This window comes from Mustela nivalis, assembly GCF_964662115.1.
Source record: "Mustela nivalis genome assembly, chromosome: 1".
In the NCBI taxonomy this organism is placed as follows: Eukaryota; Metazoa; Chordata; class Mammalia; order Carnivora; family Mustelidae; genus Mustela; species Mustela nivalis.
Genome location: NC_139020.1, coordinates 150,488,606 through 150,632,784, shown reverse-complemented (window position 1 = coordinate 150,632,784; position 144,179 = coordinate 150,488,606). Strand labels below are relative to the sequence as shown.

Sequence of the window (144,179 nt, the reverse complement as noted above, 5' to 3'; positions counted from 1 at the left end):
ACCCCTTGAACTGAGTGAGTTTTAAATCCTCACCAAACCCCTGACTATGTTATTCTTATGGCTGAGTTCTTGGCTCCATTAGCCCATCCATCACCTTAGAATGTTCTGCTGTTGTAAACAGCTAAAACCCATAATAGAGAAACCTTCATGCCAAAAACTCTTAATGGTTACTTTCCTTGGTAACCACACAACTCAGCTCTCTTACCCCCCATCACCAGAGTGTGAGTAAGAGACAAACAACAAGAGGGACCCCACTCCACAGGAAGTTGCTAGAGAGTGGGAGATTAGACAGATGGCTAGAGATCTGAAGTGATCATCCCAATCCCTCTGCACACAACAGAGCTCTTCTGGGATCTATGGATCCAGCCACCTGCTAGAAGGGATAGAAACCACCAGGCATAGAAGGGAATGCAAACGTGGAGGTGAACCAGAGAAGTCACCTCCACTGGGACACATTCAGCTCTCAGTCTGTGTAACCCAGTGGGAGAGCCCCAGCAGCTGTGGGCAGAGCAGAGTGTCATCCTGGACCCAGGGCTACAAACCCAGCCCTCCCAGATGAGAAGGAGCTACTTTAACCTCCATCCCAAAGGCATGACCCACAAACAAGAGCCTCCAAAACTCTGTGGGCTCATCAATCCTGCAAAATCTCTATAGCCTCCAAAGCTCTCAGTTAAGAAATCAAATTAAGGAAGTTTGCAGGCTCCACTGATTGTTCCACCAAGCAATTTCCCACCAGACCTCATAAGGAAAGACAACAACGCATCCTTTCCTTCAATAGAGAGTCGATGTCTACCATGTGCCCTGAAATGCATCAGGAACTAAACAGGAAGACAAATACATTCCCTGAAAAGCCACTGGATCTAACAGACATTTATCAGTCTTCATGCTGCAGAACTTTCTAGCATTTTACGCAATTGGTCAGTCACTTCTTGGGTCACTTTGCTTCCCATGGTTTTTTCAGACAAAATCCTCATTTTCCCACCTAATTCTCAGGGCTCTCTTTGGCCTCTTTTCAGCCTTGCCCTCCTCTATAGAGTCCCTGATTCTATCCTAGCACCCTAAGCACCCTCTTTCTCTCACTCTAAGCCAAGAGTCTTAACCCCTGGGCCCCCAGCCCCCCGGGAGAAAGTGAAATTGTGTGTGGGAAAAAAAAAAAAAAAAAACGCATCTTTATTTTCACTTACCTCTTACTGAAATTTAGCAATTCCTTCTATTATGAATGCAGGCAACAAACCATAGCAGTATTAGCAGGACCTGTGCCTTTGTCCCCACTAAAAACCCCAGGTATCTTCATCCCACGCAACAGCTTTTGCAGAAGTCTCAAAATCTATATTCATTACTACTTTGAAATTACAGTAACTATTAGAGTTGCAGCTGGTATTGTTATTTAATGAGTTAATAAAGAAGCATATATACTTTCATATTACCGATTTATTTTTAATATTTGGAGAACTATTTTCAGTGTAATTGTTTCCCATTGTTATCTTATGCATTTTATTTCACACATTTAAAATCAGGTGTTCTCAGACTGCCAAAGGAATCCAAAGCACACACATGGACACACACGCATGCACACATATACACATGCAAAGAAAAGCTGCTTTCCAAGGGATCTTATGTGTGATTGTGGTTTTAGTTATCACCAATATCTTTGCATATACATCTTCAGCTTAGATCCCTACCCTGAATTCCAAACCTGTACACCCAACTGCCTACTCAAGATCAACCTTTGAATATCTCTAATTTAACACAAACTCAGCATGTTCAAAGCCAAATTCATGGCAGACCCCCTCCCAAACTCCTCAACCCAGCAGAGAACGCCCTTCATGATCCAGTCCTAATTCTGCAGCTCCACACTGTTTGGATGTGGATGCCTCACTCTCTCCCCTCCAGACTCCCCTTTCAGTCCTCTGTATCCCAACTTCTTGGTCACAGCTGCCTTTTTCAAACTCCTCTACCTTCAACCCCCACCCTAGTGAACATTTACCTTCCATACCTACCTCAGCTCTCAGCAAAGCCTTCCTCAACCTCCCACCTGTCAAATTGCCCCACTGGGAGACTCACGGCATCATGTAACCCTCCTTTGTGGAATCATCTCTGCTGAAAATTTACTTCTGTTTTGGTAACTATTTCTTAATGGGGGTGTCCCCATCTAACTATAAAAACCTTGAAGAAAGGCACTAGGTCCACTTTTATCACCACGGTATCTCCAGCACCTTAGCACAATGCCTAACACATAACCGGCGTTCCATAAACATTTGTTAAACAGACGACTTAAAGACCATGGGGATCTACAGCCTAGGAGGAGAAAGATATCACACAAACATTCAAAATAACTATTATATAATTACAAATGTTACAAGTGCTTAGAAAAGCATGATGCCCACTCTGAACTCCTAACTGGAGCACCTGATCTAGCTGTCCAAGGAAGTCAACAAAGATTTTCCCTAAGAAACAATGTTTCAGTTGAGACCTGAAAGGCGGGGATCAACTGTTCAGCTGAATGAAGGAACAGCATTTTTTGCAAAAGGATCAACATGTATGTAATCTCCAGGACAGGAAGAACTTGACAGATTCAAGAGACTAAAGGAAGGCCTTTGGGGCTGGGATGCCAGGAATGAGAGGACAGGTAATATAAGGGGAGACTGAAGAGGAAGTAGGAGCCCAATCACAAAGAATTTTATAGGTCAGGGTAAGAACTTGGGGCTCTAGTAGATTGCAAAATGGCTATGATTACACCTCCCCCACCACCTGGATCTATTTTTTTTTTAAGATTTTATTTATTTATTTGACAGAGACCACAAGTAAGCAGAGAGGTGGGGGGAGCAGGCTCCTTGCCAAGCAGAGAGCCGATGTGGGGCTCAATCCCAGGACCCTGGGATCATGACCTGAGCTGAAGGCAGAGGCTTTAACCCACTGAGCCACCCAGGCGCCCCCTCTCCTGGATCTAGACCTTTGCAATGTGAGTGTGCAGCTTTTCCCACCAGAGACTAAAGTCCATTTCCCTCTCCCTTGAATCCCTTGAATCTGAGCTAGACTTTTCTCTTAATTGTGCCAAAAGAATGCAGAAGTGAAGTGCCAGCTCTGAGCCTGGGCCTCTCTCTGCCTTGCAACCTCTTCTCTCTCTCTCAGAGCCTTTCCTGGATCCTCGCCTCAGAAAGTATATGGCACAAATCCCAACCATCCAAGCTGAGCCCCTTCCCACGTAGCCAGCTTCCAGCTGATTCCCCAGCCGACACCACACCCATGAGTGAGCCCATAAATCCAGAAGAACCAAATTATCATCATGAGCCATAAATGCTTGTTAGTTTTGGCCACTAAGTTTGACATGATTTGTTACACAGCAAAAGCTAACTAAGATCTTGGCTTTATCCTGAGATCAGGGGAAGCCATTTGGAGATTTAAGAAGCTGAGTGGCAGTGTGAGATGTGTCTTTATAAAAGTTACTCTGGGAGCACCTGGGTGGCCCAGGGGCCTTCGGCTCAGGTCATGATCCCCAGGTCCTGGGATAGAGCACCACATCAGGCTCTGTGCTCAGTGGGGAGCCTGCTTCCCCCTCTCTCTCTGCCTGCTGCTCTGCCTACTTATGATCTCTCTCTGTCAAATAAATAAATAAAATCTTTTTTAAAAAATAAATAAATAATAAAATAAAATAAAATTTACTCTGACTGTTATATAAACAATGTATGGAGAAGGGACAAGTATAGCTCAGACATCAGTTAGTGGGCATGCTGCCACCCAGAGGGAAGTAATAACCACCAGCCCAGGAGGTGACAGTGGATGTGAAGAGAAGTGGAGGGACATGGGAGTGCTCCCAGAAGTGGTGTCAACAGGACTTGGTGACTGCCTTAGTATTGGGGGTAAGGAGAGAGATGTCAATAATGACGCCTCAGTTTCTGCTTGAGCACCTGGGAGGATGGTTATATTAGTCAGAGTTCTCCAGGGTGTGGATACCAATAGGATAGGAAATAGAAAAAAGTGTATTATAAGGAAAAGATTCGTGGGTATGGAGCTGGAAGTTGCCAATCTGCAGGTTGGGCCAGCAAGGCTGGAGATCCAGGAGAGCCAATGGTGGGGATGACATCCAAATGCAGGCTGCTGGGGAGTTTTTTTACTCTGGGGAGGGTCCATCTTTTTGCTCTACTCAGGCCTCCAACTGATTAGATGAAGTCCATCCATGTTATGGAAGATGATCTGCTTTACTATACCAATTAAAATGCAAATGCATCCAAAAACACCCTTTCAGAAATACCCAGAATAATGCCCAAATGTCTGCTTACGCCATGGCCCAGTCAAGTTGGCACATAAATTAACCATCACCTTGGCACTGCCAGAGATGGAGATGATGAGGCTGGGAGAAGCAGGCTTGTGCGCTAAGTTGATGAGTTCAGAAAGTACAAGGCACAGTGGACAGAGAGCATTCCAGCCAGGTGCAAGGCCCACAGGGACTCCTGAGCAGTAATGGTTGCTTTTTTCCACTGTCATGGTCACGGTGCGACCCTAACACCATAGTAGCCACAGAAGGGACGGTGGAGAAGCAGATGGTGCAGCCCCCCAACCCCCCGACAGACCTTGACTGCCTCATTAGAGGGGGAATGGAATTCAAGGGGGAATGGAATTCAAGGAGGATGGATCCCAAGTGGACTAGGGAGGAGACCCTAGGCTACCCTTCCCAAACAGCTTCCCCTGCAGCTGTGGGCAACCTCACTCCAAGGCCATCCTGCCAATAGCCCGTGGGCTTGTGTGCTGCACACAAGGCCCTTTGGGGTCTAGGACCTAACTGCCTCTCTCTCTAGACCCCCCTTCCCTTCTCCATCTTTCCAAGAAAGGACATCAGAGAAAAGGCAGAATTTAAGAGCACAGACTTTGCTTTCAGGATGTCTGGAAACATACTTTGTCCCACCGGCTGTGCGCTTGTTTCTGGGCAAGTCCCTGAACCATTCCTGGCTTCCTCATCAGTGAGATGAGGATACAACAGGACAGACCTGCATGTGGTAAGAATTAGCTGAAATAATGCTTAGCAAAGTACCTGGCCCTGAGTGAGTATGCAAGAAGTGTGAACTAATTCTTATTAGATCATTGCTATCATCATTATCATTACTAGGAGCTTTAAAGTTTAAGAAACTGGGGCATCTGGGTGGCTCAGTTGGTTAAGCCTCTGCCTTTTACTCAGGTCATAATCTCAGGGTCCTGGGATCGAGCCCTGCATCAGGCTCCCTGCTCAGTGGGGAGCCTGCTTTTCCTTCTCCCTCTGCTGCTACCCCTGCTTGTGCACTCTCTCTCTCTGACAAATAAATAAGTAAAATCTTTTATAAAAAATAAATAAAGTCCAACAAATCCTTAAAGTCCACTCCTTATTAACTACTTAATAGCTGTGAATCTTGGGTAAGTCGCTGAACCTCTCTGGGCCCCAGTTCCTGAACTGTGAAAGGCCATAGTGTTTCCTACATCTCAAGGATATTGTGAAGACTTAAAGTGACAAAGCAGAGAAAACACCTCGAACATTCCCTGGTACTAGGTCAAGGAGCAATACATTTTACCCAGGAGTAGCATAGTGGTACAGAGGTATTCTGTCACAGAAAATGGCCCTGTCCTTCTGCCACATGTCCGTGCCTCTTGCGGCACCCGCTCATGCCCCTGCTCCCCTAGAGACTTCCCTGTTACCCGCCCGCCTTGGCCCAACCAGCCTCTCCTGTGTTCACCCACTCTCCAGGATATGCCTCATGCACCCCCTATGCTTCTTCGCAGTGAGGGTACCTGCTTACCTCATCTCCACTAGCGTCCCAGACACCGCTGGGACTCCAGGGTCCACCACAGGGCCTGCACCAATTCAGAAGCTCAGTAAACACTGGTAACACAGGGCAACCCCAGCAAGAGAACCTCCTGGACTCATGGGAGACTTACAGGCTCAGAGTGCACACCCCTCAGACACACGGACCCCCTGAGAAAAGTGGGGAGACACTGAGAGCCGTCTTCTCCCACCACGCACCTCCTCTCCTCCCTCCAGCCCTCCCTGTAGCCCTTTCCAAGAGATCGAGAAGGAAGCAATAAGAAGGTGAGAGGACCTGCCGGTGAGGAAATGCCTGTGGACCTTCTCTCCTGCGAAGTGGCCTGAGTTCACAGGTTTCCCGAGGCTCCAGCCCAACCTTTAATGATTTGGCAAGAAAAGATTTCTCAGCCTGGTTTGCTGCTCCTGCCACAATCAAAAAATGCTAAATGGCATCTCTCTGCTCCAAAAGTCAAGAGGGTCACACTGGGCCCGCCGTGTTAGATAACATGCCAGCAGGTTGGGACTCGTGTGAACCCAAGTGCACCTTCCCACCACCTGCACATCCAGTAATTGTCCAGGCCTCTCCAAGTGGGCCCTGTCCCCTGTACTAATGGCCTCACAGCCTGGCACCGCCAACGGCCTCATGCACTTTACCCAGCGCTGTCTGCAAAGGCTCTGAGGGCTCTCCTCCACCATTACTTCAAAGTTCCTCATGTCCACACAGCCCCCAGGAGGCAGGCCTGGAAGCTACAGCCTGCACACCAGAAGCCACTCACCCGTCCTATTAAGTGTCTGGTAGGAACTGCGGCCTGTGGGCAGAAGGGATGAGCTGGGCAGGAAGGGGCAGAGAAATGGTCGCAGTTCTCTCCTTCAGAAAGCTTACACAAAGCAGGAACTTCTCCTTCATTCATTTACTCTTTAGAAATTGACTGAGCTCTCACTCTATGCCACGTTCTATATTAGGTGCTAGACTCCCAGTGGTGAGCAGAGCAGAGGCACTTCTGTTCTCTCCTAGGGATACATGCCAGTGGGGGGCCCAGATCTGAATCAAGGCATCACAAGAACGAAAGCTTAATTATGCTTGGCAAAACTACGGCACTGTAGGACAAGAGGCCCAGACTGAGTCAGGGACTAGAGCTAATCATCTCCAGAGATGCTGGAAAGGCATTTAATGAAATTACACACATTCTTAGGCCAATTTGATCCCTAATAAAAATAGGAACTATTTTACCAGCTGTCTTACAAATCTTTAGAAACTGTGAAGTCATCCCCGATAGTCATCCTTTCCTTCTACAATAATTAAACACCTGAATGTTAGCTGAGTACCTGGTTACCTAGAATCAAAACTGTATTCTCTCAGCTAGTCTGACTATGTAACTAAGTTCTTGGTGGTAGGATATAAGCAGAAATGGACATTTGGCAAAGATAATGTCCATTTTATTCCCTTCCCTCCTCCCTGCTGGTAGAAAAGTGGGCGTGGTACAGGAGCAGTCATCTTGAGCTACAAGGGGGAAAAGAACTTTGAAGATGATGGAACAACAATTAATCCTAATTTAAACAGAATGCGGTACCCACAGGTGGGGAGCTTCAAGTGGCAAAACCTAAAATGAGATGCTGTCCAAGTGGAACAGGGAGGACAGCAGATGGCTAGGATACAGACATGGTATTTCATCACATCTAAAATGCACATTTTTTTGCCCATTTTAACATCTCTGAAATTGATTTGCATCTCACAACTGAGAGCATATTACAATTGCTATAGGCCATTTTTTACATTGTGACATGGTTGCATAAGATGTCCTTAGCAAACAGTAACATCTTCCATAAAACATGGTATCGCAGGCTGGTCATCTGATGATCCTAGCTACTCCATATAAAGCTCTTAGTTGGACCATCATCAGTGGAAGACAATGGAAACGAAGTGTTAGGGAAATTTCCAAATTTCGGGAGCCTCAGCTGCCTTTCTTTCTCTTTTACCCGAAGTTACAAGAGAGATTAACTCTGCCTAGAGATAGCCACAGACAGAATGGAAGGAGACATAATTCTGCTAGGAGAGGGACCTTCTATCTGTGGCCAGCAATCAACATTGACTGGGAGTCGAGTACTTTCATGCCCTTGAAGAATGAAAGACAAGGGAGAAATCTCCCACAGGCAGAGCTGGGGGACTTTAGCAGACAATAAACAAAGGCCGTCTCCCCAGAGACCAGAAGTAGGTGACCTGAGTGGACTAATCATAAAATGTGGTCTACAGCCAGAAAAGGAAATTTTGGGGGCGCCTGGGTGGCTCAGTGGGTTAAAGCCTCTGCCTCTGGCTCAGGTCATGATCCCAGAGCCCTGGCATTGAGCCCTGAATCGTCGGGCTTTCTGCTCGCTGGGGAGCCTGCTTCCTCCTCTCTCTCTGCCTGCTCTCTGCCTACTTATGATCTCTGTCTGTCAAATAAATAAATAAAATCTTTATAAAAAAAAAAAAGGAACTATTTGCCATTACATCCCAGTGTTATCTCTGCCAATGTCTGCAGAATTTCACTTTTCAAGATGGAATTTGGATTGTGATTGTGCTGTGTTTACTGAGTCATATATATTGACCACGTTGTGATTTGATCATTTTCCTTTTAGTTTCAAGACCACCAGATGAAGGGAAGCCTATTGTGATCTGATGGACAGAACTGTGCATTACCCTAAGATCCTAGGCTTTGCCCCAGATGCAGGACCCAGTGGGACTCTATTCCCTTCAGGGGATGGATGAGTATGTTCTACATTAGGAAAAGGTACATGCAGATATTTGGCTAGCCAAATTAATTGGCTAACACAGAAGCTACTAATGATGGCTATGTCCCTAATGTAATAAATATATCTATCTCAATTTCTTAAACCAGCCTCCTGTTTAATGAGAAAACACAAGAAACTCCCATTAAAGTCAGGGACAAAACAAAATGCCCACCATCACTCTTATACGTTAATATGATTCTGGAAATATTAACCAATGTAAATCAACAATAAACAGAAATAGTTTTTTTTTTTTTTAAGATTTTATTTATTTGTCAGAGAGAGGGAGAGAGAGTGAGCACAGGCAGACAGAATGGCAGGCAGAGGCAGAGGGAGAAGCAGGCTCCCTGCCGAGCAAGGAGCCCGATGTGGGACTCGATCCCAGGATGCTGGGATCATGACCTGCGCCGAAGGCAGCTGCTTAACCAACTGAGCCACCCTGGCGTCCCAACAGAAATAGTTTTAATACAAAAAAATTTTAATGAAGACAGTTATCCATAATTGTACTTGGTGGGATTATCAACTAGTAAAAGTCTAAGAGGATTACAGAAATCTATCGCAAACATCTATGAAATAAGAATGAATCTATACAGTGTAAATATACAGCAAATAAAAGCTTTAGCAGGTTGAATAGGTACAAAATTAATATACCGAATTTAATAATAGCCAGTTAAAAGGTATTAGGAAAGAAAAATCTCACATGTAATAACAAAAAAAAAGATAAAAATAGAGAAATGTGCAAAAATCTATGTGAAGAAAATTTAAATCACCCCTGAAGGACACAGACCAAAAAAAGACTTTTAAAGTAGGTTCCATGCCCAGCATGAAGCCCAACACAGGGCTTGAACTCATGACCCTGAGATCAAGGCGTGAGCAGAGATCAAGAATCAGACACTTAACTGACTGAGCCACCCAGGTGTCCCCCAAAAAAGACTTTTTTTAATAGAAGGTGTACCATAGTCTTAAATAGGAAGTGTCTCATTGAAAATTTAAAACACACACACACACACACACACAAATTCTCCAAGAAAAGTCTCCTTTTAAAAGCAATAAAAGAAGACAGCCAAATATTAAGATATATTACAATACTGTAGGAACTAAAATAATTAGGTACTGGTGCATGAAAAGATAGACAGATCAAAGGAAAGAATTTGAAGCCCAAATAAAGATCCATGAATACCTGTGCGTGTATATAAATGAACACTTAATGTATGATGAAGATGTTTTGAATCAGCAAGAAAAAATATTTCTTCAACAAAATGATGCTGGAGATGGCCACAGTCACCACACAGTGGAAAGAACCAAGATGCCCTTCAACAGACGAATGGATAAGGAAGATGTGGTCCATATACACTATGGAAGATGTGGTCCATATACACTATATACAGTATTATGCCTCCATCAGAAAAGAGGAATACCCAATTTTTATAGCAACATGGACAGGACTGGAAGAGATTATGCTGAGTGAAATAAGTCAAGCAGAGAGAGTCAATTATCATATGGTTTCACTTATTTGTGGAGCATAAGGAATAACACGGAGGACATGGGGAGATGGAGAGGAGAAGGGAGTTGAGGGAAATTGGAAGGGGAGATGAAGCATGAGAGACTATGGACTCCGAAAAACAATCTGAGGTTTTGAAGGGGTGAGGGGTGGGAGGTTGGGTGAGCCTGGTGGTGGGTATTATGGAGGGCACGTATTGCATGGAGCACTGGGTGTGGTACATAAGCAATGAATTCTGGAACACTGAAAAGAAATAAAATAAAATAAAATAAAATAAAATAAAATGGGGGGGGGGGGGATGATGCTGGGAAAACTAAACAACCAGAGAGCAGGCCTGCCACATCACAAATATTTCTTCTTCCTAATTTGTGATTTGGGGCGGGGGGGGGGGGGCGTTGGTTTTGTTTTTACTTTGTATATGGTGTTGTTTGCAACTTGGGTCTTTTTTTTCTTTTTCTTTTTCTTTTATGGAGTCAAATACATTGATCTCTTTTACTGTGACTTCTGAGTTTGCATCATTCTTTGGAAAGTCTTGTCCATTTTTTTTTTTTTAAGATTTTATTTATTTATTTGACAGAGAGAGATCACAATAGAAGAGAGGAAGAGAAGAGATCAGAGAGAGAGAGGAAGGGAAGCAGGCCCCCTGCTGAGCAGAGAGCCCGATGTGGGACTCGATCCCAGGACCCTGAGATCATGACCTGAGCCGAAGGCAGCGGCTTAACCCACTGAGCCACCCAGGCGCCCAAGTCTTGTCCATTTTGAGGTTAAAACTATTCTCTTATTATCTAGTCATCCTTTATGCCTTAATTTTTTCAATACTTAAATCTTTAATCCACCTCGACCTTACTTTGATGGAGGATGTGAGGTAAGGTCATGTTTATTTCCCCAATGTGTTCAGACAAGAAGAGCAGCTCTTCCTCTGGTTCAAGGCCAGGAACCTGTTTCCAACAACAGGAAATCAAAGAGCCTGCCTTGGTCAAAGCCACCCTCTTCAGTAACAATTCAGAGAATCTTCCCAAGAGCACGAGGTGTCTGTCATCAGTGGTCCTGCATTGTCTCCATGACAAAGGCAAAGGCACTCGGGACTCTGCCTTGCTTTTCACGCTGGTCTCACTGTGGCTTGCTCCCTGCCCCAGAGCACCCTCATTACCTGGGATGAAATGCTTGTGCCCGTTGGAATTCACTCTTCACCACAACTGATGTGCTGCTCACTCATTTTTCAAAACTAAACCCAGCCATTACCCTTCGGCTGCCATGCCTTACACATCACACACGAGCACACATTCCCCACCCACAACCCTCCGTCTGGGCCGCATGTACAGGTACATGCCCTGGATCCCTCCCACACACCACTACCAAAGCAGCAACCACATTCCACATTGTGCTATTCATTATTGTGAGTCTTCCCTGCTGGCCTGCTGACAAATGTGTCTGCCACTTCTGCTATCCCTCCACCCAGGGCAAAGGGATGCTGCAGAAATGATTCCCGAACCAGTGAGGATCCCCAATCCTGTTCCATTTGTAAGTATTTTTCTAACACCAAGAGTGGCGAAATCATCAAGGAGGTGAAGTTCCTAGCAGTGGTATATATAGTGACCCCAAAAATGCAAATTATAAATGCTTAACTGAGCTGACAGTCGGCCAGCCCTTCTGCTATACAACAGCGTGGTAGTTTGCTACAAAAAGGGCCCAAAGTCTTCTCTTCCTCCGTACAGACACCTCTTTTCATTGTGATTTTTGCAGAGGTAGAGTCGGCTTCCTTTTCCTTGAGTCTGGTCTTAGGATTTGCTTTGGGCATTTAAGTGTGGCAGAAGAAGTCCTTGTGTGTCTTTCTTTATTTTTTTTTTTAAGATTATTTTTAAGAGAAAAATAATGGTTTTTAAAGGGTGAAAACCTTTATTTTTAGCATGTAGGAGTCATTTCCCCTCATAATTTTGTTCCCCCTCCATTTTAGCTGTCTCATGGACCACAATTTGAGTTTCCTCAACCATTTTAGGCTAATTTTTATCTCAGCCTAATGTTTATGTAATCTTATTTTTTCCTCACAAATCAAATGGATGGACTGTAAAAGGAATAGAAATTGTGATCTCTCATGAATAAATAGCATATATAGAGGGGTCAGGATTCACTAGCTCTGTTCCTAGAGCTTCTATTAGAACTCTCAGACATGTTTGAATGTCCCTATGTCTTCAGTCTGAGGGAGTAGTAATACCTTGTGGATCTAAACATATGGCAGATCCATGAAACCCAAGACGTGTCATGAGTTGACACGTATGTGGCAGAGTTCTGTGCTCCTTTCTCAAGCCTCAAAATTTATATACGTAACGCTCTGAGAAGTTACCTAACACAGACCTGCTATCGAGCTGATGTGTGTGTGTGTGTGTGTGTGTGTGTGAGAGAGAGAGAGAGAGAGAGAGAGAGAAAGGATTCCTCTATCCAGTTAATTAAACACATTTGTCACCTCACATTTTGTGTGTGGGAGAACATTTAAGCTCTACTCTCTTAGCAAATTTCAATTAAGCAATGCAATGATAGCAACTATGGCTGCCATGCTTTACATTATATCCTAAGGCCTTAATCATTTTATAGCTCTTATAGCTGAAGATCTGTACCCTTTTACTGACCTCTCCTTATTTTCTTCACCTCCCCCATGTCCTTGGCAAATTTTCTACTCTCTGTTTCTAGGAGCTGGACTTTGTCTTTTTTAGATTTCACACGTAAGTGATACCATGCTCTATTTCCCTTGCTCCATTGGCTTACGCCCTTAAGGTCCACCCATGTTGTTGCATATAGCAGGATGTCTTCTTTCTTAAGGCTGAGCCATATTCCATTGTAGGTATATACCGCATCTGCCTTATCCATTCATTCATTGATAGCAACTTAGGTTGTTTCCGTATCTGGACCATTGTGAACAATGCCGCAATGAACATAAAAATGCAGGGACCTCTTCCAGGTCCTGTTTTCATTTCCTTGCAATACACACCCAGAGGTGGGTTTGCCAGATCATATGGTAACTCTATTTTGAATTTTTTGAGGAATCCCCATACAGTTTCCCATAGTGGTACCAGTTTACATTCCCACCACCAGTGCCTAGGGTTTTCCTTTTCTCCACATCCTCAACACTTGTTACCTCTTATCTTTTTGATGAGTAGCCATTCTAACAGGTGTGAGGTGGTATCTCACTGTGGTTTTGATTTGCATTTCCCTAGAGATTAGTGATGTCGAGCACCTTTTCATGTACTTGTTGGCCATCTGTATGTCTTCTTTGGAAATTTTTCTATTCACTTCCTCTGCCTATTTTTTAATCAGATTGTTCATTTGTTTGCTTTTGGTATTGAATTATATGAGTTTTTTTTATATATTTTGGATAGTAAGCCTTTATCATATGTAAAATTTGCAAATATTTTCACCCATTCTGTAGGTTGCCTTTTCCTTCTGTGGCTGGTCTCCTTTGTTGTGCAGATCTTTTTAGCCTGATACAGTCCCTCTTGTTTATTTTTGCTTTTATTGCCTTTATTTCTGGTATCCAGTCCAAAAACTCATCACCAAGACTGATGTCAAGGAGCTTGCTGTGTGTTTTCTTCTAGGAATTTAATGGCTTCAGATCTTACATTCAACTTAATTAACCCATTTTGAGTTGACTTTGTGTTTGGTGTAAAATAGTGGTAAGTTTCATACCTTTTCATGTGACTGTCCAGTCTTCCCAGCACCATATATTTAAGAGACTCTCCTCTGCTATGTATGCCTGTGCATGCACACAAATGCACACACACGTGCATACACGTGCTCACACGAGCACATAAGCACACATGTGTGCACGTGCACACGCACACATACCTGTTGGTTCCGCTTCTCTGGAGAATGTTGACTAATACAACAGGTATTTTTGCTGGAAATAGAATTCCGGCTTTACTTTTTTTCTTTTTTTTAATATTTTATTTATTTATTTGACGAAGAGAGATCACATGAAGGAGGAGAGGCAGGCAGAAGAGAGGAAAGGAGGCAGGCTCCCTGCTGAGCAGAGAGCCTGATGCGGGGCTCAATCACAGGACCCTGAGATCATGACCTGAGCTGAAGGCAGAGACTTAACCCACTGAGCCACCCAGGTGCCCCTACTTTTCTTTCTTTTCAACAATTTAAATGTGTCGCTCCATTTTACTCCCTTTCCTTTTTGTTTGGATGATTTGGGGAAAAGATTGCTGTAACTCTTAGCCTTTTTCTTCTCCAGGTAACATGATTTTTCTTTTTACCTCCCTCTGGCTTCATTCCTAACTTTGTCTTTGGTTTCTGCAGTTTGTATATGAAATGTCTGTGTGTGTGTATTTATCTTACTAAGCATTTTATGAGATTCATTGATCATTAGTGTAACACCTACCACTATTTTGAAAAATTCTCACCCATTATTTCTTCTGCCTCTTTCCCTTTTACTTCTCCTAGGATTTCCAGTTTTGTGCATGTTAGGGTGGTGGCTGTTACGCCATCTCCTGGAAATTGTGTCCTCTGTTTTCTTTCCCTGTATTTCTCTGCATCTCACTGATTTGCATTAGCCAGTTCAAGCTCTATTTCTTTCTTCAACTGTGTCAGGCCTAGTGATAAGCCTGTTGAAGGCATTCTGCTTTAAATTTCTGTACTTTTGATTTCTGAGTGTCTTTCTTATTATTTTTATAACTCTGCCAAAATTACCTCTCTGATCTTGCATGCTGTCTGCGTTTTACATTAAAGACTTTAACATAGTAAGCGTTGTTACTAATCCCGTGTAGTAGTTCAAGCATGCGTGTCACATCACAGTTTGGTTCTGAGGTTTGCTTTTACTTCTGAAAATGTGGTTGTCCTGACATTTTATTATTCCTTATCATACTTTTATTTCTGTTCAAGATGGAGATGTAAGAAGATCCTGAACTCATGTCCTCCCACCAACACACTGAGTCTATATAGCTCCATGTAATACTATTTCCTTTGAAAACAACAACAACAAAAAAAGATCACTGACGTTCGGTTGAGTGACAACTACATATTGGGCAAACAAAAAGAAAACCACAGTGAAGAGGAAATGGAGTCTAGAACACAATCTCATCATAAACCCCACCCTGACATGGTTTCCTACAACTGGCAGGAAACTCAAAACCCCAGAGCTTCCCCAAGAGGAGCAAAGGGTTCAAATCCCATGTTGGGCATCTGAACTTTTAAGACATACTGTTAAGAGAGGAGCTTCCAAAGTACTTCACTTTGAAAAACAATGGGAGTCATGTCCCAAGACCTATAAAACTCTAGCAGTCTGAGAAACCACTCTTAAAGGACTCACCAAAGTGCCGCCTGCACTCACCCACCTTAGGGCCCAGCTGACAGGCAGCAAATCACATCCAGAATTAAAGTGAAGGAGACTCACCTTCTTACATTAAAGCTTCAGCTTGAAGGTCAAGCATCTAATTTAACACATACATGTAGGAGCCTGCTGGAATAGTCTCCAGGAACACAGACTGGCAGGTGCCATCATTGCATGCTCACTTTGACATGTTTCAGAACCAGTATCTCCCAGAAGATAGATTTTACAAGCAGCTGGTGCCCTGATTTTTAAGCCTGCCACCTAGGGGGCATCTCCTGATTGCTTGGCTCTGAAAGCTATTGGATTCCTGGCACCATGAAACTGTAATGACTGGTGTCACCCAGAGAGGAGGTCATACCCTTGCCTGGCACCTGATTTTCACAACTGCCATCTGGAGACACTTCTATATTGGGGCTTATACTTTCGGACCTCACAGGACAATAGCCAGTGAAGAAATATTGCTTAAATAGCTCCCACCTCTAGGACACTGAGGACGCAACAGATCCAGAGGTTCAGACTGTCTGTGAAGAAGACCTATTAGCTAATCATTCTGACCATGGTTGATGGATATGTTTTTTTTTTAATTTGCGCTTTTTTTTTTAATTTAAATAAAAACACCGACAGGTCATAGCACATCCTCAGCTACTGGGAGCTGTTAAAAATATAATAGGCTGCTTTGATAAGAGCTGAGCTGGGAGTCCTTTGTTGTGAATATTATCCCATTTGATGTTGTCCTATAAGTCTTTTAAGCTATCTTCACTTTTTTCACCCTTTTTTCTTTTTCCTTCTCTGGTTAGGCGTCTTGTCTGCTGTCTTGTCTTTGAGTTGACCGATCCTTTTTTCTGCTTCATCCAGTCTGCTGTTGAATGCTCTAGTGTATTTTTCAATTTGGTTACTATATTTTTCAGCCCTGCAACTTCTTTTTGGTACTTTCTTATATTTTCTATCTCTTTGTTGAAGTTCTCACTGTGTCATCCATTCTTCCCTCCCACGTGGTGAGCATCTTTATAACATTACTTTGAACTTACTCTCAGGTAAGTTACTTATCTCTGCTTCATTATGGCTTTTCTTCTGAGGTTCTATCTTGTTCTATCAATTGGAACATATTCCTTTGCTTCTTCATTCTCCTTGACTCCCTGTGTTGGATCTAGTCAGTAGATGAAACAAACACCTTTCCTAGTCTTGAAGGAATGGCTTCGTGTAGATGACTCTGGTTCAACATTGCCTCAGCTCTTCATTGTGTCTCAACCTCTGCAAATCAATGTGATAATCACATTAATAAAATGAAGAATAAAAATTACATGATCCTCTCAATAGATGCAGTTAAAGCCTTTGAGAAAATTCAATATCCATTTATGACAAACACTCTCAATAAAACAGATATAGAGGGAATATATGTCAATATAATAAAGGCTCTTTATGACAAGTTCATAACTAACATTATATCAATGGTGAAAAGCTAAAAACATTTCCTCTTTAAGATAAAGAACAAGACGGGGCACCTGGGTGGCTCAGTGGGTTGAGCCACTGCCTTCGGCTCGGGTCATGATCTCAGGGTCCTGGGATCAAGTCCCACATTGGGCTCTCTGCTCAGCAGGGAGCCTGCTTCCCTTCCTCTCTCTCTGCCTGCCTCTCCATCTTCTTGTGATTTCTCTCTGTCAAATAAATAAATAAAATTAAAAAAAAAAGATAAAGAACAAGACAAGGATGCCCATTCTCACCACTGTTATTCAAAATAATTCTGGAAATCCCAGCCAGAATAATTGAACAAGAAAAAGAAAGATAAGGTACCCAAATTGGGAAGGAAAAAGTAACATTGTCACTACTTGCAGACAATATACAGAGGACCCTAAAAACTCTATCAGAAAACTGTTAGAACTGATAACCAAATTTATTAAAGTTGCAGATAAAGGGGTGCCTGGGTGGCTCAGTTGGTTAAGCGTCTGCCTTGGGTTCAGGTCATGATCTCAGGGTCCTGGCATCAGGCCCCACATCAGGCTCCTTCTCAGCAGGGGGTCTGTTTCTCCTTCTACCTCCCCCTCCTCTGCCCATGTTCTCACTCTTTATATCTCTCAAAGAAATAAATAATTTTTCTAACTTAAAAATTAAAAAAATAAAAACTAGCAGGTCTGAATAGACATTTTTCCCAAAGAAGACAAACAGGTGGCCAACAGGTACATGAATAGATGCCTACATCATTAATCATCAGGGAAATGGAAAATCACAATGAGATACCAACCTCGTACCTGTTGGAACAGCTTTTATCAAAAAGGCTAGAAATAACAAGTGTTGGCAAGGATGTGGAAAAAGGGAACCCTTGTACACGGTTGGTGGGAAAGTAGATCGGTATAGCCACTATGGGAAATGTATGAAAGCTCCTCAAAAAATTAAAAATAGAACTATAATATAAGATCCAGCAATTCTACTTCTGGGTTTTTACCCTAAAAAAAAAAAACCCCACTAATTCAAAAAGCCATATGAACCTCCATGTTCATTGCAGCATATTTACAATAGCTAAGATATGGAAATAACTATCCATCAATGGGTGAATGGATAAAGATGTGATATGTATATCACATATACACATATATACACAATGGAATATTATCCAACCATAAAGAAATGAAATCTTGCCATTCGTGGCCATGTGGATAGAACTTAAGGACAATTTACTAAGCAAAATAAGTCAGACAGAGAAGGAAAAATACAATATGTGGAAGCTAAATATATATATATAACCAAGCTCAGAGATACAGAGAACAAATTGGTGATTGCAAGAGGTAAGGGGAGTTGGGGGAACAGGTGAACTGTTTTGCTGTTTTTATCTCAAATAAACTATTTTTTTAAGGGACAGAGATGCACAAAAATGGAAAACCAAACAAAATCTGAATCAAAATGTTGCTTGTTTTCTTAGAACTCCATCCAGCCATGTGAAAAACCCAGACTAGCCTGTTGGAGAATAAAATATACATGGCCAAATCACTCCCATCATGCCAGGTAACCTTGCAACACCCAGAAACCAATTATCTAGCCATCCAGAAGCAGACCACGGACACATGACTGACCCTAGTCAAGATCAAAAAAATCACTGACCCCATCACAAATTACCAAAGCACAGAATGAGCTAAATGCATTTTTTTAAGTCACTACGTTTTGGAATAGTTTCTTCCACAGCCTAAGTTAACTGATAAGACTGGTCATTAAACTGTTACAGTTTTTCTGTATCAGTTAGTAAATATTCACTACTTAATTCCCCAACCACTAACAAATGGACCTCTGGACTGCTCTACATTCCAACAACAAAAAATTTGGTGCTTGGTCCAGCAGGGGCCTCCAAGACTTGCTCTGTGTCTATAGCCTGGTCTATTCTGATTATTCAGTGTTAATGACAAATTGGTTGTTAAATATTTTGAAGACTATTTCTGACCAAAGGGGAGTGCCTATGTCACCTATAACATATCTGAGTATTATATTTTTGCTAAAAAAAACTATGTTGAACCATCAGTCCATGAAATCATACCTATAAAATAATATTAAATGGAAAAGAGCAGGTCACTATCAAAGGGAACGTACCCATTGTAATATTTGTCTATTGTACATTGACTATTTGTACAAAATACAAATACTATTTGACAAAGGTGAGAATTGGAATTACAGTTCTAAAAGCTTGATGATATTATTCTCTGTAATTATTTTATTTTAGTGTATAATAAGAGAAAAACAACTATTCTCTTTCTAAGCAGACTGTATTTAGAAACTTGTCTTTTTGAAATCGAGATCTCTCAGAGTAAATCCTAATGTTGGGTATAACTCATTAAGAAAAAAAAGTTGTTGGGCACCTGGGTGGCTCAGTGGGTTAAAGCCTCTGCCTTCAGCTCAGGTCATGATCCCAGGGTCTTGGGATCGAGCCTCGCATCGGGCTCTCTGCTCAGCAGGGAGTCTGCTTCCTCCTCTCTCTCTGCCTGCCTTTCTGCCTATTTGTGATCTCTGTCTGTCAAATAAATAAATAAAATCTTTGAAAAAAATTGTCATAGAAAGCATTTCCAAAAGGAAATGAAATCCCATTCTGTTTTTCAGGTAATATATGGAAAAGTTCATTTTCAAGGAGCCTGAGGTCAGACTGAGGATAATAAAGCTCTTCTGGCTATCTCAAATGTCTAACTCTTCAGTAAATAATTATATATTTCTTTAGCACCTTAAGTTTACAAATTATTTTCACTTTTGATCCTTATGATGGTTCTGAGAATGTATAAATAGTATCATTCTCCTTTCATGGAAGAGGCTACTGAGGCCAGAGCCTAGCACAAGTAACTAAAGTCATTAAATATTTAATGTCACTATGAGAGTGGTGACAATAAGAAAGCCAAGGTTTTGACCAGAATATACTTAAGATCCCAACCCGACCACTTCTGTGCCAGCTGAATGTCATTGGTACTGTTTCTGAACCATTCTCCACATGTACAGAAAGAAGATAATACCTATATCAAGGACTTGTTATAGAATTAAATAAGAGAATTAAAGAACATGTCAGCACTTGCCAATAGTATACTGACAAGTATTAAACAATAGGCTCTGTGAAGAAAGTAAATGTCTGCATGTGTATATGAACATAAGTTTATTATAAATTGCTATTACCATAAAGGATGTTTAGCATACAATTGACAAATCATAATAAAATACACAATACTTAGCATTAAAAATTCTGCATAGCCAATTGATGCTAACAGAAAGCTTCCATTGGTATTTTCCAAACTCTTATATTGGTAGCCAAATTATACCTCCAATTCAACCAGGATTTGACAAACAGAATTGGATCCCAGTCTGCTATCTCTTTCCCCAACTGATGTATCATTAATAAATCTGATATGTGACAAAGAAAAAAAAGGAAAAATTGCCTATAGGCAAATTATCATTAATGTCTATTTAAATTTCCAACTTATTTTTATAGGTTAAAAATTTGCAAAATGAGGGATGCCTGGGTGGCTTAGTCGGTTAAGCCTCTGCCTTCAGCTCAGGTTGTGATCCCAGGGTCCTGGGATCAAGTCCCGCATCGGGCTCCTTGCTCGACAGGGAGCCTATTTGTGTGCACTCGCTCTTTCTCTCTCTCTCTCTGACAAATAAATAAATAAATAAAATCTTTTTTTTTTTTTAATTTGCAAAATGAGAACAAATCAATACACTCTAGAATGGATCATACTCATTTAAGCAAATATTAATTCACTTGTGAATAACTTTACCTCATTAGCTTCTTACCCCCTTCCCAACATGGAGAAGAGCTCTGTTTTCACCAGATCAGCCCCCGAGAATTTTGCAATGTAAAATCTAAAAGATGAATATGCCAGACATTGCCAGCTTCTTATCCAAGGTCTGTTCTTCCCTTCTTTATTAACATGACCTTGATTTTTTTTTACAATGTTCAAAGTAAAGAGTTATACTTATCTTCCCAGGCACCCTTGCAGCTGGTGATTACCATGTGACCATTTCTGGCCAATGAGATGTAAGTGGAAATCTACAAGATGTGGCTTCTGGGAAATCAACTGTTTTCCTGATAAGAACAACATATTCATCAGGCACATGTCTTTTGCCTTTGGCTAGTCCCCCTCTTCTGGTCTTGACTAATCCTTAAGTGCCCAGATCAAGCATTTTGAGAAAAGCAGCCCTGAGAGACTTTATCCAGCAGTTGACCTAGTTGTTATCAAATAGGCTGTGATGTTCCCCTGATGAAAAAGCAAGTTCATAGAATATCAACATCGGCACAGAACTCCAACAAGACAAAACAATACGACACCATAATCACCCCTGAACAGAGATAAAAACAAATACACTGTGCAACCACAGAACAACAAATCATTCCCTCCCTAGGATAACATGAGTCTCTATTTTTTTTTTAAGATTTTATTTATTGAGGCACCTGGGTGGCTCAGTCGTTAAGCAGCTGCCCTCGGATCAGTTCATGAGCCCGGGGTCCTGGGATCGAGCCCCACATGGGGCTCCCTGATCCACTGGGAGTCTGCTCCTCCCTCTCCCATTCATCCTGCTTGTGTTCTCTCTCTCACTGCAACTGACAGACAAATAAATCTTTTTTTTGAAAAAGATTTTATTTACTTATTTGAGGGAGAGTAAGAGAGTACAACCACGAACAGGGGAAGGGGCAGAGGGAGAAGCAGATTCCCTGTTGAGCAGGGAGCCTGATGTGGGACTTGATCCCAGGACCCTGGGATCATGACCTCAGCCAAAGGCAGATGCTTAACTGACTGAGTCATGCAGGCATCCCAACATGAATCTCTATTGCTTCTTTTCCAATGGTATCTCTAATCCCACTCCATTCCTCCCACTTCCTAGATTGAAAGTTTTAAGATGTCCAGTTACCATGTCTCCAAAGGCAAAGGAAACAAAAGCGAAAATGAACTTTGGGGACTTCATCAAGATAAAAAGCTTCTGCACAGCAAGAGAAACAGTCAACAAAACAAAGAGGCAACCCACAGAATGGGAGAAGATATTCACAAATGACACTACAGATAAAGGGCTGATATCCAAGATCTATAAAGAACTCCTCAAACTCAACACTCATAAAACAGATAACTATGTCAAAAAATGGGCAGAAGACATACAAATGGCTAACAGACACATGAAGAAAATGTTCATCATCATTAGCCATCAGAGAAATTCAAATCAAAACCACACTGAGATACCACCTTACACCAGTTAAAATGGCAAGAATTGACAAAGCAAGAAACAACAAATGTTGGAGAAGATGTGGAGAAAGGGGAACCCTTTTACACTCTTGGTAGGAATGCAAGTTGGTGCAGCCATTTTGGAAAACAGTGTAGAGATTCCTTAAGAAATTAAAAATAAGCTACCCTATGACCCTGCAATTGCACTACTGGGTATTTACCCCAAAGATAACCAAAGATACAGATGTAGTGAAAAGAAGGGCTATCTGTACCCCAATGTTCATAGCAGCAATGGCCACAGTCACCAAACTGTAAAAAAAACCAAGATGCCCTTCAACAGACAAACGGATAAAGAAGATATGATCATATATACAATGGAGTATTATGCCTCCATCAGAAAGGACGAATACCCAACTTTTGTATCAACATGGACAGGACTGGAAGAGATTATGCTGAGTGAAATAAGTCAAGCAGAGAGAGTCAATTATCATATGGTTTCACTTACTTGTGGAGCATAAGGAATAACACAGAGGACATTGGGAGATGGAGAGGAGAAGGGAGTTGGGGGAAATTCGAGGGGGAGATGAACCATGAGAGCCTGTGGACTCTGAGAAACAAACTGAGGGTTTTGGAGAGGAGACGAGTGAGAAGTGGGTGAGCCTGGTGGTGGATATTATGGAGGGCACATATTGCATGGAGCACTGGGTGTGGTGCATAAACAATGAATCTTGGAACACTGAAAAAATAAAATAAAATTAAATTAAAAAATAAAATTAAAAACGTCCAGTTACCAAATTGCCCCACTTTCCAACAACACTATTCCAGAAAATATCCCTTATTTCCTTGTACTCAAATCACCAAACACAAGCCCAGATCCTCTATTAAGCCCCTCCAAGCCCCCTCTAACCCAGACCCCCCATGCTTATCTGCCGTATGTGTTCTCCTTTTGCATGGCAAGTTACAAACACAACTTTAACTAGTGTGTGTTCCTGGGAACCTCTGGCAGATGGCTGTGGACCATCCCATCGTCTCTGACCTTCCCCAACCCAGCAGAACAAAATGCATATTTTTGTGTTTCCAGCGTAGACGTCCCGCCTCCCTGAACTCTGTTCAGAACAACACCCTGCAGCGACATTTCCTGCTGTGTTGCCCTTCTTGCTGTAACTGAGAGGTCCCACGACCTCTCCCATAAGACTGCTTACTCCCTGGGCAGGCCACCGGGATGGCTGCGGAATAAATATCCCAACATTCCACACCCCAAAGCAGCACAGGGAACCTCTGTGCCCAGCACCAAATGGCTCCTAAGCGCTCACCCTTCTCCACCCCCGCCTCACGTGGAGCCAGAGCACGGAACCACGAGAAAGTTGCTCCTCATCAGCACTTCAGATGCGGCTTCCCATTTTTGCCTTACATGCTGTTCTTAAATCGGCCAAGTCGCCAGGACCGCTGATCACTCATCGAGGCCCCTCTGTGACTCTAGCAGCCCCCAACGGTGCTGTGCCACTTTATTGAAAGCGAGGACGGCAGCAGCAGGCAAATAACGGGAACACGACTTAATGAGTTGATAACACCGAGATCCTTCACCAGAGGGAGGAAGGGAAGAGTCTTAGGGTTTAAATCACCTCCATAAAACATCTGCAAAGAGGAGCCGGAGAGGCTGCCCGGAGCCTCTGGTTCTTGTTTAACATGCACAATTAGCAGTTTTAGGAAGCAGCCTTTTGGAGACAAGCACGTCCTGAAGTGTACCCTTTGGTTCTTTCTTCAGCTTGGACTCAGCGACCTGAAGGCAAGCGGCATTGGCCCTGGTCCCCGAGCCACCTAGCGCAGCCTCTCAGCATTCTGGAAGAAATGGCAGCTGCTTTTTTCCAAGGAAAACATCATGTTTCCCAGCTTTACTGAATGTGGAGCAAAATTTTTTAAGGGTCAAAAATATCAGGTTTGGTTGTTATGGTTTTTTTTTTTTTTCAAGATTATATTTATTTATTAGAGAGAAGGAGAAAAGAGCACGAGCAGGGGGATGGGCACAGGGAGATGGACAAACATACTCCCTGCTGAGCAGGGAGCCCAACATAGGGCTTGATACCAGGACCCTGGAGACATGACCTGAGCGGTAATCAAGAGTTGGCCACTTAACCGACTGAGCCACCCAGGTGTCCCGCTTGCTTTCTTTTCTGTCCAAAATGGTTCCCCAGTTGGTAAGGTCAATGCACATACCACTCGCTCACCCAAGTTCCAAATGAAAGCTTCATGTCTACCCACCGTGTCCTCACTCCTGCAGCAGCCTCTGCCCCCATCCCAGTACCTGGTCCCATCAGGAAAGAACTGGGCTCACAGACAAATACACAGAAGACAAGGTGCCCAGCAGGACTCTGAAATCAAAGGAAAGAAAGAGCTTTTCTTCTCTCTTTTTCCAGAGTTGAAGGGAGGTAGAAAGATAACAACATGGTCCCATTTTTTTCAACACTAATTAATTCTGCCAGCCAAAAGAAGACTTGTAAACCAGATGCCACTTCTCAACAGTTTAAGAAACATATGGCACCTGGGTGCTCAGTGGGTTAAGCCTCTGCCTTCGGTTCAGGTCATGGTCCCAGGGTCTTGGGATCGAGTCCCACGTTTGGGGGGGGGGGGGTCTCTGCTCAGCAGGGAGCCTGCTTCCCTTCATCTCTCCCTGCCTGCCTCTCTGCCTACTTGTGATCTTTGTCTGCCAAAGAAATAAAATCTTTTAAAAAATATTAAAAAAAAAAAAGAAACATATGACCTGTCACCCCTGAAGGTGGGGTTCTTTTTTCTGAGCCCCAAATCAAAGGAATATTACAAGAAACATTTATACAAAATCTTTCAAGTGCTTGTGGTTCTCGGGGGGTGGTGGGATGGTGGAGGAAGTGAGCCTATAAAATAAGCATCCAGAAATGAATGATGCAAGCTCTTACATCACACGCCAGAACTGATCTTGCTGCTTGTGTTTCCAGCACACCAGGGACAGGTCCCTCTGGGAGCACAGTCAAGGACACAGCTAGTTCCTGAAGTTAACCACAGCATGGACGGCCTCCAAGGAGTCAGAGAAGGTCTGGCCTCCTACCTCGCCACCTAGCCCTCCTAGGGCCCTCCTAGCTCTGCCTCCATTGCTCCATTGCCACCTCCCACCTCGGCTACCAGCAACTCCCTGCCATCACTCCCCCCGAAACCCATCCATCATAACCCCCACATGATGGCTCATGGACCACCCCTGCATATAAAGCAGGGACAGACGGAACACAGAGGCTGGCCACACCAGCAGCTGGCAAGTCTGATGAACAAGGAAACTTACCAGGCTTGTCTTGGGTAACGAGGGGATGAGCGGACCTCCACACTTGCCATCAGGATCTTAAGGTTTCTAGAGAGGCTTTAATGGGGTTCAGTCATGTATACCATCCAAAAGGTCTCAAAAATGCAGTGCACTCTCAAGGCTGCGTCCTTGAAAACAGCCCCACCAGGGGTAAGGTGGGCGGATGGTATACTCCAAGGACAGGAAGGGGTGAGGAGTCTCTGACTGCCCACGGGCAGCTCACCCGCCAGTCCACGGTCATGTCCTCTCCACGACCTCCTGCAACACCATCCCACCAGGACTCCTACACTGCTACCACTCACCATAGAATATCGAGGAACGGGGTCCAGGGACGAGAGACCACTAGTCTCGAATGCGTAGTAGATTCTCACAACCCTTTAACTTTGTCATCAGAACATATGTAACAAGTTGCCTTGGACAATACAATAATAATAATAGCTCAGCATTGTGAATGCTTCCTATGTGCCAGGGACCACTTCAAGTGCTTTGCATGTGCGAATTCATCACCAGTCCTATTCCAAATAGGAATAGGGGAAACCGACGCGCAGAGGGGCTCAGTAACTCACTTAAGTGCTGAAGCTAATAAGTGTCAGCACTGGGACTTAGCCCAGGCCACCTGGCTTGAGAGCCCACGCTCTTGACCACTTTGTCACACTGTCACCTCACCCAATAAGCCTATGACACTTATATGAAGGGTATTCATTAAGTCCCCTGCTTATTGGAGGTACCACCTCATAAACAGCAGAAAGCTGCCACAGCTCCCACTCCCGGCTGCTAACACTCGCCAGGGAACATCACGAGCTTCAGGAACAAAGCTATCATCTTTCCTAACAACTGCCAGGCTAGCTCAGTACTCACTTTGTTTTCTTAATTCTCACGATACTCTCATGAGATAGGTAATATTACTCTCATTTTATATTTGAGGAAACTGAGGCTCAGAGCAGATCAACAACATGCCTCCCAGTCATGCTGAGGACATACGTGAAAAGCCTCTATTTGGGTGGCTCAGTCAGTGAAGTGCCTGCCTTCGGCTCAGGTCATGATCCCAGGGTCCTGGGATCCAGTCCTGCATCGGGCTCCCTCCTCTGCAGGGAGCCTGCTTCTCCCTCTGCTGCTTCCCCTGCTTGTGCTCTCTCTCCTTCCATCTCTCTCTGACAAATAAATAAAATATTTTTAAAAAGAGAAAGACCCCTACCTATTCAGAATGGTGGTATTTATCCAACATGTGCTAAGCACTCCGTGGCACACTGTAGAGCCACACAGCATTGTGGGGGAGGGGGAGCCCCTGCTGTGGCCCCAGCACCCAGGATGGTGCCGGAAAAGGCACCTCGCAATAGATGACGTCCTCAGGAGATGAGTGCATGCGTGCACGGGGGGATGAGTACACGGAACAGTACTGCCCATAATTAGGACCGCAAAAATAACAGCCAACCGTCGTCCAAGGCCGGAGAAGAAGGTTGTATAGCAAATGTTACTTTAGAGTCACTGCGGGAGGTGGGATCACAGAGCCAGCTGCAGAGTGGGAGTGACCCCACCCCCACCCCACCCCACACAGAGACCTCTTGCTGGTGCTTCTTCAGCCTGACCCAGTTCAGCTCTAGGGAGGGCTTGGAGAGCTGTTCCTTGATTCCATGCTGACTTGTAAAAGTGGCTGCTGCCCTTTGCAATTAGACAGCCTAGACCTCCATTCTGAGTCCTTAAACATATACAGTGACCTACGAGCTGATGCGGCCAAAGGACAAAAAACGTGTGAAACTGTTAAAATCAGCCCTGGGGGCAACCACTGCATAAGCAAGTGGCGGGCCTGGCCCAGGCCTCAGATTTCTGTTAGGTTTGTGTCCCCTCCTCCCTCTCACACAAACACAGCACCTTCTCCTAACAGTCATTGAGTGCTTGGCAAACTTTCTGCAGCGTCTCTGATTGAGGGTCTGCGTCTACTAGAATAACAAACTGAGTGTACCGTCTGCTTTACAAGCCTGGGATTGGGGGGCGGGGGGGGCTGAGAAGACAGCAAACGCGACCTGGGCACTCAACTTCAGGTCTCAGCTAGGCCTGGGAGGCTCTCTTGTTCATAGCACATCTGCCCAGATTCACAGAACAAGAATGCTTCGGCGCTTGGCAAGGTCTCAACGACAGAGCCTCATGACAGGGCCCCAATTACATTGCTAACAGTAAAGAAGAAAACTTGAACCAATTTTAGAACAAGAGTTAAAAAGGAATACAGAAAATTCCCTGCTGTGCTCTTCTAAAACATGAGTGGGGAAATATTCCCCTCTTGTGGTCTAACTGGGAATTGCTACTCTTACCCAGAAAGTTTTCCACTGCTTGAAATTCATAAAAGTTTTTGTGCCATAAACCATACCGGAAGGTAAAGCCAAGGGACCTTTTCCCAATTCATAAGTCAAAATACATAGAATTACAAGGAAAACCAATTAAATCTAGATTTGTTCACCCAATTATTAAATAAATAGGGGCTGTATAAATATATGTGCTTCTTTAACACAATAAATAACAAAGCCTTATTACCAAAACGCTTACTACCATAAATAAAAAGTAGTGATGAGAATAAATGATAGTTTGAGAAATCAGGGACAACTGTGACACAATATGCAAATAGCTAGAATTTGCGGGAGTGACAAAGTTATGGGTTCTGATACTACTACATAGGTCAGTGTTTGACCTTTTATTGTCATTTGCAACTGAAGGAAATTCTGTATTTCAATTAGAGGTCCAGCTCCAGTCCTTCCCCATTCCAGTGCATGGGTTTCCTGAGTTCATCCACAGACCCCAGGGGTCGGGGGAGCCCAGCTGGTCTAACCTAGCTTAATCTAATCAGTGAGCAGCTTTGCCACATGAGGCCAGGTTGCCAATTTGTAATACATCAGGAACAAAAATGCAATTGTTATCGCCAGGGTGTGTGCAAACTAGGGATGCTGAAGAAAACGGCCAATCCAACATGTTTAGTGTAACAGAAACAACACTGGTCTAAAAGCCAGAAGCGCTAGCTTCTGACCCAGCCTGGCCCGAACATGCAGGGAAAGGAAGCAAGATCAAGTAGAGAGAATCAGAAGTCATAGAAGGCCAACAATCCCATCCAGTTCCCCACAGGTTAGGGGACATTTGCCTGTGTTAGTGATGCGGGAGTTCTACTCTATTGGTGCCTGAGGTTCTTGGTCACAACGCTTGGAAGAATGAAGAGGGAGACCAGAAGAAGTGTGGTGGGCAGCAGAGCACAGTTCACTGAGCGATAGTACAGGATCCTGGAGGGGGAGGGGAGGCCCAGAGTTTCTAAGTTTAGGGAGTTTTTATGAGCTCTTCTGTGGAACTATCTTAAGCAATCAGGGTGTGCTGAGTCGTGCCAGTCAGGGCTTTGGTCATGCATCTACCTATCGATATTAGGCTCATATCAAGTACGGATGGTTTTTTTTTTTTTGCTGACATCTAGGGGCTTACGTTTTAACTGCCCTTGCCCATGATAGTGACAAGTGCATTGCGGATAACTGTCTTCTTTTAGAACATTTTGCAGAAGTCATTCCTGCAAAGGCTGCAAAGCAGAATGTCAGTGTGTCCTGTCTAAGCCACAGAACAGGATGTCAGTGCTGTTTTGTCTTAGTTGTCCTGATTCTGTGTTGTCTTGTTGGGGACACTGGCCCGGAATAACTCACTGTCCAACCAACTGCCAACACTAGTAATAATCGAAATGGCCAAGTGTTGGAGCATCTACTGGGACCATCTTTCAGGCATTCTGCCATTCTCAGGGAGGGATTATTACCTGTTTCAGCAACGAGGAAATGGGGGGCTGACAGTAGAAGTGTCTTGCTCAGAATCACACAGCCGGCTCGTGGTAAGGCCAGGACTGCAGCCCAGGTCAGTCTGGTTCTTACTACAAAGTCTTCAATCCCTGTTGGTTTGTAAAGCCAGGAGCTTCCCAGGTGAAATCCAAAACCGCCCCCCTGTACTCAGAGCTCAGGGAGAGGCCATAGAGGCCGAGCACCCCAGATCAGTACGTGGCAGGTGGACAAGCCAAGGAATTTACGAGGCTTGTCTTAGGCAGCTGCAAAAATGAGTGGATCTCCACACCCATGGCCGGAATCTGAAGGTTTCTCAAGAGGTCTTCACAGGGGTCAGCTAGCTTATACCATCCAAAGGGTCTTTACTGCCCTGTCAGAGCTGCACCCTTGAAAATGGCTCCCAGGGTGAGAAAAGTGGGTGGAATGTACATTTCGAGGCCTGAGGACGGGTGAGGAGATTGTGAGTGCCCTCTCCAGTTCGTGGATCAACAGGATGACCGCCTCCAAAATTGTGCCCCGAGACCCGCTCTTCCAGTCCTACAATCCCCCTTACTCCACAGGGGGCCCCGAGTGGTGGCAAGGAGTTTCAGTCAGCATGGAAATGGCTGGTTTGCAGCCCTCAGGCTGCAGTGGAGGCAGATACCATAGCAACAACACAGGCACGTGTAAGAAAACAGAGTAAGATAATGATCCCCCAAACAAGTAACAGTGTTTTCCAGTAAGAGCTCCATGATCCAAAGCACTGATTTATGAGGTCCCTAAGAGTAAAGGGGAGTCCAATCCCTCACGGTATCCACTTGTGTCCTCATGAGATGTGATAAGGAAAATGCGTCTGCAGACTCATCAGGTGTGAGCATGACGGTTGGGACGGCAGCACAGATGCCTCCTTGCAAGGCAGCAACAATGTCCAAGGCCATCCTGTCTTGGAAGACAGCTTTTCTCGTTAAAGACATTTCAGTGTTCAGCCAAGAGAGGTTTCGTTGGCTCTCATCTAAGACTTACTGGGCGAATTCAGCAAGGGCTTCTACTTGTGTGATAAAGGCTTCCAGGCCAAGGGAGGGAAAAAAGACAGCAAAGACAGCAGCCAAATGGTTGTGTATATACGTGTATCATGTATAGTGCGTTTCAGCAGGTCTGGCTACAGCAAGACAACGGGATCCCAGGAGAGATGGAGCAGTTCCCTCTCTCCCTAGTGCAAAGCACCTCACCCAACCTGGAGGGACATCCCCTTGCACATTCCCATAGGTAAAACCTTTCCCAGTCTCGATGGGACTCGCGGTTCTCAGCATCCTCGGTGAGAGTCAGGGCAACGGCAGTCTCCTTCAACTTCCATACCTTCAAGGTGTTGGGTGACTCGGCAGGGGTCTCCAGTGTTGCCTATGGGGCACCAGGCCCAACTGGTCGACCATTTAACGTATTAAAGCTTGAAACTTTAGTCCCCCAGCCCTGCCAAGGTGATTTTACCTGTTAGCAATTTAATCTGCTGCTTTAATATTCCATTTTTTTTCTGCTTGTGGGTTTTAGGGGACATGCATCTCCATTCAGTATCATGTTCTTCTGCCCAGTATTGCATATTTTGCCTTCTAAATGTGACCCCCAATCAATGTCTAATCAGTGAGGGTATCCATATGTGGTACTCAGCTTCTCTAACCCCTCAATGGTGGCAGGCCTGGTTTGCACGGCGACAGGAGAAAGCATGGGTTAGGCCAGCCAAGGTGCTCACATGCCAAGGCCTCTTTAGAACCCTCACTCAGAGGGAGAGGGCCAGTATAATCGATTTGTTGCCTCAACAGCTGCCTCAGTGGGAAGGACCCCCAAACCCAATGGACCCCTGTGATAGCCACTACTTGGAATGATAAATTGAAGGGGAAGCCAGACACAGGGCAAACTTCTGTCCCATCAGTGCTTCTAGGAAAGGCAACATAGGAGCAGGACTTAGGTCAGCGGAGGGTTCCCCATGGAGAATGACCCAACAAACATGGCAACCAGGGACCTCCTAGCTAGAGGGTCTGGTCCATTTTCCACAAGCCTCTAACCAACCAAGCAATTCCACAGCAAGTCCAAATGTGTCCCTTCTCCCCACTGGGCTGTCTAAACTTGGTCCCACCACATCTCTCTCTGCCTACAACCCTCGTGGGGCCTTTTATAGCCGGGTGAGGTCTCTCACCTGCTGCCCTTTCTCACCTCTGGAACTTTCCAAACATCGCCTTTGTCTCCCAACAAGCACCACTACCTGCCCCGCCCCCGCGACACACATGCGCGCGCGCGCACACACACACACAGTGAGGGGAAGTCTCTCTCGCTCATCTAGACATCACAGGAAGGAACGTGACTGGCCACACTCAGTACACCCACCCTGGATCCCACTCCAAGTCCTCCTCAGCCATTTCACCAACTACGGATTTTCTCTAGGGCTAAGAACCCTGTTCAATACCCTTGTGTCCTCCATGCACATGCCGTGCCTCTTCAGGACCACCTTTTCTGAGGACGGGTCCACCTGGCTCACCTCACAGTCCTTCCTGAGCAGGTCTCTCCCCACAGCATCCAAGCCACCCCACCAAGGACAGACTGAGGGTCACCCTCACCCAAAATTCAGGTTCCACAACCCATTTCCCGGGAGTCTGAAGCACATCTCCATTTGTTGGCCTACTCTATCAGGACCTGCTGTGGAGCCACCAAAACCAGCCTCGTTAACTGGTTCCCTTTACCTGCGAGTACGCAGTCTTTACAGCATCGGTGGCTGGCAGGTATGAGGTGAGGGTCTGTCAGTCAGAACCTGGGATGGGGTGTGCCACTCAAGTCAGGCAACTCCTACTGTGAATGTACAGGCCTCGCTTGTAAATTCCAGAACTCTCCAAGGAAGGGCCTTCCACACCCTCTCAACTCATCTGTCGGTGCGAACGCCTTTCAACAGCCAGCTGTGTGCTCTGAAGGCCTGCTCTGGCTCTAAGGAGCAGGTCTCAGCAACTGAACCTTTGCTCCAAGAGCCCTGGGGGCCTGAGGACCTCACCCTTGGGATTTCATGGTCTCTTGGCCACCCATTGGCTGCACCTCAGACAGGGCCCAAGTAAGACCAAAAGACTTCTCCTGGGACCAAGCCAGAGCTTTATTTATCTCCCCCCAAAACTCATGGTTTCTAGTGGGCTCATTTCTACCACAGAATAGCTATCCCCACAATTTGGGCAACCACTTGGCCTAGGCCTTCCATGGTATGACCAGACTAGGGCCATGTTAAGATCCAGGCACCTACCTCCCAGGCACAGGGCACCCTGCCTCCTGGGAATGCGAAAAATCAGTCTCCTCAGCCCTGCCACACACATGACTTACCTCCTCTGCATTCTCCCAGCCCCCATATCTAACCAGTGCACAAAACCATTTAGTCTTTTGAACCCCGTCTCATCCTGTACCGGACCGAGGACCTGAGAGCCCCCATACTTCTGCTGGCCAATCCTCCAGCGGGATCCCAGCCAACCCACCCAAATGAATGCAGTGCTGCCTGAGACCATGAGTGCGGGCGTGCACAGCAAACATCCTTCGCTGTCCCGGGGACAGCCGCGATGCGGCGGTAGGTGGCTGTCAACCACAGCACCAGGTGCCCAAGGAACGTCCATTTGTTTAGTCAGTAAAGCCCATCCCACAGGCTGGTGAGAAATTCAGTCTCAGCCATTACTGGCTCCCCATACAAATGCCAAGCTGGTGCTGGGTCCGGGGTCCCCACACCATGCCACACAGCCTCATGGACGCCCCACTTCACGTGCTGTGACACCCTCTCTGGGAAAGCTGCAATCCCTCTACAACAAAGAGCTAACTTCTCTGAGATTTTGCCACTTCATCTCCTGCTCCCAGAGACACCGGGGGGGTCTGCACCCACCCCACACAGTAGGCAACCCCTGCACAGGAATAAAGGGCTTGGCTACCTGGCTGGAGCTGAAAACAGGGAGGAAAACATGGAGAGCACCCTCACACAAATTCATAATGTAACACCCACCTTAAGCCCACCATTGTTCCCAGGTCAACTTCACTCTCCTAGAATAGAAATTCCTTGCAGGCACAGCTGCATCCCAGGACCTCGAACAATAAGGAGTCTCTCAACATACAACGTTGAATTACTAGGGAGAAGAAAATGAATGGGTAAAGACATAGATGCATGTCGGCATCTATGCATTGGTTCAGGTCACAATCTCAGGGTCCTGGGATCAAGCCCCGCGTCAGACTCCCTGCTCGGCGGGAAGCCTGCTTCTCCATCTCCCACTCCCCCTGCTTGTGTTCCCTCTCTCACTGTCTCTGACAAATAAATAAAATTTTAAAAAGAGAGAGGGATAGATGCATGTAAGAAATGGGAGCAAATGCCCTCTTATAAAACACACTCCAAGCAACAGGGGAAACTTCAGAACCTCTTTAACTTTCATCTCGATGAGGGCTCAGCTCCATGACATGCCAGCCCCCAGGACTCAGTCTCTCTGACCCTTGTTTCTGCCTCTCCTATAAACTGGGGGGAAGCTAGTGGCCACCTCGTAAGTGGTTGTTCATATAAGGCAGTGGATTTTGAATGCCTAGAAGAGAACCTGGAAGATGACGGACACTCAACGAACGTTAGCTATTTTTGGCAGCTGCTGCAACAGCAGCACAGAAGAGGAAGCGCTGCTTGTCCTTAGAGATGTTGAGATCAGAGGCCAACAGGTGAGCGAGAGCCCAGGCCCAGCTCATCTACGAAGCAGCCATGTGACCTCGGACGAGTGGCTGGACTTATCCACAGCCAGTGACTCCTCTGTTTGGAGTGTGAATCAAATAATATCACATTCATAGGGTTCTTATGAAGCATAATGAATTACTATTGAAAGACAGAGTAGCGTGCCTAGAAGTTGAACTGGATAGTCCATGCTGAGCAAGTCACTATTAGATGAAACAGAGTAACTACTAGGAACACAGTGGTTGGCCATGGAGGGAAATGTGAAACTGGTAAAGACAGCAACAAAATATATCTGCGGCAGCCAAATTAAATAGGCTTTGGAGATGGGGTGTGGAAGAGTAAATGCTGCAGAAAAAATGAATTCTGAGTTAGAAGTCTCTGATGGCTAATGTTACCTGTTGACCTGACCGGACCAGGGGGTGTCCACACGGAGTTGAACAGTATTCTGGGTGTGTCTGTGAGGGCGTTTCTGGATGAGATTAACACCTGAACCGGTAGACTGAGTAAAGCAGACCGCCTCCCAAATAGGGGCAGGCTTCATGGAACCCACTGAAAGCCTGAACAGAACAAAAAGCTGAGCCAGAGAGAATCTGCTTCCTGCCTCATGTTCTTGGAGGCAGGCATGTCTTCTCTCTCTCTGGAATTCCTATCGTCAGCTTTCCTGGTTCTCGGGACCAGAGACTGACGATCTTGGAACTGCTCAGCCTCCATAAATATGGGAGTCAATTTCTTATAACTAATGCAAAAACCATTTCTGGGGCCCCCGCGTGGCTCAGTTGGTTAAGCATCTGCCTTTGGCTTGGGTCGGGATCAAGCCCCACATGGGGTTCCCTGCTCAGTGGGAAGTCCGCATCTGCAGACTCATGCATGCTCTTTCTCTCTCTCTCTCTCTCAAATAAATAAAATCTTCTAAAAAATTCTTAAAAAAACAAAAAACAAAAAACCATTTCGGGGCACCTAGGAGGCTCAGTCAATTGATTGTCTGACTCTTGATTTTGGCTCAGGTCTTAATCTCACTGTTCTGGGTTCAAGCCCCATGTCCACGCTGGGTATGACGTCTACTTTAAAAATAGCAGGGAGGAAGGGGAAACCAATTCAAGAAAGTCTCTCAGAACTGAGAGAAAAAAAGTTTGAAGATTAAAATAATGGGTAAAAAAAAATGATTAATATTATTGAATATTTATATGCTAGGCACACAGAAAACATACGGGGGGGGGGGGGATGAAGCATCATAACAATAGAATTCCAGAGGGCAATCAAAAGGCACATGAACGAGAGATCATTCTCTAAGTTTAAGAAAGGCTTGAGTTTTTTTTAAGAGTGTGCACGCATGTGTGCACACTCGCACATGCACACACAAGTGGGAGGAGGGGCAGAGGGAGAGGCTCTCAATCTGCTGAGCACAGACTCCTGTGCAAGGCTTGACCTCACAACCCTGAGATTATGTTGGGAGAGGAAATAAGAGTCTAGATGCTTCACCGACTAAGCCACCCAGGTGCCCCAGGCTCCAATGTGTTTTTATCAAAAAGTTCATTTGATCTCCAGTTTCTGCTCTGACGTGTGACCACTCCACACACACAAGGAAAAGGCCGAACAAACTGAAAACCAACCATTCTTCTTAGAGCATTTGGAGCACTGAGGTCACAGGGGACACAGACTGGAGGCCCCAAACTGGAGCAACGGGCAAAGGCAGGAAATCACCGCTCCCCGGGATCTGGGAGGAAAATAAACAGGAATGGACCAAACACTGAAACAGAGCAAGGACTAGCTCAAGAGTTAAAAGCTCCTGGGGGCCCAGGCTTAGATGGAAGGGCCCTCCTATTTCATGAGTTTTGGCTCCAGGAGCCCCACCAGGTTTCCATGGGGAAGACTGAGAAAACCTCCTCTGACTACCAGCAGAGGAGAAGGAGATGAACCAAAGGACTGTTCCTTCTCTGCTGGCCCACAGGCGGAGCCGCGTCATCAGAGCCGAACCAGCTTCAGCCAAGGGCTACGCCCGCCGGGTTCCGGGGTCCTCAGCCGTCCTATCGGATAAGGCGTGGGGGAGCGCTGGGAAGCACTGGTGAAAGCTAGAGCCCACACTCGTCCCGCCTGCAGCCTGACCCCATCAGCACGGCTCCCAGGTAGCGGATTCCAGCTGCAAGGACTGGGAGGCTGGGATTCCACCTAAGGAGTTCCTAGGGAAACAACAGAAGAAACAAAAAACAAGGACACTAGAGGGAACTTGCACTTACAAACCTCCAGAAAACAGTAAACACAATCTAACTCACCAGAAAAATACAAACCCTCTCACTACAGGTCTATTTACCTCAGCTTCTCTTACCCAATACAGCATGTCTGCCTTTCAACAACTACAAGGTGTGTTAAAAGGCAAGAAAAAAAACCAGGTTGTTCGTTTTGGTTTGGGTGTTTGGCACTTGGGCCTGTATGTCCTCTGGAGAGTCACAACTGTGTTGTAGATCTCCATCTCTCTGCTCACGAGATAAGCTAGGGCATGTCGTATATTCCGTATGACCCAGGGAGCCCAAAGAGGAAACTACTGTTCATAGACCAGACTAAGTGTAACTCATTATTGCTTCTGTAATAAATGACCACAAACTTAGTGACTTCAGACAACATAAATTAAGGGCACCTTGGTGGCTCAGTTGCTAAGCATCTGCCTTCCACTCAAGTCATGATCCCAGGGTCCTGGGATTAAGCCCCCACATCAGGTTCTCTGCTGAATAGGAAGACTGCTTCTCGGTCTCCCACTCCCCCTGCTTGTGTTCCCTCTCTCGCTGTCTCTCTGTCAAATAAATAAATAAGGTATTTTTTAAAAAGACAACACAAACTAGTAATCTTAAAGTTCTTGAGATCAGAAGTCCAAAATAAGATTCACTGAGCTACAGTCGAGGTGTTGGTGGAACAGTGTCCCCTCTGTCAACTCTGGGGGGGGAATGTTTCCTCTCCTTTTCCTATTTCTAGAGGCTGCCGCTTTCCTTGGCTCATGTTCCCCTGGCCCCATCTTCAAAGCCAGCAGGGTTGATGAAGTCGAGTCGTTCACAGGCTGCCATCCGTTTCTCTCTTGCCTGTCTCCCTCATTTCACTTTTAAGGCAACCTGTGATTACACGGGGCCCACTGGTAATTTAGGATCAAGTACCTATTTTAAGGTCAGCAGAGTAGCAACCTTAATTCTACCTACAACCTTAATTCTCCCACTTTGTAGCCTAATATACTCATGGGTCCCGAGGAATAAGACAGAGACATGTTTGGGAGATCATTATGCTGTTACCACAAAGTAATATTAAATGTGCTTATGTTCTGTTCTTTTAGGTGCAGTTTATTTTCTGTGCTCCAATGTTAGAAAGTTTTCTTCCTGAGTAAGTTAGGAGTCTGAAATACAAATACTGTCAAAAATTGTGAGATCTACTCTGGGTAATTATGAAAACTCATAAAACATAATGGGATTAGAGATTAGTGATTGTTCAAGACGTCATTAGTGCAAATAATGCCAGGTGTATCTGCACTTCAAACAAAGTCGTGAAGTTTCCAGCTAAAAAGGCAGTCTTTGGTCTTTATGAAAGAAAGGATGCCAAGGCAGATTTTGGTTTTAGATACAACTGTCACAGTTCACTGCCTCCCTTCCACAGAAGGTCACATCACATCTGCTGCTGGGAGTTGATGGTTTAGGTTTAAAGACAATTTAAACTCTGTGTGTGCTGGTAGCAGACACTGTCTCCAAGGAAGGAAACTGGATGACACATTGTTTTATCACATGCCTTTTCTTACCTCTTGTAATTTATACCACGTGTATATACTTCCTCCAAAAGTACACTAAATTTTAAAAGAACATATGATGCAGCCCAATCTATTGTGGTGGGTGGTGAAGGTTGAAGGGATGTTCTTCTTTATCCCTTCTTCTAGGTTCTGGTAGAAAAAGAAGGCATTGGCCCTTCACAGGGGTCCCTTGTCTGGGATCAGGTGCTTACTGATAACAGAAAAGCCACAAGACTGGAAGCACTAGGGGATCTGAACATCCACAAGATCAAACATCCTAAATGGTCAAAGGCCACCCCAAAATGAAAAAAGGAGGAGCCCAGCTCTGCCGTGTTAATGTATTTTGTAAACTGAGTAATATAAAACTGAAGAGAAACACAAACAAAACGCAAAGCCCAATTATTAAAATCCAGAGAGAATGCCTACTGTAAAAATAATAGTGCATTAACAATAGCAATCTAAATCCTGTTTATAAAAAATTTTAAAAGACAAGACTTGGCTGGGAGTGGTGTGGTAAGAAAAGTATTAATGTTCCAAATAACTAGAAGAGAGAAAACATAATCCAACCAATTAAAGACAAGAAAAGGAAACAGAGAAGACAAAATATACCAAACAAAATGATCAAAAGATCATATAATTACAATTTTAACAAAGTTGCAAGTGAAACTTTCCTATTCAATTATCCACAAAAAAAAAAAAAAAAAAAAAAAAAAAATCTGACTGGATCCAGTAACTATATCTAAACACCTGTAACTAAGGCAAGCACACACAATTTAGAAATTTTGCTAATGCATCCAAAAAGAACACAATGGTGGCAATTTTAGTAACAAAAGATATTACAAGGTGGAAAAGAACAGTCATTTCATGTTCACAACAGACATAATTAACATGAATATGAATCACATGACTTCAAAATACATAAAGAGAGTTAAAAATACAGTAAAACTGAAAAGTAAATTAAATGGTAACGGACGTGAGCCTGTTCACCTGTACCACTTGAGTGTTCATTAGTTGAAAAGGAGGACTAAGCAACTTTTAAACGCAAAGGGAAGAGGATCAGGAGCCACAGAACTGACAGAAGCCAGGGTCCCTTGTAGGCGGGATGCTAAGGCAGACACTCAGGATGTGCCTGGACTGATTATCTACACAGGGGAGCCTGGCAGCCAATGGGGACACTGATTGGCAGTAGCCTGAGGCTCTCTGGTGCACAGGCTCTGGGAAAGCTGAAGCCTGCTCCCAGCAGTTCCTAAGCCAGCCCCTGCTCCCTGCAGTTCCTAAGCCAGCCCCCTGCGCCATACTGAAATAAATGCTGAAGCCACCCCAGCACACGAAGCTGCTCCTTTCCCTTTAGACTGCAGCACAACCCAAGCACCAGGCACTGGCCTCTCACTGCAGACATCAATGTGTCCAAGCCCCTAGTGTGAACTCTGTACTCTCCAACACAGATGCCAGATAACTAAAAACAGAAGTCAGATTTAACTATGCCCAGTTGATGTATTTAAAATTTATATAATAGGGATTCAGACTATTGATTCATTCCTGGAGCCAGCTTGTTCAACAAATTTGGAAGACATACAGCATCAACACATTTTCAGATAAATTGTGCATTGTGACCTACATAATAAAAGAGTTGCATCTGACCTTAAAACATGGAAGAAGTAGAAAGAAAATGTTTTAAAAGACGAACACATTTCAATATATTTAAGAATAAAACATGAACACAATTCACCACCTCCCCTTTCCTAACCAACTGAATAATATGCCATACATTTCCAAAAATTAACCCCCCAAGAAATGACACCTGAAAAGATTCCTCATAGACCTGCACCCCTGAAACAAATAATACGTTATATGTTAATTTAAACACACACACACACACACACACACACACACACACACACACACACACATAAAATTACAATAGGTTTTGCTTGTTTGAAAAAAAAAAAAAAAAAAAGAACTGGGGCAAATCACAACTAATGAAAAACATAGTCCATCCATGGATCAAGTATGGGGCTGGCCACTGTAAGAAAACACTTAAACACAGTCTCACGCATTTAGTCAGAGTGGGTATTTTTTTATTTCCCAAACCACCATCTGTCAAACTGCAGAAACTATAAAGCTGAAGGATAAACACTTCAAATAAGAATTCATACTCCAAGGAAGTAAGAATCTTTCAACTTTTATTTCTAGGATACATTCATCTGGAACCTTTTTGTTGCTTTACAATTTTCCCCCTAAGAGAAATGAATACAATAAAAATATAATCCAACTACCAGCAGTGTTTTTAACCAGAAAAGAATCTAAAATCTCTGGTGTGATAATATAGGATTTTTTTTAAAAAATATAAACTTCATACCAGAAATAAAGCCTGAATATTCTCTTTTTCTTTAAAAATATAATTTTTCCTTCTTAGCTCTTCCAGGTAAATCTTATAATCAGCCATTTAGTTCTACAATCTATTTTTATACTAGTAATTTTAACACTATAGCAGTTTTCCCTACTTTGCATCCTGTTCTGAAGTGTGAATCAACTAATAATTGCAGAAGTGTTTACAAAGAGAGAATGAGAGAGATGCCACTAGGTTGTAGCAAGATTCTTCAAGATATACCAATCATTAAAAGAAAAAAAAAAAATCCCCATTAGCAAACTGCAACCTACTGAACAAACTACATTTTATCATGTTTATGAAATTAGAAAATGTGTATAAAGCACTTTTGCAAACTTTGTAAAGCTCTAATGGAAACATTTTTAAAATCTGTTTTAACTAGAAAGGCTGCTGACTGGGATAGAGTGTCAGGGACAGAAGGTTCTGTGAAATCTTGTTCTTTTTTTCTGTTAACTACTTACATTTGTGGAAGGAGGGATTATAAACTGCAAAGAAACCAAGGTTATGGGTACAAGAATGTCTCATAAAGACTGACTGGTTTGCAGTGACATATAACTGTTCTTCTCAACTGAGAATAAAAATCAAAGGACATGGGAGCAAACCAATACTTTACACCAGACTGAGAAGTCAAGCTATTTGTCTCCAACTAGGAACAAGAAATAGGAGAAGTGAGGCTTTTTCCCCACTTCTGACTAGCTCCTCCATGCAGAGCTTCATTACCTGCAGTCCTTTTAAAAACAGTATTCCAAACCCAAACTTAAATTAAGGTCTGGGAATGGTTTCTTTAGTTTAGGAAAATTATCAAAAAGTCTTATTATAAACATAGGTAACAAAATACCTAAACCAGAGTTGACACCTTCCTACCTCGAGATAAATACCATTGTCCATAACACCTTTTTAGGGTATTCTGTGGAATATAAGAAGTTAAACAAAGGACAAAAAAGTTTGATAACAAACATAATCCCAGTGGGGGCTTCCTTGTTTGTTAGAATGCAAAACAGACTAACAGAAACTTCTTACCATGAGCTACCCTAATGAAACTAGAAACACTATGAGGACAGCCTCAGCAAGGACGGGCTGCAGAAATCTGATCATCTGTACCCAGTCCACATTATAGGACTTTTCAAAATAAATGTCAAAATTAATTTACTAATCAGCAATGAAAGATAAATTATGGTACCATTCTTTTGGTTGACCAAAACAACGCATCCACAGTTACCTAAAGATGAGTGAGCTGACCAGAGAGTGGGTCTGCATTACTGTGTAAAAAAGTCTTTGAGCGAGTCAGGATGATGGAAGAGGCTGCCACTTGGGGCTTTGGAGCCTCCTTTCTAACAGTTTCTGAATAATTTTCCCATGGATCTCTAGAAGCAGGCCTAGCTTAGCACATAGAATGGGCTAAGTGGCCTTATAACCTCTTTTGCCCCTCTGATGCTCTTACTCTTCTTAGTGCCTTCTTTCCCCAAGAGAATATTCAGGCCAATTTGTTTTTTGTTTTTTTCTGCATTAGTAAGAATAAACTAGCAATTTGGAATACCCCTAACTCTGAGTATCTCCTGTTAGTATAGGATACCATGAATAATAAGAATAATAAGAATGTAGAACTTTAATGCCTTTTACATAAGTGTCAAAAAAGCCTAGGTCATAGTTTGATGATTCCACATTAATAAAATTTAGCTATGATATGTAAAAAACTACTTTTGCCAAGGTTTTAACTATTAGACTTTAAACCAATTTCAATATTCCATGGAAAGGTCATTTGTAACATGTCTTCATGTTTTCTACGTACAACAGCAAAGTAAGATTTTTTTAAATGTACATATAATTTTAAAACCAATGCACTCCCTTTTACAATCACACCTCCAGTCCAACATTTAAAATATAAAACCAAAATGTCAATGAAAAGAACAGTGGACCAAATGACAGTATTATTTAAATGTAACAATAATGCAAGAAAAGGTGAGCATCAAAACTTAGAAAATAAACATAAACAGATTCATTGGAAATCTGCTCATATGCCTGATGTGTTCAGAAATGAACCTCACACAAAACAAATCCCACTATTAGACAACTCATACCTTTCTCTTTTACTCACTCCACGATGCATGTCTCACTATTTTTACTGAGGTTTATACAGTGATTAATTATCCTAACAGCAGAGCTTAATATTAAATATACAGCCTATTCCAGAATTGGCATATGCTCCAACAATTGTTTTGTACGCTCCCTGAATTATAAAATAGTCTAATATTTTAGGAGCATAAAATGAAAGGGCTTAGATTGACTCAGATACATTGTGCATTAAATGTTCCTAGGTTAAGAGAGTAAGGTGGAAAAAAGGAATAGAAGGGTACAGCAAATTTTCTTTAAACAATTCCATTACATTAGACAGTACTGTCAATGATATGTATATATTTTAAATAGGTTATGAAAAAAAGGGAAAAAATTATCAGAATTTGTTTCAATTTCTTGGAGAGGATAATAAAACTTTAAATATACATATTTATTTGTATATTTATTTGAATAATCTTTGGTAGCAATTGTGTTTCTTCCACATTATAGGACTTTTCAAAATAAATGTCAAAATTAATTTACTAATCAGCAATGAAAGATAAATTATGGTACCATTCTTTTGGTTTTCCTATAAAACTGAAATATTAACTTGCACTAATCATGCACTTAAACACAGTTATCTGTTTAACTTATGTACATATAAAATGAGAGACTAATACCAGAAAGAAATTAGACAGTAATGAGAATCAATGACAAAACATAACAATGACAACTGTTCTTAAGTAATTTATTTTTAAATTATAAGATTTACAACGCTTTGATTATGCAAAATAGTATAATGGAAATTAAACCAAACTGATAAACCAAAAGAGAAAGAAAACTTAGTTTTCTTGAATATCAGTACTTAAACCATCATTGTAAGTATCTGATGTCCCAACCACGTCTTACGTAGACATAAGTATAATAATTTCAAACATTTCACTTGTGGGTTTAATTTCTCATTTTCAACTTTTATGCGCTGAAATGTCATTCATTTCAAATCCTATTATACCTATTATAGTGTTTATACTGCAACAGCAGCATCTCTCAGTGTGCAATCAAATGTGGAACTGGGGCACAGTTTTTAGCTTTCAGCCACAGACAGAAATTATACACTGTGTTCAGTATAACAGAGTACATTATATTAACCAGAACATAGAGTTTAGTACACTTATTGCAGGGTTGGTACTTCTTTCCCTTTGAACTGAACCAGCTGAGCTTCTGAGCTGACATATTACTGCTGTGGATAGTAAGACTGCTGTGGGGGCTGAGGGAAGGGGTATGAAGGCTGCTGGGGTCCTGGGTATGGAGCCTGTCCAGGGCTCTGGTGATACACTGGCGGATATGGCATATTATACTGGCCGTATGCATAAGGATTGTAGCCCATGGGCATGGGCATTTGGCAATACCTGATGAAAAGAAAACAAACAAACAAAGGGATTGGTAAATCAAATACTGGAAAATGAAATGTAACAATTATTCTAAAACCAAGTTTTTTTCAAGAAAGTCATTCTTCTCTTTCTCAGTCTAGCAGAGAAAACTAGGGAGATAAAAACAGCTATTTCAAGGTACTTATTAGAAAAAAAGTGTTCCTATTTGTTAATACTTGAGATAAAAGAATATCGAGTATTTAACACTATCCAGAAAATAATACTGTAATGAAAATAAGACTAAATATTAAACTATTAACAAACAATAAAAACTAAAACCCTTGGGCGCCTGGGTGGCTCAGTGGGTTAAGCCGCTGCCTTCTGCTCAGGTCATGATCTCAGGGTCCTGGGATCGAGTCCCGCATCGGGCTCTCTGCTTGGCAGGGAGCCTGCTTCCCTCTTTCTCTCTCTGCCTGCCTCTCTGTCTACTTGTGATTTCTCTCTGTCAAATAAATAAATAAAATCTTTAAAAAAAAAAAAAAAAAAAAAAACTAAAACCCTTAATTTTAATGTACCAACCTAAGTACCTTCCTGATTCACAAGACTCAATACTCACTGTAATGCACATAAATTCACTGTTAACAAAGTTTTAATATTTGGAAGACAGAATATACTTACAAAGCAAAGTCTGGAGCACATCTTAAGAGGTAGTCAAATGTCTGGATTTTTAAGATTAAAAAATTATCACAAAGAAAGATGTTCTTTAAGAAAGCACATGCCATAATTAGAGTCGTGTTCAACAGTCTTGTCAGAATGCCAGTATTTCAAAGTACAGGTACATAAGCAAGGCCTTATTAGTCTTGCTAAGTTCAGAAAAGGTGCCTATCTGTTTATCACCAAAATAAAGACGACCAAGGAAACACATTCCACATCCCATACAGAAGAGATTTAAGATGAACCAGCATGTAAAAACTAAAAACATAAATAAGCCTGGGAAATAGCCATTCAATTGCTCAAATAAGTGCCTGTAAAATTATTTTCGTTTCTGTGTAAGCTGACAATGCAGATTATTCATTCATGACACCTCCATTAGAGAAGGGGTAACCCTGTTTTTAAAAGTCTAACCAGAGCTAGAAACATTAATCAATTCATTCAGATATTCAGTTGCAGCCTTACCCGGGATATCCTGGATAGGTAGGATATGGGGGTCCCTGGGCCTGTGGAGGGGGAGCTGCTGAACCAGGAGTGTGTGACGGAGCTGGCGGGGCGGTCCCTGTCCCCACTGGAGCTGGTGCAGTGGCAGGAGGAGCTCGATTTGCCGGAAGCACAGGAGGTGGAGGCCGGGCTGGGGGTTGGGGCTTAGCAGGCTATAAGAAAAAGTCAACATTGACTACAAAATGTTTTATGTTGCTGTCAAATTACTGTAAGTGAGGGTATATGAGAAACTCTAGAATCCAACCAAATATATTTCTAGTTTCCATTTTTAAATGTTGACTTGTTGCTCTAGAAATGTAACAAGTTGAAGAATAATTCTCCAATTTCAGGAAACTGCACAGCTACTGCTCTGTTCCTAATGCCTAATCATTTCTGTAGCTCATTACTGCTCCCATCAATGGTTAGACTTTTGAGATGGGAGGAAGGAGCAAGTCAGGTACAGTTTATTACTGTAATCTCCTCCTAGCCACATTTTTTATACAAACATTTTCAAACACTCGAAAACTTAAAAGAATAGTATAATAAATATAGTATTTACCAATTAAATTCAGTAATTATTAACATTTGGTCATGTTTGCTTTATCTATAGCTATATCCATATATTTATCTACCTAAATGTTTGCGGAACCATGTGAAAGTAAGTTGCAAACCTCATGACACCAGCCCTAAAGACTGTCATACAAGTCCTAATATTCTCCTACATAATCAAAATACCATTTCACTCTAAGAAAATGAACAGTTACTTCCTAATGTCATTGAGAATCCACTCCACATTCAAGTTTTCCTATTTATCACCAAAAAAAGCTCTTAAAGGAATTTTTATAAACCAAGATCCAATCGAGGTTCATGTACTACATGATTATTATGAATCTTTCCTCTTTTAAACCAGAATGTCCCACACCTATTTTTTTTCTTTCCATGACATTCACTTTTAGAAAAGACAAAGTGCCTCAGAATGCCCCAGTTCTGGATTTGTCCAATTATTTCCTAATGGCACAATTTAACTTCTTATTTTGTAACAATGTATTTGCTATAAACTGAGAGGTGGTTCTAAAGACCTGGTAAGATTCAAGTTGAACCTTTTTGGCAAGAATTCATGAGGTTGGTCAATCTGATGAAAACTGGTAACCACCAGATCTTCACAATATAAAGCATGTTTCATCCTTCACAGCAAGCAAGCACTAATGTAAAACTTCCATTTACAAACTGTGGTTGCTTACTGACCGGCATGGTTCTTGGTGCTGGCGTTGGAGGAGCTGGCGCATGTCCCCCAGCTGGGGAAGACTGATACGCAGGTGTAGGAATTGACGGAGCACTAGGTTCCCTGGCAATGCTTTGTTGCAAGTCCCTTATTAAAGACAGAAGTGTTAGGAATTAACACAATTTTAAAAAACAACATATATAAAATACCAGATCCTTTTTTTTTCATAGTTTTTTTAAATTTAAACTCAATTAATTAACATATAGTGTATTACTACCATCAGGGGAAGAGTTCAGTGATTCATCAACCTTATATAACACCAAGTGCTCATTGTATCATGTGCCCTCCTTAATGCCCATCACCCATTACCCCATCCTCCCAAATCCCTCTCCCCATCAGTAACCCTCAGTTTGTTTCCTATGATTAAGAGTCTCTTCTTTGGGGAGGGTATGTGCTATGGTGAGTGCTATGAAATGTGTAAGCCTGATGATTCACAGATATGTACCACTGGAGCAAATAACAGATTACATGTTAATTTTAAAAAAAAAAAAAAAAAAGAGTCCCTTGTGGTTTGTTTCCCTCTCTGATTTCATCTTGTTTTATTTTTCCCTCCTTTCCCCTATGCTCCTCTGTCTTGTTTCTTCAATTCCATGTATGAGTGAGATCGTATGATATATGACAATTGTCTTTCTGATTGATTTATTTCACTCTGCGTAATACCCTCTTAGTTACATCCACGTCATTGCAAACACCAACATTTCAATTTTGATGGCTGAGTAGTAGTCCACTGCAGACAGATACCACATCTTTATCCATTCATCTGTTGATGGACATCTAGGTTCTTTCCATAGTTTGGCTATAGTGGACACTGCTGCTGGGGTGCAGGTGCCCCTTCAGGTCACTACATTTGTACCTTTGGGGTAAGGGTCATAAGGTGCTCTATTTACAACTTTTTGAGGAACCTCCTTATTGTTTTCCAGACTGGCTGTACGAGTCTGCATTCTCACATGCATCCTCAACAACATCTGTTATTTCCTGATTGTTAATTTTAGACATGACTGGTGTGAGATGAATACCAGATTTTTTAAATTTTTTCTTCTCTTCATATAGGAAACAGAAAATAGACTCAAAACAATGATGGTATTTTAAAATATACTTCATTTCTGTTCTTGACTAGAACAAACTCAAATCTTTTTTCCTACTATTTAAAAAAATAAAATTAGTTCTTTTTCTATTTCTGAAGACTAGGAAAAGATCAGAGATTAGTTATAGCTAGAGTAAGGAACATGTCAAACTTGGCAGGCAGTCCTAAAAGACTGCCCACTCACTATTAAGAAGTCACCCCTAGATGGAAACTCCTAATATACTGGCCTATCTAAAAGTTATCAGAATACCACAACTGTACACAATCAGCCAGGTGTTTCATACTAGTGTTTTAGGAAACAAAACAACAAGTGAGAAATCTAACCTATTCAAACCATTATGCAAATTTCTTGGTGAAAATTTTCTGAAGATATTCAAAGAAATGCAGCACTGAGATATTTTATGTTAAAAGATACCCTAACATCTATAACTAAGGTAAATGCATGACAGACTGTTAAAAGGACTATTAAAATAGAGTATTAAATTTTAGGAAAATAATTTAAAGTCCCCTCCAACAGTAAACTGAAATCCATCCCAAAATCTCACTAACCAAAACCCTAAGGTAAAATGCACTCTATGAAACACATGGTATTGACCAATTCTATTTGAACTGAGTCATATACACAAAAAAGTAAATATGGCAAGCCCCAACATGTTCACAACAGCACCTGATGTCCTGACGTAACAATTAACTGCAACTCCCAAAGTCCCCACCGGACCACACTTTCACCACTACCAAAACAGGGTCCCAGTTAGAAGATAAATTAGTCACTCTCTATATAAAGAAAGCTAATACACACTCATCAAGAAACCAAAACTACAGAGCAGCTGGGTGGCCCAGTCGGTTAAGCATCTGCATTCGGGGCTCAGGTCATGATCCCAAGGTCCTGGGATCCAGCCCAGCATCAGGCTCTCCACTCAGTGGCAAATCTGTTTCTCCCACTAACCCTCCCTCTCCCTCTGTGATCTCTCTCTCTCTTTCTCTCGCTCGCTCGCTCAAATAAATAAAATCTTTAAAGGGCACCTGGGTGGCTCAGTGGGTTAAGCCTCTGCCTTCAGCTCAGGTCATGATCTCAGGGTCCTGGGATCGAGTCCCGCATCAGGCTCTCTGCTCATCGGAGAGCCTGCTTCCCCCTGCTTCCTCTGCCTGCCTCTCTGACTACTTGTGATTTCTCTCTCTGTGTGTCAAATAAATAAATAAAATCTTTAAAAAGGGGGGGGGGGCAAAAATAATTCTTTAACATTTGTAAGTTTGTAATAACTGCTCACAACATAAATTAGAAGTTTTTAATCAATATTAAAATTCAAAAAGTTCTGACTTTTAAAATATTTGTGTGTATATTTCATATATACAAATATGTTTAATCATATTTAATATCTAATACTTCCATTATAATGGTTTATATAATTATAATTGATGAGATACTTGAGTATATTACAAATGCAATATCTAACATATGTAATTATATTATAAAGCCTTAACATAATACTTTTCTTTATCTTTGATAAACTCCAGAGATAGCTGCAATAAATAATACACTTACAGGACAACGGAGAATTTCCTAGCCACTTAGTAATAATTATATAACTCAGAGCTATTAAATCATGAGATGAATAACATAAAAAAGCAAAAACATATGAAATAAAATCCCACCAGTATTTCACTGCCAAAACCATCATTACTGACATTAGTTTCAAATCACTAATGAAAAGAAGGTAAAGTTTAGAGAAAAATATTTATTCTTTTTGCACACTGAATATAAAGAAGACATATTAGTCATGAGGAAAATGAAAATTAAAACCACAATGAAATAACACTACACATCTACCAAAACAGCCAACTCTCAATCACAGCTGGAAGAAATATAAATTAGTACAACCACTTTGGAAAACCGAAAGCTTCAACTAAAGCTCCATATACATACACCTTCTCACCTAGCAATTTCACTATTAGATATATATCCAACAGTACTGCATGTATTTGCTCACCAAAAGCAGGACCCAGAACTAGCCCATATGACTATTAAACATCTGAAATGGGGCTAGTGTGAACTGAGATGTGCTGTAAGTGGAAATTACACACCAAATCACTAAGACTTACTCCGAAAAAAGTAGTATGTCGTACATATATGTATGATTATGTTTAAATTATAATATTTTGGATATACCAGCCTAAACAAAATATATTTGGGGGGGGGGATTTTGTGAGGGTTTTTTTAAAGATTTTATTTATTTATTTGACAGAGAGAGAGAGAGGGCACCTGAGCAGGGGGAGTAGCAGAGGGAAAGGGAGACGGAGAGGGAGAAGCAAGCTCTCTGCCAAGCAGGGAGCCCAATGCAGGGCTTGATCCTGGAACCCCTGGATCATGACCTGAGCTGAAGGCAAACGCTTAACCAACTGAGCTACCCAACAAAATACATTTTTGAAAATTTAAATTATAAAATGTGGCTACTGGAAATTTTAAACTGCATACATGGCTGCATAGTACTTTCACCATACAAACAAAGCTTTATTTCACTAGCCCTGGACATTTGGTTTGCTTCTATTCTTTTACTGCTACAGCAAAACTGGGGAATCAGATTTTAGAACATTCATCCTCACACTCATCATAATACAGTAGCTAAAACTATATACTATTCCAACACCCAACAGAATATGTATGTAACTTATAGCACATTTACACAATGAAATGCACCCAAATATGAAAATTAAATATCTACAACTATACACGACTATACGGATGAGTCTCACAAACACAATGCTGCCTGTAAACCAGATACCAAAGAGTGCATGTGACTCCAGATACACAGTGCAAAACAGGAGAAACTAGTCCATACTCTCACAATAAGGATGATGGCTGCTCTGGGAAAATGGTTAACTGAGTAGATGTGTGGATGAGGCTTCTGTGGCTGACAATGTCCTGTGAACTGACCCAAGTGTTCAGTGCATGACTACACTGTTTGTGAAGAGTCAGTAAGATATGCACTTATGCATACTTTCTCAAAAGATTTTATTTAGGGGCGCCTGGGTGGCTCAGTGGGTTAAAGCCTCTCCCTTCGGCTCAGGTCATGATCCCAGGTCCTGGGATGGAGCCCCACATGTTCTCTGCTCAGCAGGGAGCCTGATTTTCCCCCCTCTCTCTCTGCCTGCCTCTCTGCCTGCTTGTGATCTCTCTGTCAAATAAATAAATAAAATCTTAAAAAAAAAAAAGATTTTATTTATCTATTTGGGAGATAAATAAAATAAAATAAATTTTATTTATCTATTTGAGCAGCAGAGGAAGAGAGAGATGCAGATGCCCTGCTGAGCAGCGAGCTGACCTGGGCCTCGATCCCAAGACCCTGGGATCACAACCTGAGCTGAAGGCAGGCACTCAACCCACTGAGCAACCCAAGCACCCCTTATATATACTTCTGTTGTGTTTTTATTTTATAATCAATAAATATGTTTGAAGGAATTTAGACCCCTGGTATTAAAAGTGATTTTAACAAAATAAACCCTCAGATTTTTAAAAGCTAATGTTATGTCTATTTGGCCTACCTTCTTCTTTTTTTTTTAAGACTTTATTTATTTGACAGAGAGAGACACAGCAAAAGAGGGAACACAAGCAGGGGGAGTAGGAGAGGGAGAAGCAGAATTCCCGCCTAGGACAGAGCCCGATGCGGGGCTCGATCCCAGAATCCTGGGATCATGACCTGAGCCAAAGGCAGATGCTTAACCACTGAGCCACCCAGGCGCTCTGGCCTACTTTTCCATCCTTCATTTACCTTTCAATCATCAAGCTAAAATCACCTGTTTTGCACTGTGTATCTGGAGTCACATGCACTCTTTGGTATCTGGTTTACAGGCAGCATTGTGTTTGTGAGACTCATCCGTATAGTCGTGTATAGTTGTAGATATTTAATTTTCATATTTGGGTGCATTTCATTGTGTAAATGTGCTATAAGTTACATACATATTCTGTTGGGTGTTGGAATAGTATATAGTTTTAGCTACTGAGTGTTTCAGAACTGATTTTGTTCATAGTATATAGAGATACACATGCAAATAGTAACAAGCCTAATTTTCAAGCTAGATATTTGAAATATGAAATATCTGAAAACAAGAATATCCCCAAATGTCTTGCTAAGCCATGAACCTGTATTATACTACACAATTCTGAAGAGAGTTATGTTAGCCTGTTTTACCCTAAAGATTTAAGTGGAAAAACAGTACACACAACTAGAAAGTAAATTATCACAGGCAACAAAAGGATTTCAACTAGGAGTTGGCAAAATTTTTTGCATAAGGAGCCAGACAGCAAATATTTTAGGCTTTGCAGGATATAAGGTCTCTGTCACAAACACTCAAGACTGCTGTAGTCAGGGCAAATCCAGTCATAGCTAGTATGTACAAAAAGAACACAGCTGTGTTCCAGTAAAACTTGACTGTATAAGCAGCAAGCTTGACTTAACCTGGGCACTGCAGTCTGCCAACCTCCAATTTAAACTTAGAAACCCTTTTTTGGGGGGCACCTGGGTGGCTCAGTTGGTAGGGTGGCTGCCTTCAGCTCAGGTCATGATTCCCAGATCCTAGGATCAAGCCCCACCGCAGGCTCTCTGATTGGGAGGAAGCCTGCTTCTCCCTCTCCCTCTGCCTGCTGCTCCTCCCATTTGTGTTCTATCAAATAAGTAAATAAAATTTTAAAAAAGAAAGAAAGAAAAAAGAAACCTTTTTTGGCTCTCATTTGGTCCTGAGATACAGAATTTAAGGGTCCTGTACAGTCATCTCAGTGGCAGCTGCTTGCTTAGGTGAAGGAAAGGAAAGAGGGGCAAAAGGTCCTGCTCCAAGCCCCTCACCCCGCTTGCATCTGAGCCAGATTAATCTTTATCTGTTTTACAAACCAGGCTTCTCTGTAACACTAAGTTTGAGCAAAGGGTTCTGCAGCTTTAAAAAAAAAAAAAAAAAAAAAAAAAAGGTGGGCAGTAGGGAATGACTCTGAAAATTCAGCTGTACAGTCTGAAAAATAAAAATCAGACTACTTGCATGTGGCTATAAAAACATACGAAGACCCATTAATTATTTAATTTCACATAACTTTCTGAAAACGTAATGTGTTCACTTGCCTCAAAAACCAAAAAGTGAGTGAAAGATCCCTATCTGCAAGTTCCCGCTCCACCACTCACACCCCCAGATACACTATTCTTATGAACCTGTCCAGCATTACCTGACACATAAACCAATTCAAATGTATTTTATTTTCTCTTTTTTACACTAAAAGCATACTTTACACTGTTCTGTATCTTTCTTCTTTACCATGACTATCTTCAAAATCTCTCCATACTGGGTGGGGTTATGGACATTGGGGAGGGTATATGCTTTGGTGAGTGCTGTGAAGTGTGTAAACCTGGTGATTCACAGACCTGTACCCCTGGGGATATAAATATATGTTTATAAAAAATAGAAAATTAAAAAAAAAAATCTCTCCATACCAATAAATAGAAAAACAAGAAAAAAGAAAAAAACTGTATAGATAGCTTTATTTATTTCACCAGCCCTAGATATTTGTTTCTTTTACTGCTACAAGCAATTCAGAAATGAATTGGTTAATGTCATTTCTAGCATATGCTAACACATACCAGAATAAATCATCAAAACCAGACTAACTGGATTAAAAGATGTACGGATTTATAATCCAGACCTTTAGAGCAAAACTGCCCCACACAAGATGCACCAGCATGCATTCACAGCCACAGATGAGACCTGTTCTCCCACATGTGCCAACAAAGCATGTTTTCAAAATCCAGATTTTTGCCAACCTGAGAAATGTTACTTCAGAATAGTTTTAATTTGTATTTACATTTATTGAATGAGGATGGGTTTCCAGTTTATTTATCTACTTTTTAGGTAAGTTCTAGGCCAAGTGGGGCTTGAACTCACAACCCCAAAATCAAAAGTTGCGTGCTCTACTGACTGAGCAAGCAAGGTGCCCCAGACAGGTATTTTTTCATAAATGCTTAGGAACCACTTATATTTCCTCATCTGCCAAATTTCTGTTTACAGCCTTTGCCAACTTTTCCATTGGGTTTTTCTTCTCCTCAGTAATATCTGAGTTCTTCATAAACCAGTTCTTCATAAACCAGTAAATTTGCCTTTCACGTCTGTGAGCAGGTTTCAAGTATTTTCCCCTAGTTTATTACATAAAGACTCAGCTTATGTTATGATGAATTTTTCCTTTTTAAAAAACGGCTTCTAGATTTTAAGTCAGAGTAAGAAAGACTTGTCCCATTTCAGCTTTATAAAGGAATTCTCTCATAAACATTCTATTTTGTCCTACACATTTCAAGTTTGATCCACTTGGAATTTATTCTGGTATAAAAATAACTTTTATTTTCTAAACAGCAAGGCAATTGTCTCTAACATCTTCTGATTAGCTAGGATCTTTTTTACACTAAATTCACAATGTATCAGAGTCTATTTGTATTTTCTATTTGGTCTTTGGTCTGTCTAATCATGTACCAGTACCACTGTGTTTTAATTAGACACAATGTGGGGCGCCTGGGTGGCTCAGTGGTTTGGGCTGCTGCCTTTGGCTCGGGTCATGATCTCAGGGTCCTGGGATCGAGCCCCGCATCGGGCTCCCTGCTCCGCAGGAAGCCTGCTTCCCTCTCTCACTCTCTCTGCCTGCCTCTCTGCCTACTTGTGATCTCCGTCTTTCAAATAAATAAATAAATCAAAAAAAAAAAAATTAGACACAATGTTATATATTTTAATATCTCATTGAATAAGTTTCCCGTACTGTTCTTTTTACACTATTTTCCTGGCTAATAATTTGACAGTTTTTCTAGCTAAGTTTTAGGATCAACTTACCTAGTTTTAAGTGAAAATCTGTTTATTTTAAATCAATAAATTATGTTGAATGTGTAAGAACTGACATCTTTATGAAGTTGAGTCATCCTACCCAAAAACATGACACATCTTTCAAATTCAAGCCCTCCCCTGTGCCCTTGAACAGTGTTTCAAAGTTTTCTATACATAGGTCTCATAGACAACAAATTAATTCCTATGTATTTTATGGTTTTTGTTGCTATTACAAGTGGGGGTCTTTTCTTCCATTGTATCTCCTATATTTATTTATACAAAAGCTACTGTTTTCTATAAATTATATTTATAATCCATTGTCTTCAGTAATAATTCTATTATTTGCAGAGTTTTGGGGTTCTCGTGGATTTTTAAGCTGTATTATCATAAAGTTGTATAGTGAAGATTTTAACTTCTTTTTCAATTTATCTATTTCGAATTTTACTCTTTTGTCTAATTATGCTGGCTCATACTGCCAGTATGGTATTAAATAATAGAGTTGATAGTGGACATTTTGTCCTTTCTTTTAGAAGGAATGTTTACATTGTTTCTCCATGAACCATGATGCTGAGTTTTGCGCAGATATAAAAAGACTGGTACACACACACACACAGTGTTAAGGAAGTATCTACCTACTCCTATTCTACTGAATACCAGAAGACTTTTCTTTAATTTAAATTAGCCAACGTATTAGTTTTTGATAAAATGTTCAATAATTCATGAGTTGCACACAACACCCAGGGCTCATCACATCACATCACATCACGTGCCCTCCTAAATCCCCAACACCCAGCTACCCCATCCCCCCACCCACCGCCCTATTTGCAATCCTCAGTTTGCTTCCCAGAATCAAGATTCTCTCATGGTTTGTTTCCCTCTCTAATTTCTTCCCATTCAGTTTTCCCTCCCTTCCACTATGACCGACTCTCTGCACTATTTCTTACAGTCCACATATGAGTGAAACCATGTGATAATTGTCTTTATCTGACTGACTTATTTCACTTAGCATAATGCCCTCCAGTTCCATCCATGTCAATGTAAATGTTGGGTATTTATCTTTTCTGACAGCTGTGTAATATTCCATTGTATATATGAACCACATGAGACTTACTTTCTCAATTGTTTTTTCCTCACCTATGAAAACAATCTTCTTTCCCTTACATGTAAAAAAAATACTGAACCAATCATTGCATTACTGGAATAACCACCCTATCCCGGCTTGTTCATGGTTCTTTTTCTAACCATACTGGTATCAATGGTTAAGTATTTTATTCAGGACTTTTGCAACCATATTCATAAGTGAAACTCATCTGAAGTCTGGTTTTCTTATTCTTTGTCAGATTTTCTTATCAATAATTTGGACGGTTTTTTTTTAGTCTCTAAAGCCATGTTAAAAGTTCATTAATTATTTGCTTTTCAAATGTTTAGTAGAAGGGGTGCCTAGGTGGCTCAGTTGGTTAAGCATTTGCCTTTAACTCAGGTCATGATGCCAGGCTCCTGGGATCGAGTCCCACATCCGCATTCCTGCTCTGTGGCGAGCCTGCCCTATGTCTCTCTCTGTCTCTCATGGATAATTAAAAGGAAAAAAAAATTTTTTTAAAAAGGGTTTAGCAGAAAAAACTCTAAAAACAACACTGCCAAGAGAGAGGTGGAAGGGGATAGCTCTTTGACAGTATCTCCAACAACTTATATGAAAAACAGTTTAAATGTGAACAGAGGGGTGAATAAGGGTGGGGCTGGTTGAAGGGTTCAACAAAGACTCATGAATATAATAGTCTCTGAGTTCTTTACATTCATGACTATCCTGAAGGACAGTTTGACTGGATATAAAATCCTTGGCTCCTTTTTGCTTTCCTTGAGTTCCAGTAGCAATCACTCTACTCTCTCCTAGCACACAGTGCTATTAGCCTCAACTTTTTCACCTTTTTATAAATGGACTTGACTTTTTTGCCCAATTGCCTAAAGGACTCCGCCATTATCTTGTAAGGCTAAAAATTTATACTTGGTGTTGACAGTTCTTGTTCATTTTTCCTGACCGTAAGATAAACCTTTCTGATAAGCTTTCACTTATTTTAGGAAAATGCTCTTCAGTAATACTGTTAAGTATTTGTTCTATTCAGGGCTTTGGTTTTTCTTCTTTCAGCAGAATTCAATTTTGCAAATTTGGATCTTCTTTGACCATCTTCTCTTTAATCCTTTTTAATTCTTTTTTTACTTTGGTTTCATTTTCTTTGATTTCCTCTTTTTTACTCTGTGCTCCTGTTGTCTTCTTCATGGTCTATTCCCCTTTTCACTCCTTCCCATTTCATCTGGTTTCGGTGACAGTTTTGTTGTTCTCTCTTCTAGTTTCCTAAATCCTGGCACCTCACATTTTATCATGTCCTGTCTTTTCACCATCTTCCTTGAGCTCTAGCATTTCTGTGTGTGGCATTCCTCAGGGTGATTGCCTCCTAACCCTCTTCTCTTTTTTTCTTAACTCATAATGAAATGTTCATTCAGAATTTTCATCTGCTCTGTAACAATATGATTCTGGGGAATATTCTCCATCTATTAGATTTTATTAAATTTTGTTCATTTTTCACCATTTTTAATAAGCACTGTATCTTGTACCAATGCTGTGTCAACTCTACAGGTCACTCACCATGGAATAAGTCCTATGCTATGGCCCAACTTTCTCAGCTGCCTCCCTCTGAAGGGTCATAGCTGATGTTTTCTAAGCTATTCACCCGGTCTTCCCCATATTCTGTACCTCTAGTTTTACATGAGGAACCTGTCTGCCATTTCAAGGTACACTACTTATGTTTATTATTAGCATTTCTGATATCTGCCACCCTGAACTATTGTTTTAGCATTTCTATGACATCACTGTGCTTCCAGCACCGGCATTTCTGCTCCTTTTCATCTTTAATCTCAGATCACGCAGCTTGCTTGTTATTTTGTAAATGTCCAGGAGGAAAGGGAGGAAATTGCTATTTCATACTGACAAGTTCACCCCAAAGTCTCCACATACAACTTTTCAAAAGAAAAATACAATTCAATACACAAAATAAACTTACTTTAAGAGTTCATCTCTTTCTGTCTTCCGCGCAAACACTATATCACTGCATTTATTCTGGAATCTGACCAAGATTTCAGTCAGTTCATTGTAAAACTGTAAGCAAAAGAGAAATACAAGTAATAAACTAGAGTGATTTCTTTTTAATCTATAGAGGAACATAATCTAAAGTTCATTAATCATGATTAAAGTTAAAGAACTAAAATAATCTTCCTAAGATAGTCATACCCCTGAGGTTCAACAACTTAATATTGAATATGACCTAACTAAAAAAAATAAAAATTAAAAAATCACTTTTAGAGAACATTTGTCATCAAAAATTAAATGGAACAAGTTGTAAGTTCCACGATGGTGACTATATTCCCAATTCCTAGAGAAAAGTCAATTACTTAATAAATCTATGATAAAAATATGAGACCTAATTAAATGGAAGGATTAGATTTGTATATTCACTTCAGAAATATAGGTATTACTTCAGAAACCCTTAGAAGTATTTCCAAAGGCTCTCTGAAGAGTTTTCTCAGTTATCTATTTCAACAAAGCATTTTAAACCAAATAAACTGGTGTCTTACTCTTCTATTTTCAAGGCTGTATAGTATTTCTACCCCCTGTTCACAGGGTTTTACATTATATCCACTGTATTTGTATCAAGATAACTGTACTCAGTGATCATTATGGAGTTAAAAAACCACAAGGTATGATGTACCTAAAAAAATTAAATATCACTTGCTCTCTCAAAAGCAAAGTCAATGGTAAAAATAAATATAATCACTTCCCTAAGCTATTTAAAGGCAAAGCAAAAAAGTACTTAACATACTTAGTAAGCACCCTAAGACTCAGGCAGATCACAAGTCTATCATCATCCATCAGCACCATCAGCACAGAATATAAAAGCCAAACCCCCCTTCTCCCTTCCCCACCACAGATCAACTTCACTTCAACTATTCCTGTTCCCTCATAATTCACTCAAAATAATCAACTTTCGGCGCACCTGGGTGGTTCAGTCAGTTAAGCCTCCTACTCCTGATTTTGGCTCAGGTCATGATCTCAAGGCTGTGAGAATGACCCCCATGTTAGGCTCCATGGTTAGCACCAAGTCTGCTTGTCCCTTTCCCACCCCCCTTCTACTTGTCCCCATTGCTCACTTTGAAAAAGTTCTCTTTTCCCTCTCTCTCAAATATATAAAATCTTTCCAAAAAAATCTTTTTAATTAGTCAATTTTCTTTCTTTTCTTTCTCCTCAGAACGTATCATTAGCCTTTGACATCTCTGTGCTAATTCTTTTGCCTGAAATTCCTACACCCTTTTTGCCTGATGGAATTTACAATTCATTCTTCAACATTCCCATGAAATATTGCCACCTTTAAGCTTTCTCTTGCTCACAATAAACCTCTCAGAGACGAAAGTCATTAGAGCTAGGATTTCAAGAATAATGTGGCACAACTGGAAACACAATTTACTTCTCAAACCATATTTTTTTTTAAAAAGGAAAACAAAGTCTTTTATTCTTATAAAAGGACTGATTCAAAAATCAGTTTTAAATGACATAATCCCACAATTTTAGAAATCAAATAAACGTCTCCATTTTACAGAATAGTATCTAAGAAAATATAGAACTAGAAAGCACCTAAAACATACAGTTATTGTATGCTCAAACCATATTTTTACATCTGTGCTGGTGAACTATTATTTTTGTACATCATACCTTCGTGCCCTCCTTCAAATTGGCTACAAGTTCAACAAAGTTGTCATATGCAGTAGCTAAATTCTTCAAAACTTCTTCTCTTAAGTTAGCTTCATTATTAGATTGCTTCATTTTTGAAAACTCCTGGTGTGAGACCTTGTTAAAGGAAAGATTTATTGACCAAATTAATATAGCTCATAACATTTTTATTGTTACTTTGCCAACTACATATGAAAATCGTATATGACTGCATGCCAGAATTACTATAAATTTACCAAATATGTTATTTCTTCTGTGATAACACAGTACTTTAAATCTTTCCTTAAAATAAAAATCCCACAAATTCAGTGGGTATCAAACACAATCAACAATGACTGCAGATTTCTATTAACATGCATCACTCGCAAAAAAAAAAAAATCCTAAACAGATATAGATTTGGTCCAGGTTTATCCTATTTTCTTTACATAAATCTTACTAAAGCATATAAACTTTACCTGAATATTTTTAAGAAGTTCTTCCTGTTTCTTTAGAGATTCTTGGACTTTAGCCGTAAGACCTCCATAGATTCGATCCAGTTCAGTGACAGAAAGAGCTTCTTCATTTATGACACCATCTTGAGCCAAAGCAGTCAAAAATTTGCTTGTCATGTCGAAGTTCACTGATTTCAGGTCATTCTCCAGCCCTTCTCTTTCCTTCTTTACTTCATCAAGATTTGTCAATAAGGATTTTAATACATTTACAACCTAAACAATTAAAACAAAATAAAACCCCTTTGTTTAATTGCCCAAAAAACCCAGAAGCCAATTTCCAGAAGGGAATTATATACAAAGGTTCACTCAGAGTTGGATGATTTCTCAAAGAGCCAAGCATCAACTGTACATCAAGTTTACTTAGAGACAGACATTGTACCTTTAGTGGACTCAGCTTGTAACAGGAGGCAGCAATAATTGTAACAGCAGCAAGCACAACGATTTATTGAACATTTAATATGTCCCAGGAACTGTCCTAAACATTTCACAAATATAATTTAACGTAATCCTTCCAAAATTCCATAGGGTACATATTTATTACTTCTATTCCACAGTTGCAGAAACTGAGTCTCAGAAAAATTAAAAGCTGCCTAAGGTTACACACTACTAAGGAGTAGAGGTAAAATTTGAGACCTAAGTCTGCCTAACTCCAAAATCAATCTCTTAACCACTCAATACTATATACCATGTCCCTGTCATGGCTGCAAGGCAGAGGAAGGTGTGTTTCTGCCAAGTAAGGAGATACCCTATTTGCTGACAAAGAGAGACTGAGAGACATACAGACAGACATGTAGATACAGATACAGATATATAAATATGGATAGAGCATCTTAAAGAGAGCCAGGGATGCAGATAAAAAGCTATAAACCATGTGTTTATTTTACATACTGAGAGAGAGAGAGGAGAGGGCTCTTGTACATCTGTTCATATCATTAAAAGTTTTCCATGAGAGAAGGGGGGCAGCAGGGAGGCATCTACGTGGCTCAAACAGTTAAGCGTTGGCCTTCAGGTCAGATCATGATTCCAGTGTCTGAAATCAAGCCCTCTCAGCAGGAGTCTGCTTCTCCCTCTCCCTCTGCCCTTGCCCCTGCTTATGACCGCTCTAAAAAGTAAATAAAATCTTTTAAAAAGGGGGGGGGGGGACACCTGGTGACTCAGATGATAAGCATCTGCCTTCCTGAAATTTGTTTAGCTATAAGAAAAATGCCACCTTTTAACTTTCTCCCAGTTATGTCCAAAAAAACTAGAAAGAAAAAAATAAAAAATAGTCAATTAAAAGAAAACTGGGGGAGAACAGGAATATGCAGAACTGGTTTAAAAAAAAAAAAAACTAGGGGCACCTGGGTGGCTCAATGGGTTAAAGCCTCTGCCTTCAGCTCAGGCCATGATCCCAGGGTCCTGGGATCGAGCCCCACATCAGGCTCTCTGCTCAGCAGGGAGCCTGCTTCCCCACCTCTCTCTGCCTGCCCATCTGCCTGCTTGTGATCTCTCTGTCAAATAAATAAATTTAAAAAAAAAAAACTAGTCTACTAAACAAAGCTGAAAGTCAGGTACACTGTAACACTATTATCTATAGAGAAAGAGACTGGGTGCTTCTTCCACAGTACAGCAAATAAGAGCCTCTCATCAAATACTGCAGTGACAGTATCCCAAATTAGCTAATAAATAATAAGAGAAGACAGACACAGTTCACATGAATAAAACCTCCTCTTCACTGAGGAACACCACACAGGGCAGCAGAGTAACGTGGGAAGAGAACCCTAGCAGAATCTGCAGAATCACAAGTTCTAATACCACTTCCACTATGTAGAAAAGCTAACTCCCTAACTTTTATGGTAGTCAGGGGTTTTAAAATCAGTGATAAAAAGGACCAAGTATGTATTTAGTAAGTCCTATTCTATTCCAAAATGCTATGATTCTAAGTCTCTGGGGGAAAAAATGGCATTTGAAGCAACCAATTTATAAATGAACTTTTAGACCACGGTACCAAGTGTCCTTATATGACAAGCATCCTCTTTTTTTATTTTTTTTCAAACTGTCATATATACTAGTTTAGCCATATTTTAGATTGTATAATACCAGCCTTATTTTAAAAGTGACTACAGAAGAAAATGAATTAAACTGCTTGCACAAATGAATGACAAGAATAGTAAGTAAACCACTACCTACATTTTCTTTCTTTCAACATCAATACATTTTCTTATTCACTCATTAAGTTTGAAGCTTAATGTGTCATCAAGTTAAAGTATATCAATAGTTAGAATCCCTCTGCATCCCCATGTTCACTACCGCATTATTTACAAAAACAGCTAAGATATGGAAACCTAAATGTCCATCAATGGATAAATGAATAAAGATAATGTAGTGATATATACACATATGCATAGACACACACACACACACACACACACAGAGTCTATATTGAGCTATTAAAAAAAGAATGAAGTCTTGCCATTTGCAACATGAATGCACCTTGAGGGCATTATGCTAAACGAAGTAAGTCAGACAGAGAAAGACAAATACCACATGAACTCATTTACATGTGGAATTTACAGAAAACCAAGCTCACAGATATAGAGAACAGAGAGACTACTGCCTGAGGTGGGGTATGGGGGTGGGCGAAAGAGATTAAGGTAATCCAAAGGTACAAACCTCCATTAATTAAATACATTAAGTCATGAGGCTATAATGTACAGCATGGCAATTATACTTAATAATACTATATTGTGGAGCACCTGAGTGGCTCAGTTGGTTAACCATCTGCCTCCAGCTCAGATCAGATCCCAGGGTCCTGGGATCAAGCCCCGCCATCAGGCTCTCTGCTCTGCACGGAGCCTGCTTCCCCCTCCCTCTCTGCCTGCCTCTCTGCCTACTTGTGATTTCTGCCTGTCAAATAAATAAAATCTTTAAAAATAAATATACATACATATATACATTAAGTTATGAGGCTATAAAGTACAGCATGGCAATTATATTTAATAATACTATATTGTGGGATACCTGGGTAGCTCAGTCGGTTAAGCATCTGCCTCTGGCTCAGGTCATGATCCCAGGGTCCTGGGATCGAGCTCCATGTCAGGCTCCCTGACCAGCAAGGAGTCTGCTTTTGCCTTCCCTCTTCCCACTCCCCCTACCCCACCTTGTGTTCCACTTTCTGTCAAATAAATGAAATCCTCTAAAAGAAAATAATAATAATAATAATAGGGGAGCCTAGGTGGCTCAGTCATTAAGCATCTGCCTTCAGCTCAGGTCCTGATCCCAGGCTCCTAGGGTCAAGCCTTGCATCAGGCTCCCTGCTCAGCGGAAAACTTGTATCTCCCCCTCCCACTACCTCCTGCTTGTGTTCCCTCTCTCACTATCAAATAAATAAATAATCTTAAAAATAGTAATAATACGCTGCATTCTTAAAAGTTCTCACCACAAGAAAACAAATTCTGTAACTATGTGTGATAACTGATATTAACTAGATTTACTGTGATCATTTTACAATATATAAAAATACTGAATCATGTTGTACACCTGAAACTAACATAATGTTGTATGTCAATTATACTTCAAATAAAAAAATTTAAAAATTTATTTCAATGTTTTAAAAACAGCTCCAATTACCTCTCAACTGCAATTAATTGAATCCCCTTATTAATAAGTTAGGCTGTCGGTAGTTATCACTGCATCAACACTTTTTGAATCCTTACATGTTGGGTACTGCTCTAGGTTCTAAAATACAATTATTAACAAAAGCAGAATTGGTTCATGTGGGGACAGGGGAAGGGAGGAGGAAATTAAACACACACAAAAAAACAGAGCAGTATAGTAGACAAAGACAAAGAAAGGCAAAGGGTGACATCTGGGGCTTTAATGAAAAAACTCATGGTAGCCATGGAAAGGAAGAAAGACCCCAATAGAAGGAAAGCAAATGTTAAAGTCCTAAGGCAGGAACAAGCTTCCCATGTTCAAAGGCAAAAGACCAAAAAAAAAAAAAAAAGGGCCTAGCTAGTATGACTTTAACACAGTAAAAAAAAGATAAAAGGGAGAGAGATGAGGTCAAACAGAAAGGCAGGAATGAGATCACCTCAGCTGTCCATACTTTACCTTTAAGACCAAGAGCTACAAACTTTTCTTATAAAGAACCAAACAGAAGGGGAAAGGAAAGAAACTATTTTTGGCTTTGTAAGCCATAGTCTCTGTTGCAACTATCTCTCCCTTTCTAGTGTGAAAGCAGCCACGGATGAAATGTGAAGGAGTATAACTATGCTCCAACAGAAGTTTATTCATGGATACTAAAATCTGAATTTCATGTAACATTCACATGTCATAAAACATTATTCTTTTGACTTTTTTCAACCATTTAAAAATGTAAAGGCATTCCTGGCTCACAGGCCACACGAAAACAGGAGGCAGGCTGGATTTAGCCCGCAGACCATCGTGTGCCAGCCCCATTAGATGATAAAGCTCTCTGTAGCATCTAACAGCACCATACATACTTAGGCGTAGAACAAATACTCTCAATGAGATTTTCAGCTTTACTTTTCAGTCCCTGCCATTTTATTTTCAGAAAAGGCAGACATGAGAATATCTCAACAACAGAACAGTGGGAACCTGATCACACTTGCCCTACACTAAAGCAAACCTAGAGTTTTGCACCCCTCTCTGTTAGTAACCATGGTGCCATAATTCCTGGCATACAATAGGCCTTCAACAAATTTTTGGTGAACAAACCTCAACACCTATCTAGACACTTCCTGTTATAAAAAACAGAGAGTAAAAGTAGCATTTGCAGTTCACCTACTAGATGACTTTGTGTGAACCAGGAAAAAAAAAAGGCCTACAAAGCTTTGGACAGTGCTAGTTTATGCACTATCTCTGAGGAGATGGACACTTTTTTTCCCCCAAAGGGACCCCTTCATCACCCAAAACAGATGCAATACTACAAGTATAAATGGATATCACTTTTGTACCAAAAAATAAGATGCCCCTTCCTCTGGGTAGACTCAGCCCTACACCAGGGCCAAGGCTTGGCTGGCCAAGTGTAGACTAGATTCCATCCCCTGCTGATCAGACGTACACAGTCACAAGCAATGGTCCTAAGTATTTAAAAAAGGATCTTTAAATACAAATTACCCATAATTTGTCATTTTTGCAACATTTTTCAGAGTATCTCAAGATGTAAAAACAGATGCCCAAAGAGACTAAAGATAAAAAGTAGAGTAGTAAGTCATTTCACAATTTAAATTTAAAAAAAGAAAAAAAGAGCCCTATCATTAAGACTGGACTTCTTAATAAAACATGTATGTCCTTTGTGTTCATTTTAATAATCAGAATTCAAATGACTATGCTTTTATCATAAAAACTCTGGCTAAAATGTGTCATCAACAACTATGACAATTACCTGAAAGAGCTTTAATAAACATGGTATTAATTAGTCTTTTTGATAAAGGCACATAATTAATGAATATATAGAGCACTGAATATTTTTGATTGCTTCTATCTAGAAAATCTAGCTTCAGTAAAATAACTTCATATTTGATTATAAAAGTTTTCTTCCCCTATATAATACCATTACTAACAAAAACAACCGTGACGACAACTATATAAAATAACAAAGTAGTGCATGCTAATTCTGATTTTGCTCAGCAGAAACCATTTTTGCTTTTCTACTGAAAGCAGGAGAATCAAAGGACAAAAGCCACATTAAGTTCTGAGTCCCGTACAAGACACCAAAAAGAAAAAGGAGAAGGCAGGGTGGCTAGCTAGCTTAGTCAGTAGGGCATGCGACTCTTGATCAAGGGGGTTTTAAGTTTAAGCCCCAGGTTGGGTATAGAGACTACTTTTAAAAAATGAGACAGGGCGCCTGGGTGGCTCAGTGGGTTAAGCCTCTGCTTTTGACTCAGGTCGTGATCTCAGAATCCCGGGATGAGTCCCACATCAGGCTCTCTGCTAAGCAGAGAGCCCGCTTCCCCCGCCCCTCTGCCTGCCTCTCTGCCTACTTGTGTTTTCTCTCTCTGTGTGTCAAATAAATAAATAAAATCTTTAAATAAATAAATAAATAATGAGAGAAAGAAGAGGATGGGAAGCAGGATTTTCTTTTTCCTAAAATAAAGAATTTGCTGTTCAGTGGGTCTGCAGACTCTGCTCCTCACAAATTAATCTAACCACCTTCCTTCTTCCTTCTCTCCTTTTCCTTAAAGCATCTAATTGATATTCTTTGTTCCATCAGGTTCCCCCTACCTTTAGAGCTTTGGGTTCTGTGCACATTCAACTATGCAGTCTTCACTGTGGGGGCTCATTTCCACCAAACCTCTGGTAGCATCTCCGACACATCACTCTCTCGATCCTCCTTGGATTTTGTATGTGTACACTTTGTCTGCCTGTCTACTCTGTTCTCGTCCTGTGCCAATCTCTTGAGAGGCCTCTAAAGAGATAAGCTCCAAAATACTGGAATTTAAGTGCTTCATCATCTAAATCCTCACAGCATACTTTCTATAGTCACGACACATATCTACCCTGTACTACAGTTCTCCTTGTATACGTCTAATCTTCCCACACTGGACCATGAATTGAGGGTAAAGGCTATGTATGATTCATTTGCTGATTTTTCAAAGTACCTAGCATAATGCCTTACAGAGCAGGTATCCAAAACCTTGGTTGGAAAAATACATGAAATGTTTCTGTGGAAAGGCAAGGCACAACACTGATAACTTTTGAGGACTACTATCCCAGGAAATTCACCTTTTTCAAGAAGTTTTCAGCAAACACTTCTTGCCCTTTGGCTTATTTTCCTATGCACTTCATTCAGGATCTATCTTATTCAATTAACACCTACTACAGTGATCAGCCACTAAAGCCTATTTGCACCTTTGGACTTTCTGACTGACATGCCCCACTACTGATTTTCCCCCTCCTGTCACAAAGAGAAATGCTATAATGATGTTACCTACTTATTAACAATCACAGCTGGTTGATTTTCCCTTTAAAGATAGTCCCAGTGGGGGGCGCCTGGGTGGCTCAGTGGATTAAGCCGCTGCCTTCGGCTCAGGTCATGATCCCAGTGTCCTGGGATCGAGCCCCGCATCGGGCTCTTTGCTCAGCGGGAGCCTGCTTCCTCCTCTCTCTCTGCCTGACTCTCCGCCTACTTGTGATCTTTCTCTCTGTCAAATAAATTAATAAAATCTTAAAAAAAAAAAAAAAAAAAAAAGATAGTCCCAGTGGAATACAGTGGATGCCAATAGAGAATGATGTAACAAACAACAAAGAATTTATGGTCGGAAGAGCAACTGGTCAAATCCAGTCCTTTCACTTCAGGGAAGTTTCTATGCTTCCCAACCTCTCCCTTTTATAAAACCTGAATGAATTGAATACTGAACTTTCTATAAAGTATCTAGAATATAGTACCAATCTCATAGGAAACATTCAATAAATAGAAATTATTATTACAAGATGGTAATATTATTAATCTAATTACCTATTACACAGTATATGTATCATGCTACTTCAAATATAACCTCAATTTACATCTGCATTTCTGAAAAGAGGACAGTAAGGAATTGTCAATTAATGTATTCATAATGGCTTGAACATAGTTTTCCTAAACAGATAACCACCCACATCAAAATGCATCTGCTTACCTCACTGCCCTGCATAGTCTTCGCTGGGTTAGCAGAAGGGATGGCAGCATTCAGTTCAGGCTCTGGCTTACACAGAAGTGCAATGGTGTCACGGTGAGACTGATAACGTTCTTTCACTTGCCCATCTGCTTGCACAGCTTTATCCAAAACGGCTCTGAAGTTGGTTCCCTCTGTGAGGGAAAAAAATGTTGCCAGAGTACAGCAATGACTTTAATAGTAACATTTATAGGCTGATTATACTTTTAGTTCTGCTCTCCAACTTTACTTTTCCCCCCCTCTTCTATGGACCCTGATTCATTCATTATATAATGGAAACTGAGCTCCTGTCGCCCTTGGCATTTTTGTTTCTGGCAAAACACATGGGTATACCTTAGCATGTATTTGTGGTTACTATCCACCAAATAAAAACTAACCGGCATTAGTCTAATCCTTTCCTACAACTCATTAATATAGAGAGAAACCATTCACTCCAGAAATTGTTGCAACTTACTTAAAAAGTATTCCCCTCTCAAAGGATCACTGACTGCTTCAACTTGACTTAAAAGAACAGCCGTTAACATTTTTAGGAAAAAATGTCTATAGTACTAATTATATAATAGTAAATAAATAAATAAGTCTCTAGCTACCATAAAGACACTTACCTTAACAAACACAAATCTTTTTTTTTTTTTTTTTTTTTTTTTTAAGATTTTATTTATTCATCAGAGAGAGAGAGAGAGAGGGAGAGAGAGCGAGCACAGGCAGACAGAATGGCAGGCAAAGGCACAGGGAGAAGCAGGCTCCCTGCCGAGCAAGGAGCCCGATGTGGGACTCGATCCCAGGACGCTGGGATCATGACCTGAGCCGAAGGCAGCTGCTTAACCAACTGAGCCACCCAGGCGTCCCACAAACACAAATCTTAATAATTAAATTCTTAAAAAAATAATAATTTGATTTCAAATTAACTCACCTTTTACCACCAACTACTAAGTGAAATGACATTACAAAACCATATGCATATAATATGATCTCATTTAGGAGTGCCTGAGTGGCTCAGTCAGTTGAGCATCCAACTCTTGTTTTTAGCTCAGGTTACAATCTCAAGGTCACTGAAATCAAGCCCTGTGTCACACACCACATTCAGTGGAGAGTCTTGAGATTCTCTCTCCCCTTCCCCCAACTAGCACTTTCCCTTTCTCTCACTCTCTCTCAAATAAATAAAATCTTAAAAAAAAAATAAAAAAAATACAGAACTGATCTCATTTATTTTAAAAATATGCTTAGAGCTTAATACCAGTTCCTGGAACCAGTGATATCTAGTGGTTATATAGATGCTCTAAGGAAAAAAAAAAAAAAGGCACAGGGCTTAGAATATGAAAAGAGAGATACAGAATCATTTCCATTTTTACTCTGTATTTTTTAAGAATTCTTTAGAATTTGGGGCGCCTGGGTGGTTCAGTGAGTTAAAGCCTCTGCCTTTGGCTTGGGTCATGACCCCAGTGTCCTGGGATTGAGCCCCACATCGGGCTCTCTGCTCGGTGGGGAACCTGCTTCCTCCTCTCTCTGACTGCCTCTCTGCCTACTTGTAATCTCTGTCTGTCAAATAAATAAATAAAATCTTAAAAAAAAAAAAAGAATTTTTTAGAATTTGGGGGGCACCTGGGTGGCTCAGCCAGATGGGTGTCCAACTCTTGATTTCGGATCAGGTCGTGAGATCAAGCTCCAGGTCGGGATCTGTGCTCATAAGGAGTCTGCTTGAGATTCTCCTTCTCCTTCTGTACACACACGTGTCCCTACCATGTGCTCAATCTTTTTTAAAAAAGAATTTTTCAGAATTTTTAAGAATCTGAATTTCTGGGGCGCCTGGGTGGCTCAGTGGGTTAAGCCGCTGCCTTCAGCTCAGGTCATGATCTCAGGGTCCTGGGATCGAGTCCCGCATCGGGCTCTCTGCTCAGCAGGGAGCCTGCTTCCCTCTCTCTCTCTCTGCCTGCCTCTCCGACTACTTGTGATTTCTCTCTGTCAAATAAATAAATAAAATCTTTAAAAAAAAAAAAAAAAGAATCTGAATTTCTTATAATGAACATGAATCACCTCTGTTATTTATTTATTTATTTATTTTTTTTTTTACTATTTTAATCTCTGTTATTTATTTTTTATCTCACCCTGAACTGAGGGGGAAAAAACCTGTGTTTTCAAAATAGCAGTTTCAGTAAAAACAGGTTTACAACAGACCCTAATTTAATCAAGCAAAAATGTGGATCCAAACTGGAAATTTATATGGGCACCTGGATGACTCAGTCAGTAGAGCATGCAACTCCTAATCTCACGACTGTGAGTTCAAACCCCACGTTGAGTATAGAGATTATTTAAAAATAAAATCTTAAAAAAGAAAAATTGGGAATTTATTCAAGTAAAAGCCACTTATATACATTTTACCTGCTCTTAAAGGCTTATAGAGTTCATTAGATGGTGTCCTTTGCCAGCGTTCCTTGAATTTTGCTCTTAAATCATTGTCAGTTGCTTCTTCTTCATCTAACAATCTTAATGACTTTTAAAAAGAAGTAAAATAACAATGAAGTATCATTTCTGGTATAAAAAAATTAAAACATTTTTTAAATGATCAGACTCAATACTGGTTGAGGATTAATGAATGGGAATACCTCTACTTTACTGGCTGAACTATAAAATGGTACAATTTTTGTGGCACAAATCCAAGTTATAATATATTTAACAAACACTTATAAAATTTAAGACTAGGTTAGCCATTACCTTACTCAATAAATTAAAAAGTAAGATAAACTAAGAGATTATGTATATCCATACACAAAGGCTACTATGAACAAAGATTCTTTCTAAGATTAAAATAAATAGAAAGCCTTAAGACCTTAGATGCCATAAACAAAACAAAGAGAAAGACGTTAACTTATCCACATGAAAATCAAAGATTCAGACTTTTATCCCAGTACAACAAACTAAAAAGTAACATGTACAAAATGGCTTCTGAATGTGTACCTGAGAAGACAGAAGAGTCGGGGGCCAGAACACAAGAAAGTGTTAATAATCTACCAGGAGAAATAAGTGCTAAAGCACAGGTACCTGCTAATCCCTGGCATCTTAGAGCAGAAGTCTACAAACTTTTCTGTCAAACACTAGAGTATTTTAGGTTTTGTGGACCTTTGTCGACCATATCTGCCACATTTTTTTTTACAGCCCTCTAAAAACAGATTAAAATCATCTTTAACTAGTGAATCTCATAGAAATAGGTCACAAGCCAGAACTGGTCCACTGTACATAGTTCACCAACTATACAGTTCACTACTGGCTTAGAATGTGAAGGTAACAGAACAGGAGCAGGACACAAGAAACATGGGTGGGGCTGCTATGAGTGGATGTCCCATCAAAGGCATTACCCTCCCACAGACTGGGATACTTCCACATGGGTGACACTCACTGGATGAATTTTTTAAAATGAAGACTGCCTGACAAAGGAACTTTACCTGTGTTGGCTCTAAATAGAAAAGAAAAGAAGTATCACCTAAGATTCCTATCAAAAGCCTATACTTAGGACTGGAAATCACACTACCTGTGTGAACAAAGCCTTACGACATACCTCTGACAAAAAGGTTAACTACAAAATTAATAATAATAATAACAGTATAAAATAAAAAATAAAAATTCTCTAGAAGAATTCACTTTAAAACTTAGACCTCAACGAATTCCCACATATAAAGTTCCAGGAAATGTGAATTCATAATTTAAAAAAAAAAAAAATCATTGAACATTAAATGCAATGGAGTATTTTGGACTAGATCTTGAAAAAGAAGGGCACTGATGGACTAACTGGTAAAATCTGAGTAATAATATTGTACCAATGTTAACTTCTGAGTTTTAACAAATGAACCATGGCTACCAAATTTGAAACATTTTGTTAAGTCTAAAATTATTCAAAATTAAAGTTTTAAAATGTAAAAGCAAGAACACATACAAAAAAAACCACCAAACTCAAGAGGAAACAAACCATGGTGAGCAAGAGTCAGCAAAAGGAACAAATCACAGAACCAAACCACAAAGACAAGAGATACTGGAATTATAAGATACAGATAAAATATATTTAATATGTGTTTAGAGTAAAAGATAAATTGAAAGTGTGACACAGGAGAAGGAGAACAGAAAGAACTGAAAAAAGGACTAAGTTAGAATTTCTAGAGATGAAAAACATAATAAAATTAGGAAGCTAATCCCTACTTAAAAGGTGCTAAGATATAACTGAAAAGGATCAGCAAATGGGAGAAGAATAGGAAGAAATTATAGACAATAAAGCAGAGAGCAACAGAAAATAAGAAGCTTAAAAGACATGGAAAATAAAGTTATGGGCTCCTGGGTGGCTCAGTAGGTTAAGCATCCAACTCTTGATTTTTGGCTCAGGTCATAGTATCAGGGTCCTGGGATCCAGCCCATTTCAGTCTCTGTGCTCACAGGGGAGTCTGTTTCTCCCTCTACACCACCCCACTAACTCTCTCTCTCTCAAATAAATAAATAAAATCTTCAAAAAAAGAAAGTTAAGAAGAGTCAACTTAAATATAATTAGCAACCCGGAAAGAATTACTAATGACAATAGGGAGAAAGAAATGTTCCAGGAAATGAAAACTAAGAATTTCCCAAGATGGATGAAAAGATTCAATTCCTCAAATTCACTGAATCCAATAAAGTATCAGTATCAAGCAATTTAAATGGAAGAAAATCCATACCCAGACACAACATAATAAACTTTAAAGAAGAAAAGAGTCCACAACTTCTATGCAAGTTTAGAAAGAGAGAGAGAGAGAGAGGAACTATGCAATAAAACCAGGAAAAAGTGGAGATGGGGATGGGAAAGAATAAAAGAGAAAGAAACATATAGGAAGAAAAAGAGACAAGTAGAAATTACAAAATATAGCAGAAAATGAATAATATGAATAATCAGTTAATATAAATGGACTTAACCCTCCACAGAAACATATAAAGGCTGTCAAACAAAATTAAGAAGAAAACTTCTGCTACGTGCTATTTACAGGACACAGCCACAAGGGTAAACAAGTTGAAAGTCAAAAACATTACAAGAAAACTACAGATCAAATCTATAAATACAGATGCACAGTGCTCAAAAAAATACTACCAAAGCAAATCCAGCAGCAAATTAAAAGGATTATATTCTGGGACACCTGGTGTCTCAGTCAGTTATGCATCCAACTCTTTGATTTCAGCTCAGGTCATGATCTCAGTCATGAGATCAAGTCCTGGCATCTGGCTCTGCACTGAGCATGGAGCCTGCCTAAGAGTCTCTCTCTCTCCCTTACCTCCTGCCCCTCCCTACCCCACTTCCATATGCAAGCACTCTCTCTAAAAACAAAAACAGAAACAAAAAACAAAGGATTATATATCATGACTAAGTAGAATATTCTAAGAATGCAAGGATGGTTAAAATCGAAAAACCAATTAATATAATACTCTGTATTAACAGAATGAAGGTAAAAAATGTAAGAACATGTCAAGATGTAGAAAAAATATTTGACAAAATCCAATGTCCTTTTATGATTAAAACAACAACAACAACAACAACAACTCAACAAACTAGGAATAGGAAAGAACTTCCCTCAACCTCATAAAGGACATCTATGAAAAACCCACAGCTAACGTCAACAGAGTGAAAGTTGGGAAGCTTTCCCCTAAGATCAGGGACAAGACAAGAACATCTGTTCTCACCACGTCCATTTAACACTGTACTGGTCAGGGCAATTAAGCAAGAAAAAGAAATAAAAAGACATCCAAAAAAGAAGTAGTAGAACAATCTCTACTTGCAGATTACATGACCTTAATGAAGAAAATTCTAAGGAATTCACAATATAACCATTAGAGATAATAAACAAACTTAGTAAAGTTACAGAATACAAAATCAACATACAAAATCTATACTCTATACACTATACTCTAGCAATAAACAATCCAAGAAGGAAATTAAGACAATTCCATCTACAATAGCACCAAAAGAATTAAATACTTAGGAATAAATTTAACCAAGGAGGTGCAAGACTTGTACATTAAAAGCTACAAAACACTGCTGAAAGAAATTAAAGAAAACCTAACTAAATGGGAAGACATTCTGTTCATATTCATGTATTGGAAGATTTAATATTGTAAAGATTGGCAATACTTTCCAGGTTGGTCTAAACATGCAGTGCAATTCCTATCCAACTATTAACTTTAGGATTTCCTATATATAAAGGTTAAATCAAAACCACAATGAGATACCACTTCATACCCACAGTATGGTTATAATTAAAAAAACAGAACAATCAGGGGCACTTGGGTGGCTCAGTCGGTTAAGCGTCTGCCTACAGCTCAGGCCACAATCCCAGAATCCTGGGATCGAGCCCCATATCAGGCTCCCTGCTCACTGAGGAGCCTGCTTCTCCCTCTGCCTGCTGCTTCCCCTGCTTGTGCTCCCTTTCTCTGACAAATAAATAAAATTTAAAAAAAAAACCTGAACAATTTAAGGGTTGGAAAGGTAATGTAAAGAAACTGGAACCTTTACACACTGCTGGTAAGAATGTAAAATGGTGCCACGGCTCTGGAAAAACAGTTTGGTAGTTCCTCAAAAAGCTGAACATTGAATTCCTGTATGACCCAAAAACTCCCCTCTTCTGTATATACCCAAGAGAATTAAAAACAGGTGCTTAAGAAAAAAAAAAACCTGTTCACAAATAGCATTATTAATTACCAAAAAAGCAAAATTACCAATATTTATTACTGACAAATAAACAAAATGTGATATATCCGCACAATGAAGTGTTAGCAATAAGAAGAAATGAAATGCTGGTACTACAACATGGATGAACCTGGAAACATTATTCTAAGTGACAGAAGGTCAAAGTGCACATACCATTTCTAATTCCATTTATATGAAATGTCCAAAATAAGCAAATCCACAGAGACAGAATCAGAGTAGTGGCTGCCAAGAGCAGGGGCAAGGAGGAATGAGTAGTAACTGCTAGTGAGTCTGGAGTGAGTGCTAGCGAGAATGGAGTTTCCTTGGGGTGATGGAAACTGAAATTAGACAGTGTTGGTGCTTGTACAATACCGCAGACATACTAAGAACCACAGTCCTGTACACTGTAAAGAGGTTAAAATGAATTTTGTTATGCAAATTTTAACCTCAAAAACAGACATGCAGTTGTGAATATAGATTTTTTTAAAGAATCAGGTATGTTGAAAACAAGAGATATCAACAAATGAAAAACAACTTTCAAGGTGGCTGAAAAGCACAAAAAGCACACTAAATAACCAATTAATGAGCTGGAAGGCCAGCCTGAGCCAGTCTTCCAGGAAGAATGAGAGCACAAAGACAAAAAGAAGAAATGTTGAAAGATAGGAAAACTGATCATCACCAGAAGAACTACCACCCATCTGACAGAAATCCATTAAGAGAGGGCAGAGAAAAAAAAGTAACTAAAGAAAAAGAATCCACGGGCAGGAATCCAAGGTTAATAGGGCCCCACAGTTCCCTAATGAAGATAAATTTATTATTAAAAAAAAAAAAAATAGTGAATACTTAAATATTTTTGAAAATCAGCCCTAATTTCTAAAAGCTACCAGAGAGAAATGAACACTCAAAAAGAGGTCCAACTTCACAACCTTACTTCTCTCAACTCACAACTTAATTAAAATGAGATTTTCCAAGTACAGCTGACAGAGTACCAGTGACTACTTCACAAGGCTGTTAGAAACATCAAATAAGATAAACAAAAGTACCTCATAATAAGATAGGCAGACAACAGACATATACCATACACGTTAATAATGCCAGTTTTTAATTATAAGTTTTTTACACATTAGTATTTCTAATGAAGATGCTGCTCACAACTGATACACAGCATTTCAATAGACAATGTTCTTTTCCAAAACTTGTTTCAAAATCAAATACGATTCTTCTAATCAATGACATCTTAAAATCAAGGATATATAGTAATATTTAAATAACTACTAAGCAGCAGGCACATGCCTGATTCTACTTCACAGCTATTTTATGTGATAAATATTATTATCCCATTTTCTTCCATAAGTAAACTGAGACATGAAGATGTTAAGTAATCTGCCCAGGGCCACACTAACAATAAAAACTGGGGATCAAGTTCAAATATAAGTCCAATATTCAATAATGGCTTATTATAACTTTTACCTACTAAATGCCCCAGACTGCTACTGACTTGCTATACCTGCATTTTCCAGTGTTTGTCTTTTCCCATCAGACAATTACTTCTTGCTGCTTTCACAAACTTGTGATCTTAAACACTACTCTCCATTTTTTTCTCTCTTTATCTACTATTCTAACATCCTTTCAAGTGCAACACCAGATAACAAGCTTGCTTAATCTAACAATCAACAAATTTTAAAGGACTATAAGGCATTCTCATGAAAAATCTATGACCTTAAGAGCGGTCTCTGTCAAATATTAATGTGCAAGGGTGGCTGAGTGGCTCAGTGGGTTAAAGCCTCTGCCTTCAGCTCAGGTCATGTTCTCAAGCCCCAAATCGGGCTATCTGCTCAGCAGGGAGCCTGCTTCTTCCTCTCTCTCTCTCTCTGCCTGCCTCTCTGCCTACTTGTGATCTCTGTTTGTCAAATAAATAAATAAAATCTTTTAAAAAAAAAAATTAATGTGCACATGGAACACCATGGGATCTTGTTAAATGCAGCTCCTAATCCAGAAGGTCTGAGATAAGGTCTAAGATTCTGCATGTCTAGCAAGCTCAGCACAGCAAGGCTTTGGTACTGAACTACGTAACATCAATTCTGTTTGCTTTCAATTTTCTTTTTATTGACTACATCTACATAGATGAGGTTGATAACACTGCTGGTGTAATTAATGTAGAACCCCTCATGAATCAGATTCCAAAGGCCAATACTGCAAGTAAGTTTTCATTTAAGTTTCCAATAGCTAATATGCCACTATCAATTTATCATTTAGTATAATCATAATAATCCTTTTAAAAGGCAATCCTTTAAAAAAAAAAAAAAGGGGGAGGCAAATATTCTCATCCCCAAGGTTCACACTGTCTCAAGTACAGATGACCCCTGCATAACATAGTTTGAACTTTATAGGTCCACTTGTAAGTGGATTTCCTACAGTACAGTATTATAAACGTTCTGATTTTTATGATTTTCTTTGATTTTAATGTTTCCTTTTTCTAGCTTCCTTTAATCTAAGAATGCCATATATAATATATGTAACATACAAAATATGTGACAGTCAACTGTTTATGTTACCAGTGAGGCTTCCAAAGTCAACAGCAGGCTATGAGTAGTTATGTTTGGGGGAATCAAAAGTTATACTCATATTTCTGACTGCATGGGGGGTTGCCACCCCGTGTTGTTCAAGATAAACTATACTTAAGTACTATACCTCTTCCCCAAAGTACTTGGAAATGATAGATACATTCTTTGAAAATTAATTGAAAAATTAAAACATGGATTAAAGCACTGACAACAGAAGTTAACTAAAAAACGTGACTCCTAGGGACGCCTGGGTGGCTCAGTTGGTTAAGCAGCTGCCTTCGGCTAAGGTCATGATCCCAGCGTCCTGGGATCGAGTCCCACATCGGGCTCCTTGCTCCGCAGGGAGCCTGCTTCTCCCTCTGACTCTGCCTGCCACTCTGCCTGTGCTCGCTCTTGCTCTCTCTCTCTCTCTGACAAATAAATAAATAAAATCTTTAAAAAAAAAAAAAAAAAAACACGGACTCCTAAACTGGTAAAAGTCAATGTAACCATTTTGACTATATTTATCACTAAAGAAAGAAGTGAATCAATGTGGGGAAAGACATGAAGGCACAGTAAAAGAATAATACTGTCAAACAGCTGACTTCAGCCAAAAAACTTCCTATTGATAAAATATGTTCTCTCTACTGAAAGATGGATGTGGTGGGCTTATAAAACACTTGAAGGCCTAACTTCCTTAGTCTGATTCCACATTTACCAAGAAATCTAATATTTCAAAGAATTCATTAGTTATGAAGGTTCTGAACAGTTTGTATGATTGTAATTTCTCACAGTATATCAATATTACATCATGGTCCATGAGTTTCATTAATGTGCATTTATAAACCCTTAAGACATGTATGAACCCGTTCTCACTCAATGAGAATTCCTCTGGGAAGCTGAAAGGCAGTTCTGGGTCACATTAACTTCATCAGGATGGTGAGTATTACCCTACAAAACCCAAGAGAAGAAAGCATCCAGTCCTAATCCCTGCTGGACACCAAGTGGCAAACAGTTTTTACTTGAAAAAACAAATCTCTTAAAACATACCTCATCTAGGATTTCTCTATTTCTTTGTAGTAGTTCAGGAAGCTCTTTAATCAGCTGATCAACAGTCTGGATGCCTCCCTGTTCAATCACAGACGTGGACTTAGTCAATATAGACTGAGGTACAGTATCTCCAGATACATCTTCAATTGCTGCTGGAAGATTAAGGGAAGCTAACACCCTGAAAAAAAAGAGATACTGTGTCATCTAGAGGTCTAAATCATCTTTAAAAAATTAATCTCCTATATATCCTAATCAATAGCAATGAAGTTTTAGCACCCCAAAAAAGCTGAGTACCCTCATCAATGGGAAAATAAAGATAAAGGGGGAAAAAAGGAAAAAAAAAATAGTGATTGATAAAATGAAAACAAAACTGTCAAATAATTAAGTTCACAGTTCAGAATTAAAAACCAAAAAGTAAGAAATGCACATTAAAAAATACTAGCTACCGGGGCACCTGGGGGGCTCAGTGGGTTAAAGACTCTGCCTTCGGCTCAGGTCATGGTCCCAGGGTCCTGGGATCAAGCCCCGAGTCGGGCTCTCTGCTCAGCAGGGAGCCTGCTTCCTCCTCTCTCTCTCTGCTGCCTCTCTGCCTACTTGTGATCTCTGTCAAATAAATAAATAAATAAAATCTTAAAAAAAAAATACTAGCTACCGTGGGCTCACAGCTCAAACTTAACTTCTTTCAGTCTAAGTAATTAAAAGACAAAATCTGAGGCAGCTGGGTGGCTCAGGCAGTTAAGCATCTGCCTTAATGATCCCAGGATCCTGGGACTAGTCCCCCACTGGGTTCCTTGCTCAGCAGGAAGCCTGCTTCTCCCTCTCCCTCTGCCCTTCTCCTTTTGCCCCTCTCCCAGCTCTTGCTTGCTTTCTTTCTCTCTCTCCCTAATGAGAATAAATAAATAAAATCTTGAAAGAAAGGAAGTCTCAAAGATATGTATCTGACAAAGGACTTGCTGTAAAATACATAAAGAACACGAAAAACTCAATTTTAAAAAATGAGCTAAAAATTCAACGGACACTTCACAAAACATATATAAATGCTAATAAGTACATGAAGAGTTACTCAACACCATTAGTAATCACAGGAATACAAATTAAACCACAATGTGGTACTGCTACACACACACACTAAAATGAATAAAAATGAAAAGACTGACAATACTAAGTGCTGCTGAGCGGGTGGGAATATGAACTGGAATAACCACTCTGGAAAACAATCTGGCTATTCTGCATAAAGTTAAGCATACACCAACCACACAACTCAGCAATTCTAATCCTAACTATTCACCCAGGGAACTAAAACATGTCCACACAAAGATTTATGCATCAGTGCTCACAGCATCTGTAATGTCCACCATCAGTGAATACAGAATCAACAAATTGTTATTTAACTATAAAATGAAATACTGCTCAGTAATAAAAAGGACCAAACTGATATAAACATAGATGAATCTCAAATTATTATGCTAAGTGAAAGAAGTCCAACACATTCTGAGTATATACTGTATATGCAATAGGTACTATAAATACTATAGCAACACTACAATATGCTATATACTGTAATGTACATATGATATAATACACATGCTATAATAATTACATTTATAGTAAACTGTATAAAAAGTAAAACTAACCTAGAGTGACAAGGAGCAGAGAGCAGTGGCTAAGGGCCAGGGGAAGAAGGACTAAAGTGAAAGAGGCATGAAGGAACTTTTTAGGGTGATGGAAACGTTCTCTACCTTGATCATGGTGGTGGTGGTTACACGGGTATGAACATTTATCAGAAAGAAGTGAACTATACACTTAAAACGGGTGTATTCTGTTGCATTTTATTGAAAATTATACTTAAGATATTTTAAAAAACCAATGAATTATTTTAAGCCTTAATCCACCAGCAACAAAAACTGGGTAAGAATACTGAATATACCATGTACTTTAACTTACAAGTATAAATATTCCCTAAAATGCAAATCAGTAGCCAAAACTACTCTCTTTGTTTCAGTAATCAAATTTATTCCAAATACATTTACTAGGACTTAATAAATACACAGCAGCCACAAGAAGTGCACATAGGTGTGTATTTGCGATTTCACATATTCTTGACATTCACCTGCAAGCTCAGAAAACTAAAATGTTCATGAACTATTTAGTTATAAAACACTCAAACAGAAACATTAGAACTTTAGAGATACATTCATGGAAGTTAAGCTCTACCTACCCATTTGCCAAAGTCGTGGCTTCTCTCATTTGAGCAATTGATCTGTTAACCAAGTCAGCTTTCCTCTGATTATAGGCAGCCAGTGACTGCTGTACTGACACAGGAACCATAGTCTCAAACAAATCTAAAATTAGGAATGAAAATTTCAACAAAATTTCAAGACAAAACACTTGTAAAGTGAATGTTCATATTCCCTTTCCAATATTCACATAAAAAGTCTACAAATACTTAAAAATCAAAACCAAATCACTATTAAAAGTACAATAATGAAGAGGATTTTTAGATCACTATATTCAGGGACAATGACAATGAAAGCTTTCTTTTTCTTTGATCTTAATTTTCTTAACTTTTTAAGATGTGTCTGTCATTGACATTTTAAGATCTTTGGTAAAGAAGACTTACATGTAAAAAAACACACTGTTCATTTGCTGATTAAGTAGCCTACAGTGCCATGGTTTGATTTCCAGCTCCTTCCACCACTTCCTAGCTCTGAAACACTGAGCAAAATTACTTGAGCACTCTGTGAATCAATAACCTCATCAGTCAACTGGGGATAACAGTACATATCTCATGGGACTACTGCTAGAATATGAATTCTGAGCTAGCATCTGTATTTAAGAGAATCCCTGGCACACAGTAAACACATCTTGTTTGCTAAGTAGAAAACAGTAAGATAATCATCCTTTCCCAATAATTTAGAATATTAATCTTGGGATTTCAGCTAGACTACTATATACTGAATGTATCTACAACATTCAAGGATAATACTTACTTCATACAACCATGACTCCATAAGTTTATATATTTAAAGTCATATTTATGAATGTTCATTTTTAATGGCAGACTCTTAAATCAATAACAAATGTTAACAAAATGACAAATGCTTCAAGTCTGTCATTACTCAGTTTCAAATTCTCTGTTGTATACAGATACTTTATTACCATTTACTCTCCCTCTTGAAATTTCACTATAGATACACCACTTCATTTTTATTCTCATATTCATTTTAAACATGAATGCAAATCATATTCAAAGCATACAATAGCAGTTTTATGATTTCAGCTTAAAAAAACAGATTAAACTGGGGGAAAGATGAGTAACATTAAAGTGTATTTGAATACTTGACATACCAGTGAATTTCTGGCTGATGGGTACACTGACTGGGGTAGATTTCACAAGTGTGGCTTTGCCAATAGGGTCTAGATCTTTAAGGTCTGGAACTCGATCATGATAAATGAAGTCATTATCCTTCTTTGCTGCAGAAAGGGCACGGCTGATTTTGTCAGAAAAATCTTTCACATTAACATATTCATCATAGCGAGATGCCACTGTCTTAATCAATTCTGCTGCATGCTAAAGAGAAAATGTTAAAAAAAAAAAAAAAAAAGTTTTCTTTTTTTCAACCAAGGATCCAAGCATTAGTTTTTCAAAACAATCTTTGAGGACTTGTATTTCCAGCAATGTGGTCAACAGAATAATGTCGAAACTACCCCATCACAAAATATCAAAAATAAAGAATAAACATAGCCAGCATCCCTCTAAACACATGGGTGAATTACCAGTAAAGTAAAAGAAACCCATGGGCCAATAAGTATAAACTGACAGTGAGGGAGGCTGGCTGTCAAATATTTCTGTATTCCAAAAGACTAGCAATTAAAATGCATTAGAAGTGGGGCACCTGGATGACTCAGTGAGTTAAGCATCCAAATCCTGTTTTCAGCTCAGGTGGTGATTTCAGGGTTGTGGAACTGAGCCCCACATCAGGCTCCATGCACAGCAGGGATATTGCTTCTCTCCCTTTTTCTCTCCCTCTCCTTCTGCCTCTCTCCCAGCTTGTGCATGCACTATTTCTCTCTCTCTGATAAATAAATCTTTAACACACACACACACACATTAAAAGCTCTCATGGAACCTGAAATACAGAGACATATCGATCTACTGAGAAACATGCCCTCACCTCACATAGAGGCAGGAACCTTGAAGAGCTACTCCAACAGTGAAAGGATGAATCATGAAAAAATGACCCAGCCAACACAGGAAGGCAACGAAGAAGCATGTTATCTCAGTATCAACAGGAGTATGTATATATATATTTTTTTTTAAAAAAGGTCTATCATAATTCATAACATGAGCAAATGCCTCACGTAAATGTAGGGCTCAAACTGCATTACTCAGGTGGTTTCAGATACAGTAACATCAGACAAAATGGGCAATAAAGCCAAAATCATCATTAGGGATAAATTAAGTACTTAATGCTTAACATGTGCCAATTTGCCAGAAAGACATAAAACTTCTTATACTTTGCATTTAATAAATCTCTATGTATATAAACAATTAAAATGCAAAATGGATAAATCTACCCCTCATCAGAGGGGAAAACTTTAACATTCCTGTCTCAACATGACAGACCAAGTAAACAAAAAAATTATTAAGATTACAGAAGATCTGAACAGCACAATTAATGAGTTTGATTTATGAGATATTGAGAACCCTGGAGTCCACAATTAGAGAATATATAATATCCTCAGACACAGGGAACATGTATACAGAATAACCACTGAAAATAAAGCAAGTATGAAACACCGAATTATAGAAATACATGAACGGCTTAATGATATAGAAATACAAGAATGGTTTAAGAAAACCTACTTCTATAATTCTCCAAATAATAAATTTTTAAAAATCAAATTATCTACACAGTATTGAAAAAGCACTGATAATATTCAATATTCAACACTGATATTTTTGAAAATCTTGGTAAAATCAAAATAGATATTCAATCCCTTAACATGATAAAATCTTAACCCCCAAAGCTAATATACTTAGCAGAAAAATTTAAGAAACCATTCCTAGAGTCAAAATAAAATAGTATCATCAACCACAGAATATGTCAAAACAAGACAAAAAAAAAAATGAAATGAGACATATGAAATTTAAAAAAGGAAAAAAAATCATTTACAGGTGATGTATTTGTGTATCAGGAAAACCTAAAAGTCAACTACACTATTCTAAATAATGAGAGAGGTGGCTTAGATGCAAAATCAACAGAGCAAAACAAAAGCTCCATCTTCAATGGAAACTAGGAGATGGAAAATATACAAATTTAAATCACTTATCACATTTGATTTGTAAATATGTGGTCAAATAGCAAAGTTAGTACTACAGTATTCAGATATACTGAACACACTGGGGGAAAAAGGGACTACTAAGCTCTCCTCCCCCCATGAGCGGAAATGACTTTAAGCAAATCTGAAAATGATGAAATGAAATGAAGTAACAAGTGCCAACAGATGATAAAGGCAAAGCCAAATGGCCCATGTCAGCCACCAGGGGTCACAGGAAAAACCAAAGTGCATCCCAAGCGGGAACTACTGAGAGCAAGAGGCTGATTAATCAAAGGCAGAGAGGCTGGGGGAAGTAGACAAGAGGAGTGAAAAGCAGGGAGAAAGAACAAAGGGGGTAAGCACTCAGAAAAGTCCAACAAAATAAACTCTCAAAGCAGACACACCACTCTACAAAGCAAAGGCTGTGAGGGATTCAGGGAAACACAGATTTGGAGGTTAACAGTCCTTCCTCAACCAGTCTAGGTTTATAGAGACAAAGAAGTGAAACTGAGGAGGGTGCCCTTACACAAAGAGGCATGAAACACTCCCAAGGGCCATTCCCCCACTCAGGAGCCTCTTGCTATCTATCAGAATCAATCCTCATTCAAATACAAGTAACCAATACAGCATGCCATCTGCCTCAACACAAAGAAACCAAGAGGAAAAGGATGAAAATGAGCATATAAGTAAGTTTCCAACAGGTAATAAAAATTCACCAAAGAAATGTTGTCACAAAGCAGATGAAAACAGCATGCTAAAAAAACTAAAATAAACTAAAAAACTTAAGGGTATAATCATAGTATCAAAAGAACACAAAATATGAACAGAGGACCAGATGGTCCAGACAACAGTGAATGAACAGCAGATAGCAAGAGAATGTGCAATAGGAACTGACAGAACTCAAGCAAGAAAATGAAGAAAAACTCAAAATCACTTTTAAAGATTGAAATATTTACACAAGTAACAAAAAAGAGATGAGACATCACAGACACCATTTAAGAAACACACAATCCAAGAAAGTGAGGAAAATTCAATATGGCAGTCAAGGAGAGGGAGGCCATTACAAATTAAAGATTTGTAAAACACATCAATCAAATACAATGTGAGGACCTTGTATGGATCCTGATTTGCACAGACCAACTGTAAAAAACAGTAAGAAAAAATCCGGGAAAACTAAACTAGGTCTGGATAATATTATATTACTAATAATAGTTATTAACCAGTTATTATTCTTGCTGAGTGGGATGACATTGTAGTTCTAGAGTTTTAAGTCTTATCTGTTAGAGATATATAGTAAAGTACTTCAGGATGAAATATGTGAAATACTCCAAAAAAATAAGAGGGGAAGGGGAAATAAGTGAAACACAAATAGCAAAATACTGATACCCATGGGCCCCAGATATTTGATGATTCATACATTACATAGATTTTTTTTTTCAAATTTTCCATAGTAAATATTTAAATCAAAAAAACATCTAGGGCACCTGGGTGGCTCAGTGTGTTAAGCCACTGCCTTCGGCTCGGGTCATGATCTCAGGGTCCTGGGATCGAGTCCCACATCGGGCTCTCTGCTCAGCAGGGAGCCTGCTTCCTCCTCTCTCTCTCTCTCTCTGCCTGCCTCTCTGCCTACTTGTGATCTCACTCTGTCAAATAAATAAATAAAATCTTTAAAAATATATATATATAGAAGCATATACAAAAAGATCAGGAAAATTCAGAAATGAGAGATGGATACCTATCAGGCATTAAAACACTCTAAAGAGTCAATGACTAAAACTGTATAGAACTAGAACAATGAAAAAGAAAAAAGGTTTAGAAATAGACCCAAATATATATGACGAATTTAGTGTGTGACAAAGCCGAAATCTCAAGTCAGCGGAGTAAGAAAGTCACTGTAATAAATGGTTTGGGGAGGGGTGCCATTGGGCTCTCTGCTCAGCCTGCTTCCTCCTATCTCTCAGAATGTCTCTCCGCCTACTTGTGATCTCTGTCTGTCAAATAAATAAATAAATGGTTTGGGGACAAATGGGTAAGCCATCTGAAAAAAGGAAAACTGGATCCATACTGCACATATCAGGATAAATTTGAAGTGGATCAAAGAGCCAAGTATAATATACAATAAATTACAGATGCATTATACTTTTATTATCAGCAATCCAATTTCTAGAAATTTAAGGTATGCCTGCTGCTGTGGACTAAACTGTTCACCCCGCCCCAAAAATTCCTATGTTAACACTCTAACACTGAAAGTGATGGTACTTGGAGATGGGACTTTAAGAGGATTATGTTCTGATGAGGCCATGCGGGCAGAGCCCTCATTATGGAATTAGTGCCTTTCAAAAGGATGAACCAGAGAATGTGCTCTCTCTCCTCCCCTTACCCATGTAAGGACACAGAGAGAAAATGGCCAACAGTCTACAAACCAGGAAGAGAACTCTCATGAGAACTCTCAACGAGAACCTAACCATGCTGACATCCTGGTCTCAGCCTCCACAACTATGAGAAAACAAATTCCTGTTGTTCAAACTCTGAATCTATGATTAGGGAAGCCAGAGCCAAGACACCTGCTGAAATACAAAATTCCATGCGTACATAATTATTCACAGCAGTATTACTTGCACGAAACCTTGCAAACATGCAAGTATCCAGCAAAAGGGGACAGCAATAAACTTCTATTTATACAATGAAGCACACTTCAGCTCTAAAGAAAAATTAGGAAGGTGTCTCTATTGCTATATTATTATTGTTGTTATTATTATTATTATTATTGTAAGTGCTGCCAAAGCAAGCACCGTATTGCTATATTAAAATGGAGATATTCAGGATATGCTGTTGCATGCTTAAAGCAAGACACACAACTCTACACACAACGCTATATGAAGCATAGTACCTCATATGTAAGAATGGGGAGAGTTAAGAACATGCAGTATGTGTATTATGTATGCAAGTGCATATATTTGCTTATATTTCAAAGAAAAAAATACTGAAAGGATTAAATGAGAATCTAATGGAAATCACCTTTAGGGCAGTGGGGAAAAAAGATGGAGGAAACAGACAGAAGGCAAACAGAGAAAGATAAAGTATATACCTTTACATATACCTAATTTTCCCAATTTTAAATTTCAAAAAATTTCAAGCCCACAGAAAAACTGAAAAAACAGAACAAGGAATAATAATAGAACCACACTTAGGTTCAACAAGTGTTAGCAATTTGTCATATTTGCTTTATCACTCTTTCCCATATATACACTTACATGTATTTTTTTTTTTTTTTTGCAGGATCATTTGAAACTAAAGTTCGTCCATAAATATGTAAGCATACATCTGGTAAGAACAATCTCCTTAATATCTACAAACTACTATCACAACTAATAACAAGCAATACTTTCACAAAAACAGTTTTCTTAGGTTCTTCATTAATAAATTAAGTATATCTGACAGATACTCATTCTAGAGTAGTCCAAGAGACTCACCTGTAACCTTGCGATCTCTTCTCCAAATTTCTTCTGTTGCTTTGCCAGGATAGACTGGTGGTACTCAGCGTTGGCCTGCATGATACAGTGCTTTGCAGCCAAGACAGGGAACACCTCCTGGAAATAAAAATACTGACCAGGGGAGAGTCCAACCACACAAACCACCACAGACAACATGGGATGCAGGAAGAAAAAGGAAAAGGAGACAGAAATTAGAATCACCCCATTAATGGTTTAGAGATAGGTTAGTCATTAGGTGTAAACAGAGAAGACCGCATGATTCTGCAGGAACTGAATTCAATGAATCCATCTTTTTTCTTCCAATTAAAATTAAGGGGTTTTTCTTTTGAACTGTAAAGCCAATTTAAGTTTTTTAAGTCTTCAATTAAGCCATGAAGTCAACATTTTGTTTACAAAGACAGGAATGCATGCATTAGAAAAAGAAGGGAAACAGACATTCACAGAGGAATACCAAGCACAGGGCTTTAGAAGCTTTCTTATGAGTCCTTACCCAGCCCATAGAGTTAACTAAACCACCATTACTCACATACACTAATGAAAATGCTCTATAGCTGACTGTTTCGTCATGTTTAAAAGACAAAAGACAGTAAATTAAGTTCCCACTTACATTTATATCCTAAGAGAATTTTTTAATAAAGATGATTTCTAGCCATATAAAAATTTAGTATAAATGCTAACATTTCAGATCATATACTCAAAAACACAGAACAGACAAATGTACTAAATTAATACCTAACATGATGAAGTGTTATTTTTGCCCTAATTTGCTTTGAAAAAAATTCCAGTCAAAATTAGTTTTAAAAGACCCAAACACATGAACCAGAGAAGTACTTATTTCAGTAGATATTCTTCCAAAATGTCAAATCCTAGCCTGCAATCTTGCTGTCTTTAGGAAGTACATGACATATGAAATCCAAGAAATATACTAGGCAGTCATGGTCTAGACAAAAAAAATAAAGACAGTCAAAAACTCAAGTACTACCTGGTATGCTTTCCTGTGTCCCAGTGAATAATTTGCTAGCTTCCTGGATCACTACTTGCAGATATTCCAGTTTTATAACTAGAATATGAAAATACCTTATGAGCTTTATTAGTAAAAAGGCAAAAAGGACATCTGAATCTCAAGCTGTACTCATGCCAGGTCTCAAGGTAAGGCTGGAGCAACTTGCTATTTAAACAGGAGATTTTCAAGGAATACCAGGAATGCTGCAGAGGTAGTTTCCAAGTCTTTGAAGGTGACATTCTTCTCTCCGTGACACGACTGAACTAATGGCCCAACAGGATGTAACGGTACACTGTGCAGCTGAACATGAGGTCTTTCAGATGAAAAAAAGGTGAGAGAAGATCCCAAGGCTCTTTTCAGGAGTAACAGTATTAACATCCAAGAGTCCTGGGCAAATATCTACTGATCTCTTGGTGTACTTTAAATCTCCAGGAATTCCTTCACATGAATTCCTAATTCTCTAATTTGCGCTGTTGAGATAATTTATGTGCTTTTTTACTTCACTAAAAAATTGTCTGCAATTTCATAATTTAAAAGATTCTTGAATGACATAAATCAATAAATTCTCCTACAAAAAATCATGTAACAAAAACCATATGCAGATATAGATAAAACCAATTACCTGAACATTTCTTTTTTTTTTTTTTTAAGATTTTTATTTATTTATTTGACAGATAGAGATCACAAGCAGGCAGAGAGAGAGAGGAGGAAGCAGGCTCCCTGCTGAGCAGAGAGCCCCATGCGGGGCTTGATCCCAGGACCCTGGGATCATGACCTGAGCCCAAGACAGAGGCTTTAACCCACTGAGCCACCCAGGCGCCCCAATTACCTGAACATTTCTGAAAGAGTAGTTGAAACATACATTTCACACAATCTGTTAATTCCTTTTTTTAACCATTCTGAGTTCACTTGTCAGTCTAATCATCTGCTTTGTCATTTACAAATGATCATCACTGACTAGTCTTTTCAAATGCCACTTCAGAAAAGTTTACATTAAAACAATTAATACTCCCTGTGATGTGTGGTTTAAGATGGTTGTTTTCCTTAGCTGTCCAACAGCAGCCCAATTTTCTATCCCTGTTGGCAAAACTTACTTCTAATCAAAATATTAGATGAATTTGTTTCTTTTGCTTTTGTCTTTATGTCTGTTTTTGTGCCTTAAGACTCATCTTTAAGAAAACAGGACAAAAATTAAAAGAGTGACTAATCAACATGCTCAAGTATTCATGCTTATAACCAAATCACCAATGAATCAGAACTACACAAATCTTCATGCGGTAAAATTACTGGAGAGGTTCAAAAATTTCCAGAAAGAGTTTTAGCTTGGAAAAACAAATTTAGTTAAGAGTAGAAACAAAGGCATACCCTAAATATAAAAGAATTTTCCATGCATCCTAAATAATTTCTACAAATACATTCTCCAAATGCCTCTCCTAAAATTTCAAGTTTCTTTATAAAACATAATTTTCAATGCACCTTCTTATACACAAAAACATCCAAGTTATTTCCACATGCAAAATAACCAAGTGTTTACAAAAACAATAACTGACCTTGGGGAGAGTATCTTTGTACTGACACTGTTTAAAAGCATCACCAAAGTAATCTGCAGCCTGATTAGCCAATTTAGCTATGATGGCATCTTTCATTTTATCTGGAATAAAATATTAAATTGACCATTATAATTAAAATAAATATAAAATAATCATGTTAACAGTATAAACACCAAGATCACAAGTTTGTATATTTGTCTAAAAAAAAGTCCTTACTGATTAAATCAATTCTTCCACATAAAATTTAACCACTTTATAGGCAAATCCATAGTCAGAAAATAGGTTAGTGGTTGCCACGGGCTGGGAAAAAAGGAGAATGGAGAGGGGGTTTGGAGTTTGTTTCTGGGGTGACGATAATGTTTGAAAATAAGGGATAGTGCTAGTGGTTTCAAAACTCTGAATATACTAAAAAACAATCAACTGTAAATTTTAAATGGGTAAATTTTACTATATATTAATTCCATCTTACTATCTTACTATTAGCTGTTATTTTATAAGATAAAAACTATTCCAGTTCATATTGCTTCCATAAGATGACTGCTCTCTTATTTTCAATTTCTATGCACTTCCACAATCAGACCATATCCCAATCTCTCATACTAACTTACACGCCTCCTAAAAACTGTTTTTATTTCCTCATTCACAGAACCAGGGACTCTGTCTAGATGCTCCTTCTTATTAATTACATCTAGTTTAGAGTAGGTCTCTTTGAAGAAACTCCTCTTGACTAATCAATCTAAAATTACCATGACTCCCCCAGTATCCTCACCCAGAGCCAGACCACCAGGCATTATCACATAATCTATTTTATTTTCTTTATACCAATTATCTCCCTTTAAAATCACCTTGGCTACTTAATTTCTTGCTTATCATCTTTCCCACACTAAAAATGTAAGCTTCCTGAAAGTAAGAATCTTATTTGCAACCTGTATCTAGAGCCTAGAGCAGTGACTGGCACACAGTACATACCCAATAAATATATGCTGAATGAATGAATTTTTGACCCACTACAAACCTACACAAATACTATTCCAGAGTTTAGTATTTTAAGACAATAGCTATCTATTTCATAAAATGCTTCAAACACAGCCTACATTCATAAATGTTCATTTGTACCACTTTAATTTCAGAAAAAGAAAGTTGAAAATTTTCAATAACCCATGTGTTAAGTTCAAAGAGGAAAGCTCTACACTGAGCATATTATATTCTAATCACCTTCCTATTTTAAAAGCTTATCACTTCTTTTCACATGCAACAAAATGGAGGAAAAGGTACAATTACCTCTTGTGGCTTTTAAAAAAAATACTTCTTGGGCCTGTGCCAACATAATAAGACTGAGGGTCCCAACAGTATCTGGAGATATGTCCACAGTAGGCTCTCGATTTAAGGCAGATAAAACTGTCTCTTTAATATGTAAAAAGGCACCACTAGCAAACTACAGGAAGAAAAAAAAGAACTTCTTTGAAATCTACAGAAACCCAGCCAAGACTTAATTTTCTACTATTACACACAAATCATTTCAAATGTTAATTTAGTTGAACAGTTACTATTTTTAAATTTTTATCTTGTTACAAATCTAAAAACAACTGACCTACAGACAACAATGCTGTACAGTTAACAAAAGATTTAACAAAGATTAAAAGTACACTGCAACAAAAATACAGTAACTTCAGAGGACAAATTGGTTAAATTACTTTTAGATATACTTCCTCAAGACTAACATAAGAATAGAGGCAGGGATAAAACATGATTAAAATGCATTTTTTTTATTTTATTTATTTATTTGAGAGAAAGACAGTGAGAGAGAGCATGAGCGAGGAGAAGGTCAGAGGGAGAAGCAGACTCCCCGTGGAGCTGGGAGTCGGATGAGGGACTCGATCCCAGGATTTGGGATCATGACCTGAGCCGAAGGCAGTCGTCCAACCAACTGAGCCACCCAGGCGTCCCTTAAAATGCATTTAATACTAAAATGAGTTTACTTTGATCCCAAACAAATCCATCTGTCAAGTACTTAAACATGCCATACTTAGGGGAAACCTCAAATAGTACAGGTGCCTAGTCCTCTGAAGAACAGCGTTATTATCCACTATAATAATTTCTTTCAAAGGTCCCTGGTGAAATGTTCCCCATCAGATTTTTTATTCCTGATTATATTTTGCTGAAGTTAACACAAAAATAACTGTTTTTATGAAACAAATGATCCTGGGAAAAAGAAAAACATCAGTCTGGGTTTAAAAGGTGTTGTGCGGGGTGCCTGGGTGGCTCAATTGGCTAAGCACCTGCCTTTGGCTCAGGTCATGATCCCTGACCTGAGCAGGGTCCTGGGATTGAGTCCACCACATCAGTAGTGTCAGGCTCCCTGCTCAGCAGGGAGTCTGGTTCTCCCTCTCCCTCTGCCCTTCCACCCTGCTCACGCTCTATCATTCTCTCTCTCAAATAAATAAAATCTTTAAAAATAAATTAAGTAAGTAAGTAAAGGTTTTGTGGATTATAGAGAGATGCTCTGCAGAGATAATTCAAGGTTAACTGTACTGAAAGTGAAAATCATGTTTTCTGCAGTCAGAAGTATAAAACTAGAGCATGTGCAAGAGGCGATGACCTGACCTTGCTCAACAAACTAAGAGAATCAACTAGACTAGAACAACAAAGAATCCAGTCTCTCTCACCAATCTTGGAAATGGAGGCCCACAGAGGTTATTAAAGAACACAACTAAGTCCACACAGCTTCTTGGTGGCAAACAGCCTAGACTGGCTTAGGATCTAGGTCTTCTTACCAATATTACCCCTCCCTTTCAATCACAGTAGGTGACCTACTGTGAATCACAGAAGTGACTCACAGGATATAATGTTCTCAGTAATTAAGAATGCCCTCCAAGATATCACATGCCAGTTAACTGAGTTACAGTTAACAGAAAAGTAAATAATTAAGTTTACTTCATTTTCACATTTTTTTTTAAAGATTCTATTTATTCATTTGACAGAGAGAGATTCATTAGGCAGAGAGGCAGGCAGAGATAAGAGGAAGCAGGCCCCCCACCGAGCAGAGAGCCCAATGTGGGGCTCTATCCCAGGACCCTGGGATCATGACCCAAGCCAAAGGCAGAGGCTTTAACCCACTGAGCCACTGAGGCACCCCCATTTTCACATTTTAAAATATTGGCCCTCTATAGCCTCAAAAAGAAAAGGGATGCACGTCATGTTTGTCATCCATGCCCATTCAAAACTACAGGGCAAGCCACAATTTGAAGCACCTTGTTTGCTTAAAATGTACTTTCCTCTCACTTCTTTATTTTTTTAAGATTTTATTTATTTATTTAGAAGAGAGAGACACAGTGAGAGAGGGAACACAAGTAGGGGGAGTGGGAGAGGGTGAAGCAGGCCTCCTACAGAGCAGGGAGCCTGATGTGGGGCTCGATCCCAGGACCCTGGATCATGACTCAAGCCAAAGACACACACCCAACAACTGAGCCACCTAGGCACCCCCCTCACTTTTAAAAGAGCATTCCTCACCTCACTCATAAACTTAAATATCGGGAAAAAATCAGACACTCAACCTCTAAGACAAGCAAATTCCAGAGCCAAAGAAGACACTAGAAGCACCATTTGGAATTCCATAAAATTTGGAATCAGAACACCTGAAACCCCAGTGGACCAGTTATTAACACTCTGACCTTTTAGTCTCCTTGCATATTAAATGAGAAGGACATTATGTAACATGCATTACAAGGCTTATAGGATAGTAAAATAATGTCCATGAGTACACTTTGTAAATAACAACATAATATAAAACATGAGAATGTAATTATACATATCACTCAGCAGCAATTTGTTCTTTAAATAAAAACAAAAATAAAAGTTAATACACTGCCACAATTATGCCATATTAGTAAATGATAATATCTAAAATCTAAATTTAGCCAACTTAAGAACATTACATATCTGACCACCTTTAAATATGACCTCTTTGTTTCTCAGAGTTAAAATTTTCTTAGGTCTTAACTTTTTTGACAATGGTGAAATTTTATATGTGTCTCACTCTAATAAAAAATATATTAAAATAATGTACATCTGACCCTTGAACAACAGAGGTTTGAACTACACAGGTGCACTTATGCATGAATTTTTTTTTTTTTCGAAAAATACAGTATGGTACTATATGGTACTATGGTACTATAAATATATTTTCTCTTATGTAGTTCTTAATAACACTTTCTTTTCTCTAGCTTACTTTAAGAGTACAATATAAAATACATGTAACATACAAAATGTGTGTTAATTGTTCATTTTATGGGTAAGGCTTCTGGTCAACAGTAGGCTATGAGTAGCTATGGTCTAGGGGAGTCAAAAGTTATTACAGTGTATTTTCTGACTGTGCAGGGGGTCAGTACCCCAATCCCCATGCTTTCAAGGTTCAACTCTACAAAATTTTTACATGAGATCAGTTATTTGAAAGGGATTTACCAAGAACTTCACCTAAAACATTCAATCATTTGTTGTCCCAACATTTATTGAGCCTTTCTTATGTGCCAGGCACTGTGCTAGGTGCTGGGTATACAATGGTGAAGAAAACAGAGCTGGACTATAGGTATGACATTTATCAAAATTCAAAAGTACTCAGTAACTCATTAAAAAGTACATTACTTTTCAAGAAAAGTATAAAGAAACATCTATAAACCTCAATATAGATTATTTCCAATTTAATACAATGGAGTGTGAACCATTATATGGTTACTTTTCTACATACCTGATAATGCTTAGCAGCCATTTTCAATCCTTCATCATTATCCAGGTTCTGTTCCGCTGCAATTTGGCTAGCTAGGGCTGCACAGTTGAACAACACACAGCTCTTTTCATATCCTAAGCTTGCAAGAGCTGTAAAAAATTAAGAAGGAAAAATTTTTCATTTATTTTTCTAAAAAAAATGAATGTTTCAGAGATTGACTCACAAAAACAAGTTTCCAAACCTCTTTTCTCACCCAAAATAGTGCCCATATTTCTAATGCTGTCCTGCCAGGCATTTATTTCCACAGCAATATTCCTATCCTCTAAAATTCAAAAGATCAAGGAATTATTCTTTCCTTCCCTTTATGTCCAAAATGTTGTGAGGTTCCAAATGAAGTCATTTGTCACTTAAATCCAAATAAATTATTTCCATTTTCTCATCACCGCTCTCAAAATTGTATCTTCTCACCACATTCAAGCCAATTCTTCACTACCACAAACCTAACCCAATTCAAGCACCTCCAAGCCTGACTCCGTTATGCCAATACATCTCTCAAAAGGCTAGCAGATAATGTGGTTAAAATACAACTCTGCTCAAGAAACTACACACTTCACATCCACTGGGATAGCTACTATCAAGAACAGCAACAATAAAAAATAACAATTATTGGCAGACATAGGGAAAAACTGGAACTGCTGTGCACTACTGGTGGGAATGTGAAACACTGCAGCTGCTATGGAAAACAATATGGCAGTTCCTCAAAACATTAGAAATAGAATTCCCACATGATCCAAAAATTCCACTTCTGGGTATATACCCAAAGAACTGAGAGCAGTCACAAAAAGATATTTATACACCCATGATCATAACCAAAAGGTAGAAGAAACCTGAAGTGTCCACTGATGGACAAACAGATAAACAAAATGTGGTATGTACATACAATGGAGTATCATTCAGCCTTAAAAACGAAGGAAATGCCATCACATGCTACATAGTGGATAAACCTCAAGAACATTAAGTTAAGTGAAATACGCAGATCACAAAAAGACAAACTTACAGGCATACCTCATTTTATCGTGCTTCACTTTATAGGGCTTTGCAGATAACTGCATTTCTTTCTACAAACTGAGAGTTAGTTAGTGGCATCAAGCAAGTCTATCAGTGCCATTTTTCCAACAGCATTTGCTCGTTTTGTAGCTCTGTGTCACATTTTGATAATTCTCACAATATTTCAAATTTTTTCACCATGATTATAATTATATTTATTAGGGTGATCTGTGATCAGTGATTACAAGTCACTAGATGATTAACATTTTTTAGCAACAAAGTTTTAAATTAAGTTATATACCCAGTTTTTCAGATATAATCCTATTGCATACTTAACAGACTATAACATAGTATAAACGTAACTTTGATATGCACTGAGAAATAAAACAAAGCTTTACATGTGAACAAAAATATATTTGCACTCTTATTTTTAGCATCCTAAAATTACACAATATTCTAATGAGTGGGTAGGCCATGCTTTATTTAAGCAAGACATTACTGAAGGACACCTGATTCCCAGTAATTGCTACTGGATGTGCCTTCATAACTACCTCCTGCTTTTTTATGCTAAGTTTTTTGCTTCCCACTTCTTCCAGGAACTTGGTTCATCTCTTAATCTATCTCACCATCAACTCCTTTTCAGCCTATCAATTTGGCATTAAAAATCCTTTTTCTTGACCTGGTCTCCCTCTCAGCATAATGCACCCTTGACCTTAAATCATTACTGCAAATTTTCTGAAATAAGCAATTCATATTTGCTGTTTTCATTTCCTCACTTCTGGTCCACACTTCAACCGGATGCAATCTGGCTTCTTGAGCATCCCCTTAGTGAAACTTCTTTCATTGCCGAATCCAGCAACTTCTCCAACTTTACATGACTTGACCTCTGCCACAACGACTCTGCTGGTGACATTCCAACCTGAATGAATATTAGAGTTACCTGGAAGTATCTTCAAAGATACTAATTTCAGTGGCCCACCCTGAAAATTCCTCCTACCCTATTATATCTGTCATTCTACATCTTTACATCTATACCTTTCACCTTTTCCCCAGGTAATTCTATTGTAGCCAGGCTCAGAAACCACTGGACATGACCTCTGAAATTCTCCTGGCACTAAATTCCATGTCTCTATTTTCTCCTGGTTCCTCTGAGATTTGAAGGCTTTGTCTCATCCTCATTCCCAGAAACCTCTTCCCCTGTTATCCTTAAATGTTATAATCCCTACCTCTTTCACACTTTTCCCAATCTACACACTACCAGAGGAGACAGATTTATCATTTAATGATAACTGTTTTCAAATCAGTGCCTCTGCCACTTCTGAGTTTTAAATCCAATTCCCAAATGCCAAAGAAAAATGTCTACCGAGACATAACACAGAAAGGTCAAACTGAACTAGTCTTTTTTTTTTTTTTTTTTTTTTTTTTTTTTTGACAGAGAGAGAGATCACAAGTAGGCAGAGAGGCAGGCAGAGAGAGAGGAAGGGAAGCAGGCTCCCTGCTGAGCAGAGAGCCCGATGTGGGGCTCGATGTGAGGCTCGATGTGGGGCTCGATCCCAGGACCCTGGGATCATGACCGGAGCCGAAGGCAGAGGCTTAATCCACTGAGCCACCCAGGTGCCCCTGAATTCGTCTATCTTAAGGAAAAAATATCCAACAAGTCAAACCAAGTTATAAATCTGAGAGTCAACCCTCAACTACTACTACTCTTTTCTGAAAAATAGTCAGCATATCCAGTTAGTTTCAACTCTGAAATGTCACTCACATCCACTCCTCCTCTTCTGACCCACATATACCACCCTATCTAATCTCACCAACCTTCACCAGTCTCTTCACTGATCTATCATATCTCCTTTAGTCTCTAGAGTTAGACTTTCAGGAATCACATCCCACTTCATTAAATCCTTGCCTTATGACCTCAGAAAGTCACTTAATCTTTCTAAACCAGTATGTCCAACTGGTAATAATAGTGCCTTTCTTAAATAAACAAGATGAAACCAGAGAGGAAGACAAACCATAAGAGACTCTCAGGAAACAAACTGAAGGCTGCTGGGGTGCAGGGGGGTGGGAGGGACGGGGTGGCTAGGTGATGGACATTGGGGAGGGTATGTGCTACAGTAAGAACTGTGAACTATGTAAAACTAATGAATCGCATACCTGTACCTCTGAAACAAATACATTATGTGTTAATTAAAAAAAGGTTTTTTGAAAAAAAAAAAAAAAAAAAAAAACAGTGCCTTTCTTCATTGGGCTTCTGGGGAATTCAGTTAGATAGTAGTGTGAAGCCCCTCCACAGGGCCTAGGTGTAATAAATACTCAATAAATGTTAGTTATTAATGTGTAAGAGAGAAGAATACAAATTCAGAGTATATTTTCAACTGTTCATAATCTACTTTCCAATGTCTTCACCCTCCATCATCCTCAATTCAACCTATGGTTTCAAGCCTTAACAATAATTATATTAATATGTATTATATATAATTTCTATTGTATGTTATTAAAACATATACTCTGTAACACATACATACTATAAGTAATACATTACATGTAATCATTTATAACAAAACATATTACTATTGTTCATTGCAGCTAATATTTATTGCATACTCCTCTAATGACTTCACATATATTCACTCATTCAATCCATGCAAGAACCCAGTGAGATAAATAGTATTTCACAGTACTATTTATTCCCCACTTATCAAAAAAATGACCTTTTGTTCTAATGTTCAACCTGTAAGGTTATTTTTTTAGGTGAGAAAACCAAATTCACCCTTCAGAGCCTAATTTGAACACTGCTTTCTTTCAATAAGCAGAATCCATGTCTTCTTCATTTTTGCTCCCACAACTTAGTTCATATACTCATATACTACCCACTGTATTTTAGAATGATCAGCTGTCATCCTAGTCAGACTGAATACATTTTTATAACTAGGATAGTGCCTGGCAAGGTGTAGGCTCTCTATAAATATTTGGAAATTACATTAAGATTTTAAGTTAAAAAGAAAATAAAATGTAAAATTTTTTATTATTTACAAAGAGTTGTTAGGAGAGCAATTTTAAAAAACCTAAAATAATACAAAGTGTTTAGACCTAGTTTCTTATCATTTTTATTAAAATAATTACATACCCAATTTTACAGATCCTCCAAAAAGCGAACCTTTATCAAAAGCATCCTTCCACGTAAATGTCAAGCAGATCTTGATAGAAAGAGAAAAAACAGAAAATTATCCTACTTTCTTGGATCTTATAAAATATTAGGTCTCTTTTGAAGGAAAATCCACAATTAGGAAAAGGACCAAAGCTTGTCAAAACATTATCCTCTCTAGTCTAACTAACTCCTTTCCCTATTCCTGGACCGTAAAATTTTCTTTTTTTAAAGCAAAATTACTGGCACTAAGATATTTCCAAAGGTAATTCTGCCTCAGTAATTATACATATATTATCCTCTCCAGAAAACACTGTCTTATGCATCTTTACAACATACAATGGTTTGAACAAAACAGGCACTTAAATAACTGTCAAATAAGCCAAGAGAAGCAAAGGCAACAAAGTAAGTACTATATAGGTTTCCCAGAAAATAAAATTAAAAACGATTCCATGATGACAAAGTAGGAGAGAGGTTACTATGGGGGTAATGAGGTGAGATAATGAGTTTTTTGATTTGGGTTGTGTTCATACGTGTATATTCCCTTTGTAAAGATTCAAGTTATAGGGACGCCTGAGTGGCTCAGTCGTTAAGTGGCTGCCTTTGGCTCACGTAATGATCCCAGGGTCCTGGGATGGAGTCCCCACATCAGGCTCCCTGCTCAGTGGAAGGGAAGCCTGCTTCTCCCTCTCTCACTCCCCCTGCCTGTGTTCCCTCTTTCACTGTGTGTCTCTCAGTCAAATAAATAAATAAAATCTTAAAAAAAAAAAATTCAAGCTATACACATGACACATACGTATGCGATACATAAATAAAAAGTCCACTTAATAAAAAAACTACTTCTCACCCTGCTTCTAAAATATTCCATACATAAAGTTTAAAAAGAACTTAACCATCTTTTAAATCATGTACTGGAATCCCATTCAAAAATTTTGCAACTCAGAATTAAGAGAAATTTTATATATATGTAAAACCAGACAGAGTAACATAATGAACCCCACATAGTCATCACCAGTTTTAGCCATTTGTCTTTCTTGGTTCACCTACCCCCCACTTTCCCTGCCCCACCTCCAACCCCTAAACATACACTTCTTTCCTTGAGTATTTTAAAGCAAATTTCAACATACTATGTCACCTGTAAAACATCAGTACAAGATTATTTATTTTTCATAAACTACATTATTTTAAAACTTAGAAATGTCACAAAAATAAAATCTCGTTTAACAAGTCTCTCAGTTGGGGCGCCTGGGTGGCTCAGTGGGTTAAGCCACTGCCTTGGGCTCAAGTCATGATCTCAGGGTCCTGGGATCGAGTCCCACATTGGGCTCTCTGCTCAGCAGGGGGCCTGCTTCCCTTCCTCTCTTTTGTACAGTCTGCTTGCCTGCCTCTCTGCCTACTTGTGATTTCTCTCTGTCAAATAAATAAATAAAATCTTAAAAAAAAAAAAACAAGTCTCTCAGCATTTCCAATATCTAGCCTTTAAGAGAAAGCAGACATTCTTACAGTGTAACACCTAATCATACCAGAACTTGCAACTTCATATGCAACTATATGTGTCAAATTTTAAAACACATAAACTGAGACTAATACTTCCTCAATTATAGTTTCCTTCTTAATTCTGTAAAAGCCAAAGAGAAGGACCTCACAGATTATGTTAATCAGTCAACAGATCATACTGATATAAAATGTAGGGGAAAAAAATGCAGCCCAACGTTCCACATAAACGTAGTAACTAAGCACAGACAACAACAGAATTCCAAGACATTCTTCAAAAAGACATCCAATTTTTATGAAATGGGCTTATAAGCTTCTAATTTGTACCAAAAGTACAAAAATAGTAAAGTATAAAAAAGTATAAAAATAGTAAAGTGATACCATGTGTGGGAGGAAAGTTTACATTATACAACTTTAAAACAAATTAAAATTAATGACTTACTTGATTTTCAGAGAAAGGGAATTTGGGTTCAATGGAACAAATCTGATCATAATACCTAAAAAACAAGAAAATTTATAATTACCAGAGCTAAATATTATGTACACTTATGTATATACAACTGGTTTAAGAGTACACAAAACTTACTCATGCTTTGAGTGGCCCACAAATCAAATTCAGTCATTTTAAAATTAATAAACACAACCTTTCAATGCATAAAAAAGAATCTAAAATGCATACAATAAAAAAAACTGTACAAAAGGCACATACTCACCACCAAAAAAAAAAATACTTAAGTATTAATGACTAAAAGCAAACTAACATCTACCCAAAACCACTGTATTTCTTAAAATACTATTTCTTATTAAGGTAACTATTTGTATCCATTGGGTAAATTAATATATCTGGCAAAATGATATATTTTTTTAAACATTTATTTATTTATTCCAGAGAGTGCATGTGAGCAGGGGGGTAGGGCAGGGGAAGCAGACTCCTCACTGAGCCCAGAACCCAAAGATGGGCCTGATTCTGTGACCCTGACATCATGACCCAAGCCAAATTAACAGTGAGATGCCCAACTGAGCCACCCACGTGGCTAACTTTGTTAGTAAACTGCTATTTAAAAACAGGTTTACTAACTTTCAGATATGCTTTGGTTATATCCAAAAGATATAACCGCTCTCCACCACTGTCACAACAGTTCATCAAAGCTTCTACCCTCCCCAGAAATAATCCCATGATTATATTGGACAGTTAATCTTCAACAATGAAGGTAAGACTATCCAATGGAAAAAAGACAATTTCTGGGATACCTGGATGGCTCAGTCAGTCAAGTGTCTGCCTTTGGCTCAAGTCATGATCCTGGGGTGTTGGGATCAAGCCCTGCATCAGGCTGTTCCTCCCTCTCCGTCTGCCCCTCCCCCTACTCGTACTCACTCGTGATTGCTTTCTATCTCAAATAAATAAAATCTTTAAAAAAAAGAAAAGAAAAAAGACAATTTCTTCAACAAATGATGTCGGGAAAACTGAACGGTTTTGCATACTATGCAAAAAGAACAAAACTGGATCACTTTCTCAGTGGAGGATAGTGGGGACAGGTCACAAAGGTGATGGGGATTAAGGAGTACACTTGTGATGACAAAGGAATTGTTGTCTATAGTTAAGAATCTGCTTTTTTGTTTGTTTTTTTTTTCCTTTGTTCATTTAATGTTTCTCAAATTCCACATACAAGTGAAATCTCATGGTATTTGTGTTTGTCTGACTTATTGTGCTTACTATTATACTCTCTACATCCATGTTGTTGCAAAAGGCAAGATCTCATTCTTTTTTATGGCTGAGCAATATTCGTGTGTGTGTGTGTGTGTGTGTGTGTGTATACACCAGTATCTTCTTTATCCATCATCTATCAATGAACAGTTAGGCTGCTTCCATAATTTGGCTATTTTACATAATGTTTAAATAAACATAGGAGTACATATATCTACTCAAATTAGTGTTTTCATATTCTTTGGGTAAATACTCAATAGTGGAATTACCACATCATATGACAAATCTATACTTAATTTTTTTTTTTTTTAGTGAGGGGGAAAAAGCAGAAGGGGAGTACGGGAATCTTAAGTAGGCTCCATGCCCAGTACAGAGCCCAAAAAAAGTCTTGATCTCATGACCCTGAGATCATGACTTAAGCCAAAACCAAGAGTGGAGAGCTTAACTGACTGAGTCACCCAGGCACCCCTATTTTTAATTTTTTGAGGAACCTCCACCCTGTCTTCCACAGTGGCTGTACCAGTTTGCACCAATACTATACAAGGATTCCTCTTCCTCCACATCCTCACCAACACCTGTTTCTTGTTTTTCTTATTTTAGCCATTCCAACAGGTGTGAAGTGGTGTCTCAGGATAGTTTTTCTTTTTAAAGATTTATTGTTTGAGGGGCACCTGGGTGCTCGGTCATTAAGTGTCCACCTTTGCCTCAGATCGTGATCCCAGGGTCCTGTGATCAAGCCCTACAACAAACTCCCTGCTCGGTGAGGGGCCTGCTTCTCCCTCTCCCACTACCCCCTTTCTCATTATCTCTCTCTCTGTCAAATAAATAAAAAAATCTTTAAAAGAAAAAAAAAGATTAATTATTTGAGAGAGAGAAAGAGCACATGTACAAACACAAGCAGGGGAAGGGGCAGAGGGAGAAGGAGAAAAGCAAACTTCCCACTGAGCAGGGAGCCAGTTGCAGGACTTGATCCCAGGACCCCAAGATCATGACCTGAGCCAAAATCAAGAGTGAGATGTTTAACCGACAGAAACACCCAGGAAGCACTCATAGTTTTGATTTGTATTTCCTTGATGATGTGTGATGCTGAGTATCTCTTCACGTGCCTGTTGGCCACCACATCCTCTGCCATTTTTTAACTGGATTGTTTTTGGGGTGTTAAGATTTTAAAAATTCTTTATATATTTGCATACTAACCCTTCACTGGATATGCCATCTGCAAGTATTTTCTCCCATTCCATCAATTTTTGTTTAGTTTCACGGACTGTTTCCTTCACTGTGCAGAATGTTTTATTCTGATGTAGTCCCAATCATTTATTTCTGCATTTGCTTTCCTTGCCTCAAGAGACACATCTACAAAAAGTTTCTATGGCTAATGCCTGTGCTCTCTTCCAGGATTTTTTTGGTTTCACATCCACACTTAGGTCCTTTTTTTTTTTTTTTAAGATTTATTTACCTATTTTAGAGAGAGACAGCGCCCACATGTGCAGGGGAGGGGCAGGGGAAGAGAATCCCAAGTAGACTCCAAGCTGAGCACAGTGTCCCAAAGGCTCTACCACATAACCCCAAGATCACCACCAAACTGAAACCAAGAGTCAGATGCTCAACCAACTGCGCCACCCAGGCACCCTCAATTAATCCATTTTATTTTTGTGTATGATCTAAGAAAGTGGTCCAGTTTTCCCAACACCATTTGTTGAAGAGACTTTTCCCATTGGATAGTCTTTCCTGCTTTGTCGAAGAGGAATTGACCATAAAACTGTGGGTTCATTTCTGGATTTTCTATTCTGTTCTATTGATCTATGTATCTATTTCGTGCCAGTACCATACTGTTTTGATTATTATACCTTTATAATATAATTTAAGTCCAGAATTGTGATGCTTGCAGCTTTGCTTTTTCCAGATTGCTTTGGCTATTTGCAGACTTTAGCAGTGCCACACAAATTCTTGTTTGTTTTAGAGGTGCCTGAGTGGCTCAGTTGGTTGGGCAACTGCCTTCGGCTCAGGTCGTGATCCTAGAGTCCTGGCATCGAGTTCCACTTTGGGTTCCCTGCTCAATGGGGAGTCTGCTTCTCCCTGTGACCTCTCCCCTATCATGCTCGCGAGTGCACGTGTGCGCACGCTCTCTCTCGCTCTCTCTCAAAATCTTTGGGAAAAAAAGAGAGAGAGATTGTTCTAGTTCTGTGAAAACTGCTGTTAGTATTTTGGTAGGTATTACAATAAATGAGTGAACTGCATTGGGTAGTATAGACATTTTAACAATATTTGTTCTTCCAATCCATGAACATGAATTTTGTTCCCACTTCTTTGTGTCATCTTCAATTTCTTTTTCTCATTACAGGGCTTGCACTTCTTTGGTTAGGTTTATTTCTAGGTATATTATTATTTTTGGTGCAAATGTAAATGGGACTGTTTTCTTAATTTCTCTTCCTGCTGCCTGTGCTCAATATTGGCGCATAAAAATGCAACAGATTTCTGTACCCTAATTTAGTGTCCTGTGACTTTACTGAATTTATCAGTTCTAAACAGTTTTTTTTAAGATTTTATTTATTTATTTGACAGAGAGAGAGATCACAAGTAGGTAGAGAGACAGGCAGAGAGAGAGGGAGAAGCAGGCTCCCTGTGGAGCAGAGAGCCCCGATGTGGGGCTCGATCCCACATGGACCCTGAGACCATGATCTGAGCAGAAGGCAGAGGCTTAACCTGCTGAGCCACCCAGGTGCCCCTCTGAACAGTTTTTTGATGGAACCTTCCAGGTTTCCTATATATGGTATCATGTCACCTGCAAAGAGTTAAAGTTTTACTTCTTACTCACTAATTTGGATGCCTTTTATATCCTTTTGCTGTAGACTGCTGTGGCTAAGACTCCCTGTACTATGCTGAATAAACGTGGTGAGAGTTACCATCCTTGTCATATTCCTGACCTTAGAGGAAAAAAACTCTAAGTTTTTCCCCATTAAGATTATACTTACTTGATGAGCACTGAGTAATGTACAGAAATGCTGAATCACTATACTGTACCCTTGAAACTAACACTATGTTACCTATACTGGCATTAAAATTTAATGGGATATCTGGATGGCTCAATCAGTTAGGTGTCTGCCTTCAGCTCAGGTCATGATCTCAGGGTCCCGGGATGGAGCCCCATAGGGCTCCATGCTTAATAGGGAATCTACTTCTCCCTTTCCTTTTGTCCCTCCCCCTGCTCATACTCACTCTGTTAGACTCTCTAAATACATAAAATCTTTAAACAAAAAAAGAAAACAAAAACAAAAACAAAAAACATCTAGGGCTCCTGGGTGGCTAAGCTGTTAAGCATCTGCCTTCCACTCAGGTCATGATCCCAAGGTCTTGGAATCAAGCCCCACAACAGGTTCCCTGCTTGGTGGGAAGCCTGCTTCTCCCTCTCCCACTCCCCCTATTTGTGTTCCCTCTCATGTCTGTCTGTCTGTCTGTCTCTCTCTCTCTCTCTCCCTCTGTCAAATAAATAAGTAAATAAAAGCTTTTTTTTTTTAAGATTTTATTTATTTATTTGACAGAGAGAGATCACAGTAGGAGAGAGGAAGGGAAGCAAGCCCCCTGCTGAGCAGAGAGCCTGATGTGGGACTCAATCCCAGGACCCTGAGATCATGACCCGAGCCGAAGGCAGCGGCTTAACCCACTGAGCCACCCAGGCGCCCCAGTAAATAAAATCTTTTAAAAAAAAAAAAATAATTCTACCCTCCCTTTAGACTAATGAAAAAGTCACCTAGCCAACCTCCCTGTCTCCTTGAGTCCTTTCTCTTTTTTAAGATTTTATTTATTTGAGAGAGAGAGAGAGCGTGCGTGTGCATGTGCGTGTACACAGGTACTCTCTCTCTCTCCCTCTGGGGTGGGGGGCAGCCAAGGGGCACAGGGAAAGAGAGAAGCAGACTCCCCGCTGACCAGGGAGCCCAATTAGGGCTTGATCCCAAGACCCCAGGATCATGATCTAAGCCCAAGGCAGACACTTAAACAACTGAGTCATCCAGATGCCCCTTCCTCATTCTTTTCAACCTGTTCTCCACACAGCAACCAGAACAATCATCAAACACAAAGCATTCTTCTCCCTCACCAGGCTGACCTTTGAGCTAGCAAGGAGTGCTGGGAGTATCCAAGGCCAAGCCTTCTAACTGGCCCATAATCTTTCCTCCTTCCCTTACTATCGCCTCCCTCCACCCTCCTTCATCAGAGTTATCATTCCAGTAACTGTTTCTGAGGCAAATTTTTCAGGGAGAGAGGCAATACATCTGAGACCAAATATTTTCTCTGACACAGCCCTGAGTTTGATTACAAACAGGAAGTATTAATAAGCACTTAAGTAAATACACTGAAGATAATGTAGGCTAAGATTCTAAACAATCAGACAAAGGAGTTATAAATACAGGAAGAAAGATGGCTAGAATAAATTCTGTGGCTTCTGCTTGGAACTGGAGGTATCAGTATTAACTTATTTTTTTAATATAGTGGAGAAATACAAAAACAGGTATAAATGTGTGTGAGTGATTTCCTAAGTGTATATACCGAGAGAGCCTAGAAGCAATAACATCTCAGTAGCAATAAGCGTACCCAAAGCCCTGATGAGTAATGCTCTGTTTCAGAAGCCAACACTCTCAGAAATGGCAGACTCCATGGCTGAGACCAAGAAAATTCAAGATTCAAGCCTAAAACATCTTGCTGTGTCAGAAAGTCAAAGAAGTACTCATGGGGTGCCTGGATGACTCAGTGGGTTAAGACTCTGCCTTCGGTTCAGGTCATGATCTTAGGGTTCCAGGATGGAGCCCCACATCAGGCTCTCTGCTCAGCAGGGAGCCTGCGTCCCCCTCTCTCTGCCTACTTGTGACCTCTCTCTCTCTCAAATAAATAAATAAAATCTAAAAAAAAAAAAAAAAAAAGTACTCAAAAAATGAGAACATGTCAAAGACACAAGAACTAGCTTTCAAGGGGCTCCTGCTAGCAAAATCCAAAAAGTTTCAAACAAAATAACAAATCACAACCCACTGAGGAAAGTAAGAACATCAATCTGAAGCAAATAAAACAAATAAATAGGTGAACAGAGAAAGCACCACCTTACTGTACAATGCCAACTAACAACACGAGAATATAAGAAAGAGTTAGAAAAATCAGCATTTGGCACCTTCCTGAGTATAATATCTATTTCGGGTAAGATACATCAATGGGTGCTAAAGCAAAAAAAGTTTGATGGAAACAGGGTATTACAAAGATTCAAAGTATCTCCCTACAGAGTACTTACTAATTAATTAGTTCAACATACTCATTAACTGTCAGGTCAAGAAAACTAGCAGACATCATCTTGATGAAGTGATACAAGTTAAACATTAACAGCCCAGGACAAATCAACTTCAAGTTCTTACACACACACACACACACACACACACACACACACACAAAACAAAAAAACAAAAACACAGCTGTATTTTGGTGGTACTATTGCCCAAAAATGCATAAATCACAAGAAAATATAAGACAACTCTGAGGGACAGTCTATGAAGAAATTAGCAAATATCCTTTAAAAATGTCAAGGTTTGGGGCGCTTGGGTGGCTCAGTGGGTTAAAGCCTTTGCCTTTGGCTCAGGTCATGATCCCAGGGTCCTGGGATGGAGCCCCGCATGGGGCTCTCTGCTCGGCAGGGAGCCTGCTTCCTCCTCTCTCTGCCTGCTTGTGATCTCTGTCTGTCAAATAAATAAATAAAATCTTTATAAATAAATAAATAAATAAATAAGCAAATAAATAAAAATGTCAAGGTTGTGAAAAACAAGGAGAAACAGAAGAACTATTCCAGACCGAAGGACAAAAGAGCCAACCAAATGCAGTGCAGAATCCTGGATTAGATCTCTAATCTGTACATGACTCTGTCCAACAGCATTATCGGGGGAACTGGCAAAATCTGAATGTGTTTAATGGATTAAATGGTAATATTAAACTAATGTTAATTTCCTGATTTTGAAAGTTGTACTATGGTTATACATAATAAGAGTATTCTTATACTTAAAAAATGAACTCTGAAAAAAAAAATGAACTCTGAAGTTTTTTGGTTTTTTTTAAATTTTATTTATTTGACACACAAAGAAAAAGCCAGGGAGACAAGTGGAGGAAAGAGCAGAGGGACAGGGAGAAGCAGACTCCTCACTGAGTAAGCAGCCCAATGTGGGGCTTGATCCCAGAACCCTGAACCAAAGGCTGACGTGTAACTGACTGAGCTACAGGCACCCCTGAACCTTGAAGTATTAAACACTTAAACCCTTTAATGGATTCCTATTATACTCAAAAGTACATACAAAATTTTTGACAAGGTCTGGCATTATCTAGCCATCATTCAACTCTCCAGCCTCATTTGAGAATTATTGACTACACACTTTAGTCATTAGTCTATGCTTTCCCCTAGCTTAGGCTTCACCTATATTTTCCTCTGGAAATTTTTTTTCTCTGGGAACTTTCCCATTGTAACTCCCCACTTTTCTTGTCCAAGCTAATTATGTCATCAAAAAGTCTTCCCTCGGAACACCTGGGAGGCTGAGTCAATTAAGAATCCAACTCTTGATTTCAGCTCAGGTCTTGATCTCAGGGTCATGAGATCAAGCTATGCTTGGGGCTCCCTGCCCAGCAGGGAGACTGCTTGAGATCTGAGATTCCTTCCCTCTGCCCCTCCCCCACCCAACTCACACCCTCTCTGGCAAATGATGAATCTTTCAAAAAGAAAGAAAAAGTCTTCCCTCATTCACTCATCCATTCAACAAATACATACTAAGAATTTCCTATATGCCAAACACAGTTCTAAGACATAGAAATTTAGTAGTAAATAAACACTTAAAATTTTGAGCCTTTGTAAAGCTTACTTTTAGAGGGAAAGACAAGATAGCTAAGTAAAAATAGAGCAAAGGGGTGCCCGGATGGTTCAGTCCGTTAAGCATATGCCTGTGGCTCAGGTCATGATCCCAGGGTCCTGAGACCAACACCTATAACAATCCAAGTCCCTGCTCAGTGGAAAGCCTGCTTCTCCCTTTTCCACTTCCCTTGCTTGTATTTCCTCTCTCACTGTCTCTCTGTCAAATAAGTAAACAAAATCTTTAAAATAGAGGTGACTGAGTGGCTCAGTGGGTTAAGCCTCTGCCTTCAGCTCAGGTCATGACCTCAGGGTCCTGGGATCCAGCAGCCCATCCAGCTCTCTAATCAGCGGGAAATCTGCTTCCCCCTCTCTCTGCCTGCTGCTCTGCCTACTTGTGATCTCTCTCTCTGTCCAATATATAAATAAAAAACCTTAAAAAAAAAAAAAACTTTAAAATAAATAAATAAGAAGGACAAAATGTTATACAGGGTGATGTGAGAAGACAGTAGTCTTAAATCTCTACATGTGGTCACTTGCCTATATATAGAAGTAAAAATTGTAATAATTTAAAACATCATGAATAATGGAGAAGGCAAGAAGGAGGTGATGTGATGAGGCAAGCAGATAAATGAGATAAAAGCATTACCAGTCAAGGGAAGATCAAGTGCCAAAAAGCTGGGACAAGAGTATGCCTGAAAAATATGCTGCCATGGCAAGGAGGCCAATAAGGTCAAAGAACAAGCACAGGAGAAAACAGTAGGAGATGAAATCAAAGAAGTAATGATGCCTTGAATACAACTGTAAGACTTCTGGCCTCTACTATATAAAATAGGAAGGGGACCCATCAAAGAGTTTGGACAAAAGAGTAACATGAGCTAACCCATTTTCACAAAGTCACCATTCATGGTTGCTGTGTGGAAAACTGACTTGCAGTTATGCAAAAGCACTAAAGAAACCAGTCAGGAAGCTATTACTATAATCCAGTCAGAAGATAATGGTAGCGTGGACCAGGGTGTTCCACTTTGGTGGCAAAAGTGTTAAGGGCATGGGTGCCTGGGTGGCTCAGTCGGTTAAGCCTCCAACTCTTAGTTTCAGCTCAGGTCACGATCTCATGGTTCACGGATATAAGACCTGCACTAGGCTTCCGGCTCAGCGGGGAGCTTGCTTAGAAGATTCTCTCCCAGTGCCCCTTCCCTCACTGCTCACTTACTCTCACTCTCAAATAAATACAATCTTAAGAAATTGAGGTGCCTGGGTGGCTGGTCATTAAATGTCTGCCTTTGGCTCGGGTTATGTTCCCAGGGTCCTGGGACTGAGCCCAACACCGGGCCCCCTGCTCAGCAGGAAGCCTGCTTGCTCCCTCTCCCACTCCCCCTCTTTCTGTCCTCTCTTGCTGTCTCTCTGACAAATAAATGAATAAAATCTTTTTTAAAATAAGTAACATAAAATCTTCAAAAATATACAGAGGAAAAAAAAAAAAAAAAGATTTGATACAGGCAGTCGATCTAACTCCTACTTAAAATTAGTTCCCAGGGCGCCTGAGTGGCTCAGAGGGTTAAGCCTCTGCCTTCACCTCAGATCATGATCCCAGGGTCCCAGGGTCCTGAGATCCAGCCCCACATCAGGCTCTCTGCTCAGCAGGGAGCCTGCTTCATCCTCTTTCTCTGCCTACTTGTGATCTCTCTCTGTGTCAAATAAATAAATCTTTAAAAAAAATAAAAATTAAAAATAAAATTAGTTCCCCTCATCCTTTATAATCTCTTAGGCCTCTGAACTCTTCCTTCATAGAACTTAAAACAGTTTGCAATACATTTAGTTGCAGAATTATGTTTAACATCTTTTCTCTTAAAAGATTCTAAGCTCCCTGAAAGCAAAGACTGGGTCTGTTTGTTCACTATTTTACTACTACCCTAAACAAATAAATCAGTAAAATGTGAAGTTTTTAAAAGTAACTTTTTTTTAATCTCTGAAAAATAAACCCAAGATTCTCTTATTTTCATAATGAACAGACCCTACTAAAGAACACGGCCATAAGGACAGAATACCAAGTACCAAGGACCTGAGGCAACAGAAGGCAACTGCGTGCCTAAGGGTGTTCATGGCACAGCAGGAAGTCTCATATGGCTATAGGGTGGGGATTTACAAACTCTTTCTGAGAATGGCTATTGTAGGCTTTGCCAAGCAAAAGGCAAAAAATCAAGGATAACATGTTGGTCCTTATAACAAGAAAGAAAAATCCTGCCTAACCTATATCCTTTTTACCAAAGTCAGGCCATCTCAGATGGTGGGCACACTAGGTACAACTGTCATTAGCTGGAGCCATTTCCAAAGGAAGAGTATCCAGTTCCGTGGAGAGGGCACCACTGGGCGGCTGGGGTGAGGGGGTAGGTAGGATAATACTAAACACAACTTCATTCTCTGAACTTCATTCTACTGAACTTCATTCTCTGCCCCAGTGACACCCAAATTCCAGGACGCCCTTCTCTTCTCCCAGAGAGCCCAGCCATCTCAATTTGGGCAGCTGGCTCAGCTGCTGGAGACAAGGCAATTTGCTGAGTCACCAGTTCCCAGTCTGAGATTCTACATTTGCTGCCAAGTGTAGGTGGCACCAGAGCAAACCCTGAGCAGCAACAAGGTGCAGCCAATGGACAGGGAGGCAGGTGCAGGGAATAAAGGGGACAATGGGACAGAGGGAACAGTCCAGCGAGGTCTCCAAGGCTCAGAGCACTAACCAATTAGAGTGGTGGCTATGGAAAATATAAAAATAGGCAGCTGGGCAGGCCTTAGTTTGTTGACTTCTGCTCCAAAGAAAGCAGGAAAGGAAGTAGTAGGAGATAAAGCTACTTCCTCTGCAAATGGACCAGGAACCAAAAAAAAAGAAAGGCTAAACAGAATGTCTTAAATTTTTTACACCTACTCTATTCAAAGATTTTGGAGTCAACTCTCAAAACAAGTTGTGTGGGGAAACAGTGCATTTGTAGCCTATATTTAACTGACTAGAAGCTTTATGATGGAATCCTTAAAAACAGCTGTCTCAGGAGAGGTTATATAATTTAAAGTAAGTACTGTAGGACGGCAGTCATTGGAAATCAACAATATCTGATTCACATGAAGTAAACGCCAAGCGAGACGAAATAATGCTTTTCAAGGAAAGGAGCCATTGCTAACTACAGTTAAAATGCTGTTCCTACAGCACCAATTACTCCTTTGATATATTTCCATCATACGACCCCTGGTAATTCAGCTTAAATCTCAGGTCTCAAAATTCCTAAAGAGGGAACAAGAACAGAAACAAGAGAATCTACCCACCTCTCTATCATTTAAATATGATTTACTAAGGGCGCCAGAGTGATTCAGTCCTTAAGTGTCTGCCCTCGGCTCAGGTCGTGATCCCAGGATCCTGGGATGGAGCCCCGCATCGGTCTCCCTGCTCGGCAAGAAGCCTGCTTCTCCCTCTCCCACTCCCCCTGTTTGTGTTCCCTCTCTCGCTGCGTCTCTCTCTGTCAAATAAATAAATAAAATCTTTTAAAAATAAATAAATAAATAAATATGATTTACTAGATCAGCAGATTCTAGCTTAGGCTACACCTCTAAAAAAGTAGACCAGGACTGCAACTTTTCCACAAGTAGGAAGAATGAAAGCCAGTGTCCTATACCAGAATTGGCCAAAAAAAAAAAAAAAAAAAAAAAAAAAAAGTTCATTATGATTATGATAAATATGTACTTTAGTATTTTAGAAATAAGTACTTTTTTAATCAAATATAAAACCCTAATCATGCTTAAGAGGTATAATGTCACAGCGGGCAATAGCTCAGGCTTGCAAGTCAGACAACCCTGAGTTTGAATCTCAACTCCACCAACTCAAAGCTGTGTGACTGTATGAAAGTTATGAATAACTTCTCCAAACCCTTCCAAATGTGAGGTGATAGCTCATTAATTTAAGCATGAGGAAAAAGATGATACAATACATACTAAATACTTAAAGCAGTATTGATATATAGTACATTTGACATAAATGGTAGCTACAGATTATTTTGCAACTATCCAGAAAGGCCTTTTATGTTCTCCAGTAATTTTATAAACCTCAGCCACCTTAGAGCAAATATTCAATAGCTCAATTTTTAAAAGCTCACAGGGGGGAGGAAAAAAAAAAGAACCCTAGGAAATGAATTCATTTCTCTAAATATACAAAAGACCAAAAGACAGTTATAGGACAAATTCCCATCAGAAATTCTAGTTTTAGGTATACCTGCATAGCTCAGTCAGTTAAGTGTCTGTCTTCGGCTCAGGTCATGATCCTGTGGTCCTGGGATCAAGCTTCTCCCTCTGCCTGCCACTCCCCCTGGTTATGTGCCCCCGCACTCTCTCTCTCTGACCAATAAATAAATGTCATATCAAAAAAAAAAAAAATAAAGCTTTCTTCTAAAATTTTTTTTAATTTTACTTATTTATTTGGCAAAGAGAGATCACAAGTATTCAAGAGAGGCAGGCAGAGAGAGAGGAGGAAGCAGTACCCACCGAGCAGAGCCCAATGTGGGACTCGATCCCAGGACCTGAGCCAAAGGCAGAGGCTTATTAACCCACTGAGCCACCTAGGTGTCCCTCTTCTAAAGTTTAAAAAAAAAAAAAAAAAAGAAGAAGAAGAAGAAGCAAGTTCTAGTTTTGGGTTTTTTTTTTTTTTTTAAGATTTTATTTGACAGAGATCACAAGTAGGCAGAGAGGCAGGCAGAGTGGGTGGGGGGAAGCAGGCTCTCTGCGGTGCAGAGAACCTGATGCGGGGCTCAATCCCAGGACCCTGAGAACATCACCTGAGCGGAAGGCAGAAGCTTAACCCACTGAGCCACCCAGGTACCCCAAGAGGTTCTAGTTTTAAGGGCACCTGGGCGGCTCAGTCAGTGAGCATACAATTCTTGGTTTGGGCCCAGGCTATGATCTCATGGGTGATGGGATCAAGCCCCATATTAGGCTCCCTGCAGAGATTCTGCTTATAGCATCTCCCTCTCCCCTTTTCCTGACTCATGCACATGTACCTGTTGCCTGTGTTCTCTCTCTCTTTCTCCACATCCCCCTAAAATAAATAAATGAGTCTTTTAAAAAAGAGAGAGAGAGAGAGAGAGAGAAAAAAAAAATTCTAGTTTTAAAGTTTGAGGGAAGATGTGGAGATTGAGAACAACCAATCCACACTAGCCAAAGCAACACTGTAATGCAAATTTACATGATCTATAGAGCTCTAGTCACTACTTAGGGCTGTGCAACTCCTGACCACCCACCAGAGAGAAACAAGAGAATCCAAAGAGCTGGACCACTTATTGGTCAGAGTTAACAGATCCTTCCGCATCCTTATTTTTACACTTCTTCACCCAATTTTATCACATGAAGAATCATTAAGGAAGCATTTTGCAGCAAAATAGAGTAAAAAGTAAATAGTCAGGGAGTCAAGAGGTCAGGATCTTAGTCTAACCCTACCACAAAGTCCACTGTGTGGCCTTAAACATCCTGTGGGCAAAGGATTCTTCCTTAAGGTTACACAGAATGAAGACAATCCTAACAAACTTTTTTATTTACTAAACATTAGAAGTCAAAACACAGGAGAGCCTGAGTGGGTTAAGTCTCTGCCTTTAGCTCAGGTCATGATCTCAGGGTCCTGTGATAGAGCCCCATGTCAGGCTCTGCTCAGCAGGGAGCCTGCTCCCCCCCACCCCCACCTGCCTCTCTGCCTACTTGTGACCTCTTAAATAAACTCTTTAAAAAAAAAAAAAAAGGGGACGCCTGGGTGGCTCAGTTGGTTGAGCAGCTGCCTTCGGCTCGGGTCATGATCCCGGCGTCCTGGGATGGAGTCCCACATCGGGCTCCTTGCTCAGCAGGGAGCCTGCTTCTCCCTCTGCCTCTGTCTGCCTGTGCTCGCTCTCTCCCTCTCTCTCTCTGATAAATAAATAAAATCTTTAAATTAAAAAAAAAAAAGGAAGTCAAAACACAGAAAAATCAGATTTTATTTTTTTTTTTAAGATTTTTATTTATTTATTTGACAGAGAGAGAGATCACAAGTAGGCAGAGAGGCAGGCAGAGAGGCAGGCAGAGAGAGAGGAAGGGAAGCAGGCTCCCCGCTGAGCAGAGAGCCCGACGCAGGGCTCGATCTCAGGACCCTGGGATCATGACCCGAGCCGAAGGCAGAGGCTTAACCCACTGTGCCCAGGCGCCCCAACAAATCAGATTTTAAATCTTCCTTAAAACTGCCTATTCAAGCTATCCTACAACCCAGTAATCGCATACTGGGTATCTACCCTAACAATACAAATGTAGGGATCCAAAGGGGCATGTGCACCCGAATGTTTATAGCAGCAATGTCCACAACAGCAAAACTATGCAAAGAACCTAGATGTCCATCAACAGATGAATGGATAAAGAAGAAGTGGCATACACACACACACACACACACAAAATAGAATACTATGCAGCAATCAAAAGAAATGAAATCTTGCCACTTGCAATGACATGGATGGAACTAGAGGGTATCATGCTAAGCGAAATAAGTCAATTAGAGAAAGAATTATCATATGATCCTCTGATATGAGGTATCTGAGAGGCAGGGTGGGGGGTCATGGAGTGTAGGAAGGGAAAAAAATGAAACAAGATGGGATCAGGAGGGAGAAAAACCATAAAAGACTCTTAATCTCAAGAAATAAACTTAGAGTTGCTGGGGGATGAGGGCATAGGGATAGCGGGGCTGGTTTATGGAACTGGGGAGGGTGTGTGCTATGGTGAGTGCTATGAAATGTGTAAGCCTGAGGATTCACAGACCTGTACCCCTGGGGCAAATAATACATTATATGTTAATTTTTAAAAAAATTTTTTTTAATTCTGTCTATTCAGGGGAGCCTGGCTGGCTCAGCTGGTTAAGCTTCAGACTCCGGGTTTCAGCGTCATGACCTCAGGGTCATAAGACTGAGCCCCAAGTGGGGCTCTGTGCTTGGTGCAAAGTCTGAGATTCTCTCCCTTCCCTTCGTGCATGCTCTCAAAAAAATAAAAAAATATTTTTAAAGATTTTATTTATTTATTTAACAGAAAGAAAGAACACAACCAGGAAGAGAAGTAGGAGAAACAGGCTCCCTGCTGAGCAAGGAGGGAGCCCAATGCCAGATCTGATCCCAGGACCCTGCAATCGTGACCTAAGCCGAAGGCAGTCACTTAATGACTAAGCCACCCAGGCGCCCCAAAAAGTAAAATCTTAAAAAAAAATTTATGTTTATTCATCTATGCAGAATAAAATTACTAAGCCAAATCAAGGTCTGTCAAGTACAAGCACTTTCTGAGACCAAGGGCCAACTATTAAATATCTTTATTTTCCTCCACACAGTTTGAATAACAAATCTGTAGTAATGTCATTAATACTAAAATTATCTTAATATCTTCACCCCCAAACTAACAATCAGAATGTAAGCAACAGTTGTGAAGTAAAATGGAACAGCAATATTTTCTTTCCTGATCCATGAAATACTAGTGTTTGAAAAAAGAATTAAGAAATTACGAGACTAGTTCCAACAACTGTACTTTTTACAAGTGAAAACGATACTACCATAACACAACAAACATTAACCCATAAGAGAATGACAAATTTAGAATTTTTATAAGACAAAGCTAAAATTACAAACTATTAAAAAAAGTCAATGAAAATACTAATATCAAAACCAGTGAATGCAGCCAAAAGCAGACTGAGGAAAAGCACACAGTTCTAAAATAAATGTATAAGAAAAACAAGAGGGGAAAAGTTGATCACTCAATACAAAAAAGAAAAAGTAAAAGACAAAGGCAGAAAAAAACATACACTTCGTTAAAACATTTATTTGATAGGGGCGCCTGGGTGGCTCAGTGGGTTAAGCCTCTGCTTTTGGCTCGGGTCATGATCTCAGGGTTCTGGGATCAAGCCCCAAATCAGGCTCTCTGCTCAGCAGGGAGCCTGCTTTCCCCTCTACCTGCCTCTCTGCCTACTTGTGATCTCTCTCTGTCAAATAAATAAATAAAATCTTTAAAAAAACACACACACACACACACATTTATTTGATAAAATAAAATAAAGCCGTATTTATTAAAAAAAAAAAATGTTTGAGAGAAATAGAGAGACAGAGTGCACGCACGTGCAAGCATGGGGAATGCAGAGGGCAGAGGGATAAGCAGACTCCCTCCAGAGCAGGGAGACTGACTCTGGGCTCCATCCCGGCACTGTGAGATCATAACCTGAGCCGAAGTCAAACACTTAACTGACTGAGCCACCTAGGTGCCCCTTGACTTGATTTTAAAAAAAAAAGTAGTTCCAAGCCCTTAGCAAATGTGATCAAGGGAGAAAACCACATTAACACATGCACATTAGGAATAAGAAAAAATTTCAACTACCAATTATGAAAATAAAAAATTCTGTGAGGACTTCTGTATGACAAAAGGTATCATAAATGCAATTAAGAAACAAGACACAGGGGCGCCTGGGTGGCTCAGTGCGTTAAAGCCTCTGCCTTCAGCTTGGGTCATGATCCCAGGGTCCTGGAATCAAGCCCCGCATCAGGCTCTGCTATGCAGGGAGTCTGCTTCCTCCTCTCTCTCTGCACGCCTCTCTGCCTACTTGTGATTTCTCTCTCTGTCAAATAAATAAATAAAATTTAAAAAAAAAAAAAAAAGAAAAGAAAGAAAGAAAGAAACAAGACACAAAATGCCTGGGTGGCTCAGTGGGTTAAGCCTCTGCCTTCTGCTCAGGACATGATCTCAGGGTCCTGGGACTGAGGCCTGCATTGGGCTCTCCACTCAGCAGGGAGTCTGCTTCCCTCTCTCTCTGCCTACTTGTGATTTCTCTCTCTGTCAAATAAATAAATAAAATCTTTAAAAACAAACAAACAAACAAACAAAACACAGGTGTGGATATTTACAAATCTACATAATGGGGAAAAGGGTAAATAACCAGAAAATGTAAAAAGCTCCTAAAAATCATTAAAAATAAAAAAAACAAGCAACCCAGAAAATGGGCAAAGAAAAAGAACAGGCAATTCACAGAAAAAGAAACTAAGTGACCAGTAAACATAAGATACTCTAATTCAGAAAAACCCAGGCAATGCAGCCAAAAACAAGATACCATCTCTCATCCAACATTTCACAAAAAGCAGGAATTTAAATTAACTAGGAAGTACCAGCAAGGATGTGGAGGAATAAAAACTCACATATACCTGTTGATGGGAATGTAAATTGATAAAACCACTGTGAAGAGCCCAAAATACAAGTAACTCTCTTCCAGTTAACCAGAGATCTGAATGAACATCCTTCTGCTTCCTCCCAAAATTCCACTAAAAAAGGAATAAAAAATTTAAAAGATGTAAATGCACAAGGACAAAGACAACAGGAAACAGCACAACAGCATATAAGAGGTTTCAGGAAATTTTCTAAAAGATGAGAAGTGGATGAATGAAGCAGAGAGAGAAAGCTGAAAATCTGACTCCCTAAAGGGGAGGAGCTAACAAAATAAAAGTCAAACCATCCCAGAGAAGTCAGAAAGGATATGAATTAAGAAACGTAAGGTACCACTCAAGAAAGGAATTTAGGGGGTGCCTGGGTGGCTCAGTGGGTTAAAGCCTCTGCCTTCGGCTCAGATCATGATCTCAGGGTCCTGGGATCGAGCCCCACATCAGGCTCCCTGCTCAGTGGGGAGCCTGCTTCCCCTTCTCTCTCTGCCTGCCTCTCTGCCTACTTGTGATCTCTGTCAAATAAATAAATAAAATCTTAAAAAAAGAATAAAGAAAGAAAGGAATTCAGTGTAAGTCTGGGAAGAGAATGGTTGAAAATCTGAAAAAAAATTCAGGCTCCCAGCTCCTCTACTCTGAGAAACATGTTAGGTACACCAAGCATAGCTAAAGTGGGAATCAAGCACAACTAAGTGGGGAGGAGGATGCAGACTGAGAGGCTATGGCTGGGAGAGCTAACTGCCTGCATCATTCTCTCTCCTTCTTCCTTCCTTCTCTACAAGTTAGTAATGATAAGAAAGCAAGTTCATCACTAGACCTCTACATGGTGCTATGTACCAGTACTCATCAAGCTAGCTTCTGTTCCTGTTCCTTCCTTCTTTCTTCCTTCCTAACAGAACCCCAGATTTCATGTGGCTATATGGCTACCCTTAATAAAAACTCCCTTTTCTATCCTACCCTTCTAGGAGATATGGACATATGCTAACATATGAGCAAGGTGTTGTTATGGGGCAGTTTCCAGGGAATATTCTGGAAACTGAGCCCTCCGCCTTTCTCCCTTCTTCTTTCCAACTATCCAAACCTTGGGTATGACTACTATCTGGGCCTTAAGAACAACAACTCTAGGTTTTACAGAGCAGACAGCTAGAAGACACCTGAGCCTGATGAACTTCACAGAACCACTATACAGCCCCAGACAAGCAGAACTTTTTACAAAGGAATACAATCATAATTTAACTCACTAATAATGTAAGATCTCATACATGCAGCTAAATCCAACCTTAATACAGATGTCACACTAGACTAGGTAATGTATATATGACTACTAAAATCCCCAACCTCCATTCCCCTTGATCAAATTTCAAAAAGCTGACAAGCAGGCTTTTTCATAGGAGACTGGAAGCTTTCTCTCTCTAATTGCCACAAAAGACGCAGACACTCCTATCTGATGTTTCCTTCCCCAAAACCATAGATCCTCTCTGACCATCCTGAAGTTTACCAAGGCTCTTCTAATCAGTTTTAAGTTAAAGCCACTTTGTAAAGGCTGATGTCCATTCTCAACATGATACTCATAAATGTATATTTTAGGAAATTTTAATAGCGCTCTACAAGTTAGTAATGATAAGAAAGCAAGTTCATCACTGGACCTCTACATGGTACCATGTATCAGTACTCATCAAGCTAGCTTCTGTTCCTTAGAAATTAGCTCCAATCTTCTGATTCAAAAATTTTATTTAGAAGTTCATTATGTACGCCTTCTGGGTGGCTCAGTTAGTTAGGCATCTGCCTTCAGCTCAGGTCATGATCCTGGAATCCTGAAATCAAGCCCCGTGCCCAGCTCTCTGCTCAGGAGGGAGCCTGCTTCTCCCTCTCCCTGCCACTCCCCCTGCTTGCGCTCTCTTTCCCTCTTTCAAAAAAATGGTAAAATCTTTAAAAAAAAAAGGTTTGTGGCTCAGCCAGGAGTTGGAGTTAAGTTCCAACTCCTGATTTCAGCTCAGATCATGATCTCAAGGTCATGGGATGAGCCACGGATCATGCTCTCTGCTCAGCTGACGCAGTGGGGAGTCTGCTAGAGATTCTCTCCCGCTCTCCCAGCACTTGTGTGTATTCAGTAAGTCCTTTTTTAAAAAAATAAAAGTTCACCGTTAAAAATATGTAAAGTAATGTTCAGTTTACACAATTACTTAAACACAACTATTAAAGTAAAATATTCCAGGGATGCTTGGCTGGCTCAGCTGGTAAAGCATGCAATGCTGATCTCCAGATCATGAGCTCGAGCCCCACGCTGGGTGTGGAAACTATTTTTAAAAATTAATAAAAATTTTTTTAAAAATATATTCTGCTTGCTTGATTGAAAAAACATCTCACAACTGTCTGATTTTTGCATACTCAAGGAAGTTTTATATACATCCCCATGCTAAAATTTAATAGACTACAGTATATCTGTTAGCTTACCCTTAACACAATAAAAAGGCAAGAAGTGAAAAAAATATATACATAGCTGTTCAATGAATGGGCAAGAAGAGGATTATACAGTGAGCTACTAATGAAGCATGGTTACTTTCAAAGAGACTATCTCCAGAACAGCCCCAGTACCTAGGAACAGTTCTCACATTTATGCCTGAGAAAAGAATAAAGGACTGAACAAATGAATGATGTTTTAAAATTCACAGCAGAACCCTATCACAACCACTATCCACCATTCCCTCTTTGCCGTGAGTCTTAAAACTATGCACCAATTGGGGCACCTGGGTGGCTCAGTCGTTAAGTGTCTGCCTTTGGCTCAGATCATGATCCCAGGGTCCTGGGACTGAGCCCCAAGTCCGGCTCCCTACTCAGCAGGAAGCCTGCTTCTTGCTCTCTCAGCCCCCTGCTTTGTTGCCTCTCTCAGTCTCTCTTCTCTGCCAAATAATAAATAATCTTTAAAAAAGAAAAAAAACTACCATGCACCAATTGTCTCTGAACACTCCAAGCTCCTTAAGGTTTGGGATCAAATTTAATCTACTTAACAAAACTGCTAAGTCTATAAGGAGATGTTAAGGTATATAAGGAGATGTTAAGGAGATGTGTATAAAACTTCCTTGAGTATGCAAAACTCAGACAGCTGTGAGATGTTTTCTCAATCAAGCAAGCAGAATATCTTTTTTTTAATTTTATTATTTTTTAATGATCTTTGCAATCCAATAGTCATATCTTTAAAAATAACACCAAAGGGTCATAATCTCTCTGAGCAATCTATTCAGTATACTTCTTTCGGGGAACCAGCCCTTCCCCATGCCAATATTAATACCACTTTGATCCATGTGGGATGGAAAAGTTAAACCAGCAGACTGACTCAGACAAAGGCAATTAAATTAGCCTATTTCCCCTATTTTCCATCATCATAAATGGGCACAAGCCAACCCAGTCAGAGACCTCCCATGGACTTTCGCCAGAGATAAAATTACTCCTCATTTAAGATCCTGAGTATTCGGGACCACTGTAATTACAGTAGAGCTACGTGGGACCATGTCCTCCAGAACAGGAACAAAGCTCACCTAAACTTAGGGATCACAAACCCAAGATGATCTCCAGTGATGTGTAAAGCTAAAGTAGTGATACTCCTAAAATTCTCAGACACAGGAACAAACTAATTTAATCTAGGCTTCTCTTTGCATCCTAATTCAGCTGTTTCTCCTGTGAAACAAGGATAATGTGTTTCCCATAGGTACCAACTAGGCAAAAGAAAATTTTTAACTATGAAGTACTATAAAAATGTTGTCATCCCATCCGAAAAGTACCACAAAAGGAACCCTCATTAAATAGAGCATGACCTCAATAAGCACTGTTAACAAATCACTTCCTTATGTGCATACCTTCCTGTGAACAAACTCATTTTAAGCAACCTATCTTGAACGTTCTGTCACTGAAGCTTAATTTCAAACAAGCACAGCTCCGAACCTTTGGAGTTCTCCATCATTGGATTATGATACTTAAGATAGCCCATTGAAAGTAAAAACAATGTAATGAGTACTAGACGTTTGTCCCAAGGCCCCAATTCTCTCACTTTCCTCGAGCAACTACTATTATGAAATCTAAACCTGGCCAAGAAAGTTTTGCGGTGATGCAAAAATGGGGAAGGGTGGAGTCTCAGAGACCCACCCCCCCCCCAAAAAAGTGAGGAAAATTAGTTCTGGAAAACGTGGCGAGCGAATAGGACGCGGCCGACTGTTCCCCACCCACCCACCCCCCCCCCATAGAGAACGGACGGAGTCCCAGCAGACCTGGGGCTGAGGCTAGCCGGCGGGACGAGTGGGCAGGGTGAGTGGTGGCCTACCGGGCCGCTCCGGCTCACCAGGAAGGAATGCAGACCACACCTACGCTCCCGGCCAAGCCAGGGCGGGGCGGCCCGACTCCGACCTGGGTGCGAGGGCGGGACGCAGGAAAGGCAGAGGAAGAAGTGGGGTGGGGAGAGCAACAGGCCGCAGACCACCTCCCCTTCGCTCGCCCCCGGGCCCACCTCAGAAGCGTCTCGAGAGCGCCCTCGTGCTTGTCCAGCGGGCGGCCGAGGGCGGCGCGGCGCAGCTTGCTGAGCTCCTCCGCCGCGCGGCAGTACTGGGCCTGCTCCTCCCCTCCGCTCGGGTACGTCTGCTGGATGAACTTCACCAGCGGCTTGGCCAGGTCCACCTCCGAGGTCTTTTTCAACTGTACCGAGATGAACGTCGCCATGGCGAGCACCTCGGCCGCCGTTCGGGCCAAAGAGCGCAGGACCGCGACGAGAGTCGACTCGCGCGGACTACCCGGCTGGCGGACCGGCGGACCGAGGAGCAGACGGACGGGTTCTCCGCCGGTGCTTTGGGTCCGGCCACTTCCGGGAGCTTCCGCGCAGGCGCACTGGGCGCGCCGCCTGCAGTCACGTGAAGCGGACGGGGGTCGCCGGTGCTCTTCTCCTGGGCCCACTTTCGTTTGGGCTGCGCGGTAAGAAGCTGACTTTTTTCGGAAAAGGAATTCTCCCTTTCCAGCTCGCTGTCGCAGCGGGTGGACCGAGCGCTTTCACGTATAAGTAACTATTCTTCGTCCGAACAACTGGTGAAGTACTGTTGAACTGCCATCTAGGAGAGTTTTCCGCTCTCTGTCCAAGACGCGGCTTCAGGGTGGTTGTGACCTATGGTAGTTCGTTCAACGGACTGCTCTACACAAGGACTGAGCCTTGTAGGCAAGGTGTCCCAGCCATTGTGCAGCTTACAGTCAGGTAAGGACACAGATACTCAGGTGGACAAACAACAGTGTGTTTGGACTGTAGGGTATTAGGGTCCCTTGGAAGAACCTGATTTAAACAAGATAATTAGAGAAGGGTTCTCTGAGAAGATTAACTTAAAATGACCCACACTTTGAGAAGTGCTTGACGTTAGAAGAACGGAAGAGTGGCAAGGGAGAGCCTCCCAGACCAAGGGAATGCAAGTGCAAAGGCCCTAGGTGGCAAGCACTTCCCTTCTTCTGAGAGTTGAAGCAAACTGGCAAAAACTTAAAAACCACACGGGAAATGGAATGAGATAAAGTTGGAGGAGTAAGCAGGCATCAATCATCACAAACTTATAGGCCAAGTTAGAGAATTTGTATTATGGAATAAATGCAAAGGAAGCAATAAATGGGATTTAAGCAATATTGACATGATAGAATTTGCATTTTAAAAAGGTCATCGTATGCATCAATCTGATCTCTTGATGGGTTGTAGTATGAAGTATACGATATCATCTGTGATATATTCCAAGCAAAAATGTTTAGCTTGAGTCTGTCAAACCTTTGCATCCAACACAATTATTAGAAATACCCGGGATAGGGACACCTGGGTGGCTCAGTTGGTTAAGCAGCTGCCTTCGGCACAGGTCATGATCCCAGGGTCCTGGGATACGTCCCACATGGGGCTCCTTGCTCGGCAGGGAGCCTGCTTCTCCCTCTGCCTCTGCCTGCCATTCTGTCTGCCTGTACTCGCTCGCTCGCTCTCTTTAAAAAAAAAAAAAAGAAAGAAATACTGGGGATAGAGAAGCAAAATACATAGGAGGCAACCAAACATCGAGGAGGTAGAATATTCTGCAGAATAACTGGCCCCATCTCTTCAACAATGTATTGTTATGAAAAAAGCCACTGCTGTATGAAAAGAAATCTAAGGTACACAAGAGTAGATTGAATCCTGGTATGAACAGACCACCTTATAAAATGCTGAAGAAATTTCAGTATAAATAGACTGACTAGGATGAAAATGGAGATTATTAACTGAAAAGAGCAAGTCACAGCATAGTACGTATGTTATAATCTCTCACTTTGGTTACAAATACAAAATACATGTGTTTGTGTACTACAAAAAAAAATCTAGGATTATACCATGAGTGTGTTAACAGTTGTAATCTTTGGAAGTGGAGTACATATTTTTATTTTCAGGTGTACAATATAGTGATTTGACAAGTCTGCAAATTATGCTATGCCCACCACAAGTGTAGCTACCATCTGTGACCATACAATGCTGTTACAATACCATTGACTGTATTCCCTATGTTGTACCTTTCATCCCTGTGACTTACTCATTCCATAACCGGAAGCCTGTCTCCCACTCCCCTTAACCCATTTTGCCCATCCTCCACCCCCCTCCTTTGACAGCCATCAGTTCTCTGTATTTATGGGTTTTGCCTGTCTTTTCTGTGTAATTTTTTTACAGCATATATACTGTTGTTATAAAAGTTTATCTTACCAAATTTTCATTTTTTAATAAAAGATTCTAGGTTAAAATAAAATAGCCACTTAGCTGCTACATAGCTCTACATAGAGAATGCATTAAAGAAAGGCAAGGTGAGGGGCACCCGGGTGGCTCAGTGGGTTAAAACCTCTGCCTTTGGCTCAGGTCATGATCCCAGGGTCCTAGGATTGAGTCCCACATCTGGCTTTCTGCTCAGCAGGGAGCCTGCTTCCCCCTCTCCCGCCTGCCTCTCTGCCTACTTGTGATCTCTCTCTCTCTCTCTCTCTCTCTCTCTCTGTGAAATTTAAAAAAAAAAAATTTTTTTTTCAAAAAGAAAAGCAAGGTGAAAGTTATGAGATCATGTCAGAAATCCAGGCAAGAAATCATGAAAGCCAGCATTAGCGGGAGTGAGCTAAGTTGATGTGTTTTTGAGTTAAAAATTGAATTTACTGATAATCAAGATAGGAAGGTGAAGAGAAGGGAGGGAGAGATCAAGGAAGCTCCTGGTTTGGGTGCCTGATCTTCTGAGTGGTCAGTAGAATCATTTACTAATAGAGGAACTGATGTATCCTCCACTTATGGGGGCAGAGGGTGGGGAGTGTTTGTATCCAGCCATTCAAGTGGAGTCAAGAAATTGATAGTTGGGTTTATGGGGGATTAGAGCTTCAGAGAGAGGTTTTGTTTGAGAATCGGCCGTCAGCATACAAATTATTTTTAAACCCCTGGTAATATAAAGGAAGACAAACAGAAATAGATCAGAAGCTATCAATTAGGGATGCCTAGGTGGCTCACTCGGTTAGGCATCTGCCTTTGGCTCAGGTCTTAATTGGGATCGAGGCCTGCGTAGGGCTCCGTGCTCAGCAAGGAGCTGCTTCTCCCTCTCCTCCCCGCTCATACTCTCTGTGGCTATCTTTCTCTCTCTATCTCTCTCTCAATTAAATAATAAAATCTTTTAAAAAAAAAAAAAAGCTATAGATTAGGAAAGATAGAATCAGATTACGAATTTTTTTTAAAGATTTTACTTATTTATTTGATAGAGATCGCAGGTAGGCAGAGAGGAAGAAGCAGGCTCCCTACCAAGCAGAGAGCTCAATGTGGGGCTCGATCCCAGGACCCTGGGATCATGACCTGAGCTGAAGGCAGAGGCTTTAACCCACTGAGCCACCCAGACACCCGGATTAGGAATATATTTAAGGCAGAAGATGATAGAGTATCTTGTAAGGTTGGTTGATAGAACTGACGTACTGCAGAGCGAATGAACATTCAGAAGAGCCTGAGGAGCAAAGCATGTGAAAAGTGGAGAGGAAAGGGTCACCAGAACTGGGAGGGTAGAAGGGAGGGATTAACTATCAGAAAGATGTAAGATAAATCATTTGTTGAGGCAGATGGAGAATGAACATAGATGTGCCTAACTATATTGCATTGGTCAAAGGAAGATTAGGGTGATCCTGTCTGATGGAACTTAAAATCCAAACTCCCCCTGAGGGTTGCTGGGGGAAGGGGGTTTGTGAAGAGGGTGTTTGGGTGATGCACATTGGGGAGGGTATGTGCTATGGTGAGCGCTGTGAAGTGTGTAAGCGTGATGATTCACAGACCTATACCCCTGGGACAAATAATACACTGTATGTTAATTTTTAAAAATCCGAAGTCCTTACTGTAGCTTGTTTTATTTCTGCATATCTCTTCAATTTCATATTTTACCACTTGTTCCTCATTTATTAGTGTGTAGTCACATTGGTCTTATTTCAGTTTTTCGAATTCACTGAGATCTTTCCACATAAGACTTAGAATACTTCCCCCCTCGCTTTTCTTCATATGAAATGTCTCCTTCCCATCATAGCGTTTAAAGTAGATTCCCCCTTGTTAATATCTAACTCAGCCATTGTTTATTTCTTTCAAAACACTTATCCTGACTAGCAAGTATTTTTGTTGTTGTTGATTGAATTTTTGTTTGACTTCCCCACTAGAATATAATCTCTATAAGGGCAAAATTGTGGGGGTTTTTTTTTAATACTTTTATATCCAGCACTTGGCACAGGGTAGGTACTCAGTAAATAGGTTTTTTTTAAAGGTTTTTTTTTGGGGGGGGGGGGTTGTGTTTTTTTTTTGACAGACAGAAATCACAAGTAGGCAGAGAGGCAGGCAGAGAGAGAGGGGGGAGGCAGGCTCCCTGCTAAGCAGAGAGCCAGATGCAGGGCTCCATCCCAGGACCCTGAGATCATAACCTGAGCCGAAGGCAGAGGCTTTAACCCACTGAGCCACCCAGGCGCCCCTCAGTAAATAGTTTTAAATGAGTAAGTGAGTTTCACTGCTTGTAAAAGGAAAAGTTAGATTTCTATTATCAAAGTAACACATTTCTCAATAACAGATACCCTCATTAATTTGGCAATAAGCCAGTGTAATTAATTAGGCAGTAGATCAGTGGCCAAAGAAGGATTGCATATTAGGATAGGCTAGCTTTGTGTTCTGATAATAAACAATTTCAGAATCTCAGTATTTTAATTTAGTAAACATTTGTCCCTTATCTACATAAAGTCTTATATAAGACAAGCAGCTAGTTATCGCAACATGAGATGACACATTCGAAGGGAAATAGGAAATCTAGAGCATTATACAACAGCTTTTCACTGCCAGAGCCCTCACTTCCACTCCCATTTCCCTGGCCGGAACCTCTCACTTAGCCCCATCAAACTGCAGTTGGACTGGGAAGGGTAACCTTTGTGCCCAGGAAGAAGAGGTGGGCTGGATATCAAGGACCACCAGTGATGCATTCTAAGGATGAGTTTCACTGCTTCCAAACTTACTTAATAGTAATGATGATTTTCCATCTGTGGAATGAAACTCCATTAAATACATTCTAGTATATATATATATATGGAGAGAGAGAGAGAGAGTATAGTCTCAGTGTAATGTTTGGGGAGATACTAAATCAACAGATTTTCCTCCCTGATAATCCGTAGTTCTGGTAGACCCATCATTACCCCCACTGATTGAACCAATGGAAATAATTGCTTCTTTGGATGGGTAGAACCCCACTGAAAATGGGTGAGTTTCAAACCAGAGTTCTTGAAGTCCATATTGAGACAATAGCCTGAAAGTAAGGACTTGTGATTTTTGGAGGAGTCAAGATTTTTTGTTGTTGTTGCTGGTGGTGGTGTTTGTTATTTTTTAAGATTTATCTTTTTGAGAGAGACAAAGAGAGTGAGCAGGGGGAGCAGCAGAGAGAGAGGGAGAGAAGCAGACGACCTGATGGGTCCATCCCAGGATCGTGACCTGAGCTGAAATCAAGAGTGGGACACTCAACCAACTGAGCCACCCAGGCGCCCCCGAAATCAAGCTTTGTTGAGGAAAGAGGCTTATAAAAGCCAAGCCCAGAAGGCCACAATAAAGAGTTTTTTAAATAAATGAGAGGGTAAATAGGGCAAGGGTTTGATGGAAGGGAAGTTCATGCAATGTAATAAAGAGAAAGGCCTTTGGGTGCTGAGAGGAAGGGTCTGAGAAAGAGTGAAGGGCACAAGGTAAATGAGGTGTCCTCACTTCCTTACTCTACATACACTCTATAATGTTGGGTAGATAGGGGACGGGGGAAGTCCTCAAGGGAAGGAGATGAGTAGAAACAATGAGACAGTGAAATCAAGAACAGCAAGAATGGTACCCCATGTCACCTAGGAGACACATCCTGTGTAAGGAATGGAAAGTGGGGAATGGTATGGGGCAGAGGCACAGGTTTTTTGCAATATGTAATAGAGAACCATTTGTCTTTTTAATCTATTTGCATATTTAACTTCCAAAAAAATAAAAAATATGCAAAAAAAGAAAATTAGTCATTTTTCACATATGGGTGTATAAATTTTGTCCACATGGCACCAAAATTTTTATTTTAATCCAATTAATATATAGTGTATTATTAGTTTTGGAAACAGAGTTCAGTGAATCATCACTCTTAAATAATACTCGGTATACACCACTTGACCTCCTTAATGTCCAGCACCCAGTTACTCCATCTCCCCCCCCCCCGTCCCCTCCAGCAACCCTCAGTTTGTTTCCTATGATTAAGAGTCACTTATTGTTTATCTCCCTCTCTGATTTTGTCTTGTATTTTTCCCCTCCTTTCCCCTATGCCCCTCTGTTTTGCTTCTTAAATTCCACATATGAGTGAGATCATGTTAATTGTCTTTCTCTGATTGACTTATTTCACTTAGCATAATACCCTCTAGTTCCAATCATGTCACTGCAAATGCCAACACTCATTTTTCTGATGGTTAAGTAGTATTCCATTGTGTGTGTGTGTGTGTGTATACACACCACATCTTTATCCATTCATCTGTTGATGGATATCGGGGCTTTTTCCATAGTTTGGCTATTGTGGACATTACTGCTATAAATATTGGGGTGCAGATGTCCCTTCAGAAAACTACGTTTGTATCTTTGGGTTAAATACCTAGTAGTGCCATTTTTAGGTCATAGAGTAGCTCTACTTTCAACTTTTTGAGGAACCTCCATATGTTTTCCCGAAAGGTTATACCAGTTCACATTTCTACCAACATTGTAAGTGGGTTCCCCTTTCCTGAGTGGTTAATTTTAGCCATTCTGACAGGTATGAGGTGGTATCACATGGTTTTCATTTGTATTTCCCTGATGATGAATGATGTTGAGTATTTTTTCATGTGTCTGTTAGCCATTTGTCTGCCTTCTTTGCAGAAATGTCTGTTCATGCCTTCTGCCCATTTCTTGATTGGATTATTCTTTGGGTTTTGAATTTGATAAGTTCTTTATAGATTTTGGATATTAGCCCTTTATCTGGTCAGACATTTGCAAAATATCTTCTCCCATTCTGTCAGTTGTCTTTTGGTTTTGTCAACTATTTCCTTTACTGTACAAGAGATTTTTATCTTGATGAAGTCCCAAGAGTTCATTTTTGCCTTTGTTTCCCTTGCTTTTAGAGACATGTTTAGCAAGAAGTTGCTATGGCCGAGGTCAAAGAGGTTGCTGCCTGTGTTCTCCTCAAGGATTTTGATGGGTTCCTGTCTCACATTTAGGAATTTCATCCATTTTGAGTCTATTTTTGTGTGTGGTATAAGGAAATGGTCCAGTTTCATTCTTCTGCATGTGGCTATCCAATTTTACCAACACAATTTGTTGAAGAGAATGTCTTTTTTCCATTGGACATTCTTTCCTGCTTTGTTGAAGATTAGTTGACCATATAGTTGAGGGTCCATTTTTGGGCTCTCTAATCTGTCCCGTTGATCTATATGTCCTATTTCTGTGCCAGCACCATACTGTCTTGATGCTTACAGCATTGTAATAGAGCTTGAAGTCCAGAAATGTGATGCTACCAGTTTTAGTTTTCTTTTTCAACATTCCCTCGGCTATTTGGGGTCTTTTCTGGTTCCATGACATGACATGGCATGACATTTTCACAATATTTATTCTTCCAATCCATGAGCATGGAATGTTTTTCCATTTCTTTGTGTCTTTCTGAGTTTCTTTCATGAGTGTTCTATAGTTTTCTGAGTATAGATCCTTTGCCTTTGGTTAGGTTTATTCCTAGGTATCTTATGAGTTTTGGTGCAATTGTAAATGGGATCAACTCCTTAATTTCTCTTTCTTCTGCCTCATTGTTAAAGTCCAAAATTTTTAAAGAGAAATAGGGAAACTATTAAGCCTTTTATCTAGAATTACTCCCTAGGTAAGCCCACTCTCATCCTATATACTACTGCTCCTATTTCCATCAGTTGCCAATTCTCTAACACCATTCACAGCTATTGTAATAACTACTGCCCTTGTCGCCAAAGTGTCTCCCGACTGAGTCATTTCACTTGAGTAAGATAACTTCTAAGAATAAAGTATCAGAATTATTTTTTAAATGCTTTATAGGATAGAAATAAATATTTCTAGAGAGCTGAAAATTATCTTGTGAGCATCTCAACATTGAGGGCATGTTTTAAGACTCCTATTTTCACTAAAATCCAATATTTGTTTAAGTATTTTAGGTTGAAAGAGAAGCACCCTCACCCTCTCCCCCTGACTTTTATTGTTAATTTGCTTTTACAGCTATATGAGAATGTGTTTTTAGTCTGTTCCCTGAGGCACACATTAGCTCTGTTTCAGATCCAAGGAGCAGTCAGTAAGTGTTTTTAGTGTCTCTTCATATTAAACACACTTGAGTTTCTTTGTAAGAAAATTATGTGTAGGGGTGCCTGGGTGGTTCAATCGGTTAAAGCCTCTGCCTTCGGCTCAGGTCATGATCCCAGGATCCTGGGATTGAGCCCCGCTTTGGGCTCTCTGCTCTGCGGAGATCCTGCTTCCTCCTCTCTCTGCCTGCCTCCCTGCCTACTTGTGATATCTCTCTCTCTCTCTCTCTCTCTCTGTCAAATAAATAAATAAATATTGAGTATATAAGTTATATATTCAATAAATATTGAGTAATAAATTATGAGTATACAAAGAGTATGTATAATTTCATTTATCTTTTCTTATTTAATATTTATGACCCCATGCTAAAAAACAAACCCTGTAAGCTTTATTAGTACAAAGCATCAGTAACATTTGGATGACCATACTAAGTTAAGCAAATGTCTCTGAGTTCCCACTATATGCCAAGCAAAATTTAAATCAAGAGAATTCTGTAACCAACCTATCAATCTATTGTATATATTTATAGAGGTCTTGATTCCCCCCTCACAGAGAATAGTTTGGGAGATAGTTGTTCATAGGAAGAGGTCTAGAAGAACAGTTAAGGAAAGTTCTAAAACAGCAGCTGTGCAACAGACCTAAAGATTAGCCAGCCCAGATTAAAGCAGAAGGATGAAGGGCTCCAGAAGAAAGGTCCAGAGAGAAGAAAAGATTGATGGGATTATATAGACTACCTTATATGATGGAGTCTTCAGAAATATATATATTATCAGGAAGAAGGAAAGAATGACAGTAATATTTTAAGGAAAAAGACTGAGCAAGTAAGGAAATAAATCATAGTACATAGCCTAGTATGCTATTAGCAAAATTTACACTCATAATTAACATTAATTTTTTTAAGATTTTATTTTTAAGTAATCCCTAAACCCAACTTGGGGCTCGAACTTAAAATCCTGAAATCAAGAACCACATGCTCTACCAACTGAGCCAGGCAGGTACTTCTAAACAGTAATTTTTTAAGGTGATATCCACCAGTTTTTTTCCTGGAAAAATTACTGTTTTCTCTTTGTAACTAACAGGTAATTTGTGGCAATATACTGTGAGACTGTATAAATATGTTGTTTCTCATTAAACATTTTTCCACTGTTTTTTTCATGCTTTGATGATTCTTGCCTGAATCTATTATTATGATGATGATTGCAAATGGAAATGTTCTCTTTTTTTTAAGATTTTATTTATTTATTTGACAAACAGAGATCACAAGTAGGCAGAGAGACAGGCAGAGAGAGAGAGAGGGGAAAGCAGGTTCCCCGCTGAGCAGAGAGCCTGATGCGGGCTCTATCCCAAGACCTTGGGATAATGATCTGAGCTGAAGGCAGAAGCTTAACCTACTGAACCATCCAGGTGCCTGCAAAATGGAAATATTCTTACCCATCATTCCAAACAGTATTTATTTGTTGGCATTATTTTGTAAGGAAGAGGTTTTTTTTTCTCCCATTTATTTGTTGATTCATTCAGTTATATATTTATATCATCAAAGATTCATGAATTTTTATTTTATCAAGTAGATCATAATCTATTCCTATTATGATATAATTTAAAACTCTGTTTTGTCTAAGATTGAACCAATGGAAGCACCTTCAGGCTGTTTCCTATGTTCTTTTTTTTTTTTTTTTTAAGATTTTATTTGTTTATTTATTTGAGAGAGAGAGAGAGCACAAGAACATAAGAGTAATAGAGAGCAAGGGACAAACAGACTCTCATGGAGGAGGGAGCCCAACAATGCTGGGCTTGATCCCGGAATGTGGGGATCATGACCTGAGCCCAAGGCGGATACTTATCTGACTGAGCCACCCAGGTGTCCCTCCTATGTTCTTTTACCCCAACATTTGAATTTAAAATTTCAGGGGCACCTGGTGGCTCAGTCTGTTGAGCATCAGACTCTTGGTTTAGCTCAGATCATGATTTCAGGGCTATGGGATTGAGCCCTCCATGGGGCTCAGTGAGGAGTTTGCTTCTCTCCCTCTCCCTCTGCCCCAAACCCCACCTATATGCACTTTCTCTCTCAAATAAATAAATCTTTTTCAAAAAAGTTAAAAAAAAAAATTCAAACACAGTATAGAATTTTGAAGTGAACATCTATATACCCACCACCTAGATTCTGACATTAATATTTTATTATCATATGTATTTATAATATCACACATCTATCTAGTCATTTGTCTATCCATCTATCCATTAATTTACCTTACTTTTTGGATATATTTCATGGTACATTGAAAACAAAAAAGGAAAAGTAGAATAAGTAATTTGATGAATGGGTGATGAGAATCAAAGATATTTAAACGATATCATCAAATGTCATTCAAAGCCAACTAATCAAATAGCAGAAGGAAGTGAGGAAAGGGGAGACCAAATAAGAAAAGGGCATTAGTATAAAGGTAAATATTAAAATATATATATAAACTTTTTAAACACCAAAAGAAAACTAAAAAGAGCAAGTAGGCCATATGGAGGAAAAAAGTAAAAATGATACACTCAACAAATAAAGCACAGAAAGGTATGACGAAATTGATATCAAATATAACAATCATAATAAGTGTGATTGGGTTTATATGAACCAATGAAAGGAGAAGACAAAATTTTATATTGACTCAGAAAGGAAAACCCAAATGTGATAGATTATAAAATTGGCCACAAATTCTTCCCTCCCTTCATCTCTGGCTTTGCAGTGTGATATTATAGATCTTTCCATCAAGGGGTGGAATCTTTTTCTCCACCCCTTAAGTCTGGGCTGTTGATTTTAATTGCTTTGGCCAGGGGGCATTAGCGATTGTCATGCCAGTGAACACTTCACTCATTAGGGCTGGTCCCCTCTAGCAGCTCTTGAGACCCTATGACCTCTATGTGTGCAGTCTACCCTGTCAAGTTATGAAAGACACATGGCCCAGTCATTCTCCTAGCCCTTGCCAACAATCTGCTAATCATCAGACATGTGAGTGAGGCTATCTTAGATAATCTAGCCTCCAGCCAGACCCCTGCTGACACCAGACACATGAGCAAGCCCATAAGAGATTGGGGGAACCAGCCCAGACAACACATACCACCCAACCAACAGAATCATGAGCTAAATAAATGACTCGTGTTCTAAACCACTAAGTTTTGATATGGCTTATTAGGCAGCAAACATTAACTGACATACCACCACTGTGGTACATACAGGTGATACACCTTAAGTAAGTGGTTCAGAAAGGATAAATAGAAAGGAACAGATGACTATACACTGGACAAATGGAAAAAACAAGAATGCAAAGGTTGGGGTGCCTGAGTGGCTCAGTCGGTTAAGATCTGCTTCAGCTCAGGTCATGATCCTGAGGTCCTGGGATGGAGCTCTGAGACAGACTCCCTGCTCAGCCAGGAGTCTGCTTCTCCATCTCCCTCTGCAGTACCCCCATTTGTGCTCATTCTCTCACTCTCTCTGTCAAATAAATAAAATCTTTAGAAAAAAAAAATGCAAAGGTTGTTATCTTGATATCAGACAATTGAAGTCAGAAAGACTTAAATACAATTAAGAACACTTCACAATCCTAAAAGATAAAATTTCCAAGGAAAAAAATGTAACTAAAGACTACAAGTAAAACTTTTTAATAACTGTGTATCAGACAACCTAAAATCCATGTACCGAATATGTTTATACTATGTACCAAATAATGACTGCCATCACAAAAAAGCTACACGATTAAATTTCCAAGTAATAATTTCAAATCTTGTGGCTCAATGGGTTAAAGCCTCTGCCTTCAGCTCAGGTCATGATCTCAGAGTCCTGGGATCGAATCCCACATTGGGCTCCCTGTGCACCAGGGAGCCTGCTTCCCCTTCTCTCTCTGCCTGCCTCTGCCTACTTGTGATCTGTGTCTGTCAAATACACAAATAAAATATTTTTAAAAAATAATAATTTCAAATCTTTGGGCCAAGTCTATGAGTAGATAAAGGAATTAAAAGGATTATTGCTCAGGGATGATTTAAAGAAGATAGACTTGGAAGCAAGGTAGGTGGATTAAAAGTAATAATGTATAATACCTCATTCTGAGACATGTGGCCTTGCAAATTATAGGGCAGATGAGAAGGTATATTCTACTTTGTTATTAGGCTGCACTCTATGAAAATTAGTATTTGTCTTTGGGAGTTGGTGATTCAACAGTAATCTGCAGTACCTTTAAGAGAACAAAGTGACTCATCTACCTACTTTTTGTGGTCTGGATAGTCAAAGTTCCCCACCCAAACTTGGACTATGAGGGGACTTTACTGCTCTTACCCACCACACTCTCCCCGAGGGTACTGGTCTAGTGGTTCTCAGTAAGAAGTAATTCTGTCCCCCAGAGGACATTTAGCAATATCTGGGGACATTTTTGGTTTTCACGGTTTGAGGGGGTGGAGGACGATGGGGGAGGCATGCTCCTGGTATCTGGTGCGTAGAAGCTAGTCATGCTACCTACAATGCACAATACAATGCTCCACAACAAAAAGTCATCTAGCCCAAAATGTCAATAGTACCAAGGGTGAGATTGACTCTGGAGAAATGCCCTTTTCAGAACGGGCTCCAAATGTTGAGGAATATGCTGCTAGGGGTATAATCCAATCCATTGGAAGGGGTGGGTTGTTCCAAAGAATGAAGAAGACTTTCTCTGAGAGGCAAGAAAGAAGCATTGTTTAGAGAGATCGGTGCTTAAGAATAGGGGAGAAAAATTAGGAAGTGGGTATAACAGTGAGGGTTGAATTTCATAAGGACTTTTCCATTAAACTAAAGAGAAAGGCATTATCACTTCTTGTAGTTTTTTTTTTAAGATTTTATTGATTTATTTGACAGACAGAGATCACAAGTAGGCAGAGAGGCAGGCAGAGAGAAGGGGGAAGCAGGCTCCCTGCTGAGCAGAGAGCCCAACGCAGGGCTTGATCCCAGGACCCTGGGATCATGACCTGAGCCGAAGGCAGAGGCTTTAACTCACTGAGCCACCCAGGCGCCCCCACTTGTTGTAGTTTTTGTCCCAATTCTCACTAAATCAGAATGAAGGAGCCCTCTGCTGACCCCAGGAAGAAGCAGCTACCTCCTATCCTGGTGACTATGTCCAGAAGTTCCAGGTGGTAACCAGCAGCAATGTGACAGGTGTTCACATGGAAATGAGAGCACCAGAGAGGAATACACATGTGAGAGCAGGGTACAGAGTACAACTAAGGGGTTTAAGATAAGTTGTTCTGTCTGGTAAATGTCAAGGTCCTCTGACCTCCCAAATACCTTCACTTATAAGGATAATAGCCTTATTCTCCAGTTTGTTTTTTGCTTTTAAATTTGATTTATGGAGTTTAAAAGCACCAAGTTGGAGGCACCTGGGTGGCTCAGTAGGTTAGGCGTCTGCCTTTAGCTGAGGTCCTGATCCGGCTCAGTGGGGAGACTGCTGCTTCTCCCTCTCCCTCTCCCCCTGCGTGTGTTCTCTCTCTCTCTCTGTCAAATAAATAAAATCATTTAAAAAAATAAAACAAAATACTCAGGAAGAAATTTAGTCAAGAAGATGAAAGATCTATACACTCAAAACTAGGAAACGCTGATGAAAGAAACTGAAGAAGACGCACAAGAATGAAAAGAGAGCCTGTGTCGATGGATTGGAAGAGTTGCATTGTGAAAATGTCAATACCAGGAGCCTGGGTGGCTCAGTTCATTGGGCAACTGCCTTCGGCTCAGGTCATGATCCCGGAGTCTGGGAATCGAGTCCCGCATCGGGTCCCCAGCTCCATGGGGAGTCTGCTTCTCCCTCTGACCTTCTCCCCTCTCATGCTCTCTCTCACTCACTCTCTCTCAAACAAATAAAATAAATAAATACAATAAAATGTCCATACTGTACATCTGTAGATGGAATGCAGTTCCTATCAAAATTCCAATGGCTCAGTAGCTTGGGCCTCTGCCTTCGGCTCGGGTCGTGATCTCGGGGTGCTGGGATCGGGCCCTGCCCATCAGGGAGCCTGCTTACTCCTCTCTCTCTCTGCCTGCCTCTCTGCCTACTTGTGATCTCTGTAAAATAAATAAATAAAATATTTTTTAAAAATTTCCAATGGCATTTTTTACAGGAATAGAAAAACAACCGTAAAATTCATATGAAATTACAAAAGACCCCGAATAGCCAAAAGAAAAAAAAAAAAAAAAAACCTGGAGAAAGCCAAAAGAAAAAAAACAAAAACAAATCTGGAGAAAGAACAAAGCTGAAGACATCACTCTTTCTGCTTTCAAGTTACATTACAAAGCTGTAATAATCAAACCAGTGTGGTATTGGCATAAAAACAGATATGTAGATCAATGGAACAGAACAGAACAGAGCCCAGAAATAAATCCATGCATATTTAGTCAATTAATTTTTGACAAGGGAGCCAAGAATATACAATGAGGAAAGGATAGCCCCTTCAGTAAATGGTGTTGGGACAATTGTATATCCATCTGCAAAGGATGAAACTGGACCTCTGTCTTACACTATACCCAAACACCAACTCCACATGGATTAAAGACTTGAATTTAAGAAGAACTCTTAGAAGAAAATGCAGGGGATAAGCTCCTTGACATTATTTTTGGCAATGATTTTTTTGGACTTGACATAGAGCAAAAGCAACAAAAGCAAAAATATAAAAATGGGACTAAATCAAACTAAAGCATACCAAAAAAATAACAGGAAAAAAAAAACCCATCAACACAACAAAAAGAAACTATGGAATGAGAGAAAATACTTTGAGACCATATGTCCAATAAGAGGTTAATATAAAAAATCTGTAAGGAATTCAACAACTCAATAGCAAAACAACCAAACAAAACAGATAACCCAGTTAAAAAACAAAACAAAACAGGCAAAGGACCTGAATAGATGATAAACAAATGGCCAGCAGGTACATGAAAAGATGCTCACTAATCATCAGGGAAATGCAAACCAAAACTACAGTGAGCTATAAGCTCACACCTGTTAGAACAGCTATGATAAAAAAGATAAATATTAAATGCGAGCAAAGACGTGGAGAAAAGGGAACCCTTGGACATTTGTGAGAACGTAAAACCACTCTGGAAAACAGAATGAAATTTTGTCAAGAAATTAAAAATAGAAATACCATGTGATCCAACAATCCTACTTTTGGGTATACATCCAAAGTAACAAAATAATTATTTCAAAGAGATATCTGTACCTCACTATTCGTTGTAACACTATTTGCAATAGCCTCAGCCTAAGTATATGCTGACAGTAAGTATGATTTTATGTATATATAAGTTCAGCCATAAGAAGAAATTAATCCTGGGGCGCTTAGGTGGCTCAGTGGGTTAAAGCCTCTGCCTTCGGCTCAGGTCATGATCCCAAAGTCCTGGGATGGAGCCCTGCATCTGCTCAGCAGGGAGATTGCTTCCCTTCCTCTCTCTTTCTCTCTGCCTGCCTCTCTGCCTACTTGTGATCTCTGTATGTCAAATAAATAAAATCTTAAAAAAAAAAAAGAAGTTAATCCTGTAATTTGCATCAATATGAGTGAACATGGAAAGGCATTATGCTAAGTGAAATAAGCCAGAGGAGGAGAAATACTGCATTCTATCATTTATATGTGCCTCAGAGGGGAAAAAAAAAAAAAAAAAAAAAGTCAAACTCCTAGAAACATAGTAGGATAATGGTAGACAGAGGCTGGGGAGGGGGGATAAGGGCAGGTTGGTAAAGGGTACAAACTTTCAGTTATAAGATGAACAGTGTATGAGGATCTAATGACAGCATGGGGACTACAGTCACTGAAATTTGCTAAGAGAAAACTTAAGTGTTTCACACACACACGAAAGTGATGGAAGGTGGGAATTCTTTCACAATGTATATCAAAATATCACATTGCACAATTTAAATATATTGCAATCTCTTGGGTCCTGGGTCCTGGGATTGAGCCCCACATCAGGCTCTCTGCTCAGCAGGGAGCCTGCTCCCTCCTCTCTCTCTGCCTGCCTCTCTGTCTACTTGTGATCTCTATCTATCAAATAAATAAATAAAATCTTTTTTTAAAAAAGTGGGGTTAAATATATTGCAATCTCACTTGTCAGTTCTACCTCCATAAAGTTGGAGAAAAAAAAAAAGGTGAAAACGAAACGATAAGAAAGATGGGGAAACTGCTCATTCTCACAGACCCCAGTGTCTTCTACCTCTGCCCCACAAGGTGTCACTGCTGAAACACGGAAGATCGGCTCTGTCACCAACGCTCACCAGATGGAGCTGTTACTGAAACAAGTACTCAGTTCCAACGTTACAAACACCAAGGTTCTTTCTCTTAGGACACACAAGAGCGAAATTTATAAAGACTGAGCAGGAAGCCTGTCCTCCAGGCCAGCAAGGTTAGGTCCAAGCCACCCTCTCCTTTGTGGTGAATTGCTCCTGGGTGGCCCTTGTGTCTTGCTGCCGTCTCAGGTCGGGGCCCCTTGAGGGCGTTGAAAGTGCTGTTATAACACTAACCCTCCTGAAGAAAGCAGCCTGGGTCTCAAAAACTTCTTCTGAGAACTTCCTTCCTTCTTCCCGGGAGACCTCCCAGAAGTCTTTGGGAAAGTGGCTGACTTGCTCCCAAAGAATCTGACAAGAGGAGCAGCATTCACAATTCCCAAAGTGCCCAGCTACACCCTTCCCCTGCTTGGCTTACTCCTACCTAATTAAAAGGAATCCCCCTTCCAGAACAAAAGATAAGTGGAGGACCTCGACTAACAGAGACACAGCTGTCAATTTTATTTTTTAAACTTAGTTAGTTATCTCTATAGCTAGTGTAGAGGGGATTGAACTTAGGACCTGGAGACGGGGAGTTGCATGCTCTTCCCATTGAGCCAGCCAGGTCGCCTACACCTGTCAATTTTTTTTTTTTTAAGACTTTATTTCTTCATTTGAGAGAGAGAGAGCATGAGGGAGAGCCGCAAAGGGAGAGGGAGAAGCAGGCTCCCGCTGAGCAAAGAGCCTGATGCGGGGCTGGATTCCAGGACCCTGGGATCATGACCTGAGCCGAAGGCAGATGCTTAACCGACTGAGCCACCCAGGCACCCCAACAGCGTCCATTTTAAATGGTATTAGCTCTGTAATAAAAATGCAAAATTCTACCTTGCTGAGCAGCTTATTACATACCGAAACCGGATTTCCGAAGCAGTGGGAAGGCCGCTGGGCAGCCAGCAGAGCCAGATCCTGAGGGCCACACAACTCCGCACCCCCACCCCCACCCGCAACCAGCTCTGGGCCTCTCGTGCCCGCCTCTCCCACCCACCGGCCCCAGGTCCCTAGGCCCCCAGGCCTCTCCCACCCACCCAGCCCAGGACAGCGCCCGGCCGCAGCAGCCTCTCCACCTCCCGGGGGAACGCCCCCATCCCCCACCTCCAGGCGGGAGGGACCTGTCAGGACGTGGCCACCGCGCACTCTAAGGATTCGCCCTTGGCTGGGACCGCCCTCGAGGGGGAGCGGGGAAACTTCGTCAACATCACGCCAGCGGAGGTTGGTGTCCTGGTTGGCAAAGACCCGTCAAGTTCTTTCGTGAATGGACTGACACTGAGGAGTCCCAGATGTTCTGTTAAGCGGGACTTGCTGCTGCAGGACCGGGAATTTCTGCGGAGCTCCGACTGTCAACATCACTGTTACCACGACTGCCAGGCCGCTAGTCCTGCTGACGGACAAAGGTGTCCACCGCGGTGAGATCAACAAGAAATGGGATGAAATGGTCTCCCACCTGCAGCGCTCCCAGTTACCTGGGCTGCCCCTTTACCCCCAGCCCCCCTGCTTTTTCACCCTTCCCATACACACACCTTTTTTATTTGGAGGGCCGTTACCCCACAGGCCTAGCTGCTGCCAAAACCATATGGACTGGGGCTGGGGCTGGATGGACAGACACCTACGCCTACCCCTACCCCTCCTGTGTGTGGTTGCCAAAGTTTTTTGTTTTGACTTTTGTTTTGTTTTGAATAAAAAAGATCCTGCCAACAAAAATACAAACAACAAAAGTTGGATTTTACCACACATACTGTCTTAAGTCTGTTTTCTTTACTTGCAGTATCATCCAGTGGATAAGAATGTCTAGAATCCCAATGTCTTCATCTACTCCAACTTCTGTAACAAAAATACCACAGACTGGGTGACTTAAACAACAAACATTTATTCCTCATAGTTCTGAGGGCTGAAAAGTCCAACATGGAGGTGTGGGCTGATTTGGTACTTGGGGAGGTGAGGGCCCTCTTCCTGGTTTGCAGATGTCCTTCCCTGTATCCTCACGTGGTAGAAAGCAGAGAGAAGCAATGCTCTCCTGGCTCTTATAAGGGCACTAATCCCATAGTGTGATCTAATTACTTCCCAAAGGCCCCACCTCCAAAACCATCACACTGGGAATTTGGGTTCCAACATACGAATTTGTGGGGAAACACAAACATGTAGTATAAAACCTGACTGACAAATTTTGAATTCTAACTTCAACATTTATTATCTGTGTGACTTTGGGCCATTTATTCAACATCTCCAAGTATCACTCTTCACATCTAAAGATATGTAATACTACCTACCCCAAAGGTTTACTGCAGAAATTAAATAAAATATATTAAATACTTGACAGGTCCCTTACCACACAGTACATACTCAATGCTAGCTACTGCTAAATTATTTTGTTGTCATTATTGAAAGCCTTTCTTTGTATCCCCTCAAAGTCTGGAAGTAGAAGTAGTTCATCATTAAAAAGGAAACAACATGGGGTACCTGGGTGGCTCAGTAAGTTAAATGCTGGACTCTTGATTTCAACTCAGGTCATGATCTCAGGATCATGATCTTGGGGTCATGAGATCCAGTCCCACATCAGGATCTGCTTCTGGGTATGGAGGCTGCTTCTAATTCTCCCCCTCCCTCTCTCTCTTTCTTCCATCCTGTCTTAAAAAAAAAAAAAAAAGGCAGCAATATATTACAACCCATTAATGATTTTTATACAGAAGTAAACAGAGCAATGGAAATTATAAAGCAGGAGGAGAAAATGCAAATAAGGAAACAACTAAAAAATGACATAAAAGATGTTTCTCAAACTGTAGACAGACATTGTTTCTGTTCAGATTGGTGGAATAGCTATATTCTCAGGACAACCCTGGTCACCTATCTAAGGTGACAACACAGCCAGAAGTAAAGTAGATTGTGATTCCTTGATCAATTATAGAATCGGATTACTGGCACCAAAGGAGGAAATATGACATTAGGTTTCCATACTTCTGTGGCTCCCCAATATCAAATAAGAGAGTGGAGCCTATAGGCCTCTCATGACAGAAGGAAAACATGGTCTTAAGGATATGTTGGCAAAAGGGAACCAAAATACCTTTATTACTGCTATGCCTGTGGCTACACCTCTGACTGTGACCTTGATGTTTCCCCAAACAGTTACACAAAATAGGGGAAACTGGAGGAAAGTACAGCATCTGCCAGCCTCATGCTAACCTATTATAGCCATGCAAAAACCAAGGAACTCAACATGATAAAGCATATAAAACTGAAACAGGAAATGAGTGTGATAGTAGAAGGAAAAAAACACTTCTTGGGGTTAAAGAGGATAAAGGAACTAGGCAAATAACTAAGGGAATATTTCATATTGGACTTTTGAAAGTTAATCTAATAAATGCAAACTTTATATTAGAAAACTAAAAACATTTCAAAGATGAGACTAATTTTGACTAAAGTCAAAATAACTTTGTAGGAATTGAAAAGAGAAAAAAAAACCACATGCATTACCTAAAATAATGATAACCTTGGATTCTGATGTTTTGACAAAGGACTGTGTGCTTGATAGTGCTGTGTTAAGCTTGTATCCTGGGAGCTCTACTTGGAGAGGTAATTGTCAAGGAAGTTGCACAAGGTGGCTTAAGGCACTTAATTTTTGGTCAGTTGGTGATTGGATATGGCCCCATGTCAAAGAGTCCTTTTTCATGCTTTCATTGATAATATTAGGAATATGGTTGCTTACACTGGTGATTAACTTATGATGTAAAAGAATGTGCATCAAAGTAGGAGGATAAACAAAATATAATTGTGTGTGATTAAGATTGCAATTGATGTAGAATCAGAGGGTGGGCTGGTATTTTTGTGAACTTGGATTTGTTAGGGCATTAGGCCCCAGCATTCATTGGTGTCTGAGTGACTTGAAACCACAGGATGGATTGTTGTGGTTTGATATGATTTCAAATCCACTCATTTATGGCAAAGACAAAATTGTGGGATTTTGGGGGGGGGGGGTTAAAGATTTTATTTATCTACTTGAGAGAGAGCGGGAAAGTGAGAGAGAGCCCAAGCTGGGGGAGCTGCAGAGAGAGAGGGAGAAGCAGGCTCCCCGCTGGGCAGGAAGCCTGATGCGGCTTGATCCCAAGACCCTGGGACCAGGACCTGCATCAAAGGCAAATGCTTAACCAACTGAGCCACCCAGGTGCCCCCAAAAAGTTGTTTTTCGTAATAAAGTTGTTTTGGTCTAAGAAAGAAGTGAGTCGTGTCAGGATGTCATTGTCTCTTCTATTCTCACCCATGAGAACTCAGTAGTAGCTCTGCGGCAGAGAGACCCCATGGGGGTTCACCAGTGGAAACATAGGAAGATGCCACTAGACAGACAAAGGGACATTTAGATCATGAGTCCTAGGAGCTATAAGGACTCTCCGAGAGTGCTCTCACTGGCAAGGTTCCACTTTGCTCATCTAAAGTATCTTTCCAAATACCTTGGAGAAATTCACTGCTGCTACAACAAAGGAGACACTTTCCAGGCACTGGTAAAAGCCATGCAAAGTCCCCTCAGCAAAGTACATCTTGCCCATCAACACCAGCATCCTCCTTCCCTGAAAAGTGCCCTAGCATTCCTGGACTTTTACTCCTGCCCTGGCAGCTGGAGATGAGAACTCAATTGGCTCAGTCGGATGTCTCTCCAATTACCTACTTGTAAAAATACAGCTCAAATTAATTTGAACTTTATTCTTTTCTTCTCTCCTTACCTGGACAATAGTGTGATTAATGGGATTGATCTAACGTGGAACTATGTTACTTCTGTAATGGTCAATTTTTTTTTTTTAAGATTTCATTCATTCATTTGAGAGAGAGAGAGAGAGAGTGCACCCACAAGCAGTGGGAGAGTGAGAGAGAAACGGAGAAGCAGACTCCCGGCTGAGCCGGGACCTCAATCCTAGGACCACAGGATCACAACCTGAACCAAAGGCAGATGCTGAACCATCTGAGCCCTCAGGTAGCCCTGTAATCCTGTCAATTTAAAATATGATCCTGTATGCTGTTGGTTGGGGAAATCTACACAGGGAACCAGCACTAAAGAGAGTGTTGGCAAAGACATAATCAGTCTGAGTATTATTTGCCCCCCAAACCAAGCAGATGTCAGGGGAATCATGTGCATGTGTGCACTCTAGGGCTGGTTTAGGCAGACACCAGTTATCCCCAAGAGCCTGCTACTGTGACCCACCTTTACCCAACATGGCCCCCTGTCCCAGGTTACCTTGACCTGTGAGGCTCACATCTGAGCAAGACACAGCCTGTCAACTACCCATGGGGCTGGGGTCCATCCCTAATTGCCTGCATTGCCTCAGACATGGAAGGGGCCCACCCCTGAAATTCCCTTGGAGGCAGCCCCTGGAATGGGTGGAGGCCAGTCCCCAGCGGTACTTACTGTGTTCAGCCGTCCTGGGCTTCTCCAGCAATCAAGCTTCCCAGGTTTCCCTCAGGGTGGGATCTCTCTGCCCAGGACTATGCAAGTGTTTCCAGACCAAAGAATCTCTTCAGTCCTATGGGTTCTTTGCCACCCATCCTAGAGGATCAAAAGTCGTAATGTTCATTCAGGAGCATGGCAAGTCAAGGTAGCCAGGGACCTGCCATCAGATAGGCTGATCACAAGCTGTTGGGGTACAAGGCATCTTACCTTCTTTCCAAGGTCTAAAATACACAAGTGTACATACTTATTCCCCCTTAGGATAAAGCTGGAGAATTTAGACTGCCTCGCCAAGACAGGTGCTGAGAGGCTGCAGGGATAGTCTCCCATGAGAAACACCTAGCATACTTGATTACTGGAAAGCATGGGACTTCATCAGGCAGCCAGTCCAAATGGGCACTGTCACCAGATGAAGGATGCTGCCTTAGAAAGATTCTTGTGGGGGGGCGCCTGGGTGGCTCAGTGGGTTAAGCCGCTGCCTTCGGCTCGGGTCATGATCTCAGGGGCTGGGGTCCATCCTGGGATCGAGTCCCGCATAGGGCTCTCTGCTCAGCGGGGAGCCTGCTTCCTTCTCTCTCTCTCTCTCTCTCTCTCTGCCTGCCTCTCAGTGTACTTGTAATTTCTCTCTGTCAAATAAATAAATAAAATCTTTAAAAAAAAAAAAAGAAAGATTCTTGTGGGATGGACTTTCTTTGCCCTAGAGGCTGGCAAGTGATACTCAACTGATACCAGGTACACAGGTCTTAGTGTCCTGGCACCCTTGCCAGACTGATGGAGGACATAGTGTGTGCATGCAAGCTGCATGGGTCAAGGCCCCCAGGGTCCTTGAACAGGACTGTTTATCTTTATTTTTTTAGGACTATGTATCTTGAGGCAGTTTCATGGAGGGGGTTATCAGGGGGTACCCGCATCTATCTAATTCCAAGCCATAATCTTTACAAATGCACATATTCCTTCTGAAGAGAAAGCTAGAGAAATCTCAACTACATTGCCAGGGCTGGGAGGAAATGGGACCTTGC

At 40.3% G+C, this 144,179-nt stretch overlaps 1 protein-coding gene across 1 annotated transcript; it reads right to left on the bottom strand.

The window, feature by feature from the left end:
- Positions 1 to 39,763: 39,763 nt before the first annotated feature.
- Positions 39,764 to 121,454, bottom strand: PDCD6IP (programmed cell death 6 interacting protein). The gene is made up of 19 exons (XM_082725816.1): positions 121,084 to 121,454; positions 99,240 to 99,294; positions 97,286 to 97,355; positions 93,133 to 93,260; positions 89,670 to 89,823; positions 88,389 to 88,489; positions 85,815 to 85,931; positions 80,368 to 80,590; positions 79,238 to 79,361; positions 77,020 to 77,197; positions 69,118 to 69,229; positions 66,703 to 66,872; positions 59,042 to 59,290; positions 58,568 to 58,702; positions 56,865 to 56,959; positions 45,848 to 45,971; positions 44,585 to 44,775; positions 41,183 to 43,447; positions 39,764 to 41,105 (listed from the first exon to the last, which is right to left on the bottom strand). Exons 1-18 carry the CDS (start codon positions 121,290 to 121,292, stop codon positions 43,273 to 43,275), a joined length of 2,610 nt encoding a protein of 869 aa, XP_082581942.1. The 5' UTR covers positions 121,293 to 121,454; the 3' UTR covers positions 39,764 to 41,105; positions 41,183 to 43,272.
- Positions 121,455 to 144,179: the final 22,725 nt, after the last annotated feature.

What these genes read in the sequence shown, in the direction of transcription:
- PDCD6IP (XM_082725816.1), bottom strand. Translation starts at nt 121,292, where the DNA reads ATGGCGACGTTCATCTCGGTACAGTTGAAAAAGACCTCGGAGGTGGAC. An exon ending in TCCCTTTCTCTGAAAATCAA is followed by an intron (nt 97,356 to 99,239) that starts GTAAGTCATTAA and finishes CTTTCTATCAAG; the next exon opens with ATCTGCTTGACATTTACGTG. An exon ending in AAGAGATCGCAAGGTTACAG is followed by an intron (nt 80,591 to 85,814) that starts GTGAGTCTCTTG and finishes TTTTCTCTTTAG; the next exon opens with CATGCAGCAGAATTGATTAA.